The sequence below is a fragment of the Myotis lucifugus genome, unplaced genomic scaffold (assembly GCF_000147115.1).
Source record: "Myotis lucifugus unplaced genomic scaffold, Myoluc2.0 scaffold_525, whole genome shotgun sequence".
NCBI lineage: Eukaryota > Metazoa > Chordata > Mammalia > Chiroptera > Vespertilionidae > Myotis > Myotis lucifugus.
Window position 1 is genome coordinate 472073 of NW_005871573.1, and position 114521 is coordinate 586593.

General features: G+C 48.8%; 3 protein-coding genes across 8 annotated transcripts; 1 reads left to right on the forward strand and 2 right to left on the reverse strand.

The window, feature by feature from the left end:
* Window positions 1-32402: 32402 nt before the first annotated feature.
* Window positions 32403-73458, reverse strand: LRRC28 (leucine rich repeat containing 28). 3 transcript variants are annotated; one of them, XM_014446341.2, is made up of 10 exons: window positions 73371-73458; window positions 71298-71525; window positions 68254-68294; window positions 65488-65525; window positions 64731-64868; window positions 51440-51646; window positions 45413-45515; window positions 38960-39135; window positions 37909-38068; window positions 32403-32716 (listed from the first exon to the last, which is right to left on the reverse strand). In XM_014446341.2, exons 2-10 carry the CDS (start codon window positions 71463-71465, stop codon window positions 32644-32646), a joined length of 1104 nt encoding a protein of 367 aa, XP_014301827.1. In that variant the 5' UTR covers window positions 71466-71525; window positions 73371-73458; the 3' UTR covers window positions 32403-32643. The 3 variants fall into 3 exon arrangements, with proteins under 3 accessions (XP_014301827.1, XP_023600995.1, XP_014301828.1); XM_023745227.1 differs by lacking the exon at window positions 73371-73458 and adding an exon at window positions 73122-73144; XM_014446342.2 differs by lacking the exon at window positions 51440-51646.
* A 226-nt stretch (window positions 73459-73684) lies between these two features.
* TTC23 (tetratricopeptide repeat domain 23) lies at window positions 73685-98656 on the forward strand. Of its 3 annotated transcripts, XM_023745229.1 has the most exons (11): window positions 73685-73956; window positions 74724-74923; window positions 75454-75577; window positions 76305-76455; window positions 77108-77233; window positions 82279-82456; window positions 86077-86182; window positions 90486-90613; window positions 91080-91229; window positions 94951-95073; window positions 98518-98656. In XM_023745229.1, exons 2-11 carry the CDS (start codon window positions 74744-74746, stop codon window positions 98602-98604), a joined length of 1353 nt encoding a protein of 450 aa, XP_023600997.1. In that variant the 5' UTR covers window positions 73685-73956; window positions 74724-74743; the 3' UTR covers window positions 98605-98656. The 3 variants fall into 3 exon arrangements, with proteins under 3 accessions (XP_023600997.1, XP_023600998.1, XP_023600999.1); XM_023745230.1 differs by lacking the exon at window positions 94951-95073 and having other exon boundaries at window positions 90402-90613; XM_023745231.1 differs by lacking the exon at window positions 94951-95073.
* Window positions 98657-102217: 3561 nt separating this feature from the next.
* On the reverse strand, window positions 102218-111911 carry SYNM (synemin). 2 transcript variants are annotated; one of them, XM_006103978.3, is made up of 4 exons: window positions 111766-111911; window positions 108077-108147; window positions 103624-106055; window positions 102218-102906 (listed from the first exon to the last, which is right to left on the reverse strand). In XM_006103978.3, the coding sequence occupies exons 1-4, from the start codon at window positions 111840-111842 to the stop codon at window positions 102625-102627; spliced, it is 2862 nt and encodes a 953-aa protein (XP_006104040.2). In that variant the 5' UTR covers window positions 111843-111911; the 3' UTR covers window positions 102218-102624. The 2 variants fall into 2 exon arrangements, with proteins under 2 accessions (XP_006104040.2, XP_023600996.1); XM_023745228.1 differs by lacking the exon at window positions 108077-108147 and having other exon boundaries at window positions 111766-111905.
* Window positions 111912-114521: the final 2610 nt, after the last annotated feature.

The window sequence follows — 114521 nt, forward strand, 5'->3', positions numbered from 1 at the left end:
GGCGGAGGGCCAGGCTGGAGATAGAAAGTGGGAGTGCATCAGCTGGCCGGGACATTCTTTCCCCAGCGACTTCATACCTGGCAGAGGCCCCGCTGCCCCGGGGGAGGCAGATGCTTGCTCCCCTGGGTCTCCGGCCCACCTGCCCTCTCTCCTTCACAGACAAGCAGGTGTGGCCGGGCCCCTGGGCTGGCGAGCTCTCTCTGGATTTGGGCCCCAAGCAGAACTGATAACACCCGCCCCCCGACCCCCCCAGCCCACTCAGGGCTGCCCACCCACACCAGCCAAGTGTCCCAGCAGGAATGCGGTGGCAGCTGGGCCCGAGTCACAAGACAGAAACACCCAGGACACGTATGTGAGGCTGGGAAGCGCCTCCTGAGAGGGAGAAGCCCAAACAGGCCACGGGGGTGGGGGTGGGGCGGGAGGGGGAGGTGGGGCGCGGAGGAAACCGGTCCTGGTGACTCACCCTGCACTTCTGTTGGGCGCAGCCCCCACGTGCTGTCACAGAAAACAAAGTCCCCCGGCGGTTTATCTCCTCCCGGAGGAGGCAAGTCAGCAGCGAGAGGTGGCAGAGGAGGGAGGCCATGTGCTCCTGCCGGGGCCCGGGTCAGCTGGGCATGGCAGACAGGGGACCGGGGGCACCCGCTCCCAGGATGGAGGCTCTGGGGGGCCCTGCAGGGGCGAGGCCCCCACACTGTGATGCCACGCCGGCCAGATCAGTCCCAGCCCGCGTTGCCCTGGGGTTGGTGGCCACGGGGGAGGTGGCGCTCCTGCAGGAATGGGGAGGGGTAGACAAGTTACAGCAGACGTAGGCGCGGGGATTTCCGGGGCGCTATGTGAAAATCTCCAGGGTGACGCTGAGCTGGGGGTTCAGCGGGAAGCCTGGGGGGCTTGGCACGTGCCCGGGCTGCAGGCTGGACCCCCAGGGTGGGGCTTGGTGGCCTCGGGAGGTGTCTAGTGCCCAGCCTGCCCAGCCATCCAGGGCCCAGCTCTCCATCTGTGTGGCGGTAATTATGTCACAAGAGATGGCTTCCCACTCTCCGCACCGGCCTCTGGGAGAACCTCGTGAAACGCTTAAGAAAATGGGACCAGCCCGGCCGGCGTGGCTCAGCGGTGGAGCATCGACCCCAGGAACCAGGAGGTTAAGGTTCGATTCCAGGAGGCAGCCGGTCCATGATTCTCTCTCATCATTGATGTTTCTCTCTCTCTCTCTCCCTCTCCTTTCCTCTCTGAAATCAATAAAAAAATATATATTTCTTAAAAAAAGGAAATTGCTGTGTTGTCCAGCTGCCTGCCTAACAGTTGAGCCTGGCAGGGTGAAGACAGCCGTGGTGGGAACACCAGGCCCAGAGTGAGTGGGCGTCACGCACAGCCCCTGGAGGGAGGCCCCGGGGAGGGGCTGTGGGCTGAGTGTGTGCTGGGTAAGGGGCCGGGCCCCAGGACCTGGAAGCCAGGTCTGAGACCGAGAGACTTCAAGGTCAGGAGGCCCCTCTTGACGGCTCCTAGACCGTTGGGACTTGGGATTGGGCTCAGTTGCCCCTGACCACAGCCGACCACAGCCTCTCATAGAGGTTTCGGTTCCTCACAGAACCCGGCTGGAGCAGACAGGGCTGGGTGGCCGTGGGAGGGGCACGGGGGAGCCAGGCTCCTTGGAGCTGCGGGCGCTGCCATCCTCAGGCACCCCACGGCCACCCCTGGCCGGGCCTCACTTCTGCACGGAGGCAGGAGGAGCAGGAAGAGCAGGAGACAGGGTGGTGACCGTGTCTGGAGCCGGTCCTTCCCCTGAAGCCGGCACGCTGCCACGTGCCACTCACTGGTGAACTCGATCACGTGAGGGGCCAGCTGCCGGGGAAGCTGGGAAGTGGGGCGGCCTGCAACCAAGTCCAGATGGTGAGGCGGAGGGGGGAGGGGGCTGGCTCCCAGGCTGGTACCTGCCCTGCCACCTCTCCTTGGCCACTCTACAGTGGGGTGACTCACACCACCAAGGGCTTCACCGGTCACAACAGGGCCTCCCGGTCCTCCCTGCCCCATGCCCTGGCCCTTTATCAAGCCCAGGACACTTCCCAAGAGGCTGTGCCATTAAGAGAGAGGGACACATCCCTGTGCCCAGAGCCTTGGTGTCTGTGACATTCCCTGACCACCCACTGGTGCTTTTAAGAATCAAATGAGGCCCGGCCGGTGTGGCTCAGCGGTTGAGCATTGACCTATGAACCAGGAGGTCACGGTTCGATTCCTGGTCAGGGCACATGCCCAGGTTGCAGGATCGATCTCCAGTAGGGGGCGTGCAGGAGGCAGCCGATCCATGATTCTCTCTCATCATAGATGTTTCTATCTCCCTCTTCCTTCCTCTCTGAAATCAATAAAAATTAAACAACTTAAAATAAAAAAGAATCACATGAGGACAGGACTGTGGGAAGAATGGAAGGGGTGAAGCCTGGCAGATGTGGCAGGCGCTCAACCCGGACTTGCTTTCTCCATGTTTTTCATACTCACTCAATTCAGGCCTCCTCCCCCTGCACCCAGGATCTGCTGCCTCGTCCTCCTCACTTCTGTGGCTCCCAGTGGGTGCTGGTGTCCCCCTCGAGCAGTTCCTGGACCCTCTGGGCTGGGGTCTCTGTCCCCACAGCCTCCGCCCTGCACACCGGCCCAGCCTCCACGTTTGGCGGTGACGGGGGCCCCCCTGCCATGTCCTGGGCTGCGTGGCGTCCGACCTTGGCCGCCTGTGGGCCTTTCTCGGTCAGCACTTTCTTACCTGTCAAGAGGAGATAATAACGTTACCTCCACTCAGGCAGGGCCGGGAGGGAAGGCAAACAAAAGTCCCAGCGCTTGGCCAACCTAAACAGCCCTGGAAATGCTTCGTAATCAAAACGCTTTTTCCCCCTTTTGAAAGCAGAAATGGAGGGAGGATGTAGAGGACCCAGAGAGGGCAATGCGGTCACAGCTGAGGGGGCGGGGTGCAGAGAGGACGAGGGAGAGCAGGGCCTTTCCCACAGGCACTTAGCAGGGGGCTGGGAGGTGCATCTGAGGGGACTGCCGGCTGAGGGTGAGTGGCCAAGCCCACCTGGTCCTGGATGATTCCCAGCCCTCCCTCCACCTGTCAATCAGCCACTGGGGACACGCCCAGCACGCTGTGGGGAATGAGACCCTCCAGGGAAGAGGTTCTCAACCTGTGGGTCGCGACCCCTTTGGCGGTCAAACGACCCTTCCACAGGGGTCGCCTAAGACCATCCTGCATATCAGATATTTACATGACGATTCATCACAGTAGCAACATGACAGTTATGAAGTAGCAACGAAAATAATTTTATGGTTGGGTCACAACATGAGGAACTGTATTTAAAGGGCCAGAAGGTTGAGAACCACTGCTCCAGGGGACCCTGCCGCACCTTCAGACACAGAGAAGGAAGGAGACCGTGGCAGGTAAACGTCTCTCTCCCAGGGCTCCGCCCCTGAGGGAATCTTTCTTTCTTTTTTAAAAAAAATATTTTTTATTGATTTCAGAGACAGGAAGGGAGAAATAGAAACATCCATGATGAGAGAGAATCATGGATCGGCTGCCTCCTGCATGCCCCCTACTAGGGATGGAGCCCGCAACCCGGGCATGTGCCCTGACTGGGGATCCAACCCTGACCTCCTGGTTCCTGGGTCGATGCCCAACCACTGAGCCACACCAGCCGGGCAGGGGATCTTTCTTGATTGACATTTTCACACAAATAGGACCGCATCCCTCCACACCCCGCTCAGCACTCCTGGGAGCCCCTCCTCTGTTCTCTGCAAGCTGGTGGCCCTGCCACCAGGCTGGGAGGGATCGAGCCAATGGAAAGGACAGGACGGGCTGGGAAATCTGGAAGGCGGATGTCGGTTGAGACTGAGGCTTTCCTCAGGGTTCAGGATGGCACCTGGAGGAGGCACCGCCAGGACAACGCTGCCGGCCAAGCCCAGGAGACGGCCCTTCATGGGGACTGTGGGCGCCTTCCTTTGCTATTCGCTCGGGTCCTGCTGAAGGTGCTCCACGCAGGGCGGGGGCCTGAGGGGGCTCCCCTCTGAGACTCCCAGGCCTCTGCAGGGGCAGGATCCCTCCCCTCACCTTCAGTGCCTCCCGATTTCCCGCCTGCCGCCCCAGGGCTGAGCGGGGCTGGGCGTGGCGCGGTGGGACGCACCACTCCTGGGATTTGGCCCCGAGACCCAGACAGGCCTGGGTGCCGTCCGCCCAGCTCTGCCCGCTGTGGAGGCCACGTCTGCTAACGAGCCAGTTGCCAAGGAGCGGCTCCCAGCAGCTGCCCCGGCCCGGCCAGGTGTGTACGGCCCGGGGCGGGCAGACAGCTGGGCAGGCCGAGCGCCACTTGTAAAGGGTAATAACCCGGTGCGGCAGCATAATCGCCCCTTCCCGGCAGGCAGACGTGATCTCATTAGCGATCACACAGGAAGGAGGTCAGGGGAGGTCTCCCTGCTCCCTCGGGTGGGGGAGGCGCTCAAAGCCAGGGAGGGGCCGCCATCTGCTCCAGGTACAGATGGGACCAAACTCTGAGTGTGGAGGGGTAGGCACAGAGACTGGGCATCTTGGCAGAGAAGATGGACTCGTGGGCAGTGCTCCCTGGGCCGGGAGGCCCGTGCCTGGCTCCTCCCAGGCCATGCTTACGTCCACCCACATGCTGGAGCTCAGACTATCTCCCCTCCTATGGGGCCAGATGAGCCCCCCTCTGCTGGGAAGAGCTCTGGTCCAGGCCCTCCTGCCCCCCTCTCTCTTCTCTCTGAGCTCCCGTCCTTCTGTCACCTGCACCCCCAGGGTTGGAGGAAAGAGCTGCCAATGCCTGATAGCACAGAGAGGCCTCTGAGCTGTAGGTTCCATGATTGACCCTTGGCTAGACGGTGGCCAGTGCCTGCTGCGGGGCCCAATTCTAGTCTCCTCGCCTCTTTCATCCTTCCCAGGGGTTAGTAACCTGTTTTGGAGATCCTGGTGGGAGCTGTTCCCCAGAAAAATATCCGTGCCAATAAAATGTTTTCAATATCAAGAGTCCATGGGTTCTCTGCAGTCCAACCAGGGATCGTCCATGGCTTCCCTGGTGTCCATCAGCATCATCTGGGGCTTGTCAAAAAGACAGATGTCCAGCCCAGCTGGCGTGGCTCAGTGGTTGAGCGTCGACCCATGAACCAGGAGGTCACGGTTCGATTCCCGGTCAGGGCCCATGCCTGGGTTGTGGGCTCCATCCCCAGTAGGGGGCGTGCAGGAGGCAGCCGATCCATGATTCCCTCTCATCATTGATGTTTCTATCCTTTTCTCTTTCTCCCTACTTCTCTCTCTAAAGTCAATAAAAAGTCTTTCTTTAAAAAAGTAAAAAAAGGAGGAGTCTGGGAAAGATCCAACCAAATCGACGTCGGGCTATGCTACTTCTTCTTCTACCACCGATGGGGTCAAGCAATGGCTGCCACCGATGGCATCAAGCAATGGCTGCCTTGCGATGGGATGGGATTCCACATCGGGGACTCTCCCAGGGGAAGGGTCATCACAGGTAGAAGTCGTCACGAGGCCCCTGGCTTTCCCGCCCAGGCTCCGGTGGCTGTGTGGGTTTTCATCGCCATGCCTCTGTGTTAGCTGGTTTGAATTGGGAGCTAATCTGATTGACTAGGTAACTTCTACTCTAATCACAGTGGTAGGGTTTGTTCTCAATTTGTAACCACTTCATCTTCCGTCTCATTAATTGTGCAAAGGTCCTTATGAATATGCAGGTCGGGAAGGGAACCAGAGATGATCTGACCTCGGAGAAACTCGGATCAAGTAGGCATGCACGCCCCCAGCCTCCCAGGTCTTCTTCTCATGCAGATGCAAACATCTGTACGGCCCCAAATCAGGCTGCTTGGGCGATTCGGCAATCCTGCACCAGCTTGGATACAGCCTCTGATGAACCACGGAAGTTTAATAAATCGCCGTGTGAGCTGCTTGCTGCCAATTTTCATGTCAATCAAAAAGCGGCTGTCAACCCAGCCAGAAACAGCCCGCTGATGAAAAATTCTCAACAAGGTTCATCATGGAAAAGAAAGGGTTAAATGTCGCCTGGCTTGACTTGTACGAAAAACGCTCGTTTTCCGGGCAAATGGCCTTCTGAATACAGCTCACTTCTTTCCTTTTAGAAATATTGGTGAGCCCGGCCGGTGTGGCTCAGTGGTTGAGCGTTGACCTGTGAGCCAGGAGGTCACGGTTGGATTCCCGGTCAGGGCACATGCCCGGGTTGTGGGCTCCATCCCCAGTCAGATATCCGAAGGCCATCTGTCTTGAAGAAGGCACAGCTTTGTCATCCTCCAAAGGGAAGCCATGGACACTCTTACTTGGCCCAGTGAGTATTTAAGGGAATGTCCTGAAGGGGGCAGTTGGCCACCGAAGCACCCACTGTCCGGCTCAGAGATTTCATGCCCGGCGCCCAGGCTGTGGGAGCTGGTGGGAAGAGGTCACGGCCGGGGGAGGGACTGTTTTCATGGCCAGGGCTGGGCGTGAGTTTTGGCTGCTGGCCTCTGACATCGGTTACTCATCTTTTCCATGCCAAGAGCCGGCAAGGAAGGGCATGCGTGATGAAGATGGCTGGGAGGGGGTGTCTTCCTCCAGTTGCCTTTTTCAGAAGCAGAAGAGTGGGATACGTGGTTATTGTTCCTTTTTTGTTGTCGTTGTTCACCCTCACCGGAGGATATTTCTCCATTGATTTTTAGAGAGAGTGGAAAGGAGGGGGAGAGACAGAGAGAGAAACATCGATGTGAGAGAGACACATCGATTGGTTGCCTTCCGCACGCACCTGACCAGGGCCGGGGATCGAGCCTGCAACTGTGGTACGATCCCTTGACCAGAATCAAACTCGGGACCCTTCGGTCCTCGGGCCGACGCTCTAGCCACTGAGCCAAACGGGCCAGGGCGGCTGTTACTGCTTTTGATCTTGACATGTAGAGCAAATGACAGCAGGATCATTTGAATAGTTAATCAGCAGTTTTCACATTCCTTTTTGTAGTCAAGCTCCAGTGAGAGAACTCCTGGCAAAAAAAGATCGGCTCCATGGATGCTTAGGCGATGGGAAAAAATAGTGACACAGATTTTCCACTGCAAGTCACAGATATGATCTTCTGTTAGTCCAGGGAGATGCTTGGGAGCCGTGACAGTCAAGGGGGGCAAGACAAAAGGTGGCACGTGTCCATGAGTAAGAAGTGGCGGGGGGAGGGGGGGAGGATGGCGCTGAGTTCGTCAACAAGGATCAGGTACAACCTCAAAGCCAGGGCACCAGGGAGGGGGGCTCTCCTCTGAATGCTAAGTTAGGGGTTAAATTGTTCTTGTGAATCTTAATCAGCGATCTGGACCAACAGCTCCCGGAGGAGGCGGCATTCCCAGGGACTAGCCGAGTGTTTCACGAGCGTCTGGTGCCAGGCCCCCTCCTGCGACAGACACTGGGCCACCTCTCCCGCTGCCTTGGGTGACCCGTCCAAAGGCGACCTCTGAGGGGTGGGTTTGGAACCTTCTCTAAGACAGGAGGGTGAGCCCCGGCCGGTTGTTCAGTGGTTAGAGCGTCGGCCCTCGGACTAAAGAGTCTCGGGTTCGATTTCTAGTCAAGGGCACGTATACTTCGGTTGCAGGTTCGATCCCCGGGCCTGGTCAGGGCGTGTGCGGGAGGCAACCAGTCGATGTGTGTGTCTCTCTCTCACATCGATGTTTCTCTCTCTCTGTCTCTCCCCCTTCTCCCTCCCTTCTACTCTCTAAAGATCAATAAAAAAATATCCTGAGGTGAGGATTCAAACAAAAAAAAAGAAGAAGACAGGAGGTGCGGGAAGGAAGCAGAGCAGTGCCCACTGTACGCCGCAGCCTGTACACAAACACACCCAGACACCCGGGAAAGGGCAGGCACGCCCAGGGATGCGCTTCTGTGTCTGGCTGGACAACGCCCGTCCCCACGCTGGCCTCTGGGGAGTGAACAAAGGGCTTGGAGGTGGGGAAGGAGTGAAGTGTCACTCAATGCCACTTTGTCTTGGAAAAGAGGCCATGCATTTCCTGCTCCAAAAATGAATGTACTGATTATTATAAATACTTAAATGAACTTCACTAATGCACACAGCCCAACTCCAAACAAGAGACCCTTAGAACTTAGGGCATTAAACCTCATCCACCCTCTCTGGTCCCCAGCGTGACTCCCTCTCCCCGCACCCCCCTCCACACCCACAGCAGTGACAGCTCCCTCCCTTCCTGGGTTGGCTGTGCAGAGAGAAGGTGTCTCAGAGGACTCAGCCCGGAACTGTTCCTTTTCCTCAAGTCCTCACACCCCACCTTTTCCCTGGTGGTCAGCCAGAGGCAGCCGCACCCTCATTGCTTTCAGGAGAAGGAAAGTTCGAGAGAGAATAAAAAAACAAGAAAAAGGCGATGTGCTTTAAAAAAAAAAATCCATGATGGCCCGGCTGGTGTGGCTCAGTGGTTGAGCATCAACCCATGAACCAGGAGGTCACGGTTTGATTCCTGGTCAAGGGCACATGCCCAGGTTGCGGGTTTTATCCCCAGTAGGGGGCGTGCAGGAGGCAGCCGATCCATGATTCTCTCTCACCATTGATGTTTCTCTCTCTCTCTCTCTCCCTCTCCCTTCCTCTCTGAAATCAACTTAAAAAAATTTATATTTAAAAAATGTATCGCTGAGACTCTGTGTAAGGGATGGAAAACCTCACTTCAAACAGACCTAGGCCAAAAAAAAAAAAATCATTTCCCTCATACATTTCTGTGTGGTGGGAACCACTTGGACCTCTCTTTTATAGATGAGAAAATTGAGGCAGAATGTGGTTGGAACGCTTGCCCAGGCTCACAGGGCCGGTGACGGAGCTGGGAGGGAACCAGACGGCTTGGCGCTCTCACCTGGGGCCAGCGGCGATGACCCCCCTGGGAGCTTGTTAAAAATGCAGAGCCTCAGGCCCCCCCCGACTTCTGCTCAGGTTCCCCTTCGACTTCTAACAAGGTCCCAGGTGACTCACCATCTCGCTCTGGTTTGAGACGGGAGCCCTGGAGAACTGCTGATGTTCTATCTGGGTTTCTTGGTCCGTGCAAGGCTGGCTGGAGCCCTTTTGTTTCCTGCTGTATATCTAGCACCTAGAACAGGGACGGGAGACTAGTGTTTACTGAGTGAATGAATGGATGGACGAATGAATGAATGGACAAATGAATGAATGAATCTGGGTCCCTCTGATTTAGGTTCCAGGCTCAGAGCTGCCTTGTTGGAAGGTGGGGAGGGAGCGAAAGGCGCCTCTGGCCTGGGGATTACCCCTGGTTTGGGATTATTCACTTCCCTCCTTAGTAGAAGTAACGAGCAGTGGTCACATTGGCCCAGTGTTGGCTCACATCATAAAAACGCCTGAAATAGCCCAGCCGGTGTGGCTCAGTGGTTGAGCGTCGACCTATGAACCAGGAGGTCACAGTTCAATTCCTGTTCAAGGCACAAGCCTGGGTTGTGGGCTCCATACCCCAGTGAGGGGTGTGCAGGAGGCAGCCAATCAGTGATTCTCTCATCATTGATGTTTCTCCCTCTCTCTCTCTCCCTCTCCCTTCCTCTCTGAAATCAGTAAAAATATTTTAAAAAAACAACAAAAATGACTGAAATCTCCCAGGAAACAGCCTCTCTCCGGGGCCACGTTCCTCTTGTGTGTCAAACCTTCCTCACCTTGAGCCCCGGCTCTTTTTCTGCCCCTCACATGTCAGCCGCAGGGCACACACCTGGGGGGATTTCAGCCCGTTTTCCCAGCCTCTGTGGAGCTTTTATTTCTGTTCCGTGAAAAACCCTCAAAGGCGCCTCTCTGAGCTTTGCGGGAGGCGTGGAGCATTGGGAACATTTGACGGGAACTGTTATGTGTGTTTTTGAGGAGGAATTATTCTCAGCCCGGTCTGGGTCTGGGACGGGCCCGAAGGAGACAGCCAGACACCCAGGAAGAAAGAGCTCCCGCTGCTGCTCTGGGGAAAATCAAAGCGAAACCGGCCGCGCGCGCCCCCCAACACGCCTGGCCTGACCCCGCCTTTCATGTGCAGTGGCCACGGGAGGAGAGGAGGCCCAGAACCAGCACAAACCCCCAAAGCAAAGGCTTCACATGAAACCGTTTCATGAGGACAATGCTCGCTCTTCTTTCAACTCGCCCTGAGAACAAACGGACGTCCTTTTTCGGGGAGAGACTGGACTCGGGCTTTCATCCTCCGCGGCCTTTATTTTGGGTGCCTCTCCCCGGTACCTCCTCTCTTCATTTCAGATCTCACAGGCCGGGGGAGGACAGAAGTCGCCCACCCGCCCCAGGGGGGGAGCTATGGCCTGGGTGTGGGGACACTTGGTCTTGGGGGTTTGGGGGATAAGGAAGGGTCTGCTTTTATCCGGGCAGCACGGGGTAAGGTAAATCCAGAAAAATGGTTATGTCAGATGAAAACATTTTCCTTCCCTTCCCTTTTTTTCAAAAAAGTAGCAAAAGCTCATTTCTGAAGTGACGTCTCATTCGGAGTTCTAATATATAAAACAGACAGGAACCGAGCCGCCTGGTGGCAGTTGGGGTGCACGGATGGGGTTGGGGTGAGGGGCAGGGAGCCCGCCTGATTCCTCCTCTCGCCCTTCCGTGGTGCCCAGGGTTCCGGGAACCCCAGTTTGAGCATCATTTCCAAGGCCTACACCTCTCTAGACCTCATTCTGAAGCGGTGAATGGAGCTGTCAGCAGGAAGCCCGGCCCTCCAGGTGCCAAGGAGCCTGGTACAGGCCCCTGCAGACACCTGGGGCAGCATCACAGAGGGTGCTCCTAGGGGAGACAACAGCTCAGCAAGCCTGGCCGACCGGCAGACCCGGGTCGGTGCAGGCCTGGGGAGGGTGGGTGCAGGGCCTGGGGAGCGGGGTGCAGGCCTGCAGAGGCCCCCTGACAGCTGGGTTTTCAGTTCTCTGCATCCCTGCCACCCGGCTCCACCACCCCCCACCCTCCCCCCACCCCCAGGAGCCTGACAGACACTCACACAGAGGTGGCTGCTGTCTCAATGCCCCTCCCCCGTGCACACTAGGCCCCAGGCTGGCACACCCCGCAATTAGAGCTGCTGTTTCCCTGGCTCTCCAGCGCCTGCCTCGCCTCCCCGCTCTCCCAGGCTAATTGCTGGGTTCGCCCTTCACCGTTTCCCGTTCGCGCAGGAACATGAAGGCCCGGCCCCCTCAGCCCCGCGCTGGCTGCTTTAGGAGCTGCAGAGGAAAGGAAGAAAGAAAGAAACCAAGATGGTTTCAGCAAAGCACTTCTCTGAGCCTGGGAGAAGGAATCATTTGTGGGCCGGCCACCCACACTTACTTTAGGACCCGGGATTTTGTTAAAATGCAGACTCTGTGCCCTAGCTGGTGTGGTTCAGTGGATAGAGCGTGAGCCCTCGGACTGAAGGAGTTCGATTCTGGTCAAGGGCACGTACCTCGGTTACAGGCTCGATCCCCAGCCCCGGTCTGGGTGCGTACAGGAGGCAACTAATCGCTGTGTCTCTCTCACATTGATGTTTCTCTCTGTCTCTCCCCCTCCCTCCCACTCTCTCTAAAAATCAATGGAAAAATATCCCCGGGGGAGGATTAACAACAATAAAAAATAACAATAAGAGCACAGCCCAGGGTGGGGCTGGTGGCTTCGCAGGTCTGACCGGCTGCTGGTGACAGTCTGCGGGCCTCAGTGTGAGGATGAGGGGCGTGCGAAGAGCACGGTGGACGTTGGGAAGCCAGGACTTGCTGGTCAACTTGGAGCAGGGCCTTCCTGGCTGCGGTGAGGACGGGAAAGGGGGTGGGCGTGATTCTACGCCAGGAAGCTGCCGCCAGGAGGCTCCGAGGAGCGATGGGGACCCTGGATCCTCGCTTCCCAACCTGCTGAGACAGGGTCCCTCTCTCTGAGAGAAGGTTCCTCTCGGTTCATTCAGAAATACTGACCGAGTGCCTATGGCCTGCCAGGCAGGGTTTAGGCCAGTGATGGCAAACCTATGACACGCGTGGTTGATTTTTCTTTGTTCAATGGCATTTAAATCTATAAAATAAATATCAAAAATATAAGTCTTTGTTTTACTATGGTTGCAAATATCAAAACATTTCTATATGTGACACGGCACCAGAGTGAAGTTAGGGTTTTTCAAAATGCTGACACGCCGAGCTCAAAAGGTTCGCCATCACTGGTTTAGGCTGTGATGACATAGAGTAAACAGAACAGACCTGGTCACTCCCTCATGGAGCTTCCTTTCTACTGGGGGTGCGGTGGGAAGAGACAAAAAGCAAGACAATTCAGTAAAACACAGAGTGCAGTTCTGGCAATAAATGCTGTGGAGAAAGACAAAGCAGGAGAGGTAGGCAGCGAATCCAGACAGGTGAGGAGGGGTGTGATTTTATAAAAAAAATATTTTTTTTATTGATTTCAGAGAGGAAAGGAGAGGGAGAGAGAGAGAAACATCAATGATGAGAGAGAATCATGGATCGGCTGCCTCCTGCACGCCCCCTACTCGGAATTGAGCCTGCAACCCGGGCATGTGCCCTGACCGGGAATCGAACCGTGACCTCCAGGTTCAGAGGGCGATGCTCAACCACTGAGCCACGGCGGCCGGGCGAGGGGGTGTGATTTTGAACACAGTGGCCCTGAGCCTATCTATCCGAGGGCTCCAGGGGGACTTTGAGAAGATGGCTTATTTATGATCCACATAGAAACTCTTTATTAAAAAAGGGAAAGAGGTCATTTCCGAATGTATGAACCCCTCTGTGACGGGTCTTGCTCTTCCCTTGCTCGGCCCCTGGGAGCTGCACGGTGCCGCCATGGGGCACAGCGGGGGCAGGGGCAGTGGCAGACAGGAGACACACTCTGGGCTGGGAGCTCCAAACCAGCTGTGTCAGTTAGTGGGCCCACAGGGCTCTGCCGTGGCCTAGCCCCTTGGCAACGGGGTACCTTCCTGGCCCCCGCCCTGTTCTAGGGAAGGAAGATGGATGTTGTTACAGGTCACAGACTCCTGACCCCTTCAACCAGAGAAAGTGACGACTCGCGGCTGTCGGCCCCCACAGCTCACGGGGTCCCTGCCATGGGAAGAGTTACCAGAAGCCCCCCAAGCCTGGCGGGGGGCACCAGCAGGTTCTGCTCGGCAGGGACAGGTGGACTGAGCCACGATTGCTCTCATTTTCCAAATTTTCCATTTCAACTGGTGTCCCGGGGGTTAAAGCTGCCCTTCACCTGGCAAAGGGGCCAGGCTGGTCTCCCCCTCCTTGCCAGGGCCTGCCCTGCGGGTGGCCTCTCGGTCTAACCCAGACAGAGGTGGGGGCGGAGGGAGAGAAACCGAGCCAGGAAGCGGCAGAAATAGCTTTCAGGGGGCGGAGGGCGTGGTGCCGCTGAAGGCCGCACGCCCACGCTGGGCTGGGCGCTGCTGCTCCGTCCTCCCAGGCCAAGGGGATTTCTCAGACGCGGGCGCTTTCTTTCCCCGGGAGCCCGGGCGCAGGGAGGTCCCCACCCCATCTCAGCCTGTTTCCTTTCACTGTTGCCGCGGGGAGGGGACGGCAGCGTCCTGCTGGGGTGCCGCCTGAGAAGGTGGAATTGACCAGAAGGTTCTATTATTAGCCCATGTGGTGGCTTAGGGGAAAGAGAGAAGGACCCCAGAGAGCCGGGCGGGGTCCCCCTTGCCACGCACGCTGTCCTGAGCAGGGTGATACCCACCTAGCTGGGCCCTGAGGATGAATCCAGGGCCCCCCATGGAGGCCCCTCCTCCTCATGTCTGGGAGATCACAGGCCCCTCCCTAACCTTTCCCAGGAGGGTGACCCTGCCTCAGTGTGTCCCCCTGCTTGACCCAGACCACGGGAGGGCTGGCAACCGTCTCCCTGGCACTGGCTGGAGGGCTGGCACCTAGCGGGCACTCACTACCCTCCCGGGGAGCTGCTGTTTGGTGTCAAATCAGTTCTAGGGGTTCAGTGTGGGGGTACAGGGTAGGTTGTTGGAGAAAACTCTGATCCTGCCTTTTGTTGTTGTTAATCTTCACCCAAGGATATTTTTCCATTGATTTTTTTAGGGAGAGTGGAAGAGAGAGGGAGAGACAGAGAGAAACATCGATGTGAGAGAAACACATCAATGGGTTGCCTCCTGCATGAGCCCCTACCCGGGCCTGGGCCGGGGAGGAGCCTGCAACCAAGATACGTGCCCTTGACCCGAATCGAACCCGGGACCCTTTAATCTGTAGGCAGATGCTCTCTCCACTAAGTCAAACCCGCTAGGGCCACTCCTGCCTTTGGATGCCGCATTAACCTGGTCCCCGTGCTCCCTCGGGTGGGACAACTGCCTTCTCGCCCATGTCTTGTCACCGGCTGCCACAGCCTCAATATCCTTATCCGACAAGTCGGGAAAGGCTGAGTCATACCTGCGTAGGGAGGCCGCTGAGGAAAGTGGCCCTTCCGGTCCATGGCATCGCCCGATGACACGGATTCGGAGCCACCGAGCCCACAGGGAGGTGACTTGCCCAAGGTCGCGTAGCCAGCGGGGAGCTGGTCACACTCCAGCAAGCCTGCAGGAAACAGAGGGGACGGAGCGGCATTGGTTTCCAGCCTCTCTCCAGGGGAGTGGGCTGAAGTCGACCACACTGCCCAGAAATCGATACGCAGGAGGCTGTTAAAAACCACCTCCCCATCGAGCCTGCCGCTGGCCAGGAGCCGAGGGATGCTCGTTCCGTGGCCTGCCCAGCCCGAGGGCACTGAGGGCTGGTCCCCACCATGTGTATGGGGTTCAGACAGACCAGGGGGAGGCAGGGCTGGGCCTGCAGGGCGACGCACACACCTCTCAGCTCCCCGCTTCGCACTGTGCCTTCCTGGGGGGCCGCCACCTTCCCCCCGGACTTGGCTCAGGCAGAGCAAGGCCCAGGCAAGGGGCCAGACCCTCAGGCCAACTTGGCACTCGGCCTGAGCTACAAAATCCCAGCTCCCGCAGGCAGAGAAGGCGCTGCTAAAGCATTCCGGGCCTCATGGGGGCACGGGAGCCACTGCCTCCACCCCGCCCTGCATCCATCCTCCATCCAAGGCCCCACGGTGGGTGCTGGTGACTCAGGAAGTTCTGGTTTCTGTGAGATTCTTGAGACTCAGGCGACCTGATCCTGAAACAATGACAAGCCTTGGAACAAGGCTCCCCCATCGCCGGCCTGGCCCGGACGCAGCCGAACGGAAAATGATGCTGAGAGGGAAAGGTCAAGTGCCGGGCCTCCTGCGGCCCTGAGCAGGTGGCTGCTGGGCCAGAGGGCCGCGTGGCATGGCCTGCGGGCACAGGTGAGCGGCGGTGGCCCACAGATCAGCCTGGGCCCTCGCTCTGACACGGAGCGGACGGCACCCAGCCTGGCCTGGCTGACTGGCGCGGCCCCACCAGTGCCCCGGGCCCTCGGCCAGCAGCCAATCAGGGTGTTCAAGTCAGACTGGCCTCGAGCCCCGGGCTGCCTGCAGATGCAGACGCAGGAAGGGAAAGTGGAACCCAGGGGGCAGGAGGGAAGGCAGACCCCAGTCACCGCACTGGGCGAGATGATGTTCCTCGCTTAAGGAGCCACACTTACAAAGCCAGCACCAGCAGAGCCCTTCTCTTTGCATGAGCTCTGCCGTGTGAGTACCACTAGCCCCATTTTACAGGTCAGGAAACTGAGGCTTCCATGATCGTGCGGAGAGCAGGCTGCGATGTCCGTCCACCTCTCCTGCCACCTGGGGAAGTTGCTCCCGCCCCTTCGGGCACAGCCCAGAAGTGCCAGGGGAGTTCGTGCCCCCAGGGGCCTCGCAGCCCCCAGGCATGGGAGCCTGGGGGTACATCCTCACTGGAAGCCTGGATCCCTCATCTCTCCAGGGCCCAGCCGCTTGAGCCCATCGCTGGCAGCGGGAACCCCATGTCAGCCCTATTCATGGCCTTCCTCCCTTCCCATCTTCCTTCTCCACCCCTGCCCCGTGCTTCCCGGAGTCACCTCACAAACAGATTACCCACAACCAAACCCTCCTCGTAGGGTCTGCTCTGGGGACGCCCACAGGAAGACAGAGAGAGGAATGGCAGCCTCGTTAGGATGGTGGTGGTGGTGGTGGTGCTCAGACCACCAGGGTCCAATTCAGAGTCCGACAAGAACGAGGGAAGCCCCCGAAATGCACACGGACGACCTTCCACCTGCCGAAGGGGGCGCAGACGTGCGTGGAACTGCCGTGTCCAGGATGCTGTGGGCTCAGTAACCGGAAGTCCCGCTGAGAGTGGTCTAGGCTGGTGCCACTGGAGTCCCGGTGAGGGGCTGCAGGTGGGTTTGCCCGCGGCTCCTGCTCTGGCCCCTGTGGCTCCTCCGAGTGGCCCCCTCTCCCCGGGAGTGTAGCCGATGGTTATGACAGCTCTGGCCACACATCCACGCCGGACACTGTCCAGAGAGCATCGCTCCTGGGGGCTCATCCGGGGCCCTCGGCCAAGAGAGAGGACCGGGTGACCGTGAAGACAGCCTGGGTGCTTGCGATGGAAGGCACCAGAACTTCTTCCTCCACTCGAGTGTCCCCGGGCTGAGGTTCCCATCAGCCTTCACCGGCTGCGAGCAAAGGCCAGGCGGTGACAAAAGCCATGGGCAGGCAGCAAAGTCACCCTCACGGCAAAGCTCAGAAACAGCCGATCCTCTCACGACCTTTCTGGGGACGGGAACCACGGGCTGTGGTTTCGCTGTGTGTCAACAGAACCAAGCCGTATTACATGAGTAAACACGCTAATTGGAGGAGCGGGTTTGAGCGGAAGAGTGTTCCGGGGCCTTCTCCAACGAGCTGGGTGTCCTGCGGTGTCCTGCCCACGGTGCCGCGGGCTCCTGGCTTTGGCCTGGCTGCTCGCCTGTGTCCTTGGACGGCTGAGCTGGGGGCCAGGGCGGGAGCAGCCATGCAGGCCGGTGTGCAGGGTGCACGGGCTGCGCTGTCCTGGACCCACCCTTGCCTCCCCCTCGGGGAGGGTCCTGAGGGCACAGGATACATTTCTCTCCCTTCCTCCATCCCAGCCAAGACTTTCAGGCCTCGGCTCCCCCTTTAAATAGTTTCCAGCTCCCTGTCCTCCCAGATTGAAAAATGCTTGCAAATGTGGGAGCCACTCAACCCTGGAGTCCTACGTCGCCACCTCCTCCTCCGTGCAGGGAACGCGTGCAGTGGAGGTGACTGCCGTGCGTGACCTTGCAGCTGTGTGGCCTTGAGTGAGATAGTACATTCATCCTGTGGGTCACCAGGCTGCCCTGAGAGCCTGTGAGAGGATCGTGAGATGAGATTAGGGTGCGGGCAGGCCCCAGGTGCAGGCTGCCCTGCAGGGCTCAGGGTCTAGAGGCAGAAACTGTCCTCACTTGGCAAAGGGGTGAGGCGTTTCTGGGTCCTAAACCCGGTCATGAGGGCCCCGATTCCACTCACCAGGGCTCTTTTTTTTTTTTTAATATATTTTATTGATTTTTTACAGAGAGGAAGGGAGAGAGATAGAGAGTTAGAAACATCGATGAGAGAGAAACATCGATCAGCTGCCTCCTGCACATCTCCTACTGGGGATGTGCCCGAAACCCAGATACATGCCCTTGACCGGAATCGAACCTGGGACCTTTCAGTCCGCAGGCTATAGCTCTATCCACTGAGCCAAACCGGTTTCGGCACACGAGGGCTCTTAATCACCTTCCAAAGGCCCCACCTCCAAATAGCATCACACTGGGGATTAGGTTTTAACATATGAGTTTGGGGGCGGGGGGAGGGTGGCGAGGCTCAAACATGGAGTCCATAGCACCCTTCTTTCCAGACCTACTGTCTCTGATGTGACAAGCCACACACCAGTGCTCTTACAGTGTCAGGCGGCCAGGATTACATAGATTATTTCCTATAGCTGGTAGCAAGACAAACGTCCCTCCCCTGGCGGGTGACAGCTGAGACGCTGCCTGTGACTGTACTGAACCCTGGCAAACAGCAGAACCCCAATGCCCTCGGTCCCCTCCGCTTCGGCGCCCCCTGCAGGCTCAGGTTCCCAGGGGCGCTGAACTGAGACCTCCCTGGGAAGCACCGGGAGGTACCGGCCCTCCTTCTGACATCGGAACTACGCTTTCTCACTTCCCAGTAATGAGCACAGGTGCCCTTTGCCCCCTGACCATGCGGTGACCACTTACTCCAGCCACAGCCTGCCCAAGGCCCCTCAGTGGGAAATGGCGGTTTGCCAAAGGAGAACCGAGAAGGAGGCTCCTGGGAACCTCCCCGCTCCTCCTGGCCCTGGGCCATCCGTTTCCTCCATGAGGAAGTGACCTTGTGCACAGGGAGAGCGTGGAGAGCCACAAGCCCAAGCCCCTGCACTGCATGGCAGGCAGCACTTCACTTACTGCCCCATTCATTCATTCACCCACTCACGCATTCATTCACTCGCCCATTCATTCACTCACTCATCCATCCATCCATCTGCTCATTCATCCATTCACTCACCCATTCATTCGCTCACTCATCCATCCATCCATCTGCTCATTCATTCATTCACTCATCCACCCAACCATCCATCCATCCATTCTTTCATCCATCCATCATCCATCCATCCATCCATCCATCCATCCATCCATCCATCCATCCACGTTAGAGGAGACTTGTCTGCTTAGGAGTGTGGTCTCCTCACGAGGTTTCCTCTTTCCCAAGGCTGTTTCCTGGAAGAACCTTTTTCTTCTCCCCACTATGGTGGGACCGTAAGGGACCCCGGAGAAGTGGCGATTGGGTCTCCCTTTTCTCATGGCCAGAAGCGGCCCGTTTTAGAAAGTAGGAAGTGAAGACCACAGACTCTCATGGACCCACCCCTTCCTCCCCCAGTGAACCGCTTTCTCCAATCCAGCAGCAGAGGAAGATCTGAGGGGACCTTCACACGGGACCTCAGCAGACCTGAAAGGGTGGGGCGTTGTCTTTGCGGTGCCTGGGGCAGGTCCCGGGGAGGACTGCTATGGCCAGCGCCCAGCCTCCTGGACTCGTCACCATGTCACCACACCCCTTCCTAGAACAAGCTGAATAGGGCGATGCTTGTCCTTGTTTGATGATCAATACGGTCACTTTTCTCTCTCTCCGTTTCCCTTTCCTACTAATACCTTTTTACTCCAAGAACAATGAACATATTATAAACTTCTCAAAGGCATGGGCCACGGCCACGGTCTCTATGTATGTACATCCGCAGGGTCTAGAATAATATCTTTTTGTTGTTGTTGTTAATCCTCACCCGAGGATATTTTCCCCATTGATTCTTAGAGAGAGTGGAAGGGAGGGGGAGAGACAGAGAGAGAGAGAAACATCGATGTGAGAGAGACACATCGATTGGTTACCTCCTGCATGCACCCCAACTGGGGCCGGGGATCGAACCTGCAACCCAGGTACGTGCCCTTGACCAGGAATCGAACCCATAACCTTTTGGTACAAGGACCGACACTCTAACCACTTAGCTACAACGGCCAGGGCTAGAATAGTATCTTAAATATCACAGATACTCAGTAATGTTTCTGGAACGACAGGACCTGAACTCGGCTCAGAGAGGCTCTCATCACGGATGCCTGGGAAGACGGCTCACTTACCCACGAAGAAGGCCGTGATCTCTCTCAGGAGAACTACGAACAGGACTTCCTAAAGGCCCGGGAGGGGGGAGCTTGCTGCGGACCAGCGCTGATGAGCAGCGACGCCTGCCCTGAGGAGAGGGGAGTGAGGAGGTCAAAGGCAAAGGTCCAGAGAGCAGAGAGTAACCGAGGGTGGCCTCCCAGGGTCCAGGCGGGGCTTCCCACTGTCCCTGTCACGCGTGAGGGACAGACCGTACAGAGGGGGTGGCCGGCCCCCAGCCTCCTGCATCCCGTGGAGAGTGGGCGGGGCAGGCCTGGCCGGCGGATGGATGTTCCAGGGAAGGCTCTGGCCTCTGCTATTCTCCCTTTCTCTAGGGCCCACAGGAGAAGGCAGCCCCGTCACCGGGGGAATGCCCAGGCCGCGTGGTGCCAGGAAGTCTGGTTGGTGATGTCAGCTGCTTGTAGGAGTTAGTTGGCTGGCAACTCCAGCGGCCTGGCTACTGGAGCCCTGGGCCCAGAAAGTGGCAAAGAAACCACCTGTCCCCCGGGAGGCCGAGCCTGGGGACTGGGCACGGTCCCTCTCGTCGGAAGAAGGGGGCCTAGGTCCCAGCTGGCTCGATGTCCCAGCGACCCGGATGATCCCCGGGCCCGCAGCTGGCCCTGCTCCCGCACGCTGGAGCCACAGGGAGGCAATCAGGTGCTGACAACTGATGGAATGAGTAAGTGTGAATGTCAGAAAATAAGAGGATCAGAAGGCAAAAGACATTCAGAGAAACAAAGAGCCAGCACAGGCTGGGGCACGAATGGCTGAGCACTGGGATAGGTCACAGCAGGCAAGCTGTCTGCATAGGGAGAGTGGTGAGACGTCCTGAAGGGCGGGGGGCACCGTGGTGGGGAGCCCCTTGCCCCCACCCGCTAATGTGCATGCCTTAGACCCATGTGACAGCCCTCCCAATGATGGGGCGGAAATACACTGCTGGAGACCAGCTGTCACTGTAAGGAACATGAATCTCGCTCTGTGACCGTGGCTGTGCTGTTCTGATGAAAGAAGGCACCTTCTCACCTGGCTGGGAGCTGAACGTGGGACCTGGGAGCTCCCCTGGAAATGGGGCCCCTCCCCCCCCATCAGGGGGCTGCCTATGATCGTGGAAAGATTGACAACCTTGTCGCAGAAACCAGAGCCGCCAGCCCATTGCAGACCCCCAGCCTTTGCATACCCACAGGCCTTTGCAAATCTCCAGCCCGCTCACCTGTAAACTGCCCATTTGGCGTCACCCTTTGGCCGACTTCCCATGCAATCTTTGTCCTTCCACCCACCATCAGCAGCTGGCTTATGGTGGAGACAGAGTGGATTTTTGTGGGTGCCCTGCAGCTCCCCCACACTGCCGGCAGGATCGGAATCAACGCTCACGTAGGATTCCACCCTGTCTCTGCTGAACGGGCTCAGGGAGTGACAGGCAGCCCGGACCCACTGATTGTGGGGTCACGAGTGGACTTGGGAAGGTAGCCAGAGGGAAGAGTCAGGCGTGACCCGTGCTCGAGGCCACTGTGCTGGTGATGAGGGCAGGGGTGTGAGGTCAGGGCCAGGGGTGGGACCGACAGGAGGGCTGCTGCATTTTTCCCCTTTGCTTGTTTTCTGAACTGAAGTGTAACTTCCATGCAATAAAACTCATTTCACCCGGGGGGTGGGGGTGACATTACAATGGACTCAAAGCCACCCAGGCCCTGCCTCGGGGTCTCTGCCCAGAGCCCCAAACTCTACGCTTCCTCCCTGTCTTGCGTGGCTTCTCCCTGGGTGGGTTCCCCATGTCTGATGTCTGGAAAAGGAGGTCAAGTGTGTCTCCTCACCCGGCTGCCGCCTGCTCCCTCCGTGGGCTCTGGGGCACGCGGCCCGTCTGCGGGGGACGCTTCAGTACATGCTCTGTTGCTGTTGGGGCGCTGTGAGGCCTGCGGCCTGCGCTGGTAGCACCAGGTGCTGAAAAATGAAGACATTATCAGTCGCCATCATCAAAGCGAGGTGGGGAAGGGAGGTTTCAACTCGCCCCAAATTTCCTGAGGGAATCTGGCCTCCCGTCAACTCCCCTCTCGTGGGGCTGATGTCGCTGCCAGAACGTTCTCACCAGCGGCCCAGCAGCCTTGGGTTGGCTCAATGGAAACCCCATCCGATGGCCTCATCCTAAGCAAGGGAGAGAAACCAACCTTTCCTGACGGATAATACGTTGGCTGTTTCTCGCAATCGGACTGTGGGACTAAGAATAGCGTATTTTTTTTTTCTTTTTCTGGAAGCAGAGTTTTAACAACCTAGAAAGCTTAATTAAGCTTTCCGACTGCACTTCTTTTTAATTGAGTTTAGTAGCAGGGGAGTATTTTTAGAATTGAAGTGGCGATTCCATGTAACGGATACTTGTCTGCAGATTCTTAAACTGCTACATGGGGCAAAATGGAACAAAAGAGCCTGGCTGGTGTGGCTCAGTGGTTGAGCATCAGCCTATGAACCAGGAGGTCACAGTTCGGTTCCCGGTCAGGGCACATGCCCGGGTTGCGGGCTCAATCCCCAGTGGGGGTGTGCGCCAATCGATGATTCTCTCTCATCATTGATGTTTCTCTCTCTCTCCCTCTCCCTGCCTCTCTGAAGTAAAAAAAAATATTTATTAAAAAAAAAAAACCTGCAACCAAAAAACAAGGGAGCTAAAGAATGGACTCCCCAAGTCTAAAAGTATGACCCGTTGCCCCGGTTTGGCTCAGTGGATAGAGCATCGGCCTGCAGACTGAAGGGTCCCTGGTTGAATTCCAGTCGAGGGCACATGCCCGGGTTGTGGGCTGGATCCCCAGTAGGGGGCGTGCAAGAGGCAGCCAATCAATGATTCTCATCATTGATGTTTCTATCTCTCTCTCCCTCTCTCTTCCTTGCTGAATTCAATAAAAATATTAAAAAAAATAAAGTATGACCCGTTGTTTTTACACACATCGTTAACTATCGTATTTATGTGTATTTATTCTATTCATTCGTTACTTACACCCTGAGTTCTTTCTTTCTAAGGACAAGATGGAGTAGGGTTGGGAGGATAGTTTTGTTTTTTTTAATGAGCTTTTTAAAAATTTTTATTGATTTCAGAGAGGAAGGGAGAGAGAGAGAAACATCAATGATGAGAGAGAATCATGGTTCGGCTGCCTCCTGCAGGCCTCCTACTGGGGTTGGAGCCTGCAACCTGGGCATGTGCCCTTGACCAGAATCGAACCCAGGACCCTTCAGTCCAGGCTGAATTTCTATCCACTGAGCAACACTGGCTAGGGCTGGGAGGACCATTTTAACGACACTTTGCACACTTGGCAGCACTGAATGCCGTTTCCAACTCCCTCTGGTTTTGCTGGTCTGGGTGAGCTCCCCTCCTGGATTGCCGTTTCATTTGGAATTTTTTCTTTTATTGAGAGGAACTCGGATTATCACTTTGAGGTCAGCGGCTTGTATGTCACTTCACATAGTAAAACTCACAGGAAAAAGTTTTGTTATGAGGAAGCTGCGTGTTAAAAAAGATGGCAGTTGCCCTTGGTCAGTGTGGTTCAGTAGTTAGAGTGTCAGCCTGAGTATGGGAGGGCCCTGGGTTTGATTCTGGTCAAGGGCACGTACCTGGGTTGCAGGTTCGAGACCTGCCCTGGGACGCGTGTGGGAGGCAACCAATCGATGTGTCTCTCTCAGATTGATGTCTCTCTCTCTCTCTCTCTCTCTCTCTCTCTCTCTCCTCCTCTCCCTTCTCCCTTCCACTCTCTCTAAAAATCTATGGGGGGGGGATATTATCACTCTTTTTGGGGTTTTCAAATGAAGGCCCTTAGTTAGACCGGCTCCTTCAGACTCCGGTGGAAAACATGAACCCAATGAAACCTTCAGATTTTTCTAGACAGTTCTTTATACACACGCAGAACCAAGATGATTGTAATAATGTGGGAAATGTTGTTTGAATAGTATAGAAACTACAGCTCCTGGGTAAGACCGCTAACACGTTTATATACGAATAATGGACATCGTCTAATAAAATAAAAATAAAAAACCAGAGTTGCCCTAACCGGTGTGGCTCAGTGGATAGAGCGTCGACCTGGGGACTGAAGAGTCCCCGGTTCGATTCCGGTCAGGGCATGTACCTTGGTTGCGAGCACATCCCTAGTTGGGGGTGTCCAGGAGCCAACGGACTGTTTTTTTCTCTTTTCAGCGATGTTTTTAACTCTATCCCTCTCCCTTCCTTTCTGCAAAAAATCAATAACTTTTTTTAAAAAAAAAACCCCCAGGGTTACCCTTCTGAAGTAAAAATGGGCCACTTCTGGGCCACTTTCCCTTTTGCCAAAGGGGCGGGGAAGGACCCGGTGAGAAACCCGCGGCCGAGCGGGGCCAGGGTGTGATGATTTCTTTTTAAGGAATTTCCCCTTCCCTCCCCCCCCCCCCCCCCCAGATGAGTTTGCCAACTCAGATACCTTCAGATACCTGAGTGAGATCCACGCAAAGATACGGGCTGGGGAGGACTGTCCCAAAGGAAGGTGGCGTGCGAAGGCAGCTCCTCGGGGTGGCCACAGGCACGGGCAAAAAATCAAGTCATTTCTTGCTTTCTTTTTTTGATACGCGTGGTATCAGATGATTCTGCCCCTTAATCTCTCCTTACCGTGTTTGCCTTTAGAGCGAGCTGCCATCTTTCCCCACGGCGTGTCCTCTGCCAGACGCAGCAGATCCGGGGGCCTTGGGTCGAGGCTCATGCACCCATTTCTTCTGAAACTTACTCACTGAGGGCCTCCCTTCATCCTCAGGTACCCAGCGTAGCCTCCTACGGGGTAAGCAGAGACGTGCTCACGATCAGTCTAGGTTTCCTAAATCCTGCACTTAAATTCTTCTTTAGAAGAAGCGCAGCCGCCATAGTCATCCAGACATCATCCCCCAGGGCTCCCACCCTCTCGCCTATAAGCAATCTCGGCTGCCTGCCTGGAGGAGGGCGCCTGGGACCAGCACAATCAGGGCACTGGGATGACCTAGGAGGACTGTGGATGGCTAGAGGCAGAGCACACTGACACTACTATCAAGGTCACACATTTCCTTCCTCACATTCTGAGCGGGGTGCACATTGCCAAAGCGGGCACAGGTCCTGGTAAAAGTAGGATCGTTTTTGTTTCAGCAAGGGGGTGTTTTTCATCGTCCACCCTCCCCTTCTTTTCTTCTTCCTCTAACCTCCTTACTCTCCACACTGCTTCAGTCTGCAGAGTTGGCTGGCCACTTGGATGTGAGCCACGAAAACTCCCCCAAAGGGTGCGGCTTGCTCTTGAGCTGCTGACTCGGGCCTCTCCTTGGCTCCCCACCCCCCGTCTTTGCCATTTTCTCCTTGGCACGAACACGTTCTTGTTTCAGAGCTCGATCCCATATCTTATTTTTGTAGGGACCCCAGACGACTATGTTAACTATAAATATTTTGGCTGTGAATCTGTTTGTAAATCAATGTTGTGAATTTAATATGAAACAGAAACTTAATTGATCAAATCCCAGCTCATTTTTTTGTTGTTGATTTAAAAATATATGCCATATTGCCCTGGCTGGGGCTCAGTGGTTAGCACCAAAGGGTCATGGGTTCGATTCCTGGTCAGGGCACATGCCTGGTTGTGGGCTCAATATCCAGTAGGGGGCATGCAGGAGGCAGCCAATCAATGATTCTCTCTCATCTTTGATGTTTCTATATCTCTCTCCCTTCTTCTCTGAAAGCAATAAAAAATAATAATGTTTTAGCTGGATTATTTTGAATAGAAGGTCATACTAATAATATTACAACTAGTTTTTATATTTTTCTCTTAAATTTTTTTTACCAGCCCATAGAACTGAAAATAAAGAACATAATACCTGAAGAGAGCAAGATATAACTACTATACAATTCTTAAGTCCCTGCATTTTATTTAAAATCTAGCTGTCATTTTTTGATCTACTGACCAAATTGGACTGCACACCTACAAAGAAGGTGTAATTGTTTGGCCAATATATTGTAATAGTTACTTTGATCAGTTTCAGAAAATTATGAAAAGCCTTGAATTGAGGTATGTTTGGAATACCTGATAAAAATAACACAAATATTTAATAATCATGCTGAAAAGATAGGACCTTTAGTAAGTAATAACCTCCCTTTACATTTTTGTTCTAGGGAAAGGGTGGTACCAAACAGCGTTACGCACTAGGAACAAAGCCAACATGACCTCTTAGTTCCTTACAGAATTTTCCACTTGATTATATTTGCAAATTCATTCATTTCACAATGTTTTACCGTCAGGGGGCCTTGGTCCTTGGGGACTTCATCCAATGGGTGAAGTTGGGAGCCTCACATCTGGGATCTTTAAATTACTGCATATTGGCCTGATGCTGGTGTTAACCAGCGAGGACAAACTCGGAAACCCGGTGAGCTGTTCACACTGAGTTTCCATCTATTTCCCAGTCAGTGAGAGCAGTTCCATTCATAGCTTCTGCAAGGGTTGTTGGTCTACCCCTAAATAATTTATTTTTTAAAAGTTTACATTTTTATTGACTTCAGAGAGGAAGGGAGAGGAAGAGAGAAACATCCATGATGAGAGAATCATGGATCGTCTGCCTCCTGCACGCCCCCTACTGGGGATCGAGCCTGCAACCCAGGCACATGCCCCGACTGGGAATCAAACCGTGACCTCCTGGTTCCTAGGCCGATGCTCAACCTCTGAGCCACGGAGACCGGGCCCAAAATAGTTTAACAGATACATAAAATAAGGTGCACCACTGTTTAAAATGGAGATATAATTCACATACCATAAAATTCACCTCTTTAAGAGTGCAATTCAGTGGTTAGTATATTCACCAGGACGGACCACTATCACCAATATCGAACTCATGATCATTCTTATCACCCCAAAAAGAAACTCCATACCCATCAGCAGTCACTACCCATTTTCTCTATCTCCCCCAGCCCTTATCAACCGTTAATCTACTTTCTGTTTCTAGAGATTTGCTTATTCTTGATAGTTCATGTAAATGGAGTCATACAATATGAGGTCTTTTGTGTCTGGCTTCCATCATCATGTTTCAAGGGTCATCCATGTTGTAGCATGTGTGAGTACTTCTTTCCTTTCATGGCTGATAATAGTCCATCATGGTTATACCACATTGTATTCAACCATTCATTCAGGGATGGGCATTTGAGTCGTTTCTACTTTTTGGCTATTATGAACTTTTGTGGGGGTTTGTTTGTTTTTTGTTTTGGCATGGACATGTTTTCAACTCCCTCATATACCTAGAAGGGGAATTGCTGGGTCATATGGTAACTCTAGGGTTAAGCTTTTGAGAAACTGCCAATCTGTTTTTCAAAAAACAGTTGAGACAGCCTTGGTATTTATAGCTCATATGTCCCACCAGAAATTGGGATTCTTCATGTCCTTGTCAACACTTGTTATTGTCCACCATTTTCTTTCTAGTGAGTGTAAAGTGGAATTCATTGTCATTTTGATTTGCACTTCCCTGATGACAGGATCTTGAGCACCTTTTCATGGGGATGTAAATTAGTTTTTCATCAAGTTTTAAAGTCTTTTTTAATGTTGTTAATCCTCACCTGAGGATATTTTTTTCCATTGCTTTTCAAAAACAGTGGGAGGGAGGAGAGAGAAACATCGATGGGAGAGACTCATCGACCGGTTGCCTCCTGCACACATCCTGTCTAAGGGTGAAATGAGCCTGCAACCCTTGAGCAGGAGTTGAACCCCAGACCCTTTGTGTGGGGGGCTGACACTCTAACCACTGAGCAACACCAGCCAGGGCTCGCCATTATTTTTAAAAATATTCTTTCTGCCTCTTTCTCTTCTGCTCGTATGGGGCTCCCATTATATGTATGTTGGTACACTTGATGGTGTCCCGTAGGTCTAAGGCTCTGTTCATTTTCCTTGGTCCCTTTTCCTTTCTGTTCCTCCAATGAAAGAATGTCAATTGACCCACATTCCAGTTTGCGAATTCTTTCTTCTGCTGGTTCAAATCTGAGGCTGGGCACCTCTCAGTAATTTTGATTTCAGTTATTGTATTTCAACTATGGAGTTTCTGTATTTTAAAATAACATATCTTTTAACTAATAAATGATAGTGAGGCATCATTTTGATACTTTAGTTCTCCGAACATATCTAAAAATAGCTGATTTAAAGTTGTTGTCTACAAAGTCCAATTTCTGGACTTCCTTTAGGTACAGGTGATTGACAGCTTTTTTCCCTGAATATGGGGCATATTTTCTTGTTTCTTTGCACGTCTGTCATTTTTTAAGGAAAACTGGGTATTTCAAATAATAAGGGGTAACTCTGAAAATTAGATTGACTTCCCCCCTTTGCCAAGGGTTCGATGTAGTTGCTGGTTTTTGTCTGTTGAGTGACTCACCTGAACTCATTCTGGAAAGCCTGCATTCTCTGTGATATACAGACACCGATGTCTTGCTCAGATAGTTCTGTGGTGAATGAATAATTGGACAGGGATTTCCTTAACCACCTGAATCCAGTAACTCCCCCAGTCTTCGTGGAGGGTGTGTGTGCCTGTTGGAACACCCTTCAACACTCGGCCAGGAAGTTGGCTGCTCTGCCTTCTGCTCTACTCTCTGCTTGTGCAAATCCTCAAGGTCAATGTCAGGTGAGAAATGATGATGCTCACAGGCCGTTCCTCATCAGACATGCCACCCTTGGCTTGCGACAAGCCCTAGGCATATGCCTGCACATGCAAATCCCAGGGATGTCAGAGCTGTACCAAGCCCCTACAAATATCTCATTCCTCAGCATTTCCTTTCAAGTTTTTGGTTAGCCTATTGTTTGCTCCGATGTTTATTCACTGCTTCGGGCAGCCACAACTACCTCTGATTTTTTCCCTTCTTCAACCGGTGTCCCTGTGAAAAAAGCTTTTCACATCTGACAAACTCTGATCAGGCAAAATAAAGACAGACTTGCAAGGGAGGTCTTCCAGGGTGCCACCAGACAAGTCAAATAATGATGATTCTCTGGGAAGCAGAATTTGAAAAAGCTCCAACCCCATTCACCCCTCCAGTGGCTTCTACATTGTGGCTTCTACCTCGATTGTGGGCTGTTGTTTGCAGGGTGCAACAGAGCTGGAAAAGGGGTGGGAGGGAATGGAAACAGGGCAAGTTGAAATGCCACCAAGCTTACTGTTCTGAGAGTCAGCAATTTCTCAAGTAGCCCTTGGATTGCCGCGGGCCTCTGGTTAATGTCCACCGTTCTGAAAAAAGTTGGTTCTGCCAATTTTTGCCAATTTTCTCCTTGCGGTGTGAAAGGGAGCATTTTTAATGTCTTCACGTCACCATTCTTTTTTTCTTTTCTGGCTTTAACTATTTAACATCCTCTTATTTTTCTTAACCAAATGCATCTGGTTAAAAGAATAAAGCTACCACCATCGACATTTCTAAGCATTCACATGGTTCAAGCTCAACCGTGCTATAAACAGCAGCAGCTATAGACAACCAAATTGGATACAGTATGAGCTTTAAAAAAATGTCCACACTTCAAATAAATGTTGCCATCATTGTTCAGTATGTAGACTCTGAGCTTTAGAAAAATCCTTTCAGTATACAAAAAAGGGAGAAATTAATTAATGAATCTTGAATTATTATAGTCTCCAAATTGCTATAAGAAACAAATCTTGCCTGGCCAGTGTGGCTCAATGGTTGAGCATCAACCCATGAACCAGGAGGTCATGGTTTGATTCCTGGTCAGGCCACATGCCTGGGTTGCCAGTAGGATGTTTTTATCTCTCTCCCCCTCTCCCTGAAATCAATAATTAATTGATATATATATCTCCAGTGATGTAAGAATACATTTTAAAATAAGGTTCCTAAAGAGAGTGCGTTTACAAGTCTGTGGAATAAATTTGTATCTTAACATTTCATTACATCAGGTTGTATTACTGTTGACCCCGTTAGTGATCCATGTCCATAAATCATCTAAATACAAATATTTTGATTTCTGAAGCGACTATGGTATTTTCATAGTACAGATAAAAATGCCTGATTTTTTAAATCCAGGACACAGAAACCTAATCTTACTATTAATACTTTTGAAAACCAGCTTTTGAGAGTCCCCAGTGATTCCAAAATACATATATATACATATATATACACATTATATATATATACACATATGTATACATTAAATATATGTATATTTTAGGGAACACGACATTCGAAGCCTCAGAAGCCCATTGGCATGGAAGCCTTTATCCTTAGACGTAGACATTTTAATTCATAATGCAAAATGTGGAAGAAAAGCGAGATGTACGCTCAACTAGGCGGACACGCCGGAGTGTGAAAGCTGTGTGGTGAGTGTTGAGCATGTCGACCAAAAAATGCTGATAGTGTGCCTCGCTCCACGGAAGAGGAGGGCCAGGTGATGGAGTTTATCGCGCTTCTCCGTTAAGCAGAGCGGATCCTCCATGAGATAGAGCTCTCTTGCGTATTGATCATTTTTTTAAAAAATTGTTCAGTGTGCTCAAAATATATCTTTTTATTCATGGAAGAGGCAACATTTCATCCACACCCTGTTCTGTAATCCGGGAATTTGGGATGATAACAAGTAGGCATTTTGAATGGTACGGACAGGGCAACACAGTTCAAATGGATTGTCTTTCACACTCTGTTATAAGAAGGCGCCTGCCAAACAGGGGATTCTGGATTATAAATTTACCACGAACCACATCAGATTATTGATATAAACTTACCTGAAGAGACTATTTTCCAAGTGACTCACTTTTTTTTGCACTATTATGACTGCACGAAATATTTCTCTACGTAGCATAACTGTTAATCAAGAAGACATGATATAACAACTTTAGAATTTTCTGCAAAGTACTGCACACAACTCAAAAATATATAGCATGTAGGCAAACTTTCTCCAGTCTCCAATGCTCTCACATAATATCAAAAGTTTAAGAATGACATCAGTGAATCTAGTATAACTTTTTAAAAAATAATAAACAGCACCAGGGAAGCCAAATGATAAATTGCATTTCCATCAATCAAGCTGGGTGCTGCACCAGGGCCGAGGTTGAGTCTGCCCAAAGGTTGCCCATTGCTGGTGCTCAATGCACATCCATAATAATAAAAGCGTAATATGCTAATTAGACCAGACAGCCGAACGACCTTCCGGACGTCCTTCTGGACAACCTTCCAGACGAAGCTGGGGCTGCAAGGGCCGAGCCCCTTGCATGAATTTTGTGCATCGGGCCTCTAGTGGTTTATAATAGGTACAGAGAGGACACTTGGATTCTTTGTAAACTTTCAAACAAGCTGAAAGTATTGCCCGGCTAAGTGGCTCAGTGAGTGTCAACCTATGAACTAGGTCACAGTTCGATTCCCGATCAGGGCACATGCCCGGGGTTGTGGGCTCCATCCCCAGTGTGGGGCGTGCAGGAGGCAGCTGATCCGTGGTTCTTTCTCATCATGGATGTTTTTCTCTCTCTCTCTCCCTTCCTCTCTGAAATTAATAAAATTACATTTTTTAAAAAAATGAAAGTACCACATATCCTCATCCCAGTGAGCATCCTGAGTATCAGGTTAGCACATGGCATTTTAAGACATGACTGCAGGAGGGTGAAAGAGAAAGATGCTGCGATACAGGAACTGTCATGTAAGTGACAGGCAGCCCCACGTAGGCCGGAATCACACCTGTGAGGGTTCACGCCACATTTTTCACCTGCCACCCTATAGGCACGGAGAGGTCCCGCTAACACGTCAATTATTCTGCAGGATGAAAGAAGTGCTATGTTTTGATGTCGCCCTTCAGGATCTATTATACTCTACGCCTTTGAAGGCGGAACAGGCCAAGTCATGAAAGGGACAAGGGGAGGTGAGAACAGTGGAAACGCAGCTGGGACATATGTAACGCTCTGCCTTCAGCGTTCTGCGTGGAGAGTCTGCTTTCCGGGCGGCGGGGGGTGCGACTGTGAAAAGATCACACGGTTGTCAGTAACTAGGTAGGATTTTTAGCACTGTTAGCGCCGAGCCAGACAGATTTAGGGCAGCGAACAAAGTTCCAGAAACGGAATTTTAGACAAGGCTGACATTTTTTTGAAAATACTTTTCCTACCAAGTAAACCTTCCTGGTTCCCCCTTTCCATCCCAACTTAGAGAAAACACTATATAGTTAAAATATTTAAAGATATATGCCTGGCTGGTGTGGCTCAATGGTTGAGTGTTAACCTATGAACCAGGTCACGGTTCAATTCCCGGTCAGGACACACGCCCAGATTGAGGGCTCCATCCCCAGTAGGAGGCAGGCCGGAGGTGGCCAATTGATGCCTCTCTCTCATCATTGCTGTTTCTCTCCCTCTCCCTTCCACTCTGAAATCAATAAAAAAGATATTTTAAAAAAATCTTATTAGGAAAGCAACCATTTCAATGATTATTTTCCTGTAAATAGTCTTTCAAAATAATGTGTATTTTTATTTATAGTCTACATTTTTATTTTTAAAATCCCTCAGAAAAGTCCCTTAACATGTTGCAGAAATTATAAACTAGGTAATAACTTTGCAAAGGGTGCATACGGGCACCCCGCGGAATCTCCACTGGGTCTAACTTCTCTGCCAACTCAGGGGCCCCCCACACCCCTTACTATTCATACCATTGAGGCGGTGGAGTTTGCTGAAATTTGTTACGAACATGGTGAATAACCTCTGGGGGGAAATTACTCTCTAGGGGGAAGAAAGAACATTAAGAGGATCATTGAGTTAGAATGTGTTCAAAAGTTCACTTGACAATATTATCAAATCCCAGCTCTTCAGGGAGCTGAAGGTTGCTTTCAATTAGATTTGGGGAAGCACATCAAACCCAACCGTTTTCGTCTGAGACACTTGCATACCAATAAAAACACACGAGACAAAGGGTCCTTAATTTGGGGGCAGGATATATTCCAACGTGGGGGAAGGGCGAAGGCCTTTCAGCTCCGAAGCTCGATCACAACACTTCCAGAGAGTTCTGCGGTCCCCCCCGCACCGGACGTGCCAGGTTGTGAGGGCCTGTGTGGCCTGGCTGGCGCCCCTGTCCCTCCGCCGCTCAGACAGCGTGTGACACGCAGGCAGCTGTGCTGTCGGGCTGGCAACCCTCCTGAGGCTCTTGAGTGTTTATCAACTGAGTAGGTCAAAAGTCTGCAGACACTGGGTGGAGCAGCAGTAAGCCACAAAGCTGACAGTGGTCCTCCTGGAGGCGGGAAGAAGGGAGAGAGGGACGCGGTGAGTTCGAGATGAAAGCGCGGATTCTTTCCGTTACAGACGGTGTCTTTCTTTGTTAAAAATAAAGGATTAGGCATGGTCCCCACAGCCTGCAGCAGAAATGTCCATTTCCTTTTAACATTGAGCCCCAGCATCAGGTGGGGATGTCTGTGCTCCTTCTATTAGCAGCGTTCAGATGACATCACATCCCCCCGTTAACAGCAAGTGTTCTTCATGCTACGGTCTGAAGTCTGCTTACTAGAACCAACATGGGAGGACGGAGTTTCAAATGTGTTATAAAAATCATGAAGCCCAGTCCGGCTGGCATGGCTCAGTGGTTGAGCATCGACCTATGAACCAGGGTTGAATTCCTGGTCTGGGCACATGGCTGGGTTGTGGGCTCAATCCCCAGGAAGGGGCGAGTAGGAGGCAGGTGATCAATGATTCTCTCTCCTCACTGATGTTTCTATCTCTCTCTCCCTCGCCCTCCCTTTCTGAAATTAATAAAAAAAAAAATTTTTTTTTAAATCATGTAACAGAAAACCTCACCAATTTAGCTAGCACACACACACACACACACACACACACACACACACACATCAGAGAGCCTAAAACACAGAATTTTAAAGAATTTACCCTATAAATGTAGTCACAGAGATTGATTGTAGAGGGAATTAGAATCTGAAAAATAGAGTATGAGGGTCCTTTTCCCAGCAAAGGCAGTACTAACGGGAAATTTCTAACACTAACCACACTTATTAGGGGGAAAAAAAAGCTCTAAAGCCAGTAACCTGAGTTTTCACCAGGAAGTTGGAGAATAAAGAGCCATTTAAGTCTAAAGCAAGTAAAAAATCACAGTGCATGTTCTCTGTCTGTTGTGGAATCAAACTAGAAATCAGTAACAGCAAGACCAGCGGAGAGACTCCGCACGTGACGATCGAACACCACAGTTCTCTGCCCTTTCCTAACCCGCCGGTCAAACGAGCACGTTCCCGGGGGTGAAAGAGCCCGTCTCACAGGATAAAGCCTCACATGAACTCAATGGGAACGGAAACTTCAGCAAATCAAAAACATCTGACATCAAGTGGGAACTCTGCCGGGGCTGGAAGGCGGGTTCAATATCTGAAAGCCAATGTGATCCACCGTATCAACAGGTTAACAAAGAAGAATTTGTAGGGTATCGATGGACTCAGAGAAAAGCATCTGAAAAGAATACAACACCGACTCACGCTAAGAACCCAGCAAACTAGAAATAGAGGGGACCTTTTTCAATTTCATAAACATAATCTACAAAAAGGACTTGCTAATATCGTGCTTTGTAGTGATGTCTATGTTCACCACCTTAGTCAACATAGTACTGGAAGTTCTAACCACTGTAATAAAGCAAGAAAAATAAAAGCCAAACCGATGAAAGAGGAAGAAATAAAACTATTCCTAATTTCAGATGGCATGACATGACCGTCTACACAGAAAATGCCAAGGAATCTACAAAAACACTCCTAGCCTCTCAAATTCAGCACGGTTTCAAGCAAGAAAGATCAAAATTAAAAAAAAAAATCAACCATATTTTCATATACTAACAATGAACGCATAGAAGTTGAAATGAAAAACTGTAAGATAATTTACAATCACACAAAGAAAGTGAAATACTTGGGTATCGACTTAACATTTAAGGACCTGCTTAAAATAAAAGTCCTAAGAAAAAGAATCCAAACTTACAGAGATGTGGGGTTACTCACTGAGGCATAGTGCGCTTTGGATCATTAACTCCTTACGATGCATGCTCAAGGGGGGAGGGTGGGCCACCTGGAGGAGTCGTGTTTGTGCTACAAAGAAACCCCAAGTCTGTGTGCTACTTACTATTGGGAGACTCATCTAATAGCACACTGTATGTGCCTGCTGCATTCATGCCCTGGTGGTCACCAGTGTACCAACAGGTCTACTGCCTTAAGGAGGGATGTGTGTTGGGTGGGTCCTTCAAAATGCCAACACCCTGGCACTGGAGATGTGACCGTTTTAGGGGAGACCCTTGGAGCTAAGCGATCGACTGTACAGTGAGGAAGGAGGTGCAGGTAAACCCTACAAAGAACATCAGACGTGACATTTGTTGCTACAGAATCCGAGCGTATTTATAGGAAGACAAAGAGCACTTCAGCTCACTTCTGGAATACAGGAATGCCATCATTCTAAAAACAAACAAACAACAACAACAAAAAACCAAATCACAATGTTGGTGGCGCATACCAGAGCCCACAAAAATCGTGGTATTTTCATTGCAAATGTGCTTCCTCATTAGAAACAAAAAGCCTATCTTTGACTCAGACAGGAATTCAAGCCAAAAGAAAATTAATCTTTATTAGACAGAGTTGATCAGATAAAACCGCCAGCCCTTGGACTGCTAACTTAGGGGAGAACCCTCTAATGACATATTGTATCTGCTCCTTACATGTATGTTAACTGGGTCTCATGGGAAGATTCTGTGTGCAGGTCCTTCCTTCACAGCCCCCAGAAGGAACCCATCCTGCCAACACCTTGATTTCTGACCTCCAGCCTTCAGAGCTGTGAGACTACAGGTTTCTGTTGTTTCAGTCACCGTTATGTGGTATTTTGTTGCGGTATCTCTAGCAAACTAATACACTACCCTTGAAAAACTTTCGGTAGCCTGATTTCAGATTGCGAAATACAGAACTTGTGAGAATCATACATGCCTGGGAAAAGCCAGATCACGTTGCTATGTTGATCAAGAATCCTCTAAGTTGATGTCTTTCATTTTACTAAATGAACAGTAAGTTTTGGGAGTGAAAATCTGCTATCTCTATAAGGATCAAAAGTTATCAATATACCACTCATTCTTCTCTGCTATAGATATTTAAAGGTTTGGGTATTTATCATTTATGTGAAATTACAGTCATTTCTTTTTATTTCACGCTGCCCTAATTTAGGTTAGAACTAACACTTGTAAGGGACGTGGTATTTTAGAAGAATATTCAGTATGTTCTTTCACAATAATGCCAGATGTCCATATTAATGTAGACTTTGGCTAAAACAATACATGATTTTAGGACAAGCAATGCAAACAGACCTAAATATATTAGAAAACTGAAAAAATAAGATTACCAAGACCTTTTAGAGTGTATGACATTAAAAATATTGATTTTACTTTGAGCAATAAGGTCCTGAGATTCAAGTATCTGGTTTTCAGTTACCAAAAAAGTACTTTAAAGGCTATGGTGGGAACCGAAGTCAATGCTTTTAATACAATCTCCATGGCAACATGGGAAGGAGCAAAGGTTGGTGGCCCGAATGAAACCCACAAGCGCTCGATTTCAGACCCAGCATTAGCTCGCCACAGAAAGCCATGTTTATAGCTTGGCGTATTATCTCTGCTGTAAACACAGGCACGATGGCTTTGCTCAACCAGAGGGCACTGTCTAAGTCCTATGTACTTGATAACCCACATTTCATTAAATGAATACTATTAATTTTATGTTCTGAAACAATGTAAGATTATTCATACGGGATTTCTAGAATAAGCAGAAGTAAATGGAATTTGCAAATACTGAATGAGTTTCCCAAATTTCATGTAAAGACAACACAAAAATGACTTCATTTGAAGGGCCTTCTTTACTTTCACCAATTAATTAGCATGACAAAAGAAAGTCTATCTTTTTTTAAAATAGGTATTTAGGATTTTATCAGTTAACAGTGCATCCTGACCATACTGAATTGTTTTCATTTTCATATTTTCGGTAAGAAAATACCATCTATAGGAAACTGTGCATTAGAATTTTACTACAGTTGAATGAATTAGTTGATTTTCCTAGTATGATCTTACTCATATAAAGATACTGATATTAGTATTTGCTTATACACAAAATTTTTTAAAAGTCTGACTAGATTTTGAGTGGTGAGCACACGATGCAATATACTGATGGTATATGATAGAATTGTACACTTGAAACTTACAAAATCTTATTAACCAATGTCACCCCAATAAATTTAATTTTGAAAAAGTCTCTGAGCTACAGAAATAAATAGTTAATATTTACTTAGTCTTGATTACATTATCAGGCACCATCCTGGGCTCTTGACATGAATCATCTCACTTAAACCTCAAAAAGACCTTATTAAACAGATATTATTACGATGCTCATTTTACTGATGAAAAGGTGAAGCTCGGAGAAGTTAAGTAATTTGCCCCAGGGCTCCCAGTGGAGAGGTCAGGGTTGCAGGCTCGATCCCAGCAGGGGGCGTGCAGGAGGCAGCTGATCAATGATTCTCTCTCATCATTGATGTTTCTCTCTCCCTCTCCCTTTCCCTTCCTCTCTGAAATCAGTAACAAATAAATGAAAAAGAAATGATTACAAAGGAAACACCTCTTGACGTGGAATAGAGGTAACAAGTGATCTGGAAAATTTACTAACCCAAAACACCACACTGGATAAATAAGTAAGGTATTATAGCACTTTTTTTTTAACTTTGAAAAATGCAAACTTAGAAAATCTTAAATTTAGAAAATCTATATGCTATGGTTGTGCTAATGGGGGAATTTTTTATTTGATGTTCTATTTTTAATTGTCTGGTATTCTTTTTTAAACTACCAGTATGGCGTTTTTTACTTAGTGAACATTTTTAGCAAATTCAAGGCATTGTGCCAAGAAACAGAGAGTGGCAAGAGAATGCCATTTGGAAGGGTTAGAAATTCAAAACTCTCTCTCTCTCTCTCTCTCTCTCTCTCTCTCTCTCTCTTTCTCTCTCTCTCTCTCTCTCTCTCTCACACACACACACAGGTCAGCCACACACTTTCAATTAGCAACACCCATTAAACAGAAGGGCTGGGCTGGTCCCATTATATAATAGCTATCTGGTTCTCGAAATTCCTTATTGCCTGAAGACTATTTTGAACAGGAGAATAGCAGAAAAACATTTTGAACAGGGGAATAGCAGAAAAACATGCCAGCGAAGCATGAGCTACTCTAAATAATATGTGCAATAACACTGTCCTGTATATGAGCAAAACTGTTTTCTTGTGATTCTAAAAATGTGCATGTGTCATTTAGCAGAATCTATGCCCCTATATAGCTGCTGACTTCACAATACCTTCGTGCGAGGCATCCACCCCTCCCTGATCACCCACCCGCGCCCAGGTATACACCCTGGTGCCCACGTGGGCATGATTACCCCTGGTGCAGCCCGGCCATCGGCGTCTCTCTCAAGGGAAAGAGCTTGGGGTAGACGATTGTAAACATGGGCTGGCTACACCGGTGGCAGTGCCCCAGGGGGCAGTGCAGCAGCTCCAGGAGGCTTCTGGGTAACGAGACGGGAGACAGGAAGTTCAGATCTGGAACAGAAGAGGAAATCATGCATGAATAAAAAAAATCAGAGTTCTTTATAGTACCAGGCTTTTAAATATAGTTCTCTTTGTTACCAAGACAGCTCAATTAGTTAAAAGTACTGCCTGTTGGAAATTGTTTTATCTGTCAGGCATGGAATAAAAACATTATTTAGAAATGAAGATGCTTTTACATTTTTGATACTAAGATGGAACCCACATCTACTCTTTTAAGAGCAACCGGAAGCTGTCCTGGGGAAGAGGCAAGGAAAGAATAAGAGCAAGTATTCTTTAAGAACGAAGATCAGAAAGGCGTGATTTTACCAGAGAGGGTTTGTAAACTTCTATTAGAGACAGAGAATAAAAAAGGGACTGGATTGGAGATGAAAATGGGCTTTCATTAAGTTCTTCCTAAATCTATCGGGCATTTAGAATCAATCAATTTAAATCATATTTACTGAAAATAAAAAAAAGGGAAAACAAAAAATTTAAAGGGAGTGAAAAGTACTGAAACCAAGGTTGTATTTAAAGAAAACTGCCCCGAGCTGTTTGGCTCAGTGGATAGAGCACTGGCCTGCGGACTGAAGGGTCCCGGGTTTGATTCTGTTCACGGGCACATGCCCGGGTTGCAGGCTCGATCCCCAGTAGGGGGCGTGCAGGAGGCAGCAGGTCCATGATTCTCTCTCATCATTGATGTTTCTCTCTCTCCCTCTTCCTTCCTCTCTGACATCAACAAAAATATATTAAAATAAAATAAAAATTAAAAAACTGGATTACATGGTAAATTTTACTTCGGTGTATTTTTCCACAATAAATAAAAAGAACACCGAAACAGGCGGCATGAAACACAATTCCTCAGTTCACTGGACGGGGGCGGAGCAGGAAGGGAGGACCCTGTACCTTTGAGAAAACGGTGGTAGATGTGATGCAGGCTCCGCATGGCCAGCTCTTGCAGCGGCAGGATGTGGTCCCGCTCCGTCCCGATGGCCTTCACCTCGGCGGGGAGGAAGACGGTGAGGGGCCCGGATGAAAAGGACAGCAGCTTCCCCTCGGAAACTTGGACGGGAGCCCCACAGCTGCGGAGAGACAGGCATGCACGGCCGGGTGAGCAACGAGGAGAGGGGGACACGTGCCAATAAAAATGTGTTCGTCAAAATATACATTGAACATCTGAAGACGCCGCTGAACTGCCAGGATGCTCTGCAAAGCGAGCAGATGCTCTCCCGGGTTCCTTCATAAACCTGGCACAGGCCGGCCGGTGTTGCTCAGTGGTGAGCGTCGATCCAGGAACCAGGAGGTCACGGTTTGATTCCCGGTCGGGGCACACGCCTGGGTAGCTGGCTCGATCCCCAGTGTGGGGCGTGCAGGAGGCAGCCGATCAACGATTCTCTCTCATCATTGATGTTCCTCTCTCTCTCCTCTCCCTCTCTGAAATCAATAAAAAATATATTTTAAAAAATAACAAAAATTAAAAATAAAATAAATAAAACCTGGCGCAGAAATCTACAGTCGCCAGTTGAAACTCAGCTAAACCATCGCCGAGGTCCAGGCATTTCCAGGGAGGACAGACTTTGAAGGAACTTTCCCTCCCAGGACCCACACAGCATGTTCTGTGAGCTCTATTTATCCTCATTTTATGACCCTCTTCACGTTTATGTTTATTGACGTTTTCAAAATTAAAAGGGAAAAAAAGGACGCGCTGTTAGGTTCTAGTACCGAGGTTTAGTAGCACTTTTTGGCGTGGAAAAATACCCTGCAGAGCAAATAGATTTTTAATAGTAGAAGATACCTTTATTGGAGCCTTTCATAAACTTGCAGTGAAAATATTCTTGGCCAAACCTACTGACTAAGCCAAGCCACAGCCTCCTCCCTGTAGCCACGCATAACCGGGAGGCACAGAAGGCCTTGTTCCTGCAGGGTTACCCAAACTCGGAGTCTGACCTCATTCCACCTCCTGCCTGCGACCACTGGGCTACCTACAAGTCTGCACACGTTCCTCCTCTAATGAAGGGACAGACCTTGGCTCCCCCGACATCACCCGGGACAACCTCTCCAACCTCCACGGGAAACAGGCCATGAAGGAGCGCGCACAGGGGTGGCAAGAAGCCCTTGGCTCGTTGGTTCATTAAGGAAGGCCCCTCGTTTGCTCATTTCTCCCACTAGAAAGGTTCCCAGAGAACCTACTCTTCGCCAGTTAATCAAGATACTTAAAGAAACAAACAGCCCGGCTGGTGTGGCTCAGTGGTTGAGCACCGACCTATGAACCAGGAGGTCATGGTTCGATTCCCGGTCAGGACACAGGCCTGGGTTGCGGGCTCGATCCCCAGTAGGGGGCGTGCAGGAGGAAGTCAATCCATAATTCTCTCTCATCATTGATGTTTCTCTCTCTCTCTTCTTTCCTCTCTGAAATCAATAAAAATATATTTTTAAAAAAGAGAGAACTAACAAGATGACCCCCTTTCCTTGGAAAATGAAATGATTACAATTATTCTGATGTTAGTCAGAGAAGACGGCGTGACTGGCCCTGTCCAGGGAATGAAGGAAGATTTTAAGATTTTTCAGAGGAGAGAACATGTGACCTAGAATCAGCTGATGTCACCCATCCGATTTCTTCACTCAGCTCAACAGAAAGAGCTCAGAAGGCCGCTCTGGGACCCCCTAATGGGCAAAACCCACATTCCAAAGGGAACGGCTATTCTAAATGCTAACGTTATAGTTTAGTTTTCATAAAGGAATGTCTCCTGTGAGTTCAATGAAATTCACTACAGAATAGATTTTTTTTCTAAACAGCAAAGCAACTGGAATAGTCAGACACTTGGAGGACAAATACCACCGGATTTTAAGACTTATTGTAAAACGCTGGTAATCAAGACAATGTGTTACTGGTGTCAAAACGGACGAAGAGATGAATGGGGCAGATAGAGCAGCCAGAAATAGGCCCACACATATGTGGACAACTCATTTTCAACAAAGGTACAAAGGCAATACGGTGGAGAAAGGTTAGGGTCTTAAACAAAGGTTGTCGGAACAACTGTATACCCATATGCAAAGAAAAGAAAAGAAAAGAAAAGAAACTTCAACTGTAGCTTGTATCATACAAAAACTAACTGAAAATAAATCGGAGCCCTACATGCAAACCTAAACCCTTACAAATCTTAGAAGACAATGTGTTAGTATTTCTGTTGGTTCTCAAGCTATTACCCTTATGAACCACTTGTGAAGATGAGGAAATGATTCTAAGTTTTACTTTATAATTCTTGTTTCTTTCCTAATATGGAGAAAATGAAGATGAGAGGATCATCTCCAAAATGTTATTACACCGTGTGGCCATTAAGTCTGGAAACAGGCAAAAACACAATAAAAGGTTCTTTTGATGATATACTACAATATGCGGTGTGAGTAGATTCCTCTATCAGCTTGGCTAGGCACACGGTATCCTGATATTTGGTCAGACACCTTCTAGATGTTGCTATGAGGGTATTTCTTGAAATGAGATTAACATTTAAATCAGTAGACTTTGTCTGTTGTTCTTTTTAAATATATATATTTTTATTGATTTCAGAGGAAGGGAGAAGGAGATAGGACCATCAATGATGAGAGAGAATCATCAATCGGCTGCCTCCTGCATGCCCCACTGGCGATCAAGACTGCAACCCGGGCATGTGCCCTGACCAGGAATTGAACCATGACCACCTAGTTCATAGGTCGACACCCGACCACTGAGCCACGCCAGCCGGGCATAAATCAGTAGACTTTGACTAAAGCTGATTCATCTCTGTGACGTGAGGGAGCCTCATGCAATCAGTTGAAGGCCTTAGCAGGGGTCCTCAAACTTTTTAAACAGGGGGCCAGTTCACTGTCCCTCAGACCGTTGGAGGGCCGGACTATAGTTTAAAAAAAAACTATGAACAAATTCCTATGCACACTGCACATCTCTTATTTTGAAGTAAAAAAACAAAACGGGAACAAATACAATATTTGTATTTGCATGTGGCCCGCGGGCCGTAGTTTGAGGACCCCTGCCTTAGAGAAAAGGAATGCGGTCCCGTGAGGAAGAGGGAGTTCTGCCTCCAGTGTCTTCAGCCTCAAGCTGCCTAATCAGCTCTTCCCCGGGCTGCAGCTCCAGGCTGCCTACAGATTTCAGACTTCCAAGCCTTCACAAGCAGATGAGCCCATTTCTTTTTCATTTTTTATCTTTTTTTTTAAACATATTTTTATTGATTTCAGAGAGCCATGGAGAGGGAGAAAGAGAGATAGAAATATCAATGACGAGAGAATCATGGATCGGCTGCCTCCTGCACTCCCCCTACTGGGGATCGAGACCAAAACCCGAGCAAGTGTCCTTGACCGGAATCGAACCCGGGACCCTTCAGTCCACAGGCCGACACTCTATCCACTGAGCCAAACCAGCTGGGGAGAGCCAATTTCTTAAAATAAATTAATATCCCCCTCCCCACCCACCCCCTCACTCATTCTATTGGTTCTGTTGCCATGGAGAACACATGGTACAAGAGTATTTGTTCCCGAACTTTATAGCCACACTGTAGTATGAGAACCCCGAGCAAAGCCATAAAACAATGAGACAAGCCAATCATTCGTGAGCATTTACTTCACAGTGTTATTGCCTTGGCAGCTGCTGTTCTTAACCCAACGGCAGACGGACTCTACGTGGAACCGCCTGAAGAATTTAATAACACAGAGGAACAAATAAAGGTTTAGAAAACTCAAAACCAGATTTCCCCTAATGCTCTCCTGGTCTCCGATAATGAGAAAGACAGGGGTCTCACCGAAACTACTACAAAGGCTCACAGCAAGTAAGTGGATCCTCGCTTTGCATAAGGTCTCATTTCCCTTTGACAATTCTCTTAGCAGAAGTTCCTACTCTTCGTGACTGGATGGAAAGAGCTAATTAAATCCATTTTAGGATCCATCTATGAAACGCCTTCTCTGCTAAGACGAGAGAGCAGCAGGTCTATAGGATGCAGGCTGCAAGGGAGGCAATGACAGGGGTTAGGGACCTTTCTGCTGGCCGTGGCCAACCTCCCTTGACCCCATCAGAGACTAAATAACACCCACAAAATGATGCAGGACAGAAAAAGGTCTTTTCTTTTTCTTTTTAGGATATTTTATTGATTTCAGAGAGGAAGGGAGAGGGAGAGAGAGAGAGAGAAACATCAATGATGAGAGAGAATCATTGATTGCCGCCTCCTGCACGCCCCACACTGGGGATCGAGCCCACAACCCAGGCATGTGCCCTTGACCAGGAATCGAACCGTGACCTCCTGGTTCTTAGGTTGATGCTAACTACTGAGCCACACCAGCCGGGCCTTTTAAAGAGCAATTCTGGAATAGAAGCACCAGAATTGCACCTGTGACAAATGCAGGCTGAGTTAAGCCAACAGACTAAAAATGCCTTTGGGCCTTTCTAAGTGGGACTGCCTACACTCCCAAACTACCAATGTTAGAAAGCTGATTGTGTGGTGCTCTCCTTCTAATAATAATTTTATCTTCTTATTACTAGTATCCAAGGAAAATGCTACCACACTATTAATAACAATAAAATGTGGGCTACGAGCTAAAAATCTGCATAGCTTGCACTACTGTTTATTTTTCTCCAAGATTTGGAGCCCTCGGAAAATTCACTTTCTCTGCTACCAGATACCAAGTCACGGATTAAAACATCTCTCCCTGCTCAGAACAAACAGAACGTTCTGGCCGTCAACAACATCCACATCCAACACGGGAGCAGAAGGCCCGCTCTCTCAATCGTGGCGCAGCCTAAGTCCATCGCAGCGCCGTCTCTGAAGGCCTGGCCTGGTGCGATAACACGGCCTCATCCTCGGGGCTGGCCTGCATCCGTCCCTGGATCTCGGTGATGGGGCATCTCCCTCCCCCGGGAGAAGTGGGCCATCGCGCGGATGGGAGGACCTCGCCAGGATCAGTGACTGACTGGGGAGAATCACAGCTGTCACACCAGCTGTAGAAATCGCTGAGCTACACAACTCCACCGCACATTCCATCACCTCTGCTTCGCAGGGGCTCTGCAGTCACCGCCCGCTGGTATTTCATCAGCCTGCACAGGCGCTGATCTCATCTAGGGCTCTCCGAAGATCACAGCCCTGTGATTTCTCCTAGGGGAGGCCGTGCTGCTCGGCGTCCATCCCCCGGAGCCATGCCCGCAGGGGGACAGCTGTGCACAAGCTGATGGCCATCCCCCTCTCTGGCCAGAACTGCCGATGGTGAGAGGCAGGTCAGGCAGGGTGTTGGGGATTACGAGAGCAGAGTCAACCGTGCTAAGTGGCCTCAGAGGTGTTCCAAGCGTCCTTTGGCTGCTTAAGTGAGGGAAGCGAGGCCAGTCAAAAGCAGGTTCTGGAAGCTGGGTTGTCCTATATTAACCCCAAACCCCTCCGGGAAGCACTTTAAGGTGGGTCCCTCCCACTATTGTGGGAGGAGCTAAAGCTATCTTTTTTTTTTTTTTAATATGTTTTATTGATTTTTCAGAGAGAGAGGGAGGGCGGGGGTGGGGGAGGAGAGAAAGAGGCATCAATGAGAGACACATCGATCCGCTGCCTCCTGCACACCTCCTACTGGGGAAGGAGCCCGCAACCCGGGCATGTGGCCTGACTGGGAAAGCAACCAGCGACCTCTTGGTCCATGAGACACTGCTCAACCCACTGAGCCACACCAAGAGGGCTGAAGCCGTCTTTCTAAAGCCCGACTGAGAAGAAAAGGTTATTGCGGTTCTGAAAACAAGTGCCTATCAGTCCCCATTAAATGAAACATCTGCATGAGGGGCTATTGCAGACGTTGAGTTCTAAATAGACCAAGTGGCTATTAAAATGTATAGATAACTATACATTTCCTTTTTCGTGGCTTTCGCATCTGTGCAGATGTTCACTTCCTTGAACATCAGTCCAGGGACTGATGCAGTTATAATTCAATTCTGGGGGAGGCAGGGCGCTCCCCTATAACTTGTACTAAATTTACAGAGTTCCAGATCCGAGGTGGCACTGCAGTGGAGGGCTGAGGAGGACAGCGTTTACGTCACTGCTGACACCGCCCGTCTGTGACTGATCCTGAGCTTAGAATGAGATGCAGAGATTCATTTTTTACTTGTGTCCTGTCTGAACTCCCAGCTGACTGGCTGAACTTGAATGACAACGCTCTAACCTGCTTGCCCCAAATGCTTAGCTTCTAAAGGTATGAGGTTTAGCATATTAAGGTCAAAGATAAAATTGAGCAGGATTATCAAAACAGTTCATCTCTCCCTAAGTGAGATCAAGACCAAATAATGCAACAGAAACCAAGGCAGCAAAGAGCTGGGCCACAGGCTGAAACGGGACGTCCGCTCACCCATTACACCCGACGACCTTGTTGTACAGGTAGGACGGCAAGCCTTTCAGGTGGGCGTTGTTATCCACGTACACGTACTGCAGTTCTCGCGATCGACCTAAATCTGGATCAGAAAGCAAAGTACCGTCACTCCTGTAACCACGCACCAATCCTATATAATAAAAGGCTAATATGCAAATTGACAGAACGGTGGAATGACTGGTTGCGATGATGCACACTGACCACCAGGGGGCAGATGCTCAATGCAGGAGCCGCCCCCTGGTGGTCAGTGCGCTCCCACAGGGGGAGTGCTGCTCAGTCAGAAGCCGCGGCAGTGCTAAGGACCCCTCGGGGGATGTCCGACTGTGGGGAGCAGGCCTAAGCCGGCAGTTGGACATCCCCCAAGGGGTCCCAGACTGTGAGAGGGCACAGGCTGGACTGAAGGAACCCCCCCACCCCAAGTGCATGAATGGCATGCACCAGGCCTCTAGTATAATATGAAATGTAAAATGGAATGAAGTGACACTGACACAATCCAAATACGCTCTCAGCTTTTAGAGTCCCTAAGGGGCTTAGGAAAGAGTCTCCGCTTGAGCTGACTAGCGGTGAGGCGTGTAGGATGCTCATCACGGGAGCACCATCTTGGAGTCAGACGAGCAGGGTTCGATTTCTCCTTCTATTTACAAAATGTGTGTCCTCGGTGTCCCCATCTGTACAAAGGGGGGGATAATGCTGCCTCTTAAATTCAGTGGGGATCACTAACAGGGTTTCTAAATTGCCAAGCAGAATTCTCGGCACACAGCCTCCTCCAATACATGGCAGTTATTATTATTCTCGTGATTGTGAGTAAGGGACATATTTGGAGGTGTGCCCTCCAGGAGAGGGTCAATTACGAGAGAATTCTCACCCTAGCTGGTTTGACTCAGTGGATCGAGCGTGGGCCTTTAGACTCAAGGGTCCCGGGTTCGATTCCAGTCAAGGGCACATACCTCGGTTGCAGGCTCAATCCCCGGCACTGGTCAGGGTGCGTGCAAGAGGCAACCAATCGATGACTCTCTCTCATCATTGATGTTTCTATCTCTCTCCCTCCCTCTCCCTTCCTCTCTGAAGTCAATAAAAATACATTTTAAAGAGAGAGAGACAGAGAGAGAGAGAGAGAGAGAGAGAGAGACAGACAGAGAGAGAATTCTCTTTGGCATCAGCAAAAGGTACTGGCGCTCTTCTGGACTTGAACTGCACAGAAGAGGGTGGGAGGCAACGGCCTCGGGAGAGGGTGATTCATCCACTTGAGCCAAGGACACAAAATGGGACGTGGCAGAGGAGGCGCCTCTCTCCTCGGAGCTACACGAAAGGGAGAGCGCGTGCAATGGGAGGAGGCAGCGTGCAAAGACCCCAGCACAAAGCTACATAAAAGCTGGCACTGGCTGCTTCTGACATCCTGAGTCTTCGTTCCTATCCTGGGTGTAGAGGAAACAATGAGGGGTCGATGGTTTAAAATGCAAGCTGGCTTAGATCGTATCGCAGGCTTTCAGTTCCAGAGAGTTCTCTCTGTGCCGCTTCGGCTGGGGATGTTATTTTATACAGTAGGCTCGTAATGGAATGAACTATTTTCTTTTTTTAATGTATTTTTTTCTGCTGTTGTTGTTAATCCTCACTCAAGGATATTTTTTCCATCCATTTTTAGAGAGAGAAGAGAGGGAGGGAGGGACGAAGGGAGGGAAAAAGAGAGAGAGAGAGAGAGACATGACTGCCTCCCCCACCCACCCCAATCGAGGGCGGGGAGCAAACCTGCAACCCAGGTATGTGCCCTTGATCAGGAATCAAACCCAAGACCCTTCAGTGCATAGCCCAGTGATGGCGAACCTATGACACGTGTGTCAGAGGTGACACGCGAACTCATTTTTTTGTTGATTTTTCTTTGTTAAATGGCATTTAAATATATGAAATAAATATCAAAAATATAAATTTGTTTTACTATGGTTGCAAATATCAAAAAATTTCTCTATGTGACACAGCACCAGAGTTAAGTTAGGGTTTTTCAAAATGCTGACACGCCGAGCTCAAAAGGTTCGCCATCACTGGCATAGCCTGACACTCTAACCACTGAACACCACTGGCCAGAGCTGAACTATTTTCTACTGAAGCTGAAAGAAAACAGGAATCGACTGTGCTAAAGTCTATTAGAGGTTAGCCAGTAGACCACATGGCTGTGAGTTTTTAATACAGATATTAAAACTTTCCAAGTAACACAATCTCATATAGAGGATGAAAAAGCAGTACTGAACTGACACGAGGAAGTGGGCTTTGGAGTCAGAACTGGGTCTGAACCCTGGCTTTCCACCTTCTGCCTGCTTCGTGCTGCTGGGGGAAATGCCAGGCTCCGTGTCTGCCACCTCCTCTGTGAGATGGAGAGAATAGGACCCAGGCCGCAGGCTCGTTATGAAGGTTCAACAGTGCGCACAATGCCAACTCGATCCCTTGCATACTAATGGGCGCTCAATGCATCTTGGTTTCTTTTACCTCTCTCTTCTGGATATAAAGAGAAAAATCACAAAAGAGTGCGGAATTACAGAGAACCAGGCCACTCCTGCGTTAGCTGACACAGCACGGCCTGCTGGCGAGGCAGCGACACCTAACACCCAGCAAGGTCACGGGCTGTACGAGCAGCGCTGTGACAACCTCAGGAGCGCGTGCAGCCGGAGAGCTGTCCGCCGGCAGAACCTCAAGCACACGGAGTGGCCTTTCTAATCATATTGAGGCTGACGTGTGAGTGCTTTCTGCAGGGAAACGCTTTGAGCTATTTCTTCTATTCTGAAAAGAGAAAATTTCCACTCAGTAACTAACTTTGTGAATCTTTTTTTTAAGAAATGATTTCAGAGAGGAAGGAAGAGGGAGAGAGAGAGAGAAACATCGATGATGAGAGCGAATCACTGGGGATGGAGCCCACAAGCTGGGCATGTGTCCTGACTGGGAATCAAACTGTGACCTCCTGGTTCATAGGTCAATCACTGAGCCGCACTGGCCGGGCAACGATTACCTTTGGAAGGTACCAGTGACCCACCAGCTAATGAGCTAGTGTGTTTTCTTCCTTCTGTTAATTTTAATGGACCAATATCTTGCAATAAAATATGTCATGCAATAATACCCTTCCTAGTTCCTGTGCGAAAATGCTCAGGACGTGAACTTCATAAAGCAAGGAAGTGAACATCTGCACAGATGCGAGAGCCACAAAGAACTTCTTCATGTGGCTTTTTAAAGTGTCTAAAGTGTTTTCCTTTTTTCCTTCCAGACGCCCAGATCAAAGTATTGTGACTTGCAAATTAGCAAAAGCTAGCGGTCTTGCACCGACTCCAACTCTTTTTCCTTGAACTTCAAGGCTCCGGCATATGCGGCCCACATGGCGGCCGAGGGAACAAAAAGGTCCTGTGTGTGTGGGTGCTTGCTGTTGAGCTGCAGTGTAAAAGCAAGCACGGCACCGCAGCCCGGGCCAGGACCAACAGGATCTGTTTACCGAGACCTGACCAGGGTGAAACTCATTTCTTTTATCAAAGATGAATGATGGATTCTCTTCAAGAAAATGACAGGCCAAGAGGGGCGGCACCAGGAAAGCAATAGACCAAAATAGGTTGTTCAGAATGCTCTATCGATATTATACCAATAATCAGAGTTTGATCAATTGGATATATAATTAGTCATAATAACATTTTTAATGCCTATAAAATGTGGGTATCTTTGTAATGAATTTAGAGTAATTTAGAGTCTATTCGGAAAATACTTTAAAGCTAATATAAATTACCTACATGAGCCCAGTCAGTGTGGCTCAGTGGTTGAGCGTTGACCCATGAACCAGGAGGTCCAGGGCACATGCCCATGTTTTGGGTTCCATCCCCAGTGTGGGGTGTGCAGGAGGCAGCCGATTAATGATTCTCTCTCATCATTGATGTTTCTCTCTCTCCTTCTCCTCTCCTCTCTCTGAAATCAATAAAAACATATTAAAAACTAAAAAATAAATTACCTACATGAGGCTTTTTACAAAGAGAACTTCTCAACCACTTTTTCAGAATAATGAATTTTTTAAGTGCTAGCTTCTTCAAATACTCACACGCTCCACAAAATCTTTTACATAATCATATTCTTTCCGATCTATTCAACTTTTGCAAAGTAAGATTTCACAGTGAATTGTAATTTAATCAGATGCTTTATACAGAGTGAATCAACAACTGTTAAATTACAATAAGTGGATTTTAATGAATTTGAATGACTGAAGGGTGCCTTTGTTGTTGGTTTAAATATGCAGGTGTCAGTATCTCTAAATCGAATTCTGTCCCACAGTTCAGGTAACAAAGACATTATTACAAGCAATGGGCTCAACACTGTGCTAGGTTCTTGGGGCACAAAAGTGAAGACACACAGCTCCAACCCTTGCTTAGTCTTGGGAAACAATAAAGATAGTTTATATTGACTGCGTGCTTATGCAGTATTTGCGAGCAATAGTGTTTTAAAAGAATCTTATGTAATTCTCAAGAGCAGTATGAAGTAGGTATTAATATTGCCCTGTTACTGAGCCTTATACAAACGAAAAAGCCTTTCAAAGCTCCAGCTCACACAGCTATTCAGTGGCAGAGCTGCAATTTAAAGGTGGGGCGGCCTGCTTCACTGTGAGTTAGACAACCTCCGTCAACAGATCACTGCACAGAAGCAGGGCGCTCCCCTATAACTAGGAAATGGTACTACCGAGCAGGCTGCATGGGTGCTGTGGATGCCCCGAGGACTGGCACTGTGCCCAGCATGTGAGACGTCAGGAGGCATTGCCAGAGAGTCGAGTGATGAACAAAGTGTCCAGCTTCCTTTAAAAGCCCAGATCACTGTGAGCTAGCTCTGTCTTCCAGATTAGGGCAGGGATTGCAATCAATCCCAGGAATTCCTTCAGAGAAGATCCTAGGGAAGGAGGCTAAGCTGACTGTCCAGCACAGACTGGGGGGTTTCACACTGAAATTTTCTTAAGTGGCACTTTCGTTTCTTACCAGTTAAAATAATTCAATTCTCAGTGAAAATAAATGTATTGTTTCATTAAAGGCCAATGTTTGTTTACATACTAGTATAGTATGTCAGAATGGGCCAACTATGTAAGTCTGCAGTGGATAATGTTCTGTATTAGCCAGAATAATATCTCTTGTGTTTGATAGTTTTACACCTGAGGATATTTTTCCATTGATTTTGAGAGAGAGTGGAAGGGAGGGGGGAGATAGAGAAAGAGAAACATCGATGTGAGAGAGACACATTAACTGGTTGTCTCCCGCAGGCCCCCTGGCCTGGGATCAAGCCTACAACCAAGGTACATGCCCTTGACCGGTATCGAACCCGAGACCCTTCAGTCCATGGGCCGATGCTCTATCCACTGAGCCAAACCGGCTAGGTTCAGAGTGACATTTCTAGCTGAGTCTTTAAAAATGTCTAGTCTGCTTACCTGGCAATGCTAATCATTAGAACCCCCGATACAAATGTTTCTACAAAGAAGCCCGTATCTGACAGATATATCTGTACTAGTGGCCACCCTTTCATGTTGCTCGAAAACCCCTGTCAATTGCATGGTTATCTACATGTAAAATATACTACATATGCGTACATATGCATACAGAGTGTCCCAAAAATGCACACACACTTTAACCGCTGATGGCTCAATTTTGAACATGAAATGTATTTTGATAAACACTGCCTTCACAATTATTCAAAGTGTGTAGACATTTTTTGGGACACCCTATATATGTCAATCCTTTCTCAGAGTAAATCACCTCATATTTCACATGTTTTGTCCCTAATCACATTTTTTGCACAGATTTTTTTTTTTTCTTTTAATCTCAAACCCTGAAATGAACTTTATTACCTGGGCAGGATCCTGCCTTCTTCATGGCAAAGATGGACTGAGAGAGGAATCTTCAAGACAAACAGAATGAAGAAAACTAACTCCTCCTTCCCAGTCAAGGAGCCAGAGGTGTTCTGTCTTACTCTCTGGCCTCTTTGCTTTCCCATATCCACGCGCTCACTTACCAAGCGGCAAAAATGCAAGCCGGTTTCCGGCCATGGAGAGCTCATTGAGGCTGGGCAGCTGGCAGAGGTGGCGCGGCACACACCACAGCCGGTTTCGGTCCACGGTGAGGTACTGCAGAGAAAGGCACAGGTGAAGCCTCTCGGGTAAAGCTAGCAAACGATTGGTAGAAATGTCTAGTGTCTGCAGCTCCTTCAAATCGCCAACCTCTACAACCAAAACCAAAATTAAGATAAATCGCATCCTGGTTACATGAGTTAGGTTGAGCAAATAAAATGAATCAATACCGCAACAGTTCAACCAAATAACACCAGTAGCTGCAGCTATTCCCATAGATATGAATGCGGAGGCACGGGGTTGAGGTCTAGTATGCAAATGATCCAACCTGGGCAGGTGTCTTTAAAGGAGCCTGCCAGAACTGTTTTTATAAATATGTTTTTTATTGATTTCAGAGAGGCAGGGAGAGGGAAAGAGATAGATAGAAAAAAACATCAGTGATGAGAGAGAAGCATGGATCGGCTGCCTCCTGCACACCCCCTACTGGGGATGGAGACCACAACCCCCGGCATGCGCCCTGACCAGGAATCGAACCGTGACCTCCTGGTTCCTAGGCCGACACTCAACTACTGAGCCACACTGGCCGGGCAAGTATTATGTTTCTTTTTAATAAAATTGTCTATAATTAATTTTATCCTTAATAGATTTAACATTACTGACACCTTCAAAAATATTCATTGATAAGTCATCTTGGTATTAGTGTGGTATTACTGATATAGCGTTTCAATGCATTCTTTTTAGAATATTAGTGGGATCTTACTGTTCCCAGCTGGTTTCCCTGTCAGCACCCGACTCCCCAAGGAGTAAACATCAGTTTGCGGACTCTCTTTCCTCAGTGTGCCTAGAATAATCCTAACTTCACGGCTGTCTGCATGGTTTCCTTTTATGCTACACCTACAATACCTTACAACTTTGCAGCTACTTATAGAATATCCCGAAAATGACTTCCCTGTTGCCAACGCAATAATTACTTACACGAAGCATAAAAATAACACGAGAGTGCCGTTTCTACAGAGAAAGCAGGAGGCTCCCTCGACCATCATTCTCTGCTGATGCACACTGACCTCATCTGAAATTTAAATGGGGATGGGAAGGAAGCCACCCACTCCATGCCAGGGCAGTGACCACAGAGTCAATAACAAGGTTTGGTATTTTTCAAGCACTGGCTTTTTCCGGTGCCACGAAGACAGCTCTAATGGAAGCTACAGCAGGTAGGGGAGAGCACACAGCGACAAGAGGACAATATTTCAGGGCCAGGTTCCGTTCTGCGTAACAGCGTGTCCCTCGCTCATTCGCTCGCTCTAGATTGGCGGTGGAAGGTTCATACTCTGATAGTAGAAATACATTTAAGCCATAACCCTGTCACTCATAAGCCGTGCCACTTGGGTTATTTACTCAAATATTTAGATCTGGTGGTTTGATGTTTAAAAAAATCATCCACAGCCCAGCTGGCATGGCTCAGTGCTTGAGTATCGACCTATGAACCAGGAGGTTATGGTTCAATTCACAGTCAGTGCACATGCCCAAGTTGCAGACTCTACCCCCAGTAGGGGGCGTGCAGGAGGCAGCCGATGGATGAATGATTCTCTGTCACCATTGATGTTTATCTCTCTCTCCCTCTCTGTTCCTCTCTGAAATCAATAAAAATATATTTTTAAAATAAGAAATCATTTATAAAAACACCATAACATGTACCTAAAGTGATTAAGTGAAATAGCCATAGATTCAACAAGACATGGCAGAAAACAATTATTTATTTTTCAGCTCATTAAACTACACAATATTCTAAATGTAAATTCTAAATATAAGTGCCTTTTTAATTATGCAGTTTTATCACAGAATCAATTATGAACACATTATGTACATGTTTGTTATGTCTAACATAGAGAAAGGAGCTCTTAGGAAGTAGATGATCTTTCAGAAAATGGGTAGGACTACCTTGGTGAAATAAAAAAATGAAAACCAATCGTACGGAGCTTACTATATATTCATAAGAATGTGTGGCAGGTTATAACGAACAATCACAAGAAAGAATAAAATTAACAATACCAGAAAGCTCACTGAAAAAAAAAAAAGTCTATTAACTGTGCATTTGTCTAATAGAAGTAATAGCAAACAAGCAATTAAGAAGGCCTGTTAATTAGGAAAGACGATTACATATTATTTGGGAGCTTTTAAATAAAATGCTCTGAAACACCCGGCATCGGAGTAACACCACGGACACGGATAGGACTTAAATAGTTATGTCTGGGTGTCAGACTTGGCAACTAATTCCCAATAGAAATTTTAAAATGTGAAAGACATACTTCAAAAAAAAAAATCACAGTTTTGACATTTTACCTGGTGCTTTGTGTGCAATTAAATGATGCCCTAAAGTTTCTTTCAATGTCATTCGAAATAAGTTACTTACCAGGTGTTTATTGGTTATCTAACCAAATGGTTGATCTGACCCTAGTAAAATGCCCTGAGACTACTATAGAAGATAAGAAAACGTTTCTTGAAAGTGTTCTCCCTGAGGGCCAACTATAATCTAACCCACTGCTAGACTGAAGTGGCCTCTATCTCTTCTTTAGATACAGCCTGTCTTTGAAATGGAAAAGCATTTATTCTAAAACTTAGCATCTGTATCATTGCTTTGTGTCAATACACGAATTGCTACTTAGAAAAACCCTTTATTGTCTTCATTCGGCAAGATTAATGGAGACCACATACGCCGATTTTCATTTCTATGTTATATTTTAGTGATTGTCTGCTTCCCAGATTTCTTCTAGGTAGGCTTTTTTTCCTCTTCACCGAGGTAGCACAATGGAGTTTTTGACCTGAATGAGATCACCAGGTGTCCATTGTTGGCATAAAACTATTATAACCGCTGCCTCAAGAAATATCACAGCATCAAAGTCCAGCATAAAAACTTATTTTTCATTTTATTACGTTGAAGAGAATAACTACAAATAATCCATTTTACAGTATCTGAATAAAATATCATTGACCTATGGACCAAGAGGTCAAGGGTTCGATTCCCAGTCAGAGTATATGCCCGGGTTGCGGGCTTGAACCCCAGTAGGGGGTGTGCAGGAGGCAGCCGATCGATGTTTCTCTCTCATCGATGTTTCTCTCTCCCTCCCCCTCTCCCTTCCTCTCTGAAATCAATAAAAATATATTACATAAATGGCTTAAGAATATTTCAAAAGAGTGGGGCTGAAGGTGGTGTGAAGAGCTGGGTGAAGTTTCTCCACCAAAACCAAGCAGAACTCTGGACAAAACTGGAAAGAACCAACTATTTCAGGACTCTGGAAACCACCCAAAGGCAGACAAATTCGTAAGTGTCTATTCTTGGGAACCTGTTAAAGCTTCATTCAAGAACAGTGGGAGTCTGCAGCCTTTTATTGCTTGGGGTGGCTCCTCTCCCATCCAGGCCCCGAGCTCAATCTCAAGAATGTGAGCTTACCAAGGCAGGGCTGACAAGGAATGGCTAGGACAGCCAGCAGCCTGCAGTCAGAGAGCATCCTTGACTTGGGGGTGGGGAGAAATCTCACAGCTTTTTTTTTTCTTTTTCTTTTTTTCTTTTTAGCTAAAAGTGGCAAATGGCATAGGAAAAGAATGAGGAAAGCATGTGCTTTGCTAGCCTGGGATTGCAGACCCCGCTGGAATGAGTGGTTGAACAGCCATAAATTGAACTGGGCGATTCTGGAAAGGAGAGAGCAGATGAAGTGCTAGATATGCTCTCCGCAAATCCTTCCACAACCGAGGAACCGTGTGTCCGTGCAGGGAAGACCCGAGAGTCTGCACAAAGTCAACAGCAGAGCAGATGTGACAGCTGACACCCTCTGAAGGCACTTGACAATCCACACACATTTCAAGTCGCGTAAGACAGGAGCCTCGCGGGCTGGAAGTGTTTGAGCGAACTTCTTTCCAAATCAATGGCTGCTCCTCAGCTATACATAGTGGCTGCCCCTACGGAGCCAGATTAAAAAAACACAAGACTAAACTCTGAGCAGCTACATACCACAGAGGGGGAAAGAGTCTGAAATTTAAATCACAGAAAGGAACGAGAATTTAAAAAATAAACCAACTTTCAGAAAAATAAATCAAAATCCAAAGTTGTCCCAGTATGTTAACTAGATTTTCCAGTTTTCCACAACAACAAAAATACAAGATAGCAAAGTGTGACCCATAACCAGGGGGCATGGGGGGGGGGCGGCATGGGGAGAAGCAGTCAACAGAAACTAACTCTGAATGGGTCCAGATGTTGAACTTGGCAGAGATTTCAAAGCAGCTGTTACAAATGTGTTTAAAGAAGCAAAGGAAACTATGTCAAAAACTAAAGAAAACTATGATGACAATGACTCAATCAATAGAGAATCTAAATAGGAAAAAAAAAAAAGCCATAAAAAGAGCCAAGGAGAAATTCTAAAGTGGAAAATACAATAATTGAAGTAAATAGTCATTAGATGGTCTCAGGATCAGAGCTGACATGGTGGAGGAAAGAACAGTAAACTCAAAGACATGTCAATAGGAATTATTAAGTTTGGAGAATAGAAAAAAAAATCAACAGAAAATGATCAGCGCCCCCAGAGACCTGTGGGATACCATCATATCTGTAATGGGAGTTCCAGAAGGAGAGGAAAATGAGAAAGTGGGAGAAAAAAATATGTTAAAAGACAATGGCTGAAAATGTTCTACATCTGATGACAAGCATTAATCTACAGATCCAAGAAGTTCAATGAATTCCAAGTAGGAAAAACACAAAGAAATCCATATCTAGACACATAACAGTCAAATTGCTGAAAGGTAAACAAAAATAGAAAAGATTCCATGAGAGCCATAGCTGGTTTGGCTCAGGGGATGGAGCATCGGCCTGCGGACTGAAGGGTCCCAGATTTGATCCCTGGCAAGGGCACATGCCCGGGTTGCGAACTCGATCCCCAATGGACGGGCGTGCAGGAGGCAGCCGATCCATGATTCTCTCTCATCGGTGATGTTTCTATCTCTCGCTCCCTCTCCCTTCCTCTCTGAAATCAATTAAAATATATATTTTGTGCCCTGACCGGTTTGGCTCAGTAGATAGAGCTTCGGCCTGCGGACTCAAGGGTCCCAGGTTCGATTCTGGTCAAGGGCATGTACCTTGGTTGTGGGCACATATCCAGTAGGGAGTGTGCAGGAGGCAGGTGATCAATGTTTCTCTCTCATTGATGTTTCTAGCTCTCTATCCCTCTCCCTCTCCCTTCCTCTCTGTAAAAAATCAATAAAATATATTTAAAAAAAGATATATTTTGTAAAAAAGGTATTGTTTTAAAATTATTATTACTAGCAAAAAACAGCAACATGAATAGAGTGCATTTAAGAAATTAAATTTACTGAGGCTGCCAAAATATCTGTATTCTAGTTCTTCCCAAATGTTTTGCGTTGCCTAGTAACCAGTGGATACCATTTTGAGTCTCTGACAACAGAGACCTCCCCTCTGCCCGTCTCTTTGGCAGCCAACACCTTGTTAGGACAGTGCCCTCTCTCAGGAACGCAAAGGGAAGGCCAGTAGCAGAGGAGCTCTGAGTCAGTCTCCGTGGGATGTGGAGTTTGAGAGCACTGAGCCCCTGGGAGGCAGAGGCCTGAGATAAGGGAGGGAGGGAAGAGGGAGGAGGCCTGACGAGGACTGGACATCTGCCCAATTACAAAAGGTGAGGAGCAGACCATCTTCAGAACGGACTATTTTTAAGGATTAAAACCTGACCACTTTTGGTCAAGAAATCCACGATGGTCAGTATTCTTTCTTCCTAAAACTTTTGGATGGCATTTATATAACACAAAAATCTGAATCCTAAAGTCGATATAATTTGACTGCTGAGTTTACATGAAATCCCTTTTGTTGCATTTTGTGACTCATACTGCTCTGGTGTGATTCAGAGCGTCCAAGTGGTAGAATTCATTGTTCAAAGATGATCAGGATGGACGGCGGGCCCTCATTTGACAATGAAAGGCAGAGTCCAGCCGAAACCGGTTTGGCTCAGTGGATAGAGCGTCGGCCTGCGGACTGAAGGGTCCCGGGTTCGATTCCGGTCAAGGGCATGTACCTGGGTTGCGGGCACATCCCCAGTAGGAGATGTGCAGGAGGCAGCTGATCGATGTTTCTCTCTCATAGATGTTTCTAAATCTCTATCTCTCTCCCTTCCTCTCTGTAAACAATCAATAAAATATATTAAAAAAAAAAAAAAAAAAGAAAGGCAGAGTCTAGAAGAAATACATGAAGGTTGGCGGGAGCCAAGAAGGGACCTCAAGACTCTTCTCTAAATTCAGAGGCAATGAGCCTGAAGACCAAGGCTATGCCAGGCAAGAAGCACCAGCAGGAAGGACAAGTGTGAGCAGACAGGAAAGCAGCTGGTGCTCCAACATTCAAGGAAGCAACCGGGGCCAACCCACCCGGAGTACAGGGAGGACGCAAATACTAAGGATGCCCACAGGGCAGGAGATGCAACTGCCACCAGCCGCGCAGGGACAGGGGCAGCCTTATAAAACCAGGCGTGTTCCTTTATGAAGTTTATCTCTGTCAGCGCTTTCTTTCACTTCCTCACACAAACGCACATTACATTTGTATCTTATCAACTCGGTTATATCAGGCTAATTTGAATGGTATTACACACGCATACGATAATTGAATAGAGTGAAGTAAGTTTGATGCATTTATACATTCACCGAAAGAGAAAGTGCTTTTTACAAGTGTACACAATGCCCTGGCCGGGGTGGCTCAGGTTCCACCCCTGGGCCCGGTCGGGGTGGATGGGGCACATGCAGGAGGCAACCAATCGATGGAACCCACTCACACAGATGTTTCTCTCTCTCTCCCTCTCCCTCCCTTCCACTCTCTCTAAAAGTCAATGGGCAAAATATGTTTACACAAATACGAAATTAAAACTACAAAAATGAAGGGTGATTTTGGAAAAGGAAACAATATATCATTTAGTGTGAATGCATGTTTCAACAAAACTGACTTTTATTTAGATGGCGTGGGTTAGCTGAGTTCCTTTAAATAGTTAGGGATTTGTAAAGTGCAAAGCTCATGTAACGTCACGTAATGTAATCTGTGTTTTCCACAAATCCCCATTGGTCCACTTACTTGAGAAGCCCATGCTTCCTGGCTGGGTGCCAGCATACCAAACCTGCCCAGTAGTGCATACTTGTATTTCTGTTACTAAATTAGGAAACCGGAGCAGGCAATGTCAAGGCCAAGAGCGGAGAGAAAAGGTTCGGCATCATTAGTCCGCACGGCTTCTCCAAAGGAAGATCATTGTAAGAGATTTAATTTTTAATTAGAAACACCCAAGTAATTGAGCCTAATAAGAAGCAATACTAAGAGCTAATGAAATGAAGACAAAGGGAGAAATCAAAACATTTCACAAAAGTAGCCTTCTACACAGCCTTAATCATCCTGTTGAAAGGAAATGAACTACCACCGCTTGAGGCTTAACGTCTCAATGACTGGGACTGAAATACTGCCAGCTTTTTCCTGAGGAAGAAATGGGCAGTTGTCCATTACCATTTTGACTAAGATTTACTAACAGACTTTACGTAGAGCACTGTTTAGAGCAGCGGTCGCCAAGCGGTGGTCTGTGAGGTCCGAAAGGTTGGCGACCGCTGGTTTAGAGCAGGGGTGGGGAGTCCATGGAATCATTTGGTCTGGCCCTGCCCAGGCGTTAGGGGTGAGTTAATTAAATATCTGACCGAATACAGCAGGCTAATTTTTAAGTGGATCAGTTTGTATGGCCTGAGAAAGTTGTTATAAATATCCACATGGCCCCTGGCAGATAAAAGGTTCCCTCCTCCTGGGTTAGAGAAACTGGGTAGAACATTCAAAGAGACTCGAGTGGAGAAACACAAAAAGGATTTCAAGAGAACAAAATCACTGTGTTGAAGTTCAAAGACATTTTTAAAATGACATAAACATATAGAAGGATAAATATGAATTTTCCACTTTCCAAATTTTACTTGCCCCCAGTTAGCATGTCCAAGAGGTTTAAAAAGGCAGTGGTTGTTCATTAACATTCCTGGAAGTATTTGTGAACATATCCCAATCCTTTATCAAAACCTAAAGAATCTTAAAGATATTGGGAGAATTTTAGTTCTAGCAATAGCTGAATAATATTATTCTTATAAGCATTTTGTTAAATATTGATACATTTCAAAGTAATATTTATTTTAGTTTTATGAAAGAATTAAAAAATTAAATGGATATTTGCTACAAAAGCTATATTTTTATGTGGGTGAAATGAATAAAAACATATTTAAAAAGAAGAACTAGGTTGAGTGATTAGAAATTATACTGGTTAGTATAATTATCTCCATGGATCACTTTGATACAAAGTCCTCCATTCCATCTTTACCTTCTTATTGCTACCATATATGCATAAACATATATACACAGCTGGAATCCCCAAAAAGGAAGAAAAATAAACTTTTTTTGGTAGTAAAAAAAAAAAAAATCAATGAAATTTGACTTTTTTTCTAAAGAAATTTGGAAAAGAACAAAGTTGAAGGAATTACACAAGCTCACTTCAAAACTGCCTATAAAGCTACAGTAATCGAGCCAATATGGTATTGCCATAAGGACAGACATAAAGACTAATGGGAACAGAACATTTGAAATAAACCCATATGTTCATGGTCAGTCAACTGATTTCAACAAAGAAAAAATAGTCTTTCAACAGATTGTACTGGAAAAACTGAATATCCCCTATCTAAAAATATCTGAACCGTTTCTTCACATCACATACAATAATTAACTTAAAAAATTTTTGTGACCCTAGATTTGGTGAATAGTTCTTAAATGTGATGTCAATAGCATACTCCAGCAAATAAAAAACAACAACAACAACAACAAAAACCCCAGATAAATTGGGCTTCCTCAATTTTTAAAATTTCTGCTCTTCAAATGATAGATATTTAAGTTTCCCACACTGAGAATTCCATGGAGCTTTAAGAATTGTGAATGTTCAATAAAGCAAAAGCCTATAAAATTAATGTCCCTTGGTCCCTAGGCCTCCATTTGCTTATCCAATGTGGTAGCTAAATTTTAACTTGATGGGTTGTATAGTCCTTCTACCACTAACATCCAACATCAGAGTTTATGGTAATTCTGATGGCTTTGATTTTATGAAGGGCATAATGACAGCCTTGGAAATCTGCTTTCTGTTTCTAAAAGGCATGACATAACAGGGCATGAGGGTTTACATATTGTGTATATTACATAATGTTAATTTTTTAAAAGGGATAATAAAAAGTATTAAACAAAGAACTGTGATGTCAATTATGTGTGGAGTGTGGCGGAGAACTTGGTAACAACCCATATCAAACTAAATTTTCTTTAATTACTTCTATTACATCAACCCTTGGCAAATCATACAGCTTTTCATTCACTAAAACAGTCATTAACTTCCAAATTACTTGCAGAATAGATAATCTGATTTAAATTAAAACCTTTAACAGATTAAACCATAATTTATAGATGAAGTAAGAACCAAGCATGTTCCCAATAACACATTAAAAAAAATAACTTTTTTACATATTGAAGACACTTTTAAACTAATACTTATTTCAGCACATACCCTATAGCCTACCTGTTCATTTTTCTTCACAATTATATAGTTTGACATGAAGCTAGAATTTTCTGATGTCATAAAACAACACCTCTAAAATACTGCAAGTTGATTTAGATCCAAAAATAAAATTAAATTTCTGAATTGTCAATAATAGGCTGTGTCTTAAAAACATGCAACCCAGGCATGTGCCCTGACCGAGAAATTGAACCGTGACCTCCTGGTTCATAGGTTGATGCTTAATCACTGAGCAACACTGGCCGGACAGTACTCGATGGTTCCCATAGAGCACCACGCCTCTAATAGATCATGGTGAAGAAAATTAATTATATGCAGAAAGGAAAGAGAAAAGGCACTGCGTGTGAGGCGAACTTGGACGATCATCCCTTAAGATTTCAAATTGGATCTCTGCTGTTATGATGTTAGCTGCTTTTCAATCTTTTCAACAGAGGAACAGTCCAGGCCTTCATCAGTGGTATGAGTGATAGGAGAGGATTTCCAAGTCTGAAGGACTAACTTTTCTCCTTTTGCTTTTTTTTTTTTTTAAAGCATCATCATGCCCAGTGGGTGTGGCTCAGTGGTTGAGCAGCAACCTATGAACCAGGTCATGGTCTGAATCCCAGTCAGGGCACATGCCCGGGTTGCGGGCTCCATCCCCAGTAGGCCTGAGCCTCGCCCAGTAGAGTCGAGCCGACCCCTCTACTCCTTTAAGTAATCAAATGAGGTAAAGCATCCTTAACAGAGGACAAGGGCCTGTGGACCAGGGCTCCGCTCTCTGGGCCTGGGGTTGGCCCTCAGGGACGCCCTGAGCGGCCTGGCTCTGCCCTTGGGGTCTGGAAAGCCCCGTGCAAAAGGTGCACTCCCTGTACCAGGAGACGTTCTTATTTCCAGAAACGGGGACTCAAGGCCAAGGGAAATCGGTACAAACAGACCTTGTTACGCTGACCTTGATCTTCCCGGTCATTTTCCCACAATGCACTGTCCTAGCCCAAGCCTCTCTGCCCTACCAAGTTTTCACAATGGACTACTCTCTGTCTAATCCAACATGTAGTATTTGGCTCCGAATGCTCTTTGGGTCTTCACTTTTCTTATGAAGGCTCTGAGCACATGTCACAATTACTAATTACAAGTTGTATACTCTTCTGCAAAATGCATACCATTGAGGGCGCTCATGAAACCCTCGTAATGCATTTTGAGATCCTAATCTTAAAACTCTCTATATCCAGTAGATATTTCAAATATGCTCTAAAGTTATGAATATTGATTACGATCTTATATTCAAAGCGTATTCAACCACAACAAATACACATAGTAAAACGTTAAGTCTTTCAAGGGAATATAACGAGTAAGAAGTCTACACGGTCCGGCCAGCATGGCTTAGTGGTTGAGCGTCGCCCTATGAACCATGAGGTCACGGTTCAATACCCAGTCACGGCACATGCCTGCGTTGCAGGCTCCATCCCCAGTGTGGAGCGTGCAGGAAGCAGCCAATCAATGATTCTCTCTCATTACCGATGTCTCTCTCTCTCTCTCATTCTCCCTTCCTCTCTGAAATAAATAAAAATGTATTTTTTTAAAAAAGGAAGTCTACATGTACTAGCATGAACTAGGTAGAAGGGAGATCAATCCCATAGCCACATGTCTATTGTCATCAAATGGAGACAACATGGCATCCTCCCATTTTTAAAAACTATAATTAAAATACATTTCCGTAGTATGTGCCCAAACATAATCAAACATTTGCAGAGGTGTCCCTAGCCCCTCACGCATTCAAATTATAGCACTGCAATTACCTCATAAACAGAGATATAAAGTGAATCAGATAACAAGACCTAGTCCATTGCTATTCATTAAACTCCAGAAAGAAAAAAGAAAGTCTATACATGGCTCAGAATACATTGCTATTGCCGCATATAATTTTACTCAAAACAAGCAAACACAAACACAGACAACAGAAATAAGCTAAGGAGATGAAATCAGGGATAAATACCTCCAATCTTTTAAGCAACAGGTGTGATATAAATAAAAAATTACATGAAAGGCGTCAGGAAACCTATGTCCTTCTCTGGTGAGTAGGAAGCAGTCAATGCTATCGGCCGTACATCCTTAACCTCCGAGAGTATATAATGGAAGGAAATGGCCACATTCTACCGCAAAACGTCTTACGTTACAGGAAAAGAGAATAATAGAATACAAAGAACAATGGCTTAACAGGGAATTCTAGTCTCGTGTTACTTAAACATACATCAAAAGGGCTTACAAACAGTGTTCTATCCATCCATGCATTTTGATTCTACAATATATCTTTCTAAGTCCCATACAGGAAAATTTAAAGTATCATTTTAATGATACATTTTTGAGGTAATCTCCAAAAGAGAATCCAATTTCCTGAATATCTGGATATGTGAACCTGACAAAGGTAGAACGATGAAACACCCTGAGCCTTATTACCGATGATAAAATCTAAAGGAAAGACCATATTCCTATACTATATTGAAAATTCTTATAGTAATTATAGTTTGCATGTTTTGAGTAAATTATATGCAGTAATAGCAATGTATTTTGAATAGAAAGTTTTGAAAAGACATTATATGAGGTTAAGAAATTATTTTTTAAACTGACTGCTATACCAGTATCATTTTTTTTAAAAATGTATTTTATTGATTTTTTACAGAGAGGAAGGGAGAGGGATAGAGAGTTAGAAACATCGATGAGAGAGAAACATCGATCAGCTGCCTCTTGCACACCCCCTACTGGGGATGTGCCTGCAACCAAGGTACATGCCCTTGACTGGAATTGAACCTGGGACCTTTCAGTCCACAGGCCGACACTCTATCCACTGAGCCAAGCCGGCCAGGGCAACCAGTATCATTTTTATAAGCAATATTGAACTTTTATGTGAAGGCCAGCACATCAAGTCTCAAAACTAATCATGTATTGTGTATTCATCCAGAAATTTCTGTACTTGCATAACTCTGGAGATAGTATTCCTTAAATCATAAAGAAATATTATGACCAAGTATAGCAAGCTAATTTTTAAGTTGATAATTGTATATGGCCTGCGAAGGATGTTATAAATACCCACATGGGTTGGCAGAAAAAAGGTTCCCCGCCCCTGGTCTATAGGTACGTCACAATCTAATAGAATGTTCAGTAGGCAAAACTGACCATTAAGCCTAAGATCAAACTTAAATGGTGCTGCTAAATTCTTGTATGGCTTCTTATTAAATCATATCTTATTAATGTACATCCGTTATCTCACTAGAGAATGAGAGAAAACACTATATATCTGCCTTTTTGATACTAAAATGATCACACCGTGCAAATTTCCCCTAAATTCCCTGATGTGAAATTCAGAGCTGAACTTCAGAAGTGAAGTAGCTTTTTGTACAAATATTTCACCAGAGCAGTGATCTGAAGACTAATGCTCAATTGTGGTAAGTGTAGCTCAAAAACATAAATGCCTCCTTCTTATGTTTGCATCTGGGAACTGTCACATTTCCCCCCCACATTTCTTAGCTTCATAGTCAAACAAATGGACAATCAAATACTTACAAATCTTTCCAAAGCCCACTGCCTAGACACAGTGAGAAACATGAATGAAAACAGACTTGTAAGAGAAAAGAGACCGTGTGCCCCCGACTACGATTACCTGGAGGTAGGAATTGCAGTTGGTTATTAGCTAATCGAAGATGACGCAAAGCTCTCAGACGACCAATTTCTGGGCAAACGATTTCTAAGGCATTGTCGCTAAGATCCAAACACTGGAGTTTTATAAGGGATCCAATGGCTTCAAAGAGAAAAGGAGGGGAAAGGCAAAATCAATTGGACCCAAGCGTTATGCCAGATCTCTAATGCAAGAACTCCAAGTTGAAATATTTGCATACTTAGTATCACCATCTCACAATGTACTACTCGAGTTGTTCCCAAAATAATAAAATCATACTAAATTTTATGGAGGTGATAAGACGTCTACCTCTATATAAAATGACTTTAAAAAAGCACAAATCAACATTTTTAAAACAATGCAAAATATTACTTGAATAAAAAAATAAATTCATGAAACAATATAGAAGGATATTTTCAGTCTAACCGAAATTCTTAACTGGATTTACTGAATTTAGAACTTATTATTTTGTTATTTACCCAACCACAATATATCTAAAGATAATTTATCTAATCATTATAACCATTTTGGACTCTATTAATGTCATTGAGTCATAATTCTTAACTGGATTGACTAATTGGGGGAAGAGTCTGTGAAACAAATAAATTAAAGATGGTTTATAATTAAAACTCACTAATATACCAACCACACTAGGTTTAAAGACACTATCTGTTCTACTATTAGAAAGGAAAGCTTAAACTATAGTCTCTCCTAACTAAAAGTTAGAAGTGCGCTTACTCACCTTCTGGAATCACAACTATGTTATTTGAATGAAGGTACCTGGGGAAAATAACAAAAAAAAAGAAAAAGCTGTTGTTATTCAGAACTTCTGCTACAGAATGGGTTTGTAAAATGCTCACTTAGAAATATATCAAATATAAAGGGACCAAACTTTCTTTAACGCCCTATTCTAAGTACATAACACAAAATATATGATCATCATAGATAACTAATAATACTTTGAAATATTTCATGCTGGGATTGCAAATATTAAAACTATTTATTGATTTAATTGCTATTTTGTTTTATTTTTTGTTTTTAATATGTATTTTTATTTTCTTTTTGGGCTTTTTTTGTATTTTTGACATTTTCTGTAATAAGCAGGATTTTTATCTTTTTTTTTAATCCTCCCCCGAGGATATTTTTCCATTGATTTTTAGAGACAGTGGAAGAGAGAGGGAAAGACAGAGAAATATCGATGTGAGAGAAACATATTGATTGGTTGACTCCTGCATGAGTCCTTGACTGGAATCGAACCCAGGACCCTTTGGTCCCCAGGCTGACGCTCTATCCACTGAGCCAACCATCTAGGGCTTTAAGCGCTATTTTAAAATATACACAAAAGAAAAACTAGAGGTATTTTTTCAACCTCATAAAACAAACTAGTTTCCTACTTTGTTTTAAACTATTCAGGTTTTCAGAGATACAGTTATGGTGTGAAGAAAAGTCAGCACTTATGTGTACAGGAAAATGCAACTTTTCGTTTCTAAAGGATAACTTCACGAAATAATCAAACCAGAGATATTTCCAGTCAGCAAGCATGCTTACTGATAACCAAGAATTCTGGAGAGATTAAATACTCATCACTTGTAGTATCTGTAGAAATACGTAACTGTCAAGGCACAGAATTTATTTTATAGCAAAATGAATTTCATAAACAAGGATCAAATTCTTTTCATAAAAAAGAAAAAAAGTTCAAGGCTGACAAATCCAGGCGAAGTGCCTGCAGCACCCTCTGGTGGAGATTTTATACAATCAGAAGCAGCCCACTAACATCAGAATAAAACAATAAGGACCACTGGAGATCATACAGTAATAATTTTTAAAATAAATTTATAGCATTGATTTTGAGACAAGAAAACTAGACTTTTGGAAACTTTATTTTCAAACCTATCCTTTTATTTATTGTACCCCACTATCCAATCTTCATAAAATCTTTAAAAATAGAATTTCAAAATACTCTTCTCCATTTTAAAGTCTAATATCAAGTGTGACACAGAATAAGAAAGATAGAAAATAAACTTAAGAAGATTATTCTATGCTGGACTAAATTAATTTTGAAGTAGGTATTAACCTGCTGGGTCTAACACAATTTAAATAGTAATTACACGAGTCCATGTTCCTTGTTTTGTGTACATAAAATGATTCCACATTTTATTTTTTCTTAAAAATTTATTTGTACTGATTTCAGAGAGGAAGGAGGAGGGAGAGAGAGCTAGAAATATCAATGATGAGAGAGAAACACTGATCGGTTGCCTCCTACACACCCCCTACTGGGGATCCAGCCCGCATCATTGATGTTTTTCTCTCTCTCTTTTCCTTACTTTCTGAAATCAATAAAAATATATTAAAAAAAAAAAAAGAATCATTGCTGTTAGAGTGGATCAGAGAGCAGGCTCTTCGCCTTTAGAGCCATGTGATCAGAATGACTTAACCTCTTGCATTCTGTCTATAGAAGCAGATGGTAATAGCACCAATTAGAACATAGAGACGTTGTAAGAAATAAATGAATCAACATATGCAACGCTCTCTGAATGGAGTTCAATGAATGCTATTGTTATTGTTGTGAGAATTATGATTATATCGTGAGTCATTTGTAATCATAAGCTTAGCAGCTTAAAGCCCAGAGAAGTTGAAATGGTGTTTTCGATGTGACTAAGTGTTCATCATGTTCCTAACACAGGAGCTCCCATTCATTGCTGGTGGGAGCGCAAGCTAGCACAGCCACTTTGGGAAATGGTGTGGCAGGGTGTGTTTTTTTAAATAGAAATTAAGTATAGACTTTACTTAACAGTAACATGCCAATGTCAGTTTTTTTGTTCTGACACATGTACCATGGAATTGGGAGATGTTAAGAATGGGAGAAACTGGTTGAAAGGTATAGTGGGCCCGGCCGGTGTGGTTCAGTGGTTGAGCATCAATCTATGAACCAAGAGGGCACCAGTTCGATTCTTGGTCAGGGCACATGCCCGGGTTGTGGGCTCCATCCCCAGTGGGGGGCGTGCAGGAGGCAGCCGCTTGATGATTTTTCTCTCTCATTTCTATCGCTCTATCCATCTCCCTTCTTCTCTCTCTCAAAATCAATAAAAACATGTTTTTAAAAAATAAATAAAACAAAGCATGGAGGATGCAGGTAAGGAGGCTTTTAAGACATTTTAAATCTTTTATAGTGTTTCACTGTTTGTATCAAGTATCACATGGAATAGTGGTAACAATAAATGTTGCCAGTTACATGGACTATCCGGAATGATTCTGTGACAAAGATGCTGCAACCAGAAAAATTGAACTTTTCAGCATCTTCACCACCTTGAAGTGAGATATTGAAAACACAAATTTAAACGGTTAAAATACTTTAAAAGACTTTTGGGCTTAGCGGAACCAGAGGTCTATCATGCTCATGATACTAAAAAATAAATTAATACATGAACATTATATTTCCTACTATTTCAAACAACTTAAAATTATTTTGATCCCTGTTTTTTAAAAAGAATTGAATAAAGATACTCACAGTTCCACCAGGTTTGGAAGCTTCTGAGCAAGGTTTTCTGGCTGAAAATGAAAAACTCAGAATTAAATTTTATTTTTGAAAAATGTGTAAACATCTCTAAATAGCTTAAGTACAAACCATTATCTTTTCGAGGGCCCTGAGCAGGGCGCACGTGGGCGTCGATGTATCTCTCTCACATCGATGTTTCTCTCCCTCTCTCTCCCCCGCCCTCCACCCCTTCCACTCTCTCTAAAAAAAAATCAATGGAAAAAATGTTCTCGGGTGAGAGATTAGCAGCCACCGCCACAAAAAAAGGAAGTGACATTGTTAATGTCACACTGGGATTCTGATCTATTCAAATACTTAACACAGCATCCCAAGCTGCTTCCCATCCATCCTCGCCCTTTATGATGACCCAACAGCAGTGCATGTGAACATGGTTCCGAAGTCAGTGAAGCATTTACCGAGAACCCGCTCTTGATAAAACCACCTTTAGCTTCCAAATGCCAAGAGCTGTGATTCTGTCCCTCAGGTTCTGCTGTCACTGTCTGCCATGAGGCCCTTCACGACAAGTCTTTTCTCCGGTGGTACTCCTGGGGCTGTCCCAACCCCCAAAATGTTTCTATTCGCACCGTTATCTTCCCTAAGAAGAGGAAGGATATACACCTCCATGTATTGGCACCCCAACAAAATATCCTAGAAAAACTAGAGAACTTGTCCAGAAAGCAGGCAATGTTGACTCTCATCTAGGTCTGCCTGCTGTAATAGCAACATCTTACCTGGCTAACTCACAGGACGGCTCCTGCACATCCATTCTAATCTTTCCTGACAAGCTAGGCGGGTTGTTGTTGTTTTATTTTGAGTCACAAAGCTACACACACAACTGAGTAATGAATAAAGTTTCTGCTGCCAACTGTGCATTGCTGTGTCTTTATTAACAAATAAGTACGTTGGGCTTTTATCTTTAAATAAGCACGGTGCCGAAACCGGTTTGGCTCAGGGGGTAGAGCGTCGGCCTGCGGACTGAAAGGTCCCAGGTTCGATTCCGGTCAAGGGCATGTACCTGGGTTGCGGGCACATCCCCAGTGGGAGATGTGCAGGAGGCAGCTGATCGATGTCTCTCTCATCGATGTTTCTAACTCTCTATCTCTCTCCCTTCCTCTCTGTAAAAAATCAATAAAATATATTTAAAATAAATAAATAAGCACGGTGACCTTGGAAAATTGCAATTTATTACAACACTGGGATTTGGGGGGAAAACTCCACTTATTAGACCCCGCCCCAAAAGCCTGGTAAGCAAGCAGACTGTTGCCTAGGCTGTGGCTGACACCTACTGGTGTCCTACGATACCGTTCTCTGATTCCTACTGGCACATGTTAGTGATATAGCCAAGGAATGAGGGGCAAGTTATACATTTTCATTCTTACGTTTCCATAGGGTTTACATAAAGTCAGAGACTTGATAACTATAAATTGATAACTAGAAAAGCAAAGGGTGGTGGGCGGGTTCGAGTCCCAGTCAGGGCGCATGCAGGAGGCAACAAATCCATGTTTCTCTCTTTTCTCTCTCCCTCTCTCTCTGTCTCTTTCTCTCTCACTCTTCCTCTCCCTGAAAATCAATGTAAAAAACTGTAGTTATGCTTTGGGTTGCTAAACTCTGATGCTGGATTATGGATGCCACACAGACTAGTTTATCTTGATCCATAGGATTTATACTAAAAAAAATCTATTTTAAAAATCTAACTATGCCCTCAAAATAACATACATACCAATATGCTAACCGCTATAAATGAAAGACACATATCGATTTACTTCCAGAAACAGCAAATACAAGCAAATTTTATAATGCTTTCTGCTCCTTGTAGGTATTTTATATAGATCAAGAAAACTTTTATAGGAAAACAGTCCATTATATGAAGCCAATAAGATATACGTTCAGATATTTAGCAAAGTCCAATACAGAGAAGGGAATGAAGAATGGATCAATTTACACACAAAAAAAAGACACCATAAATGATCTAAAATGAATAAGAACTTGAATTCACATAAAGCAAATCCATTTAAAAGCAGACCAAATTTCTTAATAGTGAGAATGAAAAATCTGATTTGAACATTCTCTTGAAAATAATTACAAATAGTTTTCTAAAATCTTCTATGTCATAAAATTTAGGTTATAATGATAACTATGTGCTTATTCCTAGAACATACAAAGAGTGAATCAGATGTTGCTTTTGGGGCAAAACTTTTTCTGACAAATGGGATGATAGCCGGATTCAAAATCATTTGACTGTCACAGTGCAATCATAAAAAAGGTGTTTTGTTTTTTCAAAACACTCACAGGGCTACATCAGGCTTCCCAAACGCCCATCTTAATATTTTAATCTTCAAATCATTCTTTTTTAAAAGTCATTCTTGCTGGTCTTTCTCTGCTTTACTTTTTTTAAAAATATATTTTTATTGATTTTAGAGAGAGGAAGGGAGAGGGGGAGAGAGAGAAACATCAATGACGAGAATCATGGATCGGCTGCCTCCTGCACGACCCCTACTGGGGATCGAGCCCACAACCACCCCTACTGGGGATCGAGCCCACAACCCCGGCATGTGCCCTGATGGGGAATCAAACTGTGACCTCCTGGTTCCTAGGTGGAGGCTCGGCCACTGACCCACACCAGCTGGACTCTTCTTTACATTTTAATTGGTCCATTCAATATTGTAACATCCAAAAGATCATCTAGGAAGCTTAAAGCACACAAAAAAGGCACAGGCCAAGACACAGGCACAGGCTAAGCAAAGAGGGGTTTTGAATGGGGGCAGTTTGGTAAGTGGAACATTTGCGAATATTTTGCTTTCCTACAAGGCTCCTCCTGTGACCACACAACTGCGGGGTCTTGAGTAACACATTCTCAGCTCACGAGGACCCTCTGGATGTGGATTTATAGCACCTGTTCACACAATAAGAGAGGACACCCATGTCAGTCTGTCTTAAGACATGGAAAGTGTAACTTGGTCAGGACCACGTTCTAAAGGATTTTATTTTATTTAAAAGAACGCAATAGAATACTGTACCAAGGTGGTCAGCGAGTTCCTTTTCATATAGAGTCTCTCCAGGAACTGGAGCCCTTCGCCTTTGAGTAACTCCAGCGGGAAGTGGTCGAGATTCCTGTAGTTTAAGAACAAGTTCTTGTGTTTCTCCAGCCTTGCCACCGAGATGGTCTTGCCGAGCTCGGACGCCATGGCTGAGCAGATCCCATCAGGCACGCGGCAGCACTACATCCTGTCAGAATCGGTCCATCTCTGAGGAGGAGAAGGACCAGTGAATGATTATAATACCGCTGACAGCACTGCCAGGCAAGCCAGTTAAGCACATGCAGCCACTGCAGATACTAAAAAAGAGAGTTATGCATTGAATCCCCATATTTTGCTCTCATAACAACTAAATTTGTCATGCGTGTTGAGAAGATTAAATTAATAACCATTTCATAAAAATACATTCCCTATTTAGGAAATATTTATTACTCAGTAGAAATAGTCCTAATTGAAAAACACACACACAGTCTTGAAATTGAGATCGGAATCCCTAAGACAACCAGAGACTGGTTTCACAACGGGCAACCAAAGAAACAAGTTAAAAATCGGATACAGCCCTGGCCGGTGTGGTTCAGTGGATACAGCATCAGCCTGCGGACTGAAGGGTCCCGGGTTCGATTCGGGTCAAGGGCATGTACCTCGGTTGCGGGCTCCATCCCCAGTAGGGGGTGTGCAGGAGGCAGCTGATCGATGTTTCTCTCTCATCGATGTTTCTAACTCTCTATCCCTCTCCCTTCCTCTCTGTAAAAAATCAATAAAAATATATTTTAAAAAAATCGGATACGGCAAATCCTCATTTTTGTACCTAGCTTAAGGTATTTCAAGAATATTTAAATATGTATATAGAATATAGCTACATCAGCCCGGCTGTGGAGGCTCAGTGGTTGAGCTTTGACCTATGAACCAGGGGGTCAGGGTTCAATTCCCGGTCAAGGGCAAAGGCCTGGGTTGCGGGCTCCATCCCCAGTAGGAGGCGCGCAGGAGGCAGCCGATCCCTGATTCTCTCTCATCATGGATGTTTCTCTCTCTCCCTTCCTCTCTGACATCAATAAAATACATATAAAAATAAAAACTTGCCCTAGCTGGTTTGGCTCAGCGGATAGAGCATCGGCCTTCGGACTCAAGGATCCCAGGTTCGATTCCGGTCAAGGGCATGTACCTGGGTTGCGGGCACATCCCCAGTAGGGGGCGTGCAGGAGGCAGCTGAATCGATGTTTCTCATCCATGTTTCTAACTCGCTATCCCTCTCCCTCTCCCTCTCCCTTCCTCTCTGTAAAAAAAAAAAAAAAATCAATAAAATATATTTTAAAAAATAATAATAAAAACTTAAATTAAAATTAAAAAAATAATAATGCAAATAGTTTTCCAATGTGCATTCCTCGGCCACATACCTACTTTACCTGGGTATTTTTTTCTTACGCAAAGTCCCTTCACTACCTCTTACCGACAGTTAAAAGCAAACGACAAGGGGCATAAGTAATACTTTCACCAATAAATATTTATTAAAAAAAGAGAGAGAGAGAGAGACTGGTATAGCAAATAAAAATAAAATAAAAAGGAAGCGACAGCCTCAGCATTCACCGCATACAACTGCACCTCCACACGAGTTTTCTTGACAGGTAACCACCACCCCACGTTCGTGTGTTTTTGTTTTTTGTTTTTTCTTAAAGAAACAAAACCTCCCATTTTAAGAATATTTCGCCCATTGAAGGCAGGGTGCCTTCAAGGACTGACTTCGTTACTTCCTTCGGAAATGCCACTCCGACGCCCCAACACGGGACATTGCAGCGTAGAAAACGGCACCTGAAAAGCATCTGTCAAAGGTCATTTCCTCCGACGCCCCGATCAAGTCCCAGGTGCAGACAGGTGCTTCGCGGGTCCAGTCCCCGGGCCCCCAGGGACGAGGAGGGCCCGGCCCGGCCCGCTCGCCCCGAGACCCACCCCCCGCGGCCCGGACGCTGTCGCCGGACCCAGCCTGCGAGGCGGAGGCGGAGGCGGGGACAGAGGGCCTCGCCGCTCCCGTCACCTGAGACTCGGGGGCGCCACACTCACCTGGGCGCCGGCGGAGAGAGCGCTCCGGGGCGCAGGCTGAACTGGGACGGCAACCGTGGGGCGCCGGGCGGGGCGGGGCGCCGGGAAGGGGGCGGGGCCAGGCGGTGAGGGGCGGGGCGGGGCCCTACCTACCGAGAGCTGGGAAAGCGGGAATGGCGCAGGAGGACGGAATATCGCGATAATTGCCCCCTATTCTCGCGGTCTCACGATAGGTAGGACGAGACGCTCGTTTTCCAAGCCATGTGGCCATTGGTCGAGAGCAGCGCTTCCGGCCATACTGGCCCCGCCCACCTCCGGCCCTCGCTTCCGGCTCCGGCTCCGGCTCCGGTCTTGCGGTCAGGAAAGAGTAGCTTTTTGCTTTTGCCGGGTGAGGGTGTGATTTGTCCGGCTCCAACCTCAGAGGCCGCCGGTAACTACTCTGCGCTCTAGTTCGTGCATCCATTCAGGCATCCGTGCACGCATTGAATGTATAGGTTGAGGGATTACAACAATAATTGATGCCGGGCGCTTGTTGGGTTCCAGGCGGCGTGCTAAGAGCTGCGCATAGCTTACCTCTTTTAACCCTCACAGCAATCCCATGGCACAGGTACCATGATTCTACCCCTTTGACGGGTGAAAAACGGAGGCCGGGTGGGTTTCGGCACCATGGCCAAGGTTAGGGAGCAAGCCGTGAGCCTGGGCGCCGGGTTTTAAGGGCCCGGCGGTGCGCGCTGATAGGTTCCTGCCAGAGAGGAGGCGGTGACCTGGTCTCTGAAACACCTGTTGCTAGAAAAGACAGTGACAGCTTAGTCATTTAAATATTGAGGCGGTTCCTAGCGTGGCTGAATAGGCTGTGCATAAATATTCCTTCAATGTCTGTATCAGGAAATAAAGACAGCAAAGGAAGAGAGCTTTGTGTTCAAAAAAAAAGAAAGAAAGAAAAATCCAAGCATTGTTAGGGAACTTTAAAAAAAAACACACGAATATTTTAAATACCTTGTTTGGTAACGTGGCCACTTTCTTTTTTATTTTATTTTTTAATACATTTTTATTGCTTTCAGAGGGGAAGAGAGAGAGAGGAACATCAATGATGAGAGGGAATCATGGATCAGCTGCCTCTTGCACGCCCCACACCTGGGGATGGAGTCCGAAGCCCTGGCGGGGACCCTGATCGGGAATCCAGCCCTGACCTGGTTCACAGGTCGACGCTTAACCACTGAGCCATGCAGGCTGGGCGAGAATGCTCCTGTTTTCAAAGAAGTCCTGAATATAGTGTTGAAATCTTCCTGGAGCCCACCCTCAGTTTCTAGGGAAAAAGTCGATATGAAAAAGATCACCTAACACCTCTCTTTTTTTTTTTTATTTAAAAACCAGAGGATAATGCCTATAAAACTATGCAAGAATCACAGGAAACCCACATATCCAAGTACTTAGACGAAATTGTGGCTGCTGTCAGCGTCACGCCGAGAAAGAAGTTCGCCAGCAGGCTGCCTCATTCGGTCCTCTTCCAGCCTCCGCGAGAGCAACTCCAGCTCTGCGAACAGAAAGCAAAGTCCTACTCCAGCCGGCACGAGGTGAGGAGCCTTCCTTCTCCATCCCTGTGCCCGGGCCATTGAGAAGGGCAATGGCTTAGGTGACGTTCCCAAGAAAATGTGTATGTATGTACATGCACAATGGAATATCATTCAGCCATAAAAAGAAGGAGATTCTGCCCTGGCCCGTGTGGCTCAGTAGTTGAACGTCAACCTATGAGCCAGAAGGTCACTATTTGATTCCCCGTCAGGGCACATGCCCCGGTAGCGGGCTCAATCCCCAGCAGGGGGCGCGCAGGAGGCAGCCGACTGATGATTATCTCTTACTAGAGGCCCGATGCACGAAATCTGTGCAAGGGGCTCAGCCCTTGCAGCCCTGGCTTCATCAGAAGGTCGTCCGGAAGGACATCCGGAAGGTCGTTGGGCTGTCTGGTCTAATTAGCATATCACGCTTTTATTATTACAGATTGATGTTTCTATCTCTCTCTCCCTCTTCTTTCCTCTCTGAAATCCATAAAAATATATTTAAAAAAAATTTTTTTAATAGTAAGCCTGTTTTCTTTTCCTTACAGTATAAGCAGGCGATCCAGGAGCTCGTCCGCTGCGTAGCGTTGACCAGAATCTGCTATGGCAGCTGCCATTGGAAACTAGCAGAGGCGTATGTTAATCTGGCTCAAGGCTACCTCCAGCTGAAAGGTGAGCTCAGCTCAGACCCAGGAGGCTCAGTTGGTTGGATTCTGCTTTCCCCCCAAATTGGACTAACATGTAACCGCAAGGATTAAACTACCCTGATCATTCTCCTCTGCACACATGGGGAAGCCATCTCCCTTCACAAAGAGTCAATAAGATTTTTTAATATATAACGTATAAAAAAAGAGCAGGAAGATTTGCGCCCTTGGAGTTTTGTTTTTGAGGGTCTTAAAAGTGGGGTTCTTGGGCCCAGCTGGCATGGCTCAGTGGTTGAGCATTGACCTATGAACCAGGAGGTCACAGTTTGATTCCCGGTCCAGGGCACACGCCCGGGTTGCAGGCTCGATCCCCAATGTGGGGCGTGTAAGAGGCAGCCGATCCATGATTCTCTCTCATCATTGATGTTTCTTTCTCTCTCTGCCTCTCCCTTTCTCTCTGAAATCAATAAAAACATATTTTAGAAAAATAGATAAATAAGAAGACCATTTTCGGGGAGAAATGATCTTATCTTGACTACAAGGGGGGTATGTGTGGAAATTTCATCTTCTGTACTAAGTATAAAACACTTTGGTTGCTTCAGTCATGGCAGTATTTCCTGCTGCCCCAGTACCTCTCCCCTTGACAGTAAGTAGGTCAAGGAGACCTCATTGGATTCCCTCACCGTAAGTGACTGACGATATTCTTGCCCACTGAGATGATAGAGAAAGTGAGACTTCCTCTTCTTTGTCCCCAGGAACGTCCCTGCAGGCCAAACACCATGCAGAGAAAGCCAGAGAAATCCTCACCAACTCCATCGTGCCTTCCTGTGATGACGACACGGCTGTTTTCAGGTGTTCCGTTGAGCTATTCCATACCCTGGGGAGAGCCCAACTCTCCCTGCAAAAGTATCCTTTTGGCCCTTTTTGGTGTGGCTCCGTGGGGAGAGCGTTGGCCTGCGGACTGAAGGGTCTCGGGTTCGATTTTGGTCAAGGCCATGTACCTCGGTTGCAGGCTCGATCCCCTGCCACGGTTGGAGCTTGTGCAGGAGGCAACCAATCAATGTGTCTCTCTTACATCAATGTTTCTCTCTCTCTGTCCCTCCCCCTCCCTTTCACTCTCTCTAAAAAAATAAAATAAAAATCAGTGGAAAATATCCTGGGGTGAGGATTAACAACAATAAAAAAAGTATCCTTTGGCCTCTACTTACAAAGAGACATACTGCTCATGTTCCTTATATTTAACTAGAGGCCCAACGCACGAAATCCATGCACAGCTAGGGTCCCTTGCAGCTGCTGGCTGGGACCTCCCTTCCCCCGGCTGCCTGCCACCACCACCGCCAGCCAGAGCCTCCCTTCCTGTGGTTGGCTGGCCGGCCCTGCCCCTGGTCGAACTCCGGGTCGAGGGGACAATTTGCATATGAGGCTTTTATTATATAGGATTCTCAAAGCTGACAGGTGACCCGGGAAGGGTGATGGGAAGTGTAGAGAGCCCAGGATGTCCAGGAACTAGGGTCCCGGAATCCAGAACCAAGGGTCACGTTTCCTGAACGCAGCTCAGATTTAAGGAGGCCGCAGAGAACTTGGCGAAAGCAGAGAGGCTTTCCAAGGAGCTGCTGCGATGTGGAAGGATCGTGAAGGAAGAGTGGATAGAAACCCAAGCTCGGATCAAACTGTCATTCGCGCGGTAGGTTTCCAGGGCAGGACTTTTCGTAAGCATGACGGCTGGCGGTTTTTTGCCAGAAGACTCTGTCTCCAGGCAGGAAGTTACTTATTTTTCAAATCTGCCTTTATTGATTTCAGAGAGGAAGGGAGAGTGAGTGAGAGAGAAACATCAGTGATGAGAGAGATTCATTGATCGGCTGCCTCCTGCATGCCCCCTCCTGGGGATCCAGTTTTTAGCATCTATAACTTAATGTATAAATTACCCTTTAAGCCAATGATTATTCACGTGATCTGTGTTTTAGTTTGAAGATACTTGAGATTTTTTTTTTCTGGGTGTTTGGGTGCTATTCCTGTCTAATTTTATGGTATTATAGACAGGAACATATTTGTGTGGTATGGACTCTGCAATTTACTGAAGCTTCCTTTGGGATCTAGTCCAGGGCCAAGTTCCGGGAAGGTTCCTAGGGAGCTACAAGGGAAATTGTGTTCTTTAATTGTCGTGTATAAGGTTGCAATAAGTCTGCCTTAGGGGTGACTCAAATTCATATTTTTGTTGTATCTTTTGCGACTTTGATGTATTCGTTTTGAAGGTAAGCGCGCTTGAATTTTGACGCACAATTTATTGGGCTGTTTAGCGCTGTCCATGGTTCTGCCAGTCATTGTTTTACGCAGCGTGTTATATTCTGTTGGGTGGGAGGTTAAAACAGCAGCGTATCTTCTTTATTATTTTTATTTATTGACTTGAGAGAGAGAGAGAAAGAGAGGTTGATGAATTTCAGAGGGAAGGTGGGTGGATGAGGAGAGACTATCGGAGAACTCATATGCATATATGCATAACCCATGGACACAGACAATAGTGTGGTGAAGGCCTGGGAGGGGCAGGGCCAGGATGAATGGGGAGGTCAGTGGAGGAAAAAAGGGGGACATCTTTTTTTTTAAAATATATTTTATTGATTTTTTTACAGAAGGGAAGGGAGAGGGATAAAGACTTAGAAACATCAATGAGAGAGAAACATTGATCAGCTGCCTTCTGCACACCCACTACCGGGGACGTGCCCGCAACCAAGGTACATGCCCTTGATCGGAATCGAACCTTGGACCCTTGAGTCTGAAGGCCAGTGCTCTATCCACTGAGCCAAACCGGTCAGGGCGGAGACATCTTAATACTTTCAACAATAAAGATAAATTTGAAACACTAAAATAAAAAAATAATTTAAAAATAAGCTGATGGTTGCCTCTGGCAAGAAGGTAGAATAGATCAAATTGTGATATGTTCATCCAAGGAAAATGATCAGAATGTTTCTATGCTTAATGTCATAGTGACTCTCACAAGTACAGTGTTTGTGTAAGAAGCCAGACCCCCCCAAAGAATTCATCATACCGTCTGATCCCATGTTTGTAACAGGAGATGGTAGTGGTTGCAAAAGGCTGCTAGTCCAGAATTGCTCCCTGCCCAGAAGTAGGCATTCTGTTATGCCCTGTAAGACAGGAAGTATGCAAATCAGAGGCCCCGGATCTGATGTTTGTCGCCATCTGTTGAGATCTGACTAATGTTATTTGTGCTTCATGTTGAACAACGTTGCTGCAAAGTCAAGTATAAATGCCTTCCTCCCACCCAGAATCCAGCACCTCCTCTCCGAGTGCTCTCCAGACTAGCGGTACCAAATCTCGCCAGCAGGTGGCGTGCCTTGTACGCATCTGTCCTGAATGCCTGTGAGTCCCCTTTCTCAGCTGCCCTACAGTTACCTTGTCTTTAGGGGAGTTGTTTTAAACTTCGCTACTTCCTTCTCCATCCTGAACCTTCACCTTGACCCAGTTACTGGAACTCGCATGTTTCAACTGATGGTTTTCATGCAATCGCTCGGCTTTTGTTTCCTGACTGAAGTGTGAATGTTTTGCCCACACTGATCTGCTCTAAAAGCAATGAGGCTTTGCCCTGGCCAGCCGGTGTGGCTCAGTGGTTAGAGTGTTGGCCCGTGCACCAAAGGGTCATGGGTTCCATTCCCATCAAGGGCACGTGCCTTGATGGTGGCAGGTTTGATCCCCGTGCGGGAGGCAGCCAGCCAATCAGTGTGTCTCTCTCACATCGGTGTTTCTCTCTGTGTCTCTGTGCTCTCCCCTCCCCCCCTTTCTCTTCCACTCTCTAAACATCAATGGAAAAAATATCCCGGGTGAGGCTAAAACAAACAAAGAAGAAAGCAAAGGAGGCTTTGGTTTGTGCATTTCTGTAGCTACAGTCCCAACCACAAGGGCCAGGTCCTGGAGGTGGAAGGCCCGGATGATCCCTCAGGCAGCTCTCACGGGATTTGTGTTTCTCTTAAAAGGGTATCTTTTAGGTGCATCCACCTCCTCCATCAGCCTCGCCTTTTATGGTGCCCGTCGGGCCAGGCCAGCTCTTTCCTCCTCGGGCAGGCAGATGAGTGCTGCAGAGTGACTCATGCTCCCGGCCTCCCAGCCCTCCCTGGGGCCTGCAGCTCCGTCCCTCCTACCTGTCCGCCGCTGTCCCTGCCCCATTCCACCCAGTCGTTCTTACTCACTGTGGAGAGTGAATCCAACCCTGTGTTCCGATTCCCGCAGGTTTTTGTTGTTGTTGTTGTTGTGTGTTTTGTTAATCCCTCACCCAAGGATATTTTTCCATTGATTTTCAGAGAGAGTTGAAGGGAGGGGAAGAGACGAAATGGATTGAATAATCCATTCTCATGAACATGAGAGTAAAACTTGTAAATTGCCTCCAAACTTTCCCTCCTAGAAACACCATTTCCCTGATCCCTCTTCCGCATGTCTCTTTGGGCACTCGCACAACGTTATCTCTGAGGCGTGTTCCCAGAGTGGGACTGAGGTATGAGAGCCTGACTGGTGTGGCTCAGTGGTTTGAGCGTCGACCTAGGAACCAGGAGGTCACAGTTCGATTCCCAGTTGGGGCACATGCCCGGGTTGTGGGCTCAATCCCCAGTGTGGGGCGTGCAGGAGGCAGCTAATTGATGATTCTCTCTCATCATTGATTCTCTCTCCCTCTCCATTCCTCTCTGAAATCAATAAAAAAAGAAAACCCAAAATAGAGTATGAGAGAGCTGTTTTCTGAGCAGAGGGGTTCCCAGTTCTGGGGAAGCACAGTGAAGTGATCACAGAGGCACCCCACTCAGTCTAGGACAGCGGTTCTCAACCTGTGGGTCGCGACCCCTTTGGGGATCGAACGACCCTTTCACAGGGGTTGCCTAAGACCATTGGAAAACACATATATAATTACATATTGTTTTTGTGATGAATCACTATATGTTCAATTTGTAACAATGAAATTGGGGGTCCCCACAACATGAGGAACTGTATTAAAGGGCCGCGGCATTAGGAAGGTTGAGAACCACTGGTCTAGGACGTCAGAGCAGAGCCAGGACTAAGATGAACAAGCCCGGTGCCCAGGACACGCACGCCATTTAAGGAGCCTTGGAAACAAGAGGCCGATTCTTGACTCCCTGGACACATGCTTCATCCTTTATGAGCATGAGAGGAACAAGGTGATTTTTTTTTCCTTTACTCAAATATCTGTGGCATTGTCTGAGCTCCCGAGGTGCAGTTCGGTGGAAAAAATCTGCAGTCATTTTGAAACTATGCGACTTGCTCTAGATTCTAGACCAGAGGCTGGCAAACTTTTTCTGTAAAGTAGGGGTGGGGCGTTTTTTTCTGCCCTGGGCCATGTGGATATTTATCACATCCGTGGGCCGTACAAAATGATCAACTTAAAAATCAGCCTGCTCTGTTTGGTCAAACATGTCATTAACTCACCCCTAATGCCTTGGCAGGGCCAGACCTAATGATTTCAGGGGCCTTATAGGGACGTTCCAACCCACCCCTGCTGTGAAGGCCCAGGCAGTAAGTATGTTATGCTTCGTAGGCCATATGCAAAAGCAGCCCTGGGCAGTGTGTAAACAAGTGGGTGTGGCTATGTGCCAATAAAACTTTATGTATAAAAACAGTACATTTGACCCAAAGGCCATAGTTTGCTGATTTCTGTGTTCAGTTCTGTGATCTTTGTCTCCCAGGAACCGTATTCTTTGGCTCAGTGATATGTTACCAACCCTGTGCTTCAAAGCCTCTTTCTGTCACCAGAGATGCTAACAGGTTTTCTCTTCAGAAATAAAATACGGTGCTTTCAAAGCCTAATTATTATATTCTAAGCTTCTTTTTTTTTTAAATAAATATTTTGATTGATTTCAGAGAAGAAGGAAGAGGAAGAGAGAGAGAGAAACATCAATGATGAGCGAGAATCATGGATCGGCTGCCTCCTGCACACCCCCCCACTGGGGATCGAGCCCACAACCTGGGCATGTGCCCTGACCAGGAATTGAAATGGCGACGACCAACCAACTGAGCCACACCCGCCAGGGCTAAATATCTCTTGATGCATTTGTGTACCTATAGATTAGATATAAAGTTTTTGTATATCATGCAAGGTTATTTTTGTAATTTGCTTTTTCGCTTCGAATCTGTAGTGGATGCACTTCTGCCTGGGTAAGTATGGATCGACATTAACTTTAATGGCTAAGTGGCATTCCGCGGTGTATGGATGTACTTCCTGTAACCTGCTTGGACGATTGCCTATTGGTGCAATTTAAGTGCTTTGTTCTTTTCCACAATTATAAAGATTGCTTAAGTAAACATTCTTACATGGGGATCTTCTTGTCTTGCCAGAGTATCTCTTCAAGGTAAATTACTATTGCCTCCCCAGGCCAGTGTGGCTCAGTGGTTGAGTGTCGACCTATGAACCAGGAGGTCACAGTTCGATTCCCAGTCAAGCCATATGCCTGGGTTGCGGGCTCGATCCCCAATGGGGGGTGTGCAGGAGGCAGCCGATCCATGATTCGCTCTCATCATTGATGTTTCTATCTCTCTCCCTCTTCCTTCCTCTCTGAAATCCATTAAAAAATATATATTTTTTAAAAAGTCATAGCTGGCTCGGAAACGAACCTGGACAGCAGGGATCGGAGAGCCAAATCCTCACCACCCAGACCACCCGTATTTCCAGCATTTTCCATTGCAATTATTCTAAAAACCGTCACTTTGGTGTTTTAGGATGTATCAGGGCCGGAGGAAATCCAAAGAAGCTCTGCCCTACTACCAAGAGGCTTTAGAACATACGGAGAGCAGCAAAGGGGAAAAGAGTCTCGAATGTGTGCCGGTGCTGAGGGAACTGGCGGGCGCAGAACGGGCCCTGAGACTCCACGACGCGTCCATCAACCACTTCCTGCAGGTGAGCTGCAGCACGCTGGCCGCCAGAGCTGTTCCAGACCCAACGCTGCTCTTTTTCTTCTTAATATATTTTCATTGATTTCAGAGAGGAAGGAAGAGGGAGGGAGAGAGAGAGAGAAACATCAATGATGAGAGAGAATCATGGATCGGCTGCCCCCTGCATGCCCCCTACTGGGGATCGAGCCCACAACCCGGGCATGTGCCCCAACCGGGAATCGAACCCAGGACCCTTCAGTCCGTGGGCCAACGCTCTAACCTCTGAGCAAACCGGCCAGGGCATACGTGTCAAGTATGACAGGCGACTTTTCTTCTTGTTTATTCTTGAGGTTCATAAAGATTAGAGAGTTTCAGTCAAGACTTGCCGATTCTTGCTCAAGAGGTCCCTTGGTGAAGTCAAAATAGCATTGGATTTGGAATGGGAAGATCTGATTAAAGAAGTCATTTAACCCCTCGAGAAAAGGAAAGGAAAGGGAAGAAGACCCTCACCCACTTCACAGACCCGCTCACAGGGTCAAGACGGACGGCGCTTTGTGAGCCGGTGGGCATGTCCCCTGCACAAGCTCCTTTTATGTGTCAGCAGCCGCCATTAGACGTTTATCAAGGCCCCCTTTTCTCTAGAGACGTCCCCTAAGACACAGAAAGGTCCAGTGTGGCCACAGCTCTCGGGGGGAACTCCTGCCTCAGAGCCATTTATTCGATCCGCACCAAGAAAAGGGGTTTATTCCCGTCTTGTTTGTCCCTCTGCATTCCTCTGCGGTGACAAGCACCAGAGAGAAAAGACCTTTCGTTTTCTGCAGAATGTACAACAGTCCAAAGTCTTTCAGGAACGAACCCATGCAAGTGGAGAAAAATAGAGCCAGCCCCACTGGGCCACCGCCAGTGGAATCGGACCCTGACCTCCTGGTTCATAGATCAGCACTCAGCCACCGAGCCACGCCGGTGGGCGCACATCAGTATTTCCGAGAGCATACACGGGGACAGTGGGCAGCAGGGAGCTATCCGGAATCAGGCTAGGCGTGGGGAGAAGAGAGAGTACGGCTAGGGACAGAAGGGAGGGGGCATTAAAGTTGTTCATTCTTTCCTACCACTTAGGGCAGCGGTTCTCAACCTGTGGGTCGTGACCCCTTTGGGGGTCGAACGACCCTTTCACAGGGGTCACCTAAGACCATCGGAAAACACATAGATAATTACATATTGTTTTTGTGATTAATCACTATGCTTTAATTATGTTCAATTTGTCACACTGAAAATACATCCTGCATATCAGATATTTACATGACGATTCATAACAGCAGCAAAATGACAGTTATGAAATAGCAACGAAAATAATTTTATGGTTGGGGGTCACCACAACATGAGGAACTGTATGAAAGGGCCGCGGCATTAGGAAGGTTGAGAACCACTGACTTAGGGTTTTTAAAGTGACAGGCAGGTGTTCGCGTTCCTATCTAAAAGCCTAGTTAAGTGTTAAGAGAACACCTACTTGCAACCAAAACTGGACGAAAATGCAAGCCCCCGACACATCTATTTTGGTGCTAACCCTCCCCGGGGTGGCGGGCAGGGCCTTTTCTCGCCAGCCCTTTGGAGGAGCTAAAATTGACTGCTGGAGAGCTGCCACGGAGGACTCTCTCCGACTATTAAAAGAAACTGGCTCAGGCCGGGGCCCCGAGAACTCGGTTTTCTACGGCCATGGGCACCCAGCGACGTCCCTTCCAGCTCCCGCCCCGGGGATTCCCAGCTCCGTCTTGCTCTTAGCTGAGGTCCCCCTGGCTGCCCCCACGCCCCTGTGGTGTGTGCGGCCCTGAAGAGCTTCCCTATAGTGAGCCCAGGGCAGAATCATAAACATGATTCCGTTGGCACAGGGAGCGGGGCAGGCTCGCCTCTCTCTCTTCTCTCCCCAGACACTGACCAGGAGGCCCCTTGACGCCATCCCAGTGGCTGCTGCTATCTTCACTCACAGGGCGTGGCTTTCCGGGCCGCCTGCTATTTGAAAAGCATCTCCAGTCGGCCCTTCAGACCAGATCGGGGTTGGGGGGGTGGGGGGGAGAACTAATTAGGGCATTGCCAAGACCACTCAAAACAAGGGATATTGTTAGCATTTAAGAATATGAAATTCTGATGGTCCTAACACAGCCATGAGAGTTATGACCAGCAACCTTGGTGTGGAGTAGCCCCTATCATAACAAGTCTAGAGCTACCACCCATTGCCCAGCTGGTGTGGCTCAGTGGCTGAATATTGACCCATGAGCCAGAGCCAGGAGGTCAGGGTTCGATTCCCGGTCAGGGCACATGCCCAGGTTGTGGGCTCGGTCCCCAGTGTGGGGCGTCCAGGAGGCAGCCGATCCATGATTCTCTCATCATTGATGTTTCTCTCTCCCTCTCCCTTCCTCTCTGAAATCAGTAAAAACATGTTTTTTTTTAAAAGTATATATATATATGTATATATATATATAGCTTAAATATCAGTTTTGATTCCTATGTTTGGCCTAATGTTTCTCTCCTTGAAACGCATGGTATTTTGGTCTTTCTGTTTTTGGCAATTTATGGAGAGCTCCCTGCCCTCTCATGGTAGTGCCTTGTGTGACTTGGTGTTTTCTGTCTGTTTCTTCCTGTACCGCCCTACTTTCTGGCCCACGCGTGTCCTGTAGCGGGCGATCTGTAAGTACCTGTGTGTCGGGTGAATGGACACACGTTACTCATAGGCATTTGTAAAACTCCCCCTGCCGACCGGCAGGTGAGAAGTGACTTGACCGTTTCATCCGCGCATGTATTTTACATCTTTTTTCTTGAAGCGATGCACTTTGTATTTTACTTGCAAGGATTCATTATTATTTCATGTCCCCCGGATCATAGGGTTGTGTTTTTTCCCGAAGGAATTGAAAAATCGCCTTTATTTTTGAGGTGGGGGGCGGGGGGGAGGGACCCCCATGCTGAGCTGACCAGTGGGTGGAGGGTTGGGGCTGGCCCACTTCCTCTGCACAGCACTGCCCCACCCCTTTTTTTTCTTTTTAAATCCTCACCTCAGGATATTTTTTCCATTGATTACTAGAGCGTGGGAGGGAAGGAGGAAAGAGAGATGGAAGGGAGGGAGGAGGGGAGGGAAGAGAGAGAGAGAAACATCGACATGAGAGAGACATTGATTGGTTGCCCCCTGCACTTGCCCCTGCTGGGGCTGGGCGACCTGCAACCCAGATATGTGCCCTTGACCAGGAATCGAACCCACTACCCTTTCGTCCCAGGGTTGACGCTCTAACCACTGAGCAACCCTCCAGGGCAGCACTGGCCCTTTTAAATCCATCTCCTTCCTCCTGGGGGCCCTCCCACCTCCTCTGCCCACACCCCTCTCCCAGGAGCAGAGCCTGTGAAATAATTTGCTTAGCGATGGGCCCTGGCCTCTGGCCGCAGCCGCGAGCCATCGGGTCTCAGCGCCCAGTGCTTTCTCCCTCCACTCAGCGCTGGTAAAATCCATCTCTCCCAAAGCACATCGTTGCCTCCACATCCATCACATTGGCCAGCGGGCTAGAATGTTCCTTGGCTTCCTTATCGCCACGAGAACAGTGAGTTCCTTGTCGCTGCTGCCAAGCATGGAAACCAGCCTGTTTCTTCTTCCCCCGGCGACAGGCGCATCTCATCGTCCTGAGCGCAGAGCCATCCGGAGAGGAGGCAGCGGAGTCCGCCCACTGTGTCGCCCGCGCCGCCGCGGCTTCCGGGAGGCCCGAGCACCACGGTGAGAGCCAGCCTTCCGTGGCTGGGTGGGTGGGTGAGTGGTGGGCGCTGCCTGCTGCCCGCCTGGCCTGCACACGCCTGGGCCTTTGGGATGGGCGAGCAGGTGGACGGAGCTGTGACGCAGGCCCTTCGGGGAGCGGCCGAGGCGTTAGCCAAGCATCTTAACGTCACCAGGTCCTTGGTGTCTCCCTGTGCGGCCTTCCTCCAGGCTTTGGTTTTCAAATACAGCGGATCTGCACCCGAATGTAGGTGGTAAAGAGCCCGAGGGAACCTGGGCTGGGCGCCCAGGGAGGTCTGCTCTGCTTTCAGAGGTGATCAGTTTTTATTTTTGTTTATTTTTAAATATGTTTATCGATTTCAGAGATGAAAGGAGAGAGAGAGAGAGAGAGAGAGAGTAACATCATTGTCTCTCTCACATCGATGTTTCTCCCTCCCACCCTCTCTCTAAAATTCAGTGGAAAAAAATATCCTTGGGCAAGTCTTAACAACAGCAAAAAAGTTAAGGCCAATAAATACAAGACAAAAATAAAAAAGACTAATTAATGAGGGAAAAAAATATCTCCTTTGGGGCATCTTCCCTAGCCTGCCTGCTGATTGCCCATGCAAGGCATTGCCCTCCGATGAAAAAATGTCGCTGGCCCAGCAGCCAGCGCGCATCACGCTAATCCCTTCGCCCCGAGCCTCCCCCGCATTCCTTATGCAGACAGCACTGCCCTAGAAGCCAGGCGGGACCCGGATTGCATCAGGCCTCCCCCAGCAGCCCCCGGAATGCCACGGACCGGGGCCAGGCCGGCTTCCCAGGGCCGCCGTCGACAAACTTGGTATCAACAGCTCTCCCAGCCCCGCCTGCCAGGGGTCGGGGCTCTTAACTCTCCTCTCGAAGGATGTGAGGATGAAGTGGGTGGAAGCCAAGTACATGTCAGTGTAAACCTTCCAGCGGCCGAGCACGGGCGGCCTTGTTTGGAAGTGGCCCCAGCTGCCTCCGGGGCTCCAGGGGCCGGGCAGCGCCAGGCACATCCAAACGGCACGGGCGGGCGTGGGTCCCTGCCTCCATGAACCGGACTCATGAGCGTGGGGTGCATTCTTTTTTGTTTGTTTTTTTTAAACCCTCACTCGAGGATATTTTTCCATTGATTTTTTAGATAGAGTGTAAGAGAGGGAAAGACAGAAACGTCGATATTGAGAGAAACACATCGATTGGTTGCCTCTTGCATGTGTCCCAACCAGAGTCTGGGCCGGGGAGGGGCAGAGAGGGGCCTGCAACCGAGGTACGTGCCCTTGACCGGAATTGAACCCGGGACTCTTCGGTCCACATGCCAATGCTCGGTCCACTGAGCCAAACCGGCCAGGGCTGGGGTGCATTCTTGAGGTATAGCTCCCTGTGCCCCAATATGTTCCCGGCCCCCACGTGGCCTAGCCCCTCCCCACATTTTGCACAGTAGACGGGAAATATGAAAGTATCAGAACCGAGGCCCTGGATCCTGATGAAGTCTCCTCTTTTTCACCCTACACACGCCTCCCTTTTCTCCACTCTTCCTCCTGTGGCCTGCCTTCTCCGCTGGCCCCAGGCCGGGCCCGGCTCCCTGTTGTCTGGGTTACTGATGCTCCTAGCGTCCCGTGTGCCCTAGAGACACCGGAAGTCAGGCAGCCCCTGGTGTCCTCGTGCACTCAGCTCCGACGGGCTCCTGACAGGTGTCCTTCACCTCTTCCCATGGCCCTCCTTAGCTGCCCCTGCTGCTAGACACCAGTGGAAGCCAGTACTGGCCACACCCCCACCTCTCTCCCTCCTCCTCCTTCCTCCTCTCTCCTTCCTCCCTCCCCGGCCTCCCCACCCTCTTGACCCCCCTGTGCTCCGAGAGGGCCTCCCTCAGCTCCTCCTCAGGGCCCATCTCTCCTTACGAAATGCCCAGCCAGCCCGAGCCTGGCCTGCCTCTGAGCTTCCCAAGCAGATGTCAGCATCCATATACATTTAAAAAATATATTTTTATTGATGTCAGAGAGGAAGGGAGAGAGAGAGAGACGTCCATGATGAGAGAAAATCATGGATCAGCAGCCTCCTGCACGCCCCACACTGGGTGGGGATCGAGCCACGCCCCAGCCCAGCCCAGCGATGCCCTCCGGGCACGCCCAGCAGGATCTAAATGGGTTCAGTCTGCTTGCTGGTGATGTGCTCCTCGGGGTTCATGCCAAGCTGGGCTCTAAGACTTTCCATTTTCAAGTTCCCTGGGGTCCTTAATGCTTTAGCACAGAGTGCAGAGTCTTTCCCAAGACCATCACAAAAGACCATTGTTGCCTGCTACACACAGGCCTCCCTTTAAGTGAAAGCTGCCCAGAGAGTTACAGGAATTGTTGTTGGTTTAATCTATTTTTTAAATATATTTTAATTGATTTCAGAGAGGAAGGGAGAGAGAGATAGAAACATCCATGATGAGAGAGAATTATGGATCGGCTGCCTCCTGCCCGCCCCCTACTTGGGGATGGAGCCCACAACCCAGGCATGTGCCCTGATTAGGAATCGAACCGTGACCCCCTGGTTCCCAGGTTGACACTCAACCACTGAGCCATGCCTGCCGGGCTACGGGGATTGGTTGTAATTAAAGCCTCCTGCCCCGCCGTGTGCGGAGCCGTGACGCTGTGTTCCTCATGCTCTCTGAGTGAAGTCACACAGACGGAACAGAGTCTGACGGGGCCGTGAGGGGACCGTACACCACGGGGCCGCACTTCCTCCCTCCCTCGCCCTGACGTGCAGACAGCCTGGCCAGTCTACGGGATGGAAAGGGGAGAAGATTGATGGCCTTGACCTGCGCCCCGAGGGCTCAGGTTTACAGCTAAGTCATGTTCCCCTGCTTAGGAGAGTGACTCATCCACTGCCCAGGCCAGGGCCTCGGGTTGCTGAGGATTCTAGAAGAGGTGTTTCAGTGGTGGTGGTGGTGGTGTTTGTTTTTGTTTGTTTGTTTTTTTAAAATATATTTTATTGATTTTTTACAGAGAGGAAGGGAGAGGGATAGAGAGTTAGAAACATCGATGAGAGAGAAACATCAATCAGCTGCCTCCTGCACACCCCCCTACTGGGGATGTGCCCGCAACCAAGGTACATGCCCTTGTCTGGAATCGAACCTGGGACCCTTCAGTCTGCAGGCCTACGCTCCATCCACTGAGCCAAACCGGCCAGGGCATGGTGGTGTTTTTTTATTGAGGGTTGTGTTTGTTGAAAACATTTTAAAAATATATCTTTATTGATTTCAAAGAGGAAGGGAAAGGGAGAGAGAGATGGAAACATCAATGATGAGAGAGAATCATGGCTCGGCTGCCTCCTGCACGCCCCCTGCTGGGCATCGAGCCCACAACTGGGAATCGAACCCGTGACCTCTTGGAATCAACCGCTGAGCCACACCAGCCGGGAAAGATCCTTGCTCTTCAGGGAGGGCTTGGTTCCGTTCTTCGGTTCGTTTCCAATTAGACAGAAAACAGAACTCTCCGGCATACTCCACTCGCTGGTGTTGAGACGTGGACTGTTGGTGTCGGTAATGCCTTCAGAGCCAACAGAACAAACGCCACGTCATGCCCCGGTCGCTGTCATCCGATCATCGACGCAGGCAAAGTGAACGCGGAGTTTGAGCATTAAATTTCGATGAGTCAGCTGCAAGTAAAAGGGAAGGAATACCTTCCAGGCAGCTGAATTTTCTCCTACCAAGAGAAAAGAACAAATGGAGTAATACTCTAGAAATGTAGAAATGTACAGACACCACCACCACCACCCCCATTGGCTCAGTGGATAGAGGGTCAGTCCTCGGACTGAAGGGTTCCAGGTTCGATTCCCGGTCACGTGCACGGACCTCGGTTGCAGGCTCGATCCCCGGCCTGGGTCGGGGCGCATGCAGAAGGCAACTAATCGATGTGTCTCTCTCACATCGATGTTTCTCTGTCTCTCTCCTTCCCTTCCACTCTCTATAAAATTCAGTGGAAAAATATCCTCGGGTGAGGATGAACAAAAAAGAAAAGAAAAGAAAGGGGAGTCTCTTTAAGCAGCCTGCAAACTTGCTGATATCTTGCATGACCGCCTCCCTGGGAGAGCTAAGCTGTCTGAAAAAAGCGAGGAGAGCAAATGGCCGTGTCCTTCTGAGATCCGAATGTTTTCTGATGAAACAGGCAGCTGAACGGGCAGACGGCAGTCTCCCCAACAGGGTTCTCTTACCCGAGTGCTTATTATTTTCAAATAGTTCGCCGCGCTACCAGCGTCTCTGTGGTTTCCATTCAAATCCGAGAGCCGTTTTCACAGTTGTTGTCGCGATGCTTTGCTTCAGATGTGGCCGAGCGGTACTTCCGAGAGAGCCTGGCTCACCTGAAGGATGCAGAAGGCATGGGGAAAGCCAAGTTTCTCTCGGTTCAAGACGAATATTGCCATTTTCTGCAAGGCGCTGGGCAAGAGGAGGTGAGTGAGCTTGGGCCGCAGTTGGCCGGTTATCTGCATGGGCGACCCAGTTGATACCCACAGGGCTACGCAACTCCCTTGCTCTGCGAGCATCCAGTAGGCGTCTACTTTGTGCGAGGATGAGTAAGGCCATGTGGCCACTGTCGGGCAGTGAGTTACATCATTTTCTTTCTTTTTTAATATATATATTTTTTTATTTCAGAGAAGAATGAAGAGATGGAGAGAGAGATGGAAACATCAATGATGAGAATCATTGATCGGCTGCCTCCTGCACGCCCCCTACTGGGGATCGAGCCCACAACGGGACATGTGTCCTGACCGGGAATCAAACCATGATCTCCTGGTTCCCAGGTCCACGCTCGACCACTGAGCCACACCAGCCGGGCTACCTCATTTCCTTAATGGGCACTGATCTTCGTCAGCTTTGGAACATGTTTAACCAGACAGCTTTGTGTCCCTTTCGCAGAGAGCGACCTCGATCCTGAGGGAGTCCCTGAAGGCCAAAGTGGGGGCGTTTGGTGATCTCAGTCCTGAGGTGGCGGAGACCTACCGGCTCCTGAGCGGCGCCGACCTGGCTCAGGGGAACCACGGCGGGGCCCACAAGAAACTGAACAAGGTGAACCTGGAGCCGACACTAACGCAGAGAGAAGCCCTCCTCCCCTCCCTCCCTCCCTCCCTCCCTCCCTCCCTCCCTCCCACGGGTCGTCTTCTCTCCCTCCCCATGCTCTTTTTACTTTTATATTTTTAAAAATATACTTTGATTGATTTCTGAGAGAATGGGAAAGGGAGAGAGAGACAGAAACATCAATGATGAGAGAGAATCATGGATCGGCTGCCTCCTGCACACCCCACACTGGGGAGCGAGCCTACAACCCGGGCATGAGCCCTGACCGGGACTTGAACCGTGACCTCCTGGTTCATAGGTCAAGGCTCAACCACTGAGCCACACCCGTCAGGCCACCATGCTCTTTTTAAATGGACCTTTCTAAGTGGTTTATTTAGGAAAGATTACTTCACTTTCACAGTTGATCTAAACTAACACTTTTTCGGTAAAAGATACAGTAATCCTCTTATACAGAATCCTCTTAGTGAATTATCAATTATGTTTACTATGTAAATACATTTTTAATTTTTATGGAGTTTAATTTATCTGTCTTTTATTTTATTTTATTTTTTTATATTTCTTTATTGATTTCAGAGAGGAAGGGAGAAGGAGAGAGAGAGAGAAACATCAATGATGAGAGAGAATCATTGACCGGCTGCCTCCTGCACACCCCCCACTGGGGATTGAGCCCGAAACCCAGGCATGTGCCCTTGGCCGGAATCGAACCTGGGACCCTTCAGTCCGCAGGCTGATGCTCTATCCACTGAGCCAAGCCGGCTAGGGCTATCTGACTTTTATTTTACTCTCTGTGCACACAGTTTATAGAGGAATTTTTTTGTGTTCTTCTAGTACTTATATATTTAGTTCTTTTTTTTTTTTTATTTGAATGTATTGGGGTGACATTGGTTAATAACATTATGTAGGTTTCAGGGGTACAATTCTATAATACATCATCTGTATATTGTATTGTATGGTCACCCCAAGTCAAGTCTCTTTCCATCACCAGTTTCTTCTTGAATTTGGAGTTCATTTACGTGGATGGTGTGAGGTACAGATATAATGTTTTTTGTTTTTTGTTTTCTAAATGGCTACCCAGTTGTCCAGCACCATTTTATTAAAGAGCCCAGTGGTCTGAGATAACACCTTCACCATAGACCACATTTCCACATGAACTTGAGTCTGTTTCTGGATTTCTCTTCTACTCCACTGATGGCTTTGTTTGTGTAAATGCCAGCTCCTCGTTGGTTTTAAATTTAGAGATCTCATAGCAGGGCTCAGTAGCTGGGAGGACTAGACACCACTCGTGGTTTCTCTGACTCTAGAATATCTGGTTTCCCAGGTCTTCTAGCCTTGTGTGTGTGTGTGTTTGTTTTTCCACATGAATTTTAATGTGAACAACTTGTCTCACTCAATACAAAGTTTGGTGGTATTTTCTGGAGGATGGTGTTATTTATAAGTGAACTTGAGGAGCGCTGACAGCTTTATGGTGTGGAGTCATTTTATTCCAGAGCAGGGATGTCGTTACACTTGTTGGTGTCCGCTTTGGTATCAGTTAGGCCCGTTTCTAAAGTGCCCCTTTTTCCTGGGTTTTGCCCAATTCTTACCCGGTTGATGTCTAAGCATTTTATCTCCTTTAATACGGTTGTCTGTGGAGTTGTATCCACTGTCATGTCTTCCGACTGGTCACTTTTGTGTATGTGAAGACGACCGGTTTCTCTGTGTGAATTTTATGTGCTGCTGCTTGCTTAATGCTTTTCCTGCCTGAGTACATTGGAGCATTCTCTCAGGTTTTCAGGGTATCCTATTACTTCATCGGCAAATGGTTTGACTTTTTGTCTTTCAGCTCTGGTGGCTCTGCTTGATTTCTCTTGTCTAATCGCGTCGGTTCCTGCCTCCAGGACAATAGTGGATGGTAGTGGAGGTAGTGGGCGCCCTTGTCTTGTTCCTGATCTTAGTGGACATGCCTCTAGATCAGTGATGGCGAACCTTTTGAGCTCGGCGTGTCAGCGTTTTGAAAAACCCTAACTTAACTCTGGTGCCGTGTCACATATAGACATTTTTTGATATTTGCAACCATCGTAAAACAAAGACTAATATTTTTGATATTTATTTTATACACTTAAATGCCGTTTAACAAAGAGAAATCAACGAAAAAAATGAGTTCGCGTGTCATAGGTTCGCCATCACTGCTTTAGTGAGTCTTCATTCAGTAGATGCCGGCTTTGGGACTAAAGTTTATGTATTTTTGTCATGTTAAGGAAGTAGACATCGTGTGGTTTTTTTGTGTTTGTTTTTTTTAATTAGAAATAAGTGTTGAATTTTATCAAATGTTTTTTTAGCATCAGTGGAGATAATCAGATGACTCTTCTTAGATCACTTCATACGGTATATTTTATTCTAGTATTAAACCAACCTTGCATTCCTGGAATAAATGTGCTTGGTTATACTGAATTACAGTCTTCATATGAGGTTGGTTCTGCCTGCTAATGTTTATTTTACGATTTTTGCACCAATATTTACAAGTGATATTTAAGTATCAATGTTATATTTGCTTCAGAAAAATAATTTGGAAGCTTACCTTTATTTTCTTTTTTTTAACTTTTTTATGGAGTGTATTGGGGTGACGTTGGTTAGTAAGATTATGTAGGTTTCAGGGGTGCAGTTCTATAATGCATCATCTCTATATTGTATTGTGCGCTCACCACCCCACAACAGGTCTCCTTCCTTACCTTTATTTTCTATGCCCTGAAGGAATTTATGCAGCATTAAAACTATCGAGTGCTTGAAGTTTTGCACTGCCTGTGAAACTCTTTAGGTCTGGTGCTTCTTTTAGGGAGAAATTCCTTGACAATTTTCTCTATTATACAAAAAAAATTCATTTGTTGAAGCTTTCGATCTTTAATGGGATCATTTTGGTGTATTTTTCTAGGTAATTATTTTATATACATTTACATATTGATTTGCATAGAAATTTCCAACATGGTCTCATGAATTTTTAAAATTTCTATTTTTTAAGTAGTTGCATTCCCATTGTGACATCTCAGTTTTACATTTGGATTTCTCTGTTTTTTTCTGGACTGGGTTGGGAGGGAGGGGGAGTAGGGAGAGGTTTAGGGAAGGTGTTTAATAAGTAGTCCTGAAAAAGAGTGTGGCCTGGGGGAAGCCAGCATCCCCAGGTTGGAAATGGGGGGAAGAGGAGGCTGGGGGGCTGGAGAGTACAACCCATTTAAGAAGCAGAGTTACTGGGGAGGACTGTCTGTTGGGGAGCACCCGGAAGAGGTGCGCAAGGCTCTGGGCGGAGTTCCTAGGTTAAGGGGCTGAGACTTGATCCTTCAGGTGACTGTCCCAACCATGGGCTCTGAGGCCGAATCCAGCCCACTCCCTCGTATGGCCCATGAGTTTGCTCTTTTTTTTAAATCTCTTTTTAATATATATTTTTATTGATTTCAGAGAGGCAGGGAGAGGGAGAGTGAGAAACATCCATGGTGAGAGAGAATCATCGATCGACTGCCTCCTGCATGCCCCCTACTAGGAATCGGGCCGGCAACCCAGGCCTGTGCCCTGACCAGGAATCAAACTGTGACCTCCTGGTTCCTAGGTCCACGCTCAACCACTGAGCCACACCGGCCGGGCTGGCCCACAAGTTTAAAATGGTTCCTACCGCCCGGCCGGCTGGAGGGGGATCCTGCCGTGCACCCATGACGCATCTGTCCCCTGAACGTTTGTGTTGCAGTTGTCCTGGAGAAAGATGATGGTAGCTTGCTCCATGACTGTGGCCAGGGGATGGAGCAGAGTCGTGGGGGAGTCGAGGGGTGTCGATAAGGATAGAGAGCTCACGGCACTTGGCAACGCAGAGGTGAGGAGTGAGGGTGCGGCCAGGACTGCACCCGGGCTTCCCAGACTCGGGGAGAGCAGTGGAGTGAGTGGCAGCTCCTGTGGCCTCCTCCCCCCCGCACCACTCCCCCCACACACACACCTTTCTCGCTCATCTCCACGTCCCTCCTTGTTCCCGCCTTACCTGTTTTCCTCTCACGGGAACCTTCCTACCCTCCTGAGCACAGCTCATAATCAGTGCTCCTCCAGGTAAGGGAGCTGCAGGGGGTTGGGGTGTGCATGTGAGAGAGGAAGGGAGAGAGAGAAAAGCACCTGTCTGAAACCCCACCCCCACCATCACCTCCCCACCAGGTGCTTCTCACCTGGCTGACCCCCCTCCCCATCCTGTGGGTCTCCATTTGAATGTGAGGCCTCACCGGCCCAGGTACCTCTACCACCATCGACCTCCCCTCATTTTATTCTGTCAGTCCATGATCTTTTTCTTTTTTTTAAATTAATTTATTTAAGATTCATCTGGATACTCAGGATTTCAGGGTTTTGTCCACTTAAAAGAAAAGTGAGGAACTCCCCCTGGAGGCTGGTTTCCAACAGGGGCTTCCCTGGAGGAATGGAGAAAGCCCAGAAAACCTCCCACGTGGAGGGAGCTGTTCTCCCGCAGGCGTCTGGGGCTTCTTTTACTTTGCTCAGTGAGCTGTTCGCAGCGCCTGGCTCCCCGTCGGTCCCATTAACATCTACTGGCTTTGTCTCCGAGTCAATGTCAGTGTCAAGGTCTTTATCAGAAGAATCCAAGTGCGTCCTTCGCACCCAATGTTTAAGCACATTTTGCTAAGAGCAGCAGAACATCGAAAAATCCACCTTCTGGTTCTTAGAGTCACGTGGCTACTCAGCTTCGGACTCAGCTGCCCGGCTTCGTAAAACACTTTCCGGGAAAAGCCAGGAAGGGGTTATGTCGCTTTAGAAGGAAAACCATTTCCGTTCCCGGATGGACCATGTTTCCTGTCTTGGCATCTGGTACGGCGGCCTCCGTGGGCGCTGTCATCACACAGGGATGGCGCCGGGGCCGGGGGTGTTCCTCTCTCTCCCATCAGCTAGAACTTTGAGCAGATCTGCTTAGTGAGGATAAGTAGCCCTTTTAAAAAAGAAATCGATTAATTCCAGGAAGACAAGAGTCCAGATCGGCGTCGAGGAGATGGGAGGGAGCTGGGCCTCATCTCTCTCTGGACTGATTCTTGGAAAGGGTTGTTTTATCCAACCAGGGTCGTTTTATCCACTCTCCCTCCTAATGCAGTGCCCGCGGGGAAAACGATGAGCGCCCAAGGTCAAGGGTAGAGGGAGCGACAACTGGTAGGATACCATCAGCTGCCTTCTCCTTCTCGGGGGTGGGCGCCTGACCTCACTGCCTGATAGAAGACATAAAACATGACCCCCAGGAAGTGCCCGCTTCTGCCCCTGCCCGCCCCGTACCGGATGACTGCTCCCCTGCATTTGACATCATTCCCACACTGCATTTTACTATGGTTTTCTTTTACGTGTTTTTTTTAAGCTTCATATAAAATATAAATGTGCCTATATTATCTATAATTTGCATTCATCTGCAATTTGCTCTTTTCTGCCTATAATCTTGAGATTCATCTACATGGACACACACACACCAGAAATGTGCATATCATCATGCATGTACAGTCCATGTGCATATTACAGGTTGCTCATCCATTAGCTGAATCGCCAAATGGCTCTGTCCCTCTCAGTCTATCTGAAAGCGTGCTTGCTCATGCGTGTTCTTTGACAGACCTTGGTTTTCCGTGATCAGACGATTCGTTTTTGCAATCCGGCAGGTGAAGGACAACCTCAGAGAAGTTTTAGGCTGGGTTTCTGGTTATTGGTGAGGTTGGGCATGCTTGTCCGCTGTTCTGGTTTTCAAAGTCTTTGAATCATCCTTTTACATCTTGTGCTCGCTTTTCCGTACGGAGGTTGTGTTCGTTTCTCTCATCGCCTTGTGGGAGTTCTTGATCTATTCTGAATGCTAATCCTTTCTCCGCTTTGTGCAGTGTTTCCCCCCAGTCTGTATCCTTTGCTTGAGGTGAATTTCGGTGCACAGGTATTTTGAGTTTTAATGTAGTTAAATTTTATAAATCAGATCTTTGGGTTTGTCCAGATCTTGTCCAAGAACTACTTCTGCATAAAGATCGTCTCCAATATTTTCACCTAAACGTTCCACGTTTTGCATTTCGTATTTAGCTCTTCATTCAGCCCGGGATTCACTGTTGTGCTGGGCATGGGGCAGGGGTCCATTTCCTTCCAGTTCCATTCATTGACGAGTCCAGCTCTCCCTCGCCGACCCCTCAAGGACACTTCTCTCCTGTCATCTGTTATGTGTTGGGCTCTCTGCCATGTCCCATTGGTCTACTTGTCTGCCCCTGGATGAGAACTGCACTGCCTTCATTACTATCTATCTATAAAAATGAAAGCGTACTATGCTAATTAGACCGGATGTCCTTCCGGATGACCTTCCGCACGAAGCCGGGGCTTCGAGGGAAGCCAGTGCTGGCAGCCGGGGGAAGGAAGGCCTACTCTTGCATGAATTTCGTGCATCAGGCCTCTAGTAGTTTTATAAAGATGGTGATGGTAAAGCAGTTTCTTCCACCTCCTTCTTCTTCAAAATTACTTGGCCCGTTTGGGGGCAAAAATTGAATCTTTATCTTCCCCCTGAGTTTTCCCTGGCCAGGTACAAGCAGTCAAGTGGCAGGATAATAAGCAGAATAAAGCTGAATCTTTAACTCCTCAATAAATGACTCCCTAGGAAATTGCTGTGTAGTAATGATTACAGAGAGCCCATGGAAAATAAAACTATGTTTATTGATTTTGAGAGAGAGAGGGAGGGAGAAGAGAGAATCATCGCTGTGAGAGAGTGTAACATGGATCGGCTGCCTCCTGCACACCCCCTCACCCTCTACTGGGGATCCAGCCCACAACCCGGGCATGTGCCCTGACCTGGGAATTGAACCTGCCACTTCTGGGTGCACAGGACGACGCCCAACCAGCTGAGCCACACTGGGCAGGGCACAGAACTTTTTTTTTTTTTTTTAACGTGTCTGGGCTGTAGCAAGGGTCATTCAAAAATAGAAACTGCACACCATCCTCTCCTGAATACCAATTCTCTTGCCTTTATTTTTAAAAATACTACTTTTTAAACATATTTTTGCATACAGGTTGTCACAGAGGGTTCTGTAAAACAGTGCTAGAGCTGTACACTTGTTTCCAAGATCCCTCCGAACATCCAAGTTGAAGGTCAGACTGTCCCTAGCATTCACAGTGAAGGTCAGACTGCCCCTAGCATTCACGGTGAAGGTCAGACAGGGGTCTGTGACTGAAGCATTCTTCCTCCCATTCTCGGGAGCCTTGTCCGCCTGCTAAATGCTCCCCGTGACGTTTCGCACCCTCACGATGACTGCTTGGTGTTCTGCAGTGTCTCCAGATTCAGACCCTCCTGTACGGACTGCAGGACAGGCGGACGCTGGCCACCCAGCAGGCCCTGGATGTCCTGTCCAAGTGAGTCGGCGGTCCCTCGCTGTTCCCCTGGGCACCTCGCTCCTCGGTCGTCCGGAACTCCCAGGAAGCCGGGTCTGTGGGGTTTGGGGGACTGTCCGTGCATGGAGAGCTGTACCGACTTCCTGTTACTCAGACACCAGGCAAGACCAGCTCCTCGGAAGCCCAGCTGTAAAATACCTTCCGCTGGAACCTGCCCGGGGCTCCCCCGTGCTCTTGGGGTGCCCGTCGGGATGGGAGCCTGAGAGCCCTCTGACTTCACCCACATCTTTAAGATTGAAATTCTGATATTTTATTTTTTAATGTATTTTTGATTTCAGAGAGGAAGGGAGAAAGAAACATCAATGATGAGAGAGAATCACTGATTGGCTGCCTCCTGCACGGCCCCCACTGGGGATCGAGCCCGCAACCCGGGCCTGTGCCCTGACCGGGAATCGAACTGTGACCTGCCGGTTCACAGGTTGACGCTCAACCCTGAGCAAAGCCAGCCGGGCCACCCACATCTTTCTTAGGAGGCCCCAATTCTGTTGTGGCGGCTCCCCACCTCGCAGAGCCTGTTTTCCCAGAGGGCCCATGGACCAGCTGCCAAATCCGCACTCATGGGAGCTCCCGATGCGGACACAGCCAGCAGGGGGCGCTGTTCTGCGCTCCAGGCCCCTTACCCCAGGGGAGATGAGCCACTAAGGCAGGGGTGGGGAACGTCCGGCCCGAGGGCCATATAAGGCCCAGGAAATCCTTTGGTCTGGTCCTGCCAAGGCATTAAGGATGAGTTCATTAAATGCTGGACCCAAGATGGCACGCTCATGTTCAAGTGGATCATTCTGTATGGCCCACGAAGGATGCTATGAACATCCAGATGGCCCTGGGCAGAGAGAAGGTCCCCACCCCGGCACTGAGGCCTCCAGCCCAACTTCCTGCTCCTGTTCGGCTCCCTCAGGGTTGACTCTCAGCTCGAGGGAAGGGTCGCAGGCATGAGAAAGCTCCAGAAGGCACCTTGCCTTCTAGGTCCCTGAGCCACGGTTCTCCTCCCACCCGCATCCCCTCCTGAGGCTCCTCCATGAAATGGAACCGGGCAGCTGCTGGGCTGTCCCACAGCACCAGGGTGGGGGGGGGGGGGGGGGGGGTCCGAGGGGCACCCCACTCACCACCCTCCGCTTGCTCACAGGGCCCCCCAAATGGCCACCGTGAAGCCAAGATCAGATACGAGATACATACATACCCCTATGCACAGGAGTGGCCCAGCACGCGGAAACCCAGGAGGCCAGGCCCCACGTGGCCGACTGAGACCCACCGCGCCCCAAGGACAGCTCGGGCAGGCCCGGGCGCTGGCGACACGCCTCCCCAGCCGGGAGGTGGCATCAGCAGGCACCGTGCGAGTCCTCGGGTGGGCTGGGCGCCCCCACGCGCCTCCGGGCCCATGTGACGGTGCGTGGCCTTTCCTGGCCTCCGGTGCTCCCATAAGCAGTTTCCGTTTTACCTCCTAAGTGGTTCTTCGTGCCAACAAATGCCTTTACCCACCGGCACGGCTGTGGCCCGAGAGCTCCCCTCGAAAAGGCGGGGAAATGTCGGCACCTCACTGCGCGTACACAGCCCTCGGCCCAGGGCGGGAGTCCGGTTTGGAGTTCAATTCTGGGGAAAGCCCTCTCTTAGGGGAAGGTAATAGGGATGGAGAATAAAAGGCTGATAAAAGGAGGTTTGAAGGTGCTCGAGTCGGTATGTGTGAGCGGTGCTTCCTCCCCCCGAACCCCCTTTTCCTCAGGCTGCAGGCTGGTGCCAGGACCACAAGGCTGCCAAACCACTGGTTTCATCTGTGAAAGAGGCCACCTCCGGAATCCATGGGGAAAACCAACCAAAAAGATCCAAGTGACAGGGCGGAGGGAGGCAGGGTCCCTTGTCCTCCTCAGGCGGGTGACAGCGACCACACAACCCTCTCATACCCACCCTGCCCTCCCCCACAAGACAGGCCTGTGGAATGAAGGCTGCGTGGGAAGAAGGGGCGAGAGGCGGTCACCACTCCCTGAGTGTCCCATCTACCGCCACCAGGCTCCCTGGCGGTGACGGTGACGTTCTCACACCATCCAGTCCTATGTGAACACCAGCCACCGGGCCTGCGCTCCGACCGCCACGCTTTCTCGCTTTGTGCTAACCGTGTCAAGTCCTGGCTAAATTCAAGAATGAGCTTTTCACATGGGTTCCGCAGTGGTTCCGGGCCATCGTGAAAAGCACGCATGTGAACACACGTTTTCATTAGCGTGTAAACAGGAAACACACCCCCCCCCCCCCAAGACATTCATTCTCTCGAGTGGCAATGCCAGGGTTTTGTTTTTTTTTCTTAGATTTTTATTTTTACACATTTTGTGACATTTCCCTTAGTAGGGAGCAGATTAGCAAGGGAAGCCTTTTAGATGAGGCCATCCTCAATATACATTTTAAACAATATCAAATCGAAGCAGCCCGCGGGAAGGTGAGCAGCAGTCCATGAATACTATTATGGCGAAACAACAGTAAATAGGAAAAGACCTCATCCTCACCCCCAAACCACGCTCACTCATCTCTCCTCCAGTTATCGATGACGACGACCAACTCTCCCTAAATGTTCCTTGAAGCCGGGGAGATGCGCGTCTCGGGGGCCTGAGGACCGTCCGTGTGAAACCCCGAGGGGAGAACCTCCAATGCCACCCTCACCCCTGAGGCCATGACCTACCTGAGGGTGACGCCACCTGGCTCATTCCTCCTCTGTGCACTCCGGGCAGTTCTATGATACTGTTAGAAAAAGCGTAGTCTAGGCAACATTGTGGGAAAGAAACCAGCTTGGATTACAATAATGCTGTTGTGTTTGAGAAACTAGTTTTAACGTGACGTTACACCTTTAAAGATCGAAGCTTTCACCCGGCCTGGATAGCTCAGTGGTTGAGTGGCAACCTATGAAGCCAGAGGTCACGGTTCGATTCCCAGGCAGGACTCATGCCTGGATTGTGAGCTCCATCCCCAGTAGGGGGCGTGCAGGAGGCAGCCGGTCCATGATTCTCTCCCATCGATGTTTCTCTCTCTCTCTCCCACTCTGAAATCAATAAAAAATATTTTTTTAAAAACTGAAATGCCGCAATAGCCTGGAGCTACCCTCTCCATAAATAAAATGCTCTGTTTTCTAAACTTCTGTACAGAGAAAGCAATTCATTCAAGTCTTACAGTGGGTTTAACTCTATGACGTGTCACTTTTTCCTAACGGTGAAATCATGTAGATTTCTCTAAGTGAGCAATCTGCTTATCTCCTATGATTTCTTTCTGAAAAGACTTCAGAAAGAGAAAAGTGCATTGTTTTCTTTTTTTTTTTTCCTTACAAGGTTAGTTGACTATTTCTTAGTAGCACATGCAAAGGAAATGTCCTCTGTAATATGTAACTTTTATCTGGTTGCCAAAGCGGCAGCTTACCTAAAGGTAGAGTTGCAAACAGGTGCGAGGCATGTCTGTGACCAGGTGCAAACTGGTGCAAACCGTCCCCAGGAGCGAAAACTCCCGGGAGGGAAAAAAAAAAAGAAATTTTAAGCCCAGTGGCTCAGTGGTTGAGCGTCAACCTATGAACCAGAACGTAACTGTTCAACGCCCAGGTTGCGGGCTCGATCCCCAGTAGGGGGCGTGCAGGAGGCAGCCGATCCATGATCCTCTCCCATCATGGATGTTTCTCTCTCTCTCTCCCTCTCCCAAACCAATAAAAATATATTTTTTTAAAAAAACAAAAAACTTTTAAGACCACAAAGATCAACGGTATTTTTGCAAAGCCCCAACTCGGATAAAACTCCAGCGCCTTTTAAGACACGCATTCATTCATTCATTCGACACCTTTCCAGGCTGCGAAGAAAGTTGACATTACCTGGTGCCCTCTTTGGAGAAATTAAAAAGAAGGGGGAGGTTTCAGTAAAGAGTGGGAACTTCACACAAACACACACACACACCCGCTTACAATGAGCCAAGGCCTCTGTGTGTTGGTACATTACGGAACCAAATACCCTCGAACACAAAGACGTTATCAAAACCAGTGCCCGTCGTCCTCGTCCGCCTGATTGTCTAGATAGAGGACGGCCACTTTCTTCTCGTCCGAGACCACCGACCTCTGGTCCACCATCCTCTGCAGCTGCACCGTCCTGTCGAACACAGCCTGCTCCCGGGAGGCCGTGCGGGCGGCCTGGTCCTCCCCACGGCCGGCCTCCCTCCAGGTGCTGCCGTGAGCATCCCCTTCCGTCCCTGTGGCGAAGAGGACCGTGGCCTCTCGGGCCCAGCGGGGGGCCGCCTCCGTGGGACTCGCGTCCATCTGAAAGGTAAACGCAGTTCCTTTGGGCCCCGGTACCGCCTGCCTTGGTGTCCTGCTGCCTGCCGACTCGCCTAGCCCCTCCGGGAAGCCCACGGAACCAGCCAGGGCCCATGTTTTGGAAATGGGCCCACAGAAGGCAGCATGCTCAGAGGTTTGGGTTTCTGCAAGACCTCGGTGCCTAAAGGGTCTGCTCATGCCCGGCTGGCGGTGGCTCAGTGGGTGAGCGTCAACCTGTGAACCAGGAGGTCACGGTTCGATTCCCGGTCAGGGCACATGCCTGGGTTGTGGGCTCGATCCTCAGTGGGGGGCGTGCAGGAGACAGCTGATCCATGATTCTCTCTCATCATGGATGTTTCTCTCTCTCCTTCTCCCTTTCTCTCTGAAATTGATAAAAATATATTTTTAAAAAGTAATAATCATCATCACCAACCTCCCCTGCCCCAGAAACAGGGCCCTGAAAACTCCTTTCCCTTTGAGCATGAAACTGTTTGGAGCCGCATTCCCGGTGGCTCCCTGACCTGTGTCGAGTTCTGGGTCGGGGAAGGGGGGGAGGCCAAGTTGTTCTGCACCCCCTGCCTTCTGCCAGGCAGGGTCAGGCACCGGGGAGACAGTTTCTTTGGACACTCGACTTGGACCGGGACCTACTCGAAAGCGCCTCAAAAACCAGCGGGCTCCCTCAGAACTGGCTGCCCGGCCCCAGCCACCTTCCCCACTCACCTGTCCTGCAGCCGGTCCTTCGGGGGGGACCTGCTCGGTCCTCCAAACTCCAGAGGGGCCGATTTTAATGTGTCTCACAGACGAGCTGACGTCCTCCAGCACGTGCGAGCGGGCAAAGCCCCGCGGGCTGGTGACCTCCACGGTGGCCGACACCGGCCCCTGCGTGGTGGTGACCGTCTCCGAGCTGCGAGAGGCCCAGCCGGCGTCCTCGTCCTCGGCGGAGGCGCTGTACAGCTCCTGGGTGGCCCAGCGCTTGAAGCCCAAGCCGGTCGCCGGGGGTGACGCTCCAGCGTCCCCGTCTGGGCTCCCGGGTCCCGGGCTGCGTCGCTGGGCCAGGCTGCCTCGCACCACCGCCTCCACGGCTCGCTCTATCTCACCCGCGTCGTCTCTGCTCAGCTCCTCCAGGTCTAGCTGGTCGGTGTCCACGGTCTGGGACAGGTTGACTTCGGCCACCAGGGTCATGGCCCCGCCGCCCGAGGGCTGGACTTTCTTCACGTCCACCGAGAGGCGGCCACCCAGCCCGCCCTGGTCCTGGGCGGTGAGGGCGGACAGCTCCTCCCTCACCCGCTCCGGGAGGCTCTCCTCCAGCTGCTCCATCACCTCCACCAGCTGGTGCCTGGGCTCCCTGAAGTCTCTGTTGATGGACGTGTGGAACTGGTGCGGGATTTTAATCTCCTTGTCGACGACCGTGGCCTCGGCGTGAAACTCGCCGCTGGTCGTCTCCTCGATCCAGTGCGGGGAGCCCACCTCCGCCTCCGGAGACGATGCCGGGGTCCCCGGGGGCTTCCCCGCCGTCTCCGCCCACGAGGCCGCCGCTCCGTCCCCCGCGAGCCTCCTCCGGGACGCCGGCACGATTTCGTCCTGCCAGGAGTACCGGATGGTGGACTCCTCTTCGATGTGGATCTGCCCGTACACCGAGCCCTCGTCCCTGTCCTGCCCAAAGTCACGGCTCTCGGGGCCCTCCTCCGGGGTGGACACGAAATAACTCTGCTCTTCCTCCGAGTCACCTGCCTCCGTCACTTCCTCCACCCGCGTCGCGTTCCCTGGGGGCGGCGTGGATTTCTGACGTCGAGCCGCTGAGAACGCGACCTCCGTTTCGCCATAAACGCCCTCCTCTTCCTTCCCGAACCCCGGAGACGCGTCGTCGGCCTCCTCCACTCGGAAGGGGGTGGAAAACTCCTCCGTCCTCCGGCCCGCCACGTAGCTCAGGGGCTCTTCCACGATCTCCACGTTGACCACCTTGGCCCTGCCCTCCCTCCCCTTCAGACCGAGGCTGATGAGGTCCCCGATCATCCGCTCCGTGGACTTGGCCTTCAGCTCCACCTCGGCCTTCCCGCCCGGGCCCAGGAGGGAGTCCAGGCCGGCTCCGTCCCTCACGTCGATCTCCTCCGTCCGTCTCGACTCCACCACGATCTCCGTCTTGGTTCCCTTGTCCCCGGGCAGCTCCCTCCGGCCCACGTACGTGACTTTCGTGTCCGGGAAGGCCTCGGTCTCGGGCGACTGGGTGAACCGCTTCAGCACGCTGGACACGATGCTCTCCGCGATGGTTTCCGTCCTGGCGTCGCCGCTCGGCGAGCCCGCGGCCTCCCTGGTGTCCAGCCCGAACCTCGTCTCTCTCCTCGTGTCCATCCCTCCCCCCGGACCACCACCTGCATCCTTTGGTAGGGGCGTCCGGGCCCCTCGGGGGGCCCCCTCCTCTGCCCGGCTGTCCCGGGACACTTCCAGGCGGATCGGTATCTCTCTCGCCCGCACACCCGTCTCTTGGGGGGGCTCCCTCCCTTTCGCCTTGTCCCTCATGAGCTCGCTCTCCCTCTTCCTCGCTTCTTTATCCAACTTGGTCAGCTCCTCCCACCGTAGGTTCCTCTCCTCCGAAGCCTTCTCCTTGGAGTCAAACATCTTCTCTTCTCGCTTCACGTGGATGGTCACCGGCCGGTTTCTCTCCTGCTCCCTCTTGGCCGGAGCTTCCGTTTTCTTTCCCAGAACGACGATCCTCTCCTCGGACCGGGCGCTCTCGGAGGCACCCACCGCCACTCGGTCCCTGCGGTCGCGGTGGGACTCGCGGGCAGGGCTGGCCTCCCTGGCCAGACATGCCTTGGGACCGTCGGTTCTCGGTCTCCCAGGGAATGTCTGCGCGGGCACCTCGGCTTTCCTCGAAAGCCCGGACACGGGAGAGAAAGTCCTGAAGCGGGCCTGACTGTTGGCGGTCTTCTCGTAGGCGGTCTCCCGCCGGGCGGTGGGCAGGACAGGAGATCCCGGGCCCGGGAAGCGTCCCCTGGCGGCGGGCCCCGTGGCTGTGCGCGGCGCGGGCCGTGTCCAGCTGCGACGGACACTCCCGGGGGGCGGCTTGTGCCTCAGAAACAGATTTCTCTCGTTTTCCCTCATTTCCCTCTGTAACGCCGAATGGGTGTGCTGGTAGGCCGTGGTTCTGAACTCTGTAGGAAGCAAACGGTTCATTAAAACGAGCATCATCGGTACCTCTTTCTATCATAAAAGCATCCCCCCTCCCAGGTCTATCCCATCCCATCCAATAAACACACACTATGACCACGGAACGGTCGTCATCAATAAGATGGTTTCAAATCTCCAAATGATCCTGTTACAATAAAACATGGCACTGTAGCCCTGGCTGGTGTTCTCGGTGGTTATAGAGCAGTGGTTCTCAGCCTTCTGGCCCTTTAAATACAGTTCCTCAGGTTGTGACCCAACCATAACATTATTTCCGTTGCTACTGCATCACTGTCATGTTGCTACTGTGATGAATCGTCATGTAAATATCTGATATGCAGGATGGTATTAGGCGACCCCTGTGAAAGGGTCGTTCGACCGCCAAAGGGGTCGCGACCCACAGGTTGAGAACCGCTGTTCTAGAGTGTTAGCCCGCACACCGAAGGGTCTTGGGTTCGATTCCCGGTCAAGGGCCCATACGTCGGTTGCAGGTTCAATCACCACCCCCAGTTGGGGCACGTGTAGGAGGCAACCCATCGATGGGTCTCTCACATTGATGTAACTCTCTCTCTCTCTCTCTCTCTCTCTCTCTCTCTCTCTCTCACCATCCACCCTGAGAGCATCCCCCTCCCACCCTGGTGCTACCCACACCCCATCCTGCCTTCTCTCCCCATTGGTCTCCATGGCAGCAAAGGCCAAGGGCCCTCTTATACAGGAGGGAGATCAAGAGAGGACAATTTCTACGAAGATTCCTCTTTTGGGGTCAATATCTGGTTCTCCACTGACACCTCACAGAAGGCGAACCCCAGGAAAGGATGTAGGAACTGCGTGGTTGTCTAATGCAGGCTCACCAAGAGATCTGCAAGATCCGGGCTAGTTTTAGGCCCATCACCTTGTGGGCAGGGGCCCCGCGTTATCTGACGCGCTGTGACCACAGGAGCATACAGCCACTCAGAAGTGTGACCGACCCGCTGTGTGGGAACGCATCCGAACACTTATTCGGTGAACAGCTTCAAGGGCACCCATCCTCCTGGGCACAGAGCTCCGAAACAACACGCTTTAGTCTAACCCAGTGATGGCGAACCTATGACACGCGTGTCAGGGGTGACACGCGAACTCATTTTTTGGGTTGGTTTTTCTTTGTTAAAATGGCGTTTAAATACATAAAATAAATATCAAAAATATGTCTTTGTTTTACTATGGCTGCAAAGATCAAAAAATGTCTATATGTGACACGGCACCAGAGTTAAGTTAGGGTTTTTCAAAACGCTGACACGCCGAGCTCAAAAGGTTCGCCATCACTGGTCTAATCCTTCCTTCCTTTGGCCACGATACATAATTGCTACAATATATTTTAGTTTACGAATACTGTCTCTGGATCCTTGAAGAAGCTTGGAGAACAATGAATGCATGAAACAAGGTAGCAGACACCTGAATGCTCTCTTCCTGAACTCTTCCCAGGATCGAAAATCAGAGCCCGTAAAAGATTAGGGAGCCCGGGACCTAACCTGGGGTCCTCCTCAGAGTCTGGTCCTGGCCCCTGTTTGCTCTCCACCCCACCCCCACCCTCCCCCACCCCCCGCTTCTTTCTAAGTCACGGGTGGGGAACCTTTTTTCTGCCAAGGGCCATTTGGATACTTACCAGAATAAGGGCCTGGAAATCACTTGGCCTCTGGCCCTGCCAAGGCATTAGGGGTGAGTTAATAAACTGTTGGACCAAACAGAGCAGGCTGGTTTCTAAGTGGGTCATTCTGTATGGCCCGAGAGTGATATCATAAATACGTAAATGGCCCTGGGCAGGAAAAAAGATCCCCGCCCCTGAGAACGGTGGCCCTTTGGATAAAATCTATTCTGTACGTAAGAGAGGGGTGAACAACGGTTATGCGACAAAACCACATCTGAACCCCAATGCCTCCAGGAAAACGATGCTTTGCTATTTATCCTCGGGCGGAAGCTGTCCAGACGGGAAGCATCTTGAAGTTCAAGAATTAGCTGTTCTGGTCTTTACCTCTTGGCAGGTGTTCCATGCGCTCAGCCAGGATCCGTATCTCTGGATTACTTTCTCCTTCCAATAAGGCTCTGTGGAAATAATGATAATAATAACAATTCATTAGGAAATAGAGCACAAGATGGGCTCTGAGGGCCGCACTGTGGAGTCCTGGGTCGATGACCACAACATCACAGGCTCTGAGTTTGAGGACTTGTGTCTGAACGCAGACCCGGGGGGCAGAGCATCCATCCGACCGAATGAGCAAAATGAGGGTCTAGCCCTGGCTGGTTTTCTCAGTGGTTAGAGCATCAGCCCGGAAACTGAGGGGTCCTGGGTTCGATTCCGGTCAAGGGCATGTACCTCGGTTGCAGGCTCGATCCCTGGTCCCATTTGAGACATCAATCATGTCTCTCTCTCACATCAATGTTTCTTTCTCTCTGTTGCTCCCCCTCCCTTCCACTCTCTCTCAAACAAATACACAAAACAACAACAACAACGAAAGCATTTGATCAGGTGATTTCTTTGGCCATGTCTAGCTCCAAAAGTTTAAGAAACTGCAGCATCTTCATCAGGTTGTGATTCCCGCCGGCAACCGAGAGCCCCGAGGACACTGTGGCCATGGCAGCTTTGGGCCCGCGGACCGGGCGTGCTGGGGCTGGGTCGGCCCGGGATGTCCCTTGCGCGAGGAGACCCTAGGAGGCTGGCTGCTGCGGGCACAACAATTGTCGCGTTGCCGGAGCGACGCGGGACGTCACTAACTTCCCTGCCAAGAAATGACACGCTGTGGATGGCAACGGGCAGGCAGCAGCAGGGGCCACTTGGAAACGCTGCCGATTACCGCTGAGAGCCGGGCACGGAAACAGAGGTGGGACGCCAGGGCCGGGCAGGGGCCTGGCGCCTCAGGCAAACGGGAACCACGTTCCATGCCCACTGATTCCAAGGCTGGTGATTCCCACGGATACAGGAATCCCGTGGGCGGCGGGGGGAGCCAGCCAAGGGGAACCCCTTCTTTTTTTTTCTTGATATATTTTTATTGATTTCAGAGAGGAAGGGAGAGGGAGAGAGAGAGAAACATCAATGATGAGAGAGAATCATGGATCAGCTGCCTCCTGCACGCCCCACACTGGGGATGGAGCCCCCAACCCGGTCATGTGCCCCGACCAGGAATCGAACTGTGACCTCCTGGTTCCTAGGTCGATGCTCAACCACTGAGCCATGTCGGCTGCTGGGTGGGGAGCCCTTTCTCATGAAAACAGCAAAGATGATGGCGAGATGGATTCTACGCAAGGTGTGTGCGGACAGGTTTGCCACGGACGCCGGGCCGGACACGTACACGTGTGCCGATGCCAGAAGACAGACGAGGGGCAGGGCCCGGAGCCCAGCCCTTCCACTCGGGGCAACAGCCAGGAAGCGGGACACCAGCCCATTAATCCCACACCCTCGTGACCAGGCGCTTCAGGTCCCAGGAACACAAATAGCTCCCGAAGCTGAGAAAATTCTGAGGCCTGTACCGGATCGGAGGAATGTTCTGGGTAAAAGGAAGACTCTGAGGGTGGGCGCCCGAGGATGCCACCGACAGCGAAGGGGCCAGGGTGGGGCTTGGTGAGAAGGCCATGTGCTGGTTCAGACCCGGCGGAAAGCCTCAGGTACCACAGGGCTTGTCGCGGCCCAAGCGGCCCAAGTCAGGACTGAAAGTGTTGGGGAGCACAGGTCAGCAGATTACATCCATGACAGGTGTATGTGGAGAGATGTTCAGGGGAAAGAAGATCGCTCGGGCCCGGCTGCCAGTGTGGCTCAGTGGATTGAGCATCGTCCCACACACCAAGAGGCCACCTGTTCTATTCCCGGTCAGGGCACATGCCTGGATTGTGGGCTCAAGCCCCAGGGGCGTGCAGGAGGCAGCTGATCGATGATCAATGTTTCTCTCTCATTGATGTTTCTATCTCTCCCTCTCTCTTTAAAATCAATAAAAACATATTTAAAAAAATAAAATAAAAGATCTCTCACCTGGCCACAGTGGCTCAAGTGTTGAGCACCAACCTATGAACCAGGAGGTCATGGTTTGATTCCTGGTCAGGGCACTTGCTTGGATTGCGGGCTCGATCCCCAGTAGGGGTCGTGCAGGAGGCAGCCGATCCATGATTCTCTCTCATCATGGATGTTTCTCTCTCCCTCTCCCTTCCTCTCTAAAATCAATACAGATATTTTAAAAAAAGAAAGAACACAAATCCTGCAGACAGCCCCTCCAGACCACGCTGACGAAAGCCTATTCACCATCTTCTGGAGCTTTTCCCCAAAACGCCCCTACAGGGTTCCCCTCCTGGGGAAGGACTCAGACCCACATCTGTGTCCCCCTCTCGAAGGCTGGCACGGGCAGGTGTCAACTTCAGCACCCGGGCACCCATCCGGGGCCTTCCCAGGCACGGACAGGCAGGCACTGGCCATGTGATCAGTGCCTTAATTAACACACACCCTTCACAACAGACCCTGAGCCCTGCCCTCCACCAGACAAAAGGCAGAGGCATCCACAAACCCACTAGCATAGAGGCCAGAAACACATCATTTCCTCAAAACCTCTCCAAGGACCATTTTTAAAAATATATATTTTTGTTGTATCCAGAGAGAGGAAGGGAGAGGAGAGGGAGAGAGAGAAACATCAATGATGGGAATCATGGACCGGCTGCCTCCTGCACGCCCCCTCCTGGGGATGGAGCCCGCAACCCGGGCATGTGCCCTGACCGGGAATGGAACCGTGACCTCCTGGTTCACAGGTCGATGCTCAACCACGGAGCCACGCCGGCTGGGCTCAAAGGACTATTTTTAAGGAAGAGACTCGTATGGCTTTAAGAAGTGGGTAGAGCCTCTCTGGTTATTTTGAGGCGAGGAAACCGGCCTCCAGGCCTTGGTAACTGTGAGATGCCAACCTCCTGACTCACCACCTATTTGTGCCCGTTTCATGTGGCTCCCCAGGTCGGCAGCCTCCTCAGCAGGAAAATAAGTGGACGAGTTTGAGAAAACCACGTCTCCGGCCTCATTAAGGAGTCGGGACAAGCCCGGCCGGCGTGGCTCAGTGGTTGAGCGTCAACCTAGGAGCCAGGAGGTCACGGTTCGATTCCCGGTCATGGCACATGCCCGGGTTGCAGGCTCCATTCCCAGTAGGAGGCGTGCAGGAGGCAGCCGATCCATGATTCCCTCTCATCATTGATGTTTCTCTTTCTCTCTCCCCCCTCCCTTCCTCTCTGAAATCAATAAAAATATATGTAAAAAAGAAAAACAATCCCAGAGACAAAGCATAAAATCAGAGTCTCCTGATTGCAACCCAGAGAGGAAACAGGAAGATCCCTGCCGGGAAGAGACCGGCCTGGCATCCGGTGTTACCCAACCCCGGCTCAGAGGTGGGTTTCCGGGCCGGCCCGGCATCGGCTCCAGAGTGGTGCCAGGTTTGGGGCACCTCCCACCCCAGCCTCCGTCCATGTGACTCATGAGGCCCTTTGTCCCCTGGCCAGAGATGGACGCATGACTCAGGAGAGCCTGAGAGCTGGGCCTGGAATTCCATGGGGATGGCTGGGAAACAACCCCTCCTACGTTGCCAGGACAACGGCCCCTCCTCAGTTGCCAGGACAACGGCCCCTCCACCGTTGCCAAGACAACAGCCTCTCCTCCATTACCAGGACCACAGCCTGGAGCTGCCGGGAGCCCATCCTTACCGATAGGTTGCCACCTCCAGGCTGAGGCTGGTCTTCACCTGCACCAGCTCCTGATAGTCCCGCAGGTGGTCGGCCATGGCCAAGGTGAGGGCGGCCTTCTCATCCTCCAGGCGGTCAATCGCACTCTAGAAAGATCAGAGGGTGTTTAGATCAAGGCCCGGAGCTGTGCTGGGTCCAACTGGCGGGACCAATAGTCCAGGACACAGAGAGATGAAAACCGTCCAGGTTAAAGGGGCAGTCATTGAAAGGATGGTTTTAAGTGGTGCATTTGTTCCATGTCGTTTTTTTTATTAATATTACATATGGAAGTTTTGTGTGTTTTTTAATCCTCACCTGAGGATATTTTTCCATTGATTTTTTTTTTTAGAGAGAATGGAAGGGAGGAGGGGGAGAGAGAGAGAAACATTGATGTTAAAGAGACACACACCAATTGATTGTCTCTAACCCAGCTGGGGATTGAGCCTGCAACTGAGGTATGTGTCCCTTTTATAAAATGAATGAATTTTTAAAAATTTTTAAATATTTTGATTGGTTTCAGAGAGGAAGGGAGATAGAGATAGAAACATCAATGATGAGAGAGAATCATAGATCGGCTGCCTCCTGCACGCCCCCCACTTGGGATCAAGCCCACAACCCCGACATGTGCCCTGACTCGGAATCGAACTGTGACCTCCTGTTTCATAGGTCGATGCTCAACCACCGAGCCATGCTGGCCGGGCTAAATCTTTTTTGACTGTACTTGTAGGACATCATTAACGGGTACGTGCTCACATGACTCTTACAGCCCTTCTGCTGGTCAATCACATCTGTCCACCTCTCTCCATGTGCTTGTGTGTCCCCGCCTCTAGAACAATGCCAGCTGCACAGCACCCCACTGATGACTCCAGACTCAGCCACAAGGTTAGCGTATAGAACACAAACACTTTACTTCCTTCTACTCTACAAAATTCAACCTAAATAGTCCAAGCTGAGACTCTGTTGTAGTTGATTCTTTTCAAAGACGTTCATGTATTGTCAAGCTGCTTAGAAAAAATAAAAACAGATGCACTCAATTCTCCAACCACAAACCTCCTATGCTGGTTAAGGTCTCCTAGCCATGCCAAAGGGGTATGGGCAAAGAATCTCTCTTCCCAGAAGGCACAGAAGAGTTCTGCACCCCTCCCTTCGCCCCCCAAAACACAAAGAGGAAAATCAAACTGCGTTGGAATGAAAGGAAGTATTGTCCCAACCACATTTCTATGCGAGTCAACTTTTCCAGAAACTGCCAAAGGGAAGTTTGACTTTTGGAAGCAGGGACATAAGACTCATTGGCGCCTGAGCCGGTATGGCTCAGTGGATAGAGCGTCAGCCTGTGGACTGAAGGGTCCCAGGTTCGATTCCAGTCAAGGGCACGTGCCCGGGTTGCAGGCTCGATCCCATTGTGGGGCGTGGCAGCTGACCCATGATGCTCTCTCATCATTGATGATGTTTCTATCTCTATCTCCCTCTCCCTTCCTCTCTGAAATCAATAAAAATATATTTTTTAAAAAAGACTCATTGGCTCCCAACATTCTCCAGAGAAATTGTAACCCATCCCACTGATGGACTAAAGCTTCAGACTTGGGCCTGGCTGGCATGGCTCAGTGGTTGAGCGTGAACCTGTGGGCCTACGAACCAGTTCGATTCCCGGTCAGGGCATATGCCCAGGTTGGGGGCTCGATCCCCATTAGGGGGCGTGCAGGAGGCAGCCGATCCATGATGTTTCTCAGCAATGTTATTTCTCTCTCTCTATCTCCCTCTCTCTTCAATCAATTAAAAAAATTTAATTAGGGGGATAGGGGTTCTCTCCACCCCTAGAGCTCCGAGGTCCGAGATGAGCCGAGTGAGCAAAGGAATGGTGAGGATTCAGCCCACACAACACGCCTTCAGGGAACATCTTCCAAACCCACTCACTCTTGCACCGCAGTATCACCCGATCACAAATCTTTTAACTCGGAGCTACACAAACTGTTCCCTTAAAAAAATACTTCTGAGTTTATGGGCGTGTTATTTTAAGCCGTCCTCCTGGGAACTACTGATAGGAGGATTTGGGAATATTTCCAATTCTGTCCGAGGCTGGGCAGGGTGCACAGACAATAAATCACACCAGGTGTCACCCAGGCAGTGTCCGAGGTTCGAGCCTGTGCTTCTCTGGAATAGCAACTGTTTATCTTACTCGGCACTTGTTATAACAGCCTGCCACCGGCCCCGTTTCCGCGGCTTTTACACTCCCCAGAGACCTGGCTTCAGCTCCGACTGTGAAAAAACACACACACACACACACATCTCTGGCCCTGGCCGGTTTGGCTCAGTGGATAGAGCATCGGCCTGCGGACTGAAGGGTCCCAAGTTCGATTCCAGTCAAGGGCACATGCCCAGGCTGTGGGCTCAAACCCCAGTAGGGGGTGTTCAGGAGGCAGCTGATCCATGATTCTCTCTCATCATGGATGTTTCTATCTCTCTCTCCCTCTCCCTTCCTCTCTGAAATCAATTTAAAAAAATTTTTTTAAGATGACAGGGACAGAGCTAGCCACCAGGACCTGGCATTTGGCACTCGCCCACTGAGTCCGTGGACCAGGGGTCCATTTTCTGGGGCTGGAGAGATGTTGGGACCCTGAGGTCCTGAAGCAGAGCAAGGGGCTCTCCTTCAGTGTCCTGGCCCCAGGCGGTTCAGGCACCCTCGGGGCAGACCCACCACCACGGGTGACGCCCCGTGAAGGCGCTGTGGGTCCGGGAGA

Coding starts and splice junctions, on each gene's coding strand:
- LRRC28 (XM_014446341.2), bottom strand. CDS start 71,465: ATGGCGTCCGAGCTCGGCAAGACCATCTCGGTGGCAAGGCTGGAGAAA. Junction 64,869..65,487: donor CATAGTTGTGATTCCAGAAG/GTGAGTAAGCGC, acceptor TTCTCTTTGAAG/CCATTGGATCCCTTATAAAA. Junction 38,069..38,959: donor CTACCACCGTTTTCTCAAAG/GTACAGGGTCCT, acceptor CTTCTGTTCCAG/ATCTGAACTTCCTGTCTCCC.
- TTC23 (XM_023745229.1), top strand. CDS start 74,744: ATGCAAGAATCACAGGAAACCCACATATCCAAGTACTTAGACGAAATT. Junction 86,183..90,485: donor CGGGAGGCCCGAGCACCACG/GTGAGAGCCAGC, acceptor GCTTTGCTTCAG/ATGTGGCCGAGCGGTACTTC. Junction 95,074..98,517: donor CGGCACTTGGCAACGCAGAG/GTGAGGAGTGAG, acceptor GGTGTTCTGCAG/TGTCTCCAGATTCAGACCCT.
- SYNM (XM_006103978.3), bottom strand. CDS start 111,842: ATGGCCGACCACCTGCGGGACTATCAGGAGCTGGTGCAGGTGAAGACC. Junction 108,148..111,765: donor CTGGAGGTGGCAACCTATCG/GTAAGGATGGGC, acceptor TTATTTCCACAG/AGCCTTATTGGAAGGAGAAA. Junction 106,056..108,076: donor CATGGAACACCTGCCAAGAG/GTAAAGACCAGA, acceptor TGCTTCCTACAG/AGTTCAGAACCACGGCCTAC.